This window comes from Watersipora subatra, chromosome 10 (genome assembly GCF_963576615.1).
Source record: "Watersipora subatra chromosome 10, tzWatSuba1.1, whole genome shotgun sequence".
NCBI classification, from domain to species: domain Eukaryota; kingdom Metazoa; phylum Bryozoa; class Gymnolaemata; order Cheilostomatida; family Watersiporidae; genus Watersipora; species Watersipora subatra.
The window spans coordinates 52,554,319-52,686,442 of record NC_088717.1 but is presented as its reverse complement, the minus strand read 5'-3'; the positions used below and the strand labels follow the sequence as shown (position 1 = coordinate 52,686,442).

Genomic DNA, 132,124 nt, shown 5'->3' with positions numbered 1-132,124 from the left:
CATAAAAATAGCCGCTCGCCATGTCATTTTGAAAATGCTGACCTTCATCTGTACAGTGTATTTCAAAAACTTTTTGCTGGCAGCTCCTTGCGAAAGTTGAATAGCTCTGAAATCTTGCATTGATCACCGGCAACTACCAGCTGTGCTCAGCGCGTAGGTTCCCATTCCCACATGGAAACCAGACTTTATAACGAACATAAGTTAATGATAGTACTGATAATAGGCTCTATACTTGTTGATCTATCCAGTTTAAATTAGTCTATGGACGATGACAGCCACTCTTTGCCAAAAACAGAGCAAGCTCATAATTCAATATCTAAAGCTAACTTGTTATCAAATTTTTATTTAAAATGTAAACACAATCAGATATCACTGAATCTTTGACTCGAGGTATCTAAAAGCATCTACCTCTTATTCGGGCTTGTTTCATTTTATAGCTTAACTTTATTAGATTAACTTATTCTCTGTACTTTATCAGCACACATGACAATCTCTCACAATACACTAGACTACCAGGGTACTAGTATATATAATAGAGATACATCTCTATGTTATACAGCTACTTATGCTCTGTACTTTATCAGCACACGTGACAATCTCTCACAGCACACTAGACTACCAGGGTACTAGTATATATAATAGAGATACATCTCTATGTTATACAGCTACTTAATCTCTATGCTTTATCAGCACACATGACAATCTCTCACAGCACACTAGACTACCAGGGTACTAGTATATATAATAGAGATACCTCTACATGTTATACAGCTACTTATTCTCTGTACTTTATCAGCACACATGACAATCTTTCACAGCACACTAGACTACCAGGGTATTAGTATATATAATAGAAATACCTCTATATGTTATACAGCTACTTATTCTCTGTACTTTATCAGCACACATGACAATCTCTCACGGCACACTAGACTGCTAGGGTACTAGTATATACAATAGACAAAACTCTAAATGACGTTTTCGCTTCTAAATTCGGTAAAAAATGTGATATTTTAAAGGCTAACTATGAATTTCTCGTTATTAAAGTCTAATGTTAGAATTTGCACCGACTGGACGCTTTATGTTATATAGAGTTTCCTGCGTAATACACAGCAACAACTTTACATCAATTGTTGACGTTAAATGGAGTTTATGTTATCAAAAGTTTACGTTACAGGAATGTCTACTGTAACTCAAGTCTGTCGCAGTGATTAGCGAGGGTATCATTGAGGCTAGCCCTATGTTAGCCTTGAAGCCTTTTTAGACTAAAAAAATTGGTCATAAAACTTACATTCGCTACAGGTGCTTTTGAATGATCTTGGCACAGCTATATGAAGCAGAGGAGAAGGGCCAGCCAATAGAAATGCAGCTGCTGATGTCAGTAAAGAGCAGATAACTACTTTCATCCTTGATTTGGCCAGCTATAAAAAATTGCTCAACTTTATCAAAAACACAATTTGCAATTCTTAAAAGTGCCTGAAATAGAAGCTTTGCTATTTATTTAATTATCTTTCTCTATGAGAATTGAGAAAGAGATAACAAAAACTCTACTTTGCAAATAGCTAGTGACAGACGTGTAATGAAATCCAACATCTTTGTTTTAAATTGGTAAAAGAGCTCACTAATTTGTTAGAGAATGGTCAAATATTATAAAAAGGCATTCACCTGTTTATAATGTACCATGTTTATAATGTAAGGCCGTAAAAATCTAAATAACAGCTAAATTAGTAGACACATTTTTCGTGTTTGCGGCTTGAAAAATCTAAAACTATGATACTTGATAAAACAAAAAGCATACAATTGCCTTTCGTCACGAACTGATGTGGTTGCAATTCACAATCTTCAACCATCTAGATATTGAAAAGTGAAATGTGTTGTTATCACAATAGTGATGATACAGGTAGTTGGCACCGGTTTGAAGTGTTATTATTTTGGTAAGTATTTGTCTTTAGACTTTCTCCTATTATTCTTGGCCAGTTCTTCTCATGTTATTCAGATCAAATAAATAAAACAGAACACCAAGTATTATATACAAGAACAGCATTGACTGGTATATAAATCTCTACTAGTCATTAAGTTTTGTAATTAGCTATGATCATACATGTAGGACAATGCTCTACCATATATTATGCATGTGTACTGAGCATTCTCTCTGCTAAAGGTGCAGAAACTGTGAAGGTAACAGATAGAAGGAGAAAGACGAGTGCGCATTGTTCTTTTGGTAGATTGTACTGAAACAAGACAAAGCATTGAAGTGACAAGTTTTTATGTGCAAGTATATCTAAGGTGTACTTTTTATCACTTTTTGATACAAATTAGCATTGCAATTCCTGGAAATATTTAAAGTTTTAGTGTTTCTACTAAAACTTTTTGCTGGTTATAAAAATAGCAAAAAAGCAATAGTGGGTATCGCCTAAAAACCAATTTTTAGCATTGAAGCTAAAAATAAGAACTAGCATATATTGTAAAGAAAACTGCTGGCTTTTCCACAAAACAGTCAAGCAATAACGCCAAGTGTTAGACTCCAGCGATATATATTTATATAAATAAATATAAATCAGTGTACATGTAAGATAGACAATAAACCATATGTAAACATGCAAAGAGTGTGTGAGTACAACTCTTCTCAAATGATAGTTTCGGGCTTCTTTTATATCTTTCCTCCTTTTTAGGCTCTGCCCACTTTTCTTTTTGCTTTACAATCAGTTTTCTAGTGTGATCTCCTTAGTCATCCAGGCATTCTCAGCAATAACCGAGTCTTTCCTTGTGACTGGGAGGCTCAGCCCTTTGACCGTGGTGGCCGAGAGATTGATTGCTACGACCCTGGTCACGGCGCTCTCCCGTTACACTCTTCTTCCCAGAGGAGGTCCTGGGACCTGTCCACTCTGGTTCCATTGGTTGTTGAATTTGGAGTTTAACACTCGGTGCTATTGTTAGACTGTCTTATGACCGGTAAAAGAGACCCACAGTTTCCTTTATACTGGTTGCAGCAGTAGGTTCCAAGACCTCAGCTCCACAAGATTGAGTCTAGAAGCAAGAGTATCCCTGATCCTTGGCGGGATGTTTGTTGAAGACAGCATCACCGTCCTCTGGCGGTCGGCGAGCCCTGCTTAAGTGAGTGGTAAAAAAGGATTTTCTTAAACTCTGTAGGCCGTGTTGTGTGAGCAACGCTACCCCGGAGTTTAGTGATATTTTTTCAGTAAGAGAGAAATTTCCTTGAACTCGGTAGGCAGTGTTGCTTGAGCAACGCTGCCCAAGAGTTTAGTGAGCTTTTTTGAGTAAGAAAAAATATTTCCTTGAGCTCGGCAAGCCATGCTGCATGAACAGTGTTGCCTGGTGCTCGGCAAGTTTTTCTAAATAAAATATGGATGGCTGACGCTTGAGGAACGCGAACCGAGGAACAGGCCGATTGATGGAGTTCCTAGAACAACTGGCAATGACACCTCAGGCCCTAGACCATCAATACAAGGCCATATCAAGGCAGCTCATCACTCAGGAACTAGAGATGTGGAGTACTTCTTCAGCCGGTTTCAGAAGATAGCTGGAGCCAATGCCTGAAGCAAGGAAACTGGCCTGCTACACCGCCAAGAGGTCCTGAAAGAAGAGGCAAAGGATTGCGGACAGGCCAACTGTGTGAAAGCCATCTTCGAGTTGCGTCATGCTCAATTCAGTTTCTCACTCAGACAGGCTTGCAATAAGCTGAGTACCCTGAGGTGAACTGTAGCAACCTCCATTTAGGAGCACGCCTGCCATCTGGAGAGGCTGATTCGAGTGGCACACGGCAACCTGCTGGGCCCCTATAGGACCGGCATGGCTGAGAAACTTATTTGCAGCTCGGTCAACCATGCTGGCATGCAGAGAAACTTACTGGCTATGCTCGCACCTGTTCTAACAGAGATCATGCATGCTGAGACAGAGTTATTGCAAATTAAGCCTAAAAGCAGAGGCTTACCAACATTTAGGTCATAGAGAAAGACCCAGCAGAAGTGACAGCCATGGTACAAAACCATACAGTCAGTCAACTGGCTCGACTTGTGCGGCAGCTGCCACAACAAGCGCAGCAGCTGCAAAAAGAGAGGAACTGGCCCCAGGAGAGAAAAGAGCTAAAGCTTCTACAGTGCTGGGCTGAGGGGTTCTCAGGCATGTGTACCAGCACTGTTCCAAAAAGCCAGTGCATCAAGTGCAACAATGCCAACGCAACGGGCTGCAACAGTAGTGCAGACTACTTGTTGCACTAAGGCTTCAAACTCGTACTCTCCCAGCAAAAGGAAACTACCTAGCCATGTGTCGAAAGCCTGCCGTAACAACCAGCCTAACCAGGCCATGGCTGAGGAGACCCAGCCAGGAGCTTCAGCCTGCAAGCACTGGCACCGAGACAGGGAGCGGAAGATGACGAGGACTGCTCCTGCTAGGTTAGCAGTAGATGCGACTCTTGCTGCGGCTTTCCGAAACTAGTATCAGGCACTGGAGGATATGAAGCCCAGATTCCACAAGGACAAGCTCGACATGCCAGCATGTCCAAGTTAGGCTGCATCAGGCTGCTCAACCAAGAGCACGCTTGAGAACCAGTGTTAAAGGAGCTGGCTGGCACAACTTTGAAAACCTGTCTGTACGACCGGACAGACATGTTTTCCATTATTTGCCCTTCCTGATCTGGCACTTCAGGAGCCCACTCTAGAATTTTGGGTACTCAGGTCGGGTCCCGGTACGTCATTGGAAGCCTATCTTAAAGGCAGCAAGACCCAATCATGAAACATGGACCAGTCAGATTTTGCAGGCATCACAGAGCGCCGCTTTGACAGCCTCAAAAGTGCCTGAAAGAGAGAGGCCTGCTCGGCTTAGCAGCAAAGGTACTGAGCCAACTCAGGCGCAAGCGCTGAGCCAGTCCTACTCCACCAGCTACATTTTCCCCAGAAAGTTGGAGGTGCGGCCCATTCAGATCCTGCTTGACACCGGGTTTACCACAAACCTGCTGAGTAAGCATGTGTTTGACAAGCTTCTTTAGGCCATAAGGGACTTGTTGAAGAAAAGCGCCAGCCACGGCCTCATGGCAGATGAGACCAGGCTGTCCTTTTTACAGGGTCATGCAACTACCCATATGGCTCCGGGGTGTGAAAACCGAGGAGGTCTTACATATATATATATATATATATATATATATATATATATATATATATATATATATATAGGAAGACGATATATTAGGAATTCTCTTTCTGGTAGCCCGCCAGGCTGCTATGGAGTTTTAGCAGCCCATGGTATTTAGGAACAGTCGTCCATTTACCTGTACAGACAGATACGAATTGTTGCTACTCAGTAAAGTCTAGGTGGTGTGCGAACTGGTGGTGCCAGTCCGAACCGGGATGGCCATTCTAACAGAGTAACAACCAGGAATTACCAACTGTTGGGAGTAATTGAGAATCGCCCAAATGAGCTGCCGCTTGCCATGAGTTTGAACTGGCCTGGGCCAAAGGGAAGCATTGTTGCATAGTGCCTCAATCTTACAGATCTGCCCCTCCTCCTCCGAGCTGGCAGTACAGAAAAACGTACATGGGAACAGAAGATCACCAGGTAAATGACGAACCATTTTTCTTCGGCTTGGAAACCGCACGCCTGGGTGCAGATATGCTGAAGAGAAAAGTGCCAGCTCACCTGATGGACTTTTAGGGGGCAGCCCAACACAACTGCACAAAGTTAGGACAAGCTGAGCAACTGGCGCAGCTGCTGACGTGCTGCCAAAGCGCATTCAGTATCGGAGATGGGAATATGGGCCAAACCCTCCATGTGAAACATTCCTTTTGACTCAAAAAGGAACCCGGTGCTGCCAGCCAGCAAACCGAATGGGCACAAAAAAAGACGCAGAGGCTAAATGCCAAGTTCGACGGCTATTGAACAAAAAGCTCATCATTTTTGGCCGGTGGTGTGAGGAGCTCCCCGATAATAGTCTTCCGGGGAAAAAAATGAAAAATGGCGCTTCTGCGTCGATTAGCGACGATTGAATGCAGTCACAGAGCAGGACACCTACCCTTTTTTTTGGATCAATGACATTCTTGATGCGTTGTCCGACAGCAGGTATTTTAGCACACTGAGCCCGGTCAGTAACTATTAGCAGGTACCCTTAATTGTAGACGCATAGGAAAAAGAAGTCAGCATTTGCTACCAGCTCAGGTCTCTGGAAGTTGAAGGTCCTGCTTTTTGGGCTCACCTTGGCACCAGCCACTTTCCCGAGGTTGATGGAGTGAGTGTTACACAGCTTGCTTTGGAAGACGTTGCTGCTTTACTTTGACTATACATCAGTATACATGTAATATAGGCAATAAACCATATGCAAACATTCAAAAATTGTGTGAGTGCAACTCTCCTCAAACAATCATTCCATGCTCCTGTTATATCTTCGCTCCTTTCTAGGCTCCACTCACTTTTCTCTATGTTTCACATTTGTTCTGCTAGTACAGTTTCCTCGGTTGTCTGGCGTCATCAAGGGTTACTGAGCCTTCTCTTGTAACCAAAAGGATCATACCTATGACTGTGATGGCCAGTAGGTCGATCGCTATAGCCCTGGTCACTCTGCTCTGCTGTAATAGTATAACGAACCATAATAAAACCAAAACGCGTTGATAAATTTATAGCTAACTTCAGGAGCAATTTTTTTTCAACCATGTATTTTGGTTTTGAGATATTTTCATATTAGTTTCATAAACAGTTGTTATTTTTAGGTTATACTTGAGTTTTACTTTGTTTTTCATTGACCTTAAAATGTATAAAAATCAATTAAGATTTCTGTATGCTGAGGAAAAAAGTGATAAAGAAACAATCAAAAAACAGTCATCATTTGTTGAATTTAGACATTTGAGTGACTAATGTCTACACTCAGACTAAACTTCCAGCAAAAATAAACTGGTTGTTTGCAGAAAAAGAAAACCAAAATATAACGTCAAGTGTTTGAAAGCAAAGAATTTTGCCTATAAATAGTTTTTAGAACACTCAATGCTTGACATATTCGATTTGATGCTATTTTTTTATTAATCCTAAACAAAAATACCAAAAGATTCTAAAAACTCCTGGTCTTATTTGTAAGATTTAAGCACAGAGATATGCTTAACAAGAGTGAGTAACTCCAAGTGCATTTTAGTGTTTATCATTCATTGAAAGTTTTGAGTTTTCAGAGCAAAACGCTTTACTTTTCAAATATTTTTACTGAAGTTTCTCATTTAATGACCTTTAAATTGTGCCTCCATTGTTCTGGGTAACAACTGTTCTCTGATGCAATGTTATTTTTAGCATTGTTTTTCTTTTGTTTGGTTAAGCGTATGTGTAACTAAATAAAAGTCTAAGCATATCACACAAAAACTGCTCTCTGCAACATTGTCATTCGCAGATCTCAAAAACAGGTGAAAAACTGTGGATGCACACATAATGCACACACAGATGTGCGAGCACAAACTCATGAGCGCACACACACATACACGCACATGCGTGTGCACACAAACAAACACATACATGCACAAGTGCGCTACTCAAATTTTAGATAATTTTATCGGCTCAAATAATTTCAAACCAGATCCATCTGCCAGAGCACCTGTAGCATGTTTGAATGCAAGCACTCCTCTCTTTGCCAGCATGTTCACTGTCTACTACATGGTGTACTAGACAGCCTTTAGCTTTACTTGAAATATAGAGTGCAGAAGCAGTAGCTGCAAAATTTATGCAAGGATGCTTGACATCAATCCTGGTACTGCAAAAAGATTAGCCTACCGGATACCTCGTAGCATTGCTAGAACAATGTAGAAAAAAAGGAAGCGAATCAGGTGTCCTAATGATTGGTCGTAATTATGACAACTCACAGACTGTCTGCTTGGCTCACCCTTGTTTCTCTCATGTACTGCTTATATGGTTTTCTGCAACGGGTACAAATGGATACAGCAATTCGAGCAGACTGATATTTTATCAGCTTTGTCTGTTTGCTATCTATAATAACATTAAGCGTAGCATCTCAGCAAGATTTGTCTCAGTGCAGTCAGAGTTGTTTTCTGAGGTTTTCCAACTAATAGTGATTAGCTGATACAATTATCTATTTGAGTTGTATTTGTATCTATTATTTAGGTTTTTATGTGAGACAGCGGCTAGCATCAGACCAGTTGTTTATGTAAGCAGTTGGTGGTTTCAGAAGAGTTATTTATGTAAGCAGTAATAGTTGGTAGTCTCAGAAGGGTTGTTTATGTGAGCAGTAATAGTTGGTGGTCTCAGAAGGGTTGTTTATGTAAGCAGTACTAGTTGGTGGTCTCAGAAGGGTTGTTTATGTGAGCAGCAATCGTTGGTGGTGTCAGAAGGGTTGTTTATGTGAGCAGTAATAGTTGGTGGTCTCAGAAGGGTTGTTTATGTAAGTAGTAATAGTTGGTGGTATCAGAAGAGTTGTTTATGTAAGCAGTAATAGTTGGTAGTCTCAGAAGGGTTGTTTATGTAAGTAGTAATAGTTGGTGGTGTCAGAAGGGTTGTTTATGCGAGCAGTAATAGTTGGTAGTCTCAGAAGGGTTGTTTATGTAAGTAGTAATAGTTGGTGGTGTCAGAAGGGTTGTTTATGTGAGCAGTAATAGTTGGTGGTGTCAGAAGGGTTGTTTATGTGAGCAGTAATAGTTGGTGGTCTCAGAAGGGTTGTTTATGTGAGCAGTAGTAGTTGGTAGTGTCAGAAGGGTTGTTTATGTCATCAGCAACATAGCAGCATATAGCCCCTTTGCACAGACCAACAAGCTGTAACACTCTGCAATAAGTGCTTTATGGAAGGGGACCTTTTTAATATTTGCAATGCTGTAAAAGTTGGTTTTTATTAGGCTAAAAGTGGTTTTGTCTTCTAGAGTATTTGATAAAACATTGTAAAACTGGTATCACCACCACACTATACCAGTTCTGTATTTAACTCAATTCAAATAATTTTTTTTTAATAAATAGAAGTTATCAAAGCTTCCTATGTTTTACAATGAGCATATATATAAGCTCAGTTAATATGAATACAATCATTAACATTTAGTGGAGCTATTCAGAAGTGATTATAAACATGAAAACTGAAACAGCATGCAAGCTATAATAATTGCTACAGGGGGAATTACGCAGAATGTACAGCAGCAGTAATTCATATAAGGTAGCAATTTTCAACATTTAGCTTCAAACATAAATTAGTACAAAAACATTTTTATAAAATTTTGAAGAGCAGCAGAAAAAAAATGACCCCAATACAGTCAAAGTTTTTTGGGGCTGAAGAGTAGTTGGTAGTTGGTGAGTAGACTGGTAGGCTGGTAGTTGTGCTCACTGTCTCATTGTATGTGATAGTGTCAAATATATTACAGACATCTGTATCACATTGACAGATAATTCCTGTTTCTCCAACATATGAATCATGATACGAAGTGCACTGTAATGGCTCGAATCTCATGCTGCACGTTCTGCAAAAGATAAATTGTTTTTTGTTATTTTGACATGACAATTACTTTGGTTCACATTATAGCACTATAAGATAATCACAATAATGTATTTGTTACTTTATCGGCGACAATTTAATTTTAAACAGAAATGTTTTTTAAACTCTGCCGCGCAACAATCATAAAAAAGGCAGCAGTTGGTAAAACAAATGAAATAGATGGCATGTATAGATATTTATTTTACTTTTAGGTTTTACGATATAAAATAAACAGTTGAAATAGACCATTAAACATAAATTGGGTCTCAATGCTAGCTGCCACAAATTAAAGGTTTTTAGACCTGCGTGTAAGTTGACCAATAGGTTCTATATATAGCGAAGTCTGCTTCTGTAGCTTTTCTGTTTTTATAATCTCATCAATAGTGACACAGAGCAATTTTTAAAATGATATTCATAGTTTCTATGTAAATATATTTCTCAATTATATGCCTTTAACAACAATGACAAACAGCATGGTAACAATATGGGAAAGCTCAAATGTTTGACACGAGAACCAATACTGAGAACACGTGTCCGCGTTTTCAATTGTGCTCCTCTCCTAGACACAATGCAGTGCTACTGCATGCAGTCCTACTGCCTGCAGTAGCACTGCAGCTAGTCGAGACACTGGGCTCACAGAAGTTGATATGATTTTGCATCTAAGTTGAAATATTTGGTGTCTTTTATCAAATTTCGAGTAGTAGGCCGGTCTTGATTATTCTAGATTCACACATGGCTCCTGACATTTTTTTAAAAGCTATCAAATATTGAAATATTTTGTCAGTCCTTTGGAGGACTATTTCATTATGATAAAACTCTCTATTCTACTGCATTTTACTAGAAGTAGTATGAAATATTGATAATGGTAGACTAGTTTTCAAAAATCAATTATTATGTCCAACATTAGTAATAGATTATTTCATTAATCTATTATTAATATTTTTTTCACTTTATAATAATTTAGATAAATTTTGAATGTGCCATAAAGATACAAACAGAAACACAAAAAGCTGAACAAACTAAAATAATAGTTTCAGTTAGTGTAGGTCAAGGTTAGTGAAGGTCAAGGTTAGTGAAGGTCAAGGTTAGTGAAGGTCAAGGTTAGTGAAGGTCAAGGTTAGTGAAGGTCAAGGTTAGTGAAGGTCTAGTAAAATTTAATAAAATTTGGTGTAAGTTCATCATGAAGGGGAGCAAAAATATATCGTGTTTATTTAAAGCTGATTTTTACTGTAAATCACTGAATATTGTTCACTCACTAAATAACTGTTCGTGTTTGTTTATTTGAATTGTTGAGTTCCGCTCTGTTCAAAGAAACAGTGTTTATCGTTATTGTTACACTTACCGTGCAATGTAGACCTTCTCTCCAGACTTCTCGTTATACGCAACATGAATTTGACATACTTGTCCATTATTACATGCCATTGGTTTTATTCGCTGCAAAATTTGTAAATATATTTAGCTTGTGTAATTTTCTAACCAAAATTCATTGTACTTGATCATTATATCACTTAATGATTACAGTTTAAAGTCTTTCGCCATGCTAAAAATCCTTAGTTATGTATAGCTGACTAATCATAAGACTTACCTAAACAAATTAAATGCTGACTTGGAACTCTCTTGCCATATCACTGCCAATTATTGAAAAAACTTTTCATGTTTTTGTATTACTGCAGTTGTGTATATTCACCATGATGTTTAAAGAATACTCTCCATAATATTTGAAAAATCTTTGAGCTTCATTAAAAAATCAGAAAGTCAAACACTCCCACTCCTCGTTTTTTTTCAAAACTACTCTATGTAATTATTTACATCTGAACTGTTTCTAGAGCTTTTTATAGCTACCTCAAGTTACTAATTAATAGCATATTGATCCTCTAGGCTCATAGAAAGCACAAAATTACTGGATGCTGAGTATTTTTATTATTGGTCTATAAACGAGCACAGTACCGCGATTCTTATAAGTTTCTTATTTCTAGCAAATAACAACGGAGCATTCAAACAGCTTTTTGCAGATGTAACTCTGGTTGCGTTGACCAGGCACAAAAATTACTAATAACTTCTAGCAAACCAAATCAGATTGTTTTTTCACTAAATATGGCACTCTCTTGAGATCTGCCTGTAAGTGGCCTTATCTTGAGACCTGCCTGTAAGTTGCTTTCTCTTGAGATTTGCAGTTGAAAGCCTGCAAGTTGACGCTGAGTTAGTCTTAAACAAGAAAAAACAGTTTGGAATATGGTAATGATGAGACCTTTCTAAAACTTGATATTATATTCTTAGAAATAAAAAGGCTAGCATTAAGCGAGATTGAAATTAAAGACCATTTGTATATTTTGGATGCAGCTACGAAAAGCAAAGATTTAATTGGTTAAGTAACTTTTTGTCAAGCTAAACTAGAAAAAAATATTAGAAACACGCTGCTGCTAATTGTTTTATAGAAAACCAACTGATGGATGAAAAAATTTCAAAAACATTGCCTGTCATTATTTTAAAACATTGATAGCCAGCATTCTTTATTTTATTAGCTATGAACAGAGCTATTACAATGATGAGCCAATTTTTTGCCATGTTTTAAAATTCAAAAAAGTGCTTTTACTATTCAAAGAATTATCCATTGACATGCATATGATTCAAAAGCTTCTTCAAACAAACACCAATATGATTGACTTAATGTCTGTGAAACTTTAAAAAAATGTCAAACGCATCGATGTTCAATCTTAAAACATCAGCCTGCATAAACATGCATAAAATTTAGGCTAACCGTGTTTGTGAAACTTTTTTTCTTGCATTGTAAGTAGCATAAAAAATCTGAAAATATTACTGGTTAGATGCATCATTTGGCCTTTTAAGATAATTTTCTCTAAAAGATGGACCTTTATCAATCGTTTAATGCAAGCAACAGAGCTTTTAATTTCTTTTCCTCGGAAGTTTGAGACACTTTAAAACTAGGACCATCTTTGTTATGCCGTCTGTAACAAACACTGTTTTTTTAGGTAGGAGCAAACGAAACACAAAATTATGACAAAACTAGGGTGTTTGATACTCGCTTAAAGCAAAAAGAAGGAACATGCTCATTCATTGCTCAACCCCATTGGCTTATAGCAACTAAAGTTTTTTATTTGCTATTGTCACAGCAAAATTTTGAAGTATCTTCATGTTTTTTCAAATTTCTTAGCACTTAATTTGTGATTAAGCCACAAATTAGAAAATGGTTCTACGAAATAAAATAGATTTTGTCACAATTGCTTGTTTCCACTTTTTTCAATTCAATACAAACATGAAGGATCCAAAACTCACAAAATAACCAAAAGCTTACTACTACTTTGAAAATGATACGCTGAATTGCTGAGCAAGCAATTAGTATTCAACATAAATGAAAATCTAGAGTGAAACTCACCTCAGACTTGATTAGGATGTCAGTTGACCAGCAGTCTGCATCTTTCTTAGTCCAATCTTTAGGCTCACGCGTTGCACATATGTAGCAATCCAGTCCTTCAGTAGCTGTATCAAAAATATAAAAAACAGCCTTTGATTTCAATTTTACTTAATACTAGCTTTATTTATCTCTAAGCGTATACATTTAAGTTTTAAGACAGTCTAATCTTTACCATAATATGGTAAAGATTATTTCAAACTACTATTTTCTTGTTTGGTAATAACTACGTGCTAACTCACATGATCCTAACTACAGATCACACGAGAGTGCCACTTTCGATGAAAAAGTAATCTAATTTGGTTGGCTAAAGGCTAATTGCAACTTTTGAGCCTGACTTAGACTTAGAACTTAGATCCAGCAACCAGATTTAAATCTGCAAAAAGATGTTTAGATGCTCTGTTATTACTTTTTAAAAAACATGTAGGTTGTCTTTTATAATTGTAGTATTTATCTTTTAGCGCTGCTAGTTATTTTTACATCTGTTGCTTCCCTTAACCAATAAAAATTACATCACCTGAGCACAAACAATAATTGAATAAAAATGACATTGCATGAGCACACATAATAATAGAATAAAAGTGACATTGCATGAGTGCACATAATAATTTAATAAAAATGCCATTTTATGAGCACACATAATAATTGAATAAACATGCCATTGCATGAGCACGCATAGTAATTGAATAAAAGTGGCATTGCATGAGCATACATAATAATTGAATAAAAGTGGCATTGCATGAGCATACATAATAATTGAATAAAAGTGAAATTGCATGAGCACACATAATAATTGAATGAAAATGGCTTTGCATGAGCACACATAATAATTGAATAAAAGTGAAATTGCATGAGCACACATAATAATTGAATGAAAATGACATTACATGAACATAACCCATTGATTGCATAACACAAATATTTCATCAGCCTTGTGGAAGGCATGGAGCATTTGCGTGTGATTTTTAGACAAAATCGACCAGAAATGGAAAAACCTTTAATGGACAAAGCATTTACAAACACTAACAGACAGACACACGCATGCAATGACAAAATTGAATTTGTTAACATAGATATAAATGCAATCAAAACGTAACTTACCTGATGTTAGCAATATATATAGATACAACTAACATTTGACTTACCCAATAGAAGAAATGCAAATAACTAAAACTTAACATACCTAAATAATAGCATTGATGCAACCGTGATCAACACTTGACTTACCTAATGGTAGCGAGACACATGCAATCAAGAGCTTCAAAATCAAGTCTTGCATGTTGTGTAAAGAAACTGTCGACTTTAGTCCTCCGTTGCTGACCGATAAATAATTATTTCATCAGGAAACAACTAGTTACTCCTAGAGATTGTACAGATTAAAGAGAATTGGCCAGGAGTCTTAAGCAACAACAGTCCCCGCCCGTTGATTGTTTCCAGCTGCGATTAGGAACACGCTCTAGATGTCTGTTGCTGTCATTAGTTGAGAAAATCCTTGATACATTGAGTGGCTGAATTGCTAGATGAGATGTCAGCCGGTCAAAAATCTGTTAATCAAGTTGACCGCTTTTTAAATGGTTTTAGCTGTTGTTTTTGTCAACAACGACAGATTTAGTATTTACCACAATCTCTTGTTGTTCTAAACGTAATAAAACAATAATATGCCAATAATAGGGACAAGAATTTCACTGAAAAGAGCCAATGAGTGCTTTTAAATATGCAGTCTGACTTCCGTACTAGTTTCATCACAGTTCGAAAAACTAGTACATGTACATTTAATGTTAGCCGAGTTAATATGTATTTAAAACACCCAACACATCTCTGCAGTTGGTTAGACCCTAGCCGTCGCTTTATAAGATTATGAAGCAAAAAGGATTTTACAGTTTATTAACAGAGTTTTAAACACTGAACTCTCAGAAAATGATTACACTGTCAATATTTTATACTATTGTAGCTATCTTTATTTAGAAGAATACTTTCCTTTAACTATTTATTTGGCGTTACAAATATTAAACTGAAAGCAAAACAATAAAAAACCAAATTTTGTAAGACTATGAAATAGTGTATATATTTGTGAGACTTGAAAACGCAAAAAAGTTATAAATAACCATTTTATAAGACTGTGAGACTGTAAAACTTTTCATTGTGATAAAAATGCAATTAAAAACAGCTTAGCTGTTGTCTTGATCTTGTGCTGTCTCATGTGAACCATGAGGTCTTGCTTCATCCTCATGTGTTCACAACTGCTTTGCTATTATTTAGCAGAGATAGCATTATGATGAAGTCTTTATGATAAATTTTCACATTTCTTCATCATCGTACTCTTTCAGGTGGTCATACTGCTGGTGAATGGTAAAAGTCTTTAGCTAACAAGTGAGAAGTGACAGAGTTCATGTTTGATGACATCGGATACATGTCTAAAATTGCCTATGAATACAGTGGCTCAGAGACCAGAAATGACATTTTTGTTATAGAAGTCTCAGATGGCATACACTCCATGGAGAAAAAGATTATTTCTTAATAAAAAATCATTTATGTTGAGATTTTTACAGCTTCAAATATATGTAGAATTACAATTTAAATATGATAAAAGTGAAGATAACTCAGCTAATAGATTGCGGTATAATGTAGGTAATAAATAAGTAGTAGGTAATAGATAGATATTTGAGGGTAGAAATAGTTTGCTTGAGGCTTTAGGCATAGCTTGATAGGTATGAAAAGTTTAATTTCATCAGGCATGAAAAAGGTTCCGAAAAAGTATTCCAAAAATACGCACTGAACAAGCAAACTCAGTTTTCCATTCAAGTGTGCTTTAGTTTTAATATTAGTCTAGGCTTAAAGATGAACTTGCAAAAAAAATTAGTAGATTTTATCAGAATTATCAGTCTTTTTCTATCATTTGTGACTGTTTTTGAAGTTTGAGGTGGTCTGACTGTCAGGATGTTCCAAGATTAAAATTGACAAAACCTGACCACGACTTGATCGCAGGTAAAATGCTGAGAAAAGAAACACATGCGAAATGACGGCACTAGTTTTTATCATTTTGATAGTTGAAGCAAGTTATTTAATATTGTGTAAAATGAAAATTAATGTGTGTTTATTTATATTTACAATTACATCACCAAATTTTGGCGAAGCTTTGAAGTACCGTATTTATCAGATGTTCAACAAACAGCAAAATACTAATTTTCACATTTTGAATGTTCAATTCTAAATTATTCTTTTTTTTCATAAACACGTTTTGTAATGCACAGAAGAGATTAACATATCAAATAATCATCACAATGAACAAAACATCACAATTGTGAGGTTTAGATTAAGATGCCATAGTTCAAGATGCAGAAAACAGGAAACTGTGAGTATATCACTTGATGAATGCATCCTTCTGTTTGTCTATTCATTCTCTATATCCAGTTTTTCTATATGGTTTATTCTGATGATAATTTCATATTAAATAGCTAAATATTCATCAGAATCATTTTTCCAGCTCCAAAAAATGAAACTATGAAGTGTAGCTTTTGTTTATTCCAAATTGTGATGTTTTGTTCTGATGCATATATTAGTATCAAAGATCTGATTCACTGCTACTAATTTATGAGCTGCAGATGAGCTATGATAACTAGACAGAATGGAAAAAAACATCATTCACTCTTAGATAGCTGTTGAATGGTCTTTTTAGGGTGAAGAAAACAGTAGTGATGAGTATGCTGTTGTTGTGATTGAAAACGTGACAAGCAAATTTATGCTGGCATTCCAGATATAATCGTCACTTGATTAACAGCTGTGTCCATATGTGATTCGAAACTACGCTAAGAGCATTAGGAAAAAGCTTATCATATGCTTCGCTATCATCTGCGCCACCCAACCACCATTTCACATCTAAGAATAATTGTATGCATATTTATTACACATGTTGATCTCTCATGACGCATAGGACTGGCAGCGAGCTAGTATTTTAATCAAACTAGTTCCATGCCATTTAAATAATGCTTAAAAGGTTAGTGGCCGGCTGCATGAAAAACAGTCATTTATTGACAATGTTTAGTATCTATCAGCCCCTAAACACGCCTTATAACAAAGATATTTTTATCAGTAGTTAAACAGATTTATTACAATCTTAGATAAGGTGAAGCAGTTATTCGCTGTATGATTATAACCGAACTTTTGATGCTACGACTATTCTACTAAAGCTGTATGACATATGTCACTAGGTGCTTGTGTATGGTCACTGAGGGCTGATTGTTTATATACAGCGCATATCTTCGCGTATAAAAGTCTTTGTGCTATTAGCAATCGGGCATGACATATGTCGATAGGTTTGAATTTTCTATATTTAAATTGTGTCCAGATACCGATTCAAGTACTGGCAGTATATGACGAGAGGCCACAAATTCTTATGAACACTGGACTGTACATAACTGCTGCCATTGAGGAGCAGCGACCGGAGTGGGAGTACATCACCAACCAGCAGCTATGAGCCGGGTATGTTGGTTCCCCTAACGGTCTGTTTCTCATTTGTTTCATTCATATATGACGTTGATAGCTTCAGATGAGGTATTATTAGTGTCTGTCACTGAAGGCTTGTTGGTATAGAATGGAGCTTCCCTTTTATAAAAGAAATGAAGCGTAGTGCATGTACATGTTACTGAGCTTCCCTTTTATAAAAAGGGAAGCTCAGTAACATGTACATGCACTACGGTTCATTAAAAAAGAGGCTCAGCAAACCTCCAAAGCTAATAAAAGATATGATGACCTAATCTTATTACATCACTTGCACACATCCTGTTGACAAAAGAGCCTTTTGCATGGAATATTACATTCAATATTCGACATCAGCCTGTTTGGGTACCTGCAGAAGAGAGTTGACACTGGTCAACTCTCCTCTGCAATGATATGTGTGGGACAATGTGACATTTCAGCAGTGGTAGGAGGATGAAAAGCTCTCGAGATAAGGCTATTCCATTAGTTGTTGTTGACAGCAAAGTACTGGCAGACAGCCAGAAAACTCTGGACACTTCGTGATGACCACAAACATCCCGTGGTATTGACCTACTTTCCTGATCTGTCTTCTGAAACACTTGCACAAGTTTAGCTCAGCAATGCTTTTTTTACTTAATTGATCAAATGCATCAAGGTGGTCACTCTTTATATCCACTTCTCGTGAAGTTGTTGTGCAAGCAAGGACATGATGATAACGAACATTGTAGTCAAACTCCCTTCTTATACTCTCTCTGACTGAATAAATATCCTTAGCAAAATTGCAATTTTCATGTTAGCTTCTTCTAGACGCCCCGTACTTTCCACTACACTATAACAAACAAATATTATCTCTAACAGCAATAGATTATTAATGATTTACATTACATTATATAACTAAAAGAATGTTCGTGGAAACTTATAAAAGCCAATGCAAACCTCATAGCTACTTTGATACAAAGAACCAGAAACATTTCTAGTTTGATTAAAAAATTGCGGAACAATGCGAGCTGTTCATTAAATATTAATATTGGCAACATGCCACATTGCCTTTGGATCACAAAAAGTTTGTATCAGTAAGTATTCAATGTATTGCATAATTAATGTACCTATTGCGTAACACCTCAGGATGTGTTGCTGTGATTCACATGTAACAATAATTATCAATAGTTTGATCAGCCCTATTTCGATGCCATTCTGATCATTTATACAGATAAGTCGGATGTTATGATTACTGTCCTTCCTCAATACGCATATCATATTATTGAGCTGCCAACATCGATGTTGCAGATACGTATACAGTGGCAGATATGGAGTTAGAGACATGATCAAACTCGATGTTATGGACACTCACAAAAACTTACAAATAAACCAGAGGATGTATGTTACTGTTGAACTGCTAGATATGGTCTACCCAGACGTCGTGAATTGTGGTGGAGAGCTACCACAAGATGATAGGTAAGAAATAAAGTGTAGGATATTTCACCCATGATCCTTTTATCTGTTTAACAAAAGAGTTGATGAACAAGCAGAATTTTACAATTTTATTTGGTCAAAAGTAGACAACTCCGCATGAACAGATCTTAGATGAGGCTTATTAGGTTTTATTATTATCATTTATATTATTATTTATATTGATTAGACTTATTAGGTTTTGTGAGGTGAGCTAATGTTAAATATTTAGTTCTTCAACATTTAAAATTAGGTCAGCATGTCACCGAATATTCTGTTGACATGCTATAGTCTCAAACTTAGTTGATCGACAAGTTATAACTGACCTCTCAATTCGAATTCATCCAACTCTAGTAGATTGCTCTACTAACAACCAGAGGCACAAAATGGTCTGTGAAAACCATCACAACGATTTATGATCTTACCATCGACTATCATCCCTAGAATAAGCTGACTTCTGCAAAACAAATGACACCTGAATCATCTTGTTAACAATCAGTCGTTTTGCTCCAGTAATATCGTAGGTAATATTTGAGAGTAGAAATTTACCATGTAAGCTGATACAACATTGCACAGCGTTTCATTTACGGAACATCTCCTTGGCAGGACAAAACTAGAGAATGCTGCTAAGCTAAATAAATGGGTAGTCATATTTTTATTATATCATAATAGCAGTGAGATTGCTAGAAGCAAAAAATATACTAAAAGTTTCGGAACACCAATTTTGTGGCATTCATACCCTTTTATGTCACAAAAAATATGGAAACTTATATGAAAGATATGTAGGAATGAGAAGACAGTTGGCAAAAGGTTCTTTCAGGTTTAACCAATCAAAATACAATGATATGATTCGTCCTCTTGTAAACTTCATCTGAGTATATTAAATCAGACAGTTCAAAACTTAAAATTTAAATATTAATCAGATAGCTGAAAATAAATGTGCAACTGATCAGATACTGTATATAAAAACCTAGTAAGTTGGTACTAGTACTAGAGCTGGCTGCAACCAAACTGTTATTAGTACCTTTTTAACTGAGATATAAGTTATAACTAGCACAGCCATTGTCTGTTTTAATTCGCAACTCTAAATAAATTGTATGTATATAGTGTGTATGTGTGTTATTGTATGTAATTTATATTTATAGCGTTATACTCACCACTGACATGCTCAGCGCATGAGATGACAAATCCTCTCCAGAATCTATTGTTTTTACCGTGAGAACTCAGCCCCGGCAAGGGTATTTGGAGTTAGTTACTCAACTCGGGCGTAGGATCGCAGAATTTACTCAGATTGATCTGGCTGCTGGGAAAGTAAGATACGTACATAATGGCTCAGGACGTCAGCTATCGGATGCCTTTGAGTTTGAGGTATTTCAAGAGTTACCCTCGCTGCCTTTTAGTAGCAGAAACAACAATGGCCTCCTAACACTTGTCATATGTAGTTATATGCTACACAAACTATATAAGTAGTCATTTCATTGATGACATCTGGTGCTGTCTTATGCCAACCTTTACAACTATGACCTTGTTCTATAAAAACTGAATATTCTCGCTAATGCTCTGTCCAAATAGAAACTTATTTCTTTTGCAGCTAAACGTGTGGGGTTGACTGACTTTAGTTGAAAGCTTGATTAAAAACAGTTAGTTGTATTTTTATTAAAATTTGCAAACATTTTTGTAACACACATCAGAGTACTGCGAGTCAGAATAACTGTTGCAGTAAAAAATAAAAATAATAAATAAGATAAATAAAAAGCCAATTTAAAATAGTCCAACTGATATAAAAGCATGTTTACAATCACAATATTTGATTGGCCTGCAGAGTGATATTATATTTGTTAGTCGCGTATATTTGAGAGCTAAACAGCAACTGACTTACTACATAAGTGAGACAAGAGAGTAAAAGGATTATTACATAAGAATTACATAACAGATGAGTAAGCCAATATGAACAAAGAGTCTGACACCGGCTATATACAAATACAAGATAATGACTGGTCAATGTCAACAACTAGTACATATTCAACAATATTCATAGGCGCAGTTTGACTCCAAGATATCTTTGATGAATAAGCCACCTGAAACACTCGATTTAAATATTTATAGATAATTTAATTTATTTTAGACATCATGAGTTTCACCTGCAAGCCATCATATCCCATGCTAGGAATTAAATACTAAATTAGCATTTTGGCAGCAAAGACTCCAGCTTTGCTGTTATCCAGTTAAAACAATTTGTATGCTAGGAAATATAAAAAACATAAATGCAACCCTTTATCAGAACAAAAACTGTTTGCACTGATAAAGTAAACAGCAACAACGGCTATAAAGCAGTGATGCATTTGGATGTAAATGATTTGTCCGTCATTAATTGTAAGATGTAAACACTCTACTCTAACAATATAATTAAACTTATATTTAGGAGTGTAAAGAGTAGAAATTCATCATTTCAAGTTCTAGTTCGTTTTGTTTGTTTTATTTTTACATTAAATCATGACATAACAAGATTATAGAAAATTAAGGTGAAATGAGGTCCCATATGCGCAGTAGCATGGCTATTCGAGATGCAGAGTCCGAGTTAACGGATGAGATTGATTGTTAATGAAAAAAAACAAGGTTGTCTAAGCATTAGAAATCGGAGCAAATCTATTCCAGAGAGTCCAGCGAGTACTGCTTCAAAGCAGCCCTTAAACCATCGTGATTATTAATTTTTCTTAGCCAAATTGGCAAGGACTTCCAAGCTGAAGGCACACGATAGGCAACCCGTCTATGGCCACTAGTAGAGGAGGAGGGTGTAAGTAGTAATGAAAATAAGGAATGACGAGTGTTGTAATGTGTTGACAAGTTAGTTTGAGATTTAAATTGTGTGAAGGCTAAAAGAAATTCTCAGTTGGTAAAGTTGCTGTATAGGCAAAACACGAGACCTTTCAAACAAAGGAGTTGATGGAAAATAAGAGTTTTTATGATATATTATTCTAAGTAATCGCTTCTGGATGACTAAAACGTTGTTTAAGTAGCTCATTGGAGCATTTCCCCATGCTTCCAAACAATAAACTATTCTACTGTTAATTTGAGTATTATATAAAAGTAAAAGAGGCATTTCTGGTAAGATCAACGAGGCTTGGTAAATAAGTCCCAAATTTTGTCACAGTTATTTTCTCAATAGTTTGATGTGTCTTGACCAGTTTAATATACTATTTGTCGTAACGCCTAAAAAATTTTGCTATTCGTTATTTGTAGTTTTTGTCCATTCATGGAAATGTTTTCTGTTAATCAAAATTTATTTTGTGGATTTTGAATAACTATGAAATTATTCTTGTCAACATACAATGTTAGTTTGTTTTGGTCACACCAATTATTTATCGCGTCTAATTCTTTGTTAATTATAGTTATATCTTCATTCAAGTTTTAGCAGTATAAAATAAGTTAGTATCATCAGAAAACAAAATAGTTTCAAATTTATCAGTACTCTTTACAAGATAATTTATATGATTATAACAAAAATAGTGTTGGTCCAAGGATGAATCCTTGGGGTACTCCACATTTAACTACTAAAGGGTGGGATATTTTTTGAGATATTATAACACTTTGAAGACGATTTGTTAGATAATTTTGAATTAATTTTCAACTCGAATGAGAAAAACTTATTTGCTTAAGCTTATTAATCAAAATAGAGTGATCTATTGTATCAAAAGCCTTTGAGAAGTCAATGAAAATACCTAAAACAGATAGACTATTGTTTAAAGCTGCAAGTGTATTGTTTGTAAGTTCTATCAATGCATCACGAGTGCCTTTCCTTTTCTGAAATCCAAATTGAGATTCTGCAATAATGTTTTCTTTAATAGTGTAATTATGAATTTGTTGGATAACAAGATTTGGTTGGTTTTATGATTATTACCTTGCAGATAACTTGTTGAACTTACAGTTTGATATCGGCCTTTTAGACACAAGCATAATTTATTTACCTCTTCTTTGAACAGATTTATTGAACTATTTAATTGTTTTATGATATAAACACAATGACATTAACTCTTCTATTAGCTTGTCAATTGGTGATTTTTGTTGTGCTGCTAAACAGTCAATCTTTTTACTAAAATTTAAGCTAGAACTATGACATTAACACAAGCAAGAACTATCTTTGTATGGCTGATGATTGCATTAGTCGAGAGGGAAGAATGGGTACATTTAACACACTGAAGCCTAGTCTTATTGCATGAAAGCAGGTCTCCTGTTTTTTGACTGTATTGTGTACTTTCCTTCAATAGTGGAAGCTCTTAGAATAGTACAACTTTTTTAACCAGATATCATTTTGAAGCGTTTGTAGAAAACAATGAAAGAAGCAGAAGCCAAATAAAGTGAATAGTTTTTATTTTACACCATCAAAAATAGATGTTTTAGAGGTAACGGAAAAAAGCACAATTACTGCAGGACACCAAATCTGATAGAGTGTGTATATCTGTTATGAATAGACAAACAAATAGTGTTATTGTTGAGCTCTTGCTGCCGAGGAGAAGAAGCTTTTTAGCTTTGTCATTTCTGAGCCTTCATTACCAATCACTTCAGTCAGTGGCTCATTAGAAACTAATATGCTGCCGATAGCCATTTTTTTATTTCTTAGCAAGTTTGAAATGCCCTCAGTATTTTAGAAATATCTCAAGAATTTATACTTTAATCAACTAGAAACTTTAGAATTATACTTGAATACATATCAAGCGGCCAAAATTTCCTAATCTTACTCAAATCGAAAGTGGAGAAAAAAAAGCGAACAACCAAATCAAATTAGTTTTTTAGTTTTTTGGGCATAGGATCAGATAAAAAACAATTCTCAAGTTACCTTAGGCTCAGGCTTCAAAATGTTAAAAACTGCTTTAAAAAACACAGTATTTTTATATGAGCAGTTTTGGTTAACTCTACTAAAAACTAGACAAATGGGCACACAACTACCACCTGGTTTATCAGCATTTTAAATAAAGAAAATCTCCTTCTGCAGGTCACTGATGGATTTAACCCCCTCCATCAAGCGCTCATTATATCTTTAGTTCTAGCTGATAACCAACTTCCTGTGCTAATGATACAGCCAATCAGATTAAGAGAGAAGGGTTCAATTTATATAACACCCAATCAACTGACAGCTAGAGACAGCGATGCAAGATCAGATAAAATTGTATTCATCATTACGCAGGTAAACCTGAAGGATTACAAAATGGAAACTGTTATATCAAGCTTAGTAGCGCCTGTAGGCCTTACTTTACAGCCTCTAAGTCTAAGCCATTGAATATATTGGGGAGACAATTCACAATCTTAAAACTTATCAAATGATTTTAATTTAGAGTAACACAAGCTGATTTATGTTTTTGTTTGCTAATTCAGCCATTTTAAGAATGGCTGAAACCTATTTGCTTAGGGTTGTCATCGAATCGAAAAGATAAATTATAAAGAATTACCAATAGGCCTACAACTGGTTTTGCTAGTTAATTGCCACACCTAGTATTGGTCTAAGCTATACTACTAATGCTAGTTCTAAATTGCACCAATGTGCTTATAGTTGTTCTGGCCATACTACCCGCATCACTACTCAAAGTAACCCTCTCAGTCTTATGCTTTATATTAGGCACCACTGTTTGGATCGGTTCAACGCTCTGGAGCCGAAGTATCTCGCTTCACTCAAAATGATCTTGAAAATGGGAGGATTACTTATGTACACACCGGTCCTGAGGCTTCTGGCGGGCAGATAGTAGAGGATAGTCTTAAGGTTAAGGTCACTGATGGGACTCACAGCCGGTTCTATGTATATCCCAACATGACCAGCAGTACCAAGCGTTCACAGTTGGTGAGATTCTATCTTAACTATAATTATACTTGTTTTAACTTTAGCAGTCTTTGATCACATCCTTTGAATTTGGAGATGATTGCAACCACGGTAGCTTGTAGCAATAGAACTGTGATATGCAGTGAATTGTTCCTTATTACAGTAGATGCCTTTACAACATGAACCTCCTTTTACTTTCCTTTAAATTCTACTAAAAATAAAGAGTTTATGTATAATTTTTGAAGCTATATTTAATAATTATATCTTATATAAAGGTAGACATATTATGTAGAAGATTTTATATAATGTAAAGTAGAGATGCCCTGATTCTAAATTCACCAGCCGATTCAGATACAGACTGATCCAATATACCGTTTCTTATTGAAAAATAATCCTATTCAGATATTTTGTGTTGCATAGATAATTATTCATTTTATTATAAAAAATATAAATATTCTTGTATTTATTTGTATTTATTGTTGTTGTCAACAAAAACAAAAACAACAACAACGTTAGCAGCACCTGTAAAAGAACAGGGTTTGTTTAATTTATAGATAGACCTGTAATAGTTTACTCACAAGAACTAGCTCATCAAATGATCTGTAGGACCATAACTATTTGAACAAACTTCAAAAGTTATTGTGTAAATAAATATAATAAAAGAGAGAAACAAATTACATTCACAACCAAACCAAACAAGAACAACCCAACAAACAAGCTATGTATCATCAGGATCAAGAGAGAGATAGATAACTTTATACATCGCCTGCTCAAATTACTTTCGTAATGCTAGTAAATAGAAATATTACACTTCATTCTTGTTTCCCTTCTCTGCTATCTTGTTCCTGATTGGCTGCAATAAATCCCATAGCTGTAATTGGGAAATACCACACTTTGTGATCACGTCCTGACTAAAGCAAAAAAGTTCCTCAGCTGTGTTGATGTTGATCAGGCTATAGACACGAAATAAATAGTGTAGCAGGCCCGGTTTTCATTAAGTGTAAGGAACTAGCAGCTGATGATCTTTATCAGTGTAGCAGGCTAAAATCCTGTTTTCTGCTAAAAAGTTGATCTGTTAAAAGTATCTGAAGTTTCAGATTTTTTAAGAAAAGATCGACCGATACTGATTCAGATACTTAACACCCATATCGGCACCGATACCGATTCTGATACTAACATTGTGGCAACTTTAATGTAAAGGGCTAAGCCGGTGCAGGTTCCTAACTTTGATTTGGATAATGAGGATCCCATAGTTAGTCTTAAGAGTATTGTTATCTCTCATGCCACACATGGATGAAAAAACAAAATATAGGGGTATCAGGGGTATTTATTACATACATGTATATATACATATTTTACTTTATTTTAGACATGTACAATATTTTTTTTCTGGGCAGCAAAGATATGGCTGTGAAAAAATTGAAAAAATCTAATTAAATCGGCATTGAAGGTGTGCTTATGTTCCCATTAACTTACTGTAAACTTGCTACAACCATGAGCCCTAAATGTAGGTGATAATAAAAAGAGAAAAAAGTGTTCAATACAAACACTTAATGTCACAGTTACTCTACAGTCGTTGAATTAAGAAGTTAATTTTAGTTTTTTTTATTCTGAAGGGCCAAAGGAGTTTGTGTTTGTTAATTTGTACAACCCAATTGCGCTTGCACCTGCTCAATAAAAATTACAACGACCTCGCTTTGTACGCAGCTTATTTGTAGATGCCGATGCTTTTCCCAGTATTAATCAATCAGCGTGCACGACACTAAAGCCTGGTTTCCTGGTTTCGCGACGGAGGGCTGTTTTTCAGAAGAAATATGTCTCTCCAACAAAAAAGTAAGGAAATTATCCACCCTGTCCAATGCAAGCATGGCACCTACGCGTGATATGGAAACGCTGCATCGTGGCCCAAGAAATGCATTGCGCACGATCACTGGGCGCGCGCGATGATTGCGCTGCCATATGGAAACCAGGCTTTAAAGAGTGTGCATCTGCAGAAAGTATAGTGAGTTAAACTGCAGACAGTTTGCTAATGTCAAACTTCATCGCATCAATAAGAAATGTTGGAAACTTACTATGCTTTTCTGCCTTCAACATTTGAAATGCAGTGGTATTTTAGGTTCGCATACAGATTGCTGCTGTAGACGACAGCATTCCGCAATGAATTATTAATCACCCGGTCACAAGTTTTCAGCGTGCAGATGGATCAGACTCTTTGTCTTTCACCCTGACCTCTAAAAGCTTCAGGGTTACAGATAAAGATACGGCTAGCAAATTTCTAATGTACTGGGTTATAGACAGATCTTCGGTAGGGCAACTCCTCAAGGGAGATGCAACGACCAGCATTTGGACGGAAGGTGAGATAACTCTAGTCAGATGCTTGACCTACATATAGCTTAAACAAGGACTGGTAATCTAAATTGACTCTTTTAGCAGCTACCATCATCTTTTACTATACTTTCTGTTAGACGACCAGAAAGTTCAAACTTAGTTGTTCTAACAAGGATTCAAAAGTAATATTTTCAGAATGTTGTTTCAGTAAAATGTACTCGTATAATTTTTTTATATTGGCTTTGCATAACGTGGTTGTGGTTTAACTTGCAGTTTATAACTACCAGCTTTACTCCACAGATATGTTGATCGATAAATGACTGACTGGGTTTATTTTGTTCATGCATGTACATGTATGTATGTATATATACATATATATATACATTTATATATTTCTCAGAGTCTGTCCGTGGATCTTTCTGTCATTAAAATCTTGGAATAAAGAATTTGTACTGAAGAAGATTTGTTCACGGACACTTTCGTTCATCATTCCGACGCTGTATTCATTAGGCTACAGAGATTGATTTGTTCACTAGCCGATATATGTCGCTATATGGGAGCAAATACCCAATGGCTTTACTACGCAGAGTGATTGCATAACGCCACTTAGACAAATAGCTCTCATTAGTAAGGATACTCAAATTTTCCATTTTCAATGTGCTAGGGTAATAGAAAGTGGCAGGCAACTCTCATTACTTCTCATTGTTTATAAGCTGATTTTTATCACCCGGGCCACGCCGGGTAGCGCAGCTAGTATATATATAAACTATGTCTGTTGTAGGCGTCAATTTGCTGGATATCACTATGTCAGGAGAAGATTACTCCGATGACTACGCCAGGCAAGTCCACTTCAACCCTGGAGACAACTACTGTAATTTGAATGTTATTGCCCTATTTCTGAGTAGGTCATGAAGAAAGCCCAAGCCAGTTATCCTTAAGGTCGTAACAACAATGGTAAGATCTTTTGTATTCACTTATTAATTTAGTTCACTATAATGAATTTGCTATAATGTTATGAGTAAAAGAACTGTAAAAGTTAGTTTTGCTAATAGAAATGTTGTAACATTTCTTAATTTTGCTATAGTTGGTCTTTCCACGCCTCTCTAGCTAGCCTTGCCAACACTTGGCTAGTTAATTTTATTCAAACTGTGATATCCTTATTAGCATTGAAATGGTTTGTATTGTTAACATTGCAATAGTTCGTCTTTCTGCCACCTTAACAGATAGTCTTGTTAACATTGCATCAGTTGGTTTTATTTACAGTTTAATAGCTTTTATTGTTAACACGGCAATAGCTAGTCTTGTTAACACTACAATTATTAATATGGGTTACACTTCAATAATTAGTATTGTGGATGTAACATGAGAAAGTTATGTCATATGAATGAGATAAAACTAGCATGGTAAAGATTGTGGTGTCTTTACCATGCTCCCTGTGCAATTTTGACCCTATTCCTTAAACTCCTGAACTGTAGTTGCATGCGAATGTACTACTGCAGGCATAATATTGTTCAATTGAATATAATTATAGTATACAAATAGGTGCAAAGAGCTTGAGCATTACGGAGCAGCATCTCTGACTACGATATATTTACCTACTCTATTTTCCCGAAAATTAGGTGATGCACTATTTATCTGGTAAAAAATATTTGACCATTGCAAATCTTTATTTAAATGACTGTCAAACGAAAGTGAGTTTTATGAAAACCACAAAATTGATTCTTAGATATTGTACTTCCTACAGTTACAACTTAAATGTTAGTAAACAGCAAATTGAAGCACTTTGACAAAATTCTAAGTGAAAGAAGATTCACTTGACATAGAATATGGTGCGTTATCTCTAGCTAAAGTAAAACAAACAAACACGCGAGTTGGCAACATTAAACTCTTAAAGTTAAGTAATTTGAATTTCAGGCCCGTATTCCCTGGAGCGGTTCGGCGGCTCAGTCGCCCCAACTTTTTTAGTAATTTTTAATGGCTAAGTACTAAGAATTGCAGCCTAAGCTCAATCACTTGGAATTTCCAACTACTAATTACGAGCGCTAGCTGTGCTCTAGCGCAACTAGCGATGAGGCTCACTAACAGAGCAGTCAAATCTCTCGGATTTTGCGGGACCCTCTCAAAATTGAGATTACCCTCCCGCAAAAATAAAACCTCCCGTTAAACTCCCAGATTTATGTTTTGTGCTCTAGAACACAGGTGTCAATCATGTGGCTCGCGGGCCACATGTGGCCCACACGTCATTTTGTGTGGCCCGCGAGAGCTCAACTCATTCGCACCCGACGGAGTTAACTCCCGTATTTATAACGTTGCTAGGCACCCAAGTTATCTTACCTTTGAATTTTATCCATTCCTTGTATCGTTATTTTTAAATTACAAAAGAATATTTTTGATTAGTTAGAAAAAAGATTTCTGGCTAATCAAACAAACGTACAAATATGCGTCAATGATGTCTATGGCAAAAGTTATAACTAAAATACTACACCTTTTTTGACATCTAGCTAAACCGGAAATCATCGCGGTCACTTTACATTTTATCGTTAGCGATCAATTTTTTCAACTCCAGATGTAAATATGCAGATTCAGAAAGGGTAAGACAGTGAAAACTGCATAAATCAAATCAAAACATTATTTTTAATGTTTCAAAGTTCATATTAACTTTTAATTTTGTCAATTTGAATCGTTATGCTCAAAAGAAAATGCACTTTTTAGGCAGTCAGCCGTAGTCAGACTGAAGCTGCCATTCAATCTCGATAGGATCATATTGATTCTTAGAGCTGCCTATGAAGTCTGAAAAGTCAAGAACAGAATTACTGAACATACTTTTATTATTTGAAACATGTTTATGACAATTTATTTGAGTTATATCGGCATGTAGATTTGCTATGCTTTGGTTTGAAGATCATTTCATAGGAGACTACTCGTCTCCTACACCATTCAGCATTGTACCTGGTGATAATTCCACCTCATGCTAGCTGTGGCCAACTCCTTTAGCAGCTTTCATTCACATTATATTTTTAATAAACTGTTTTGTTAAAGTCAATCTTAATAAACAGTTTTATATTTAGAAAACTGGTTTATCATGTCAAATTTGCTGTTAGAACATGTGCCCCATCGGGAGCCAAGTGTGCTAGATTTGCACCATTTTGACTAGTTATACTATAAAATTTCCCGGGGGAGAACCCCCGGACCCCCCCACTGAGAGGGCGCTCCCCGCAGTACCATTTTCAAACAGGTAGATACAGCCCTGTCCTCATTGCATCAAGCACTAAGGGTAGTTGGAATGTGAGTTGAGCATAATTTTAGAGCTGAAATCCAATGTTAACCTTCTTAAGTCCTCATTTAACAACTTGTCCGCTGGTGCGAGGCTTTAGACCCTAATTTCTTTCTTATTTGCATAGCACCAGGCTGACAGGTCTGCTCACTAATCTAGTATTGGTTTTGCCTGCCACTAATGCAGTGAGTGAGGGATCCTTTTCTGCATTGAAGCAAATCGAACAGCGATGAGGAGCACTATCGGGCCGCCGCTCATCTAAATAATCTTCTAATATTACACATATATAAAGATGTTGAAATACATGTAGATACCTAATCAGTTGTGAAAGATTTCTGCCATGAACACATTGACAGAACAAAAGCTATTGCAATAAAGAAGTAATAGCTCTTGTTCTTTCAATGTTTTTTACAGAAATCTGTAGTGTCATGAGTTTTATATCGTTCGTTCAATAAAGAAGAAGCTTTGCCTGCCATGAACTATAAGCAATATATTTATGTAGATTCCGATGCTTACAATTGATTGCATTTATGCATACTTTGAAGGTTGTTGATGTTTAAAAGGTCCAGAGCTCGAGGGCACTACACCATACCCCGTTAAGGAGGGGGGCTAACACCGCCCATTAAACCCCCAAGTGTTCATAACTAGTCACCTGACATTTGCAGCCCCAACTTGCAACCAGGGAATACAGGCCTGTTGAATTTAATCCTATTTCACAATTATTTTTATTAAAAAAAAATACAAGTTTATATTATTAAATTAGATTTGCATTTAAAAATATTTCTAGCAGCATTTAGCAGACTCAGTTTGCAAAAGCTGAAAATGCATTGCAAATATAGCGTCTGTAGTCAGATGTTTCATTCAGAATGAAATTATTTGTAGGAAAGACAAAAAAACCACAAAGTTATTTCAAAAATCACAAAATTATAAGCTTCAAGGCTTTTCTACTTTGTATCTTGAATGCAGCCCTATCGGTTTCAAAAATATAATTTACCTGTTTCTTTATTAGCTCTCATATAAAACCAGCAAATAAATATAAATATGTGATCTTACAGCTATGAGATTTGTAAAAGAGATATTTATTAACATTTATCCTTTCATAAGTAAAATTTTCAGTATTGCGTTTTGACAAGATAATTAATTATCTTACAGGACTAGAGTAATAACATTCTGAAAAACTAGAATTTTATTATCTCAGCATTTTTATTTTATATAAATTCAGTTATCTTGCCATAAGCAAGAGCACAAGATTCTTTCACCTACAGAGGCACTCGAGTGCTAGGAGGAAGTTGTAGCTACTTCGCACCATTGTTACTATTACTCTACTTTATAATCTGACTTTTATAAACACCTTCAAGTCATGACTCTTTATATGCCTTAAATGACTACATCAAAATAATAAAGGATGTGTGAGACTTCTAACAAATAAATATGCACGAAGCATTATCAATTTTACTTAGAAACCATACTGTTAATAGGATTTACTGCTATATTGTATTTTTAAGGAAATAAAAAGATGTAAATAATACATATCGGCTGTGAGATGAATACAACTTAATGAACAACTGACCTTACGTCAAACGCGAGGTCCTGGGCTGGAGTGAAGGTAAAACCATTGGCTGTGCCAATCAGAGCCAAGCTGACAAACAAGAGAAAAATTCTACAAGAAACGATAAACACAGCCTACAGCTACCCATTTAAAGTCATTAATTCAAGTTATCTAATAGAAGAAGAACTAGGCCAGTACAGTAGACATTTCTACAACATAAATAATCCATTTAAAGCACATTTACAAATTGTAATTGTAAATGTCACATGTAAATTGCCTAATCCAATCCGAGATAGTCTCAAACACCCCTCTGACCATTCAAATAGGAAAAACTAAACCCAACTTTTTAATTTAATGACGGTACAGTAGCTCTGGTATTATAGGTTTGTATCCCCAACTTTTATTTTTTCCATCACTTTCACTTAGTTTAGGGCTCAGGGTTACAATAATTTTACATCAAGTTAACCTGCCTTTTGATGTAGCGATTACCAGATTTTTTCCGTTTACAGAAAATTTTGAAAGTTGACAGCTTACATTAATATCTACAGGTCGACCTGATCTCCTCAAGGTCTGACATCATCAAAAATTGTCTTGCCTTCTCAAAACATTTTTTGCTCAAATGTCTGTGTTTTTGTAGAACATTGTAAAAAATTGTTAAACTGTCTTCTGCATAAACATTCACCATTCTCTTGTAAATCTCACTGGGTTTATACTATTCAGCTAACGAAAGTTTCAGAAACAGTTTTATGCATTTCTTCGTGTGGCACATTGTATTTTCTAGAAGCTTTATCACAATCATACTATAAATGCAAACGTAGTGTGACATAACATTACCAATGTTAAGTTATATAAATAAATTGTAAGATTACATAAATGGTTTATATATACATGGCCGTAAAAAACAATATGGCAATCACCTGAGATACGCTTGTTTTATCAGCAGTAAAAATTACAGCAGGCACGGATCACAGTTCAATAGTGTTTATGAATAGGCTACACAGATCAAATCAATTATTACTTTATATAAAAGGTGCATCTATTCTATACATCAAGAAAAAATTTCCTGAAATAAATTATTGTGCAAAGTACACTTAAAAATCATAAAACAATCTCTGGGGTTGGACATAGCTGTAAAAATTGTAAAAAGCACCAATTTCAAGGTGTCAAATGCAATTAGACATCACTGTTAGATACGGTGGCATCCATTCGTACGACACCGCTGTCTTCTGTCACTACCATAACTTCTCCTTCTGCAACTGTCTTGTCTTCAGCCTCAGCACGGTTTTTTCGTTGTTTCAATATTTTGGCAGCTACCACGGAGATGGCTGTCACAACTGCGATAAGCAGTGTAGCGACAGTACAAATGGCTGCTATCCATGTATACATAGGAGTTTCTTTAACTTCTCCAGTCTTTATAGGTGTAGATGGTTCCGCTTCACTCAAGTACAAAAAAGCCATGTTAGTTCCTTTTCCAAGTCCTACTCCTGCAAAATACCAAACAAATTGAGAATTGTCATCTCACAGAACTCATCGATACTGAACTTTTGGGACGTATGTCAAAAAGCCTAAGAGACAATCAGAATGCACCATGAGTGACTTTCTCACCGCGTTTTGAGGAAGGGTGTCTAGCAATAATCAAGCCCGTGCTCGTTACTGTCAGATACGAGGGGAGTACAAGTGTGTTACCAGAGTATCTGAAAACTGACCATTGAAAATTGGCATACTGGCTATTGATTACCGCCGTACTGAGCATTGGTTATTGGTCAGACTGGAACATAGAAAACAGCGAGTTTAGGCCAGTTTACATATAGAAAGCGCTTTGAGTTAATAAAGTAACAGTTTTTTACATATCTGTTGAACTGTCATGTAATTTCTATCTTGCAAATATTACCTGAAGATCTAAACGTAACTGTGATATAAAAGTTTTAATGTATTTTATATTTAGAAAATGAAATACATACATATCAGCTTGTAGCCATTAAAAGATTTTTGGCAAAGTGTAAGCTTGAAGGCTTTAAAATGTCATGTGCTTTTGTGTTTTCAACATTATGTATCTTCGGTACATTTAATATCCCAGTTTTACTTGAAATACTACGATGCTAATTAGGTGGCAAAAACTTTAACAAGAGCTGATATTAAATTTCAACTGAGCTGCAGATAATTGTTTTTGTACCATAAATATTGAAATCAGTGGGCTGACATGCAATGCTTTGCTTCTTTTTAACGATGTAACATTGATCATGAACTCTTGTTTTCAGGAATGATTGATAACAGAAAAATGCATGCAGGGTTCCGCAAAACTTCATTACAGCTTGAAAAGGAAAAAGTAATACTAATTTTTGTTCAAGAGGCAAGCACAACTTAGCATCAGCCATAAGACTAGCCTATATTAGTGGTAGCCAATAAACTCGGTTCACACGATTTACAAGATCAAAATTTCACGCCTTCAAGATGTTTTATGTACTAATGACAATAATCTTCAGAAAGTTTTGTACTAATCTTGTACTAATATTGTTCGCTTAATATGCAGCTGACTGCCTTGTCAATGTTTTAAAGTATTATGTGTAGAACAATACTGCTTACACTTTAAATGAAAAGTCGGTGACGGGTGATGTATGCAGGGGATCGCTGAAGCTCTGGCTACATTGATGTCGGAGGTAGCAGAAGTAGCAGAGAGTTACAAAAATTATAAAACAATGTGGGCATAGTGCCCTGTGAGTATATAGGTAGCAAGAAGTGAACAAAAGTCGCTTCACCAGCTCTTGAGAACTCAGCAATCAAAAAGGAGGTCTTACACCGATATACAACATAGGGGCAAATAAGTTGTTAGTTCTAAAGCTTGGTATAGTTTTGACCTGCCATCTACGCTAAACAAACAGCCTTTAAAATAATCTGCTGTCATCATACCTGATAGGTCGCTGACAGAGGCCCGTCGATACCGCCTCATTAGCTTGAGTGGGTCGGTAAGAGCGTCTACGTCATAGATAACATGAACAAACCACTTTCTGCCAAGTGCCTACAATGAGAGAGAAACCAGTTGATATTTAAAAACACTTTGTTTATTGCAGTTTACTTGAATATGGGCATAAAAATTAAGATTTTGGTTAAGTAACCTGTTTGGACAAATAATATCAATCAGATGAAGTGATAGAATTTTGGCTCAAAAGATTCATTCATTCAAAATTTTTATTCGTTAACCTATCAAATAGCGTCTTTCTACTAGCTCTATACGTAAAAGCGTCGCCTATAAACTGTTCGCCATAACATGTCAACTGTTGAGTGTCATCAAGAAGTGTCATTGGAAAAGTTTTATTGAGAAGTGTCAACGAGAGGTTTCATTGAGAAGTGTCATTGAGAAGTGTCATCGACAAGTTACTCATGAGAAGTATCATTTGAGAAGTGTCATTTAGAAGTGACAGTCATATATGTCAGTTAGTGAATGGTAGCCATGAATTAACAACTTTAACGTTTATGCATTGTGGCTTCTATAAAAATGTATGAAGTATCAGTCTTCTAGTATCTAACATTAAGCATCAATAATCTATGAACCGTTGGCTATAAAGTGTTATTTTGCGAGCAGTAGTTTATAATTAATTAGTTCTAAATCACTGCCTATATGAAGCTACCATATTGTGTCACCTTAGAAATACTATAATATATATAAGGTATGAAATGTCATCTTTAAAACAGAATTAATAGGGTACCAGCTATCAATTGTCAATTATAATGCGGAGTACAATTTAACAAAGGCAACATACTGAATTGAGAGGCTTGCTGTCAAACATAAATCCATCAGTTCCAGGCATGTTATATATTTGCTTCCCTCGATTGTCCTGAGCGGCAAACTTGGCATTGAAAGGCACACCATTTAACTCCTTTGTCACTAGTTCTGGTGAGTCTTTATCCTGCAGTCATATTTCATCAATAAAACAATCACTATAGCACAGCGTATGCTCAAGTAGGAGAAAGTACGATCTACATTTTAGAAATTTCTTAGCGGAGGGAATTTATGAGATGTCACTTTTGGTGGATGATTAATTATCTATAGTGCACTTAGTCTATTTGAGGTATTTACCTTTACCTGCAAATGTATACAATGTACACTATAAGTGAGAACATCTATAATACCTATATAATACTTATATAACATTCATAATAATGTACAGTCATACTTGGATGTACGAGCTTAATGAGTTCTGGTACTACAAAAAACCGCCTAAAAACATTACTACAATAGAAAAACATATTTTTTAATTATTGTAATTGAACGTCTATTCTCACAAAATAATAAGTATCTACATGTATATAGTAGTTATGATCTGCAATGAAATGTAACATTATGTACAGTACTGTATAGAGCTCTTACCCTAGAGATAGACATACATGTAGTTGCTAACAGTGTTGTGAGAGAAAGCACACTAGACTTTTGCGACACTGCATAACATTACATAAACTTTGAATTTAACTCAAATTAATATAGCTTATTTAACATGCACTGAAAAGTAAGGGTTAGGTTAATTTTCGCTAAATTTTGGTTTTGTTTTCGTCTTAATTTTTTATTACCCATTTCGGGCTTAACATTTTGCTTTGTTTTACTATAATGTTTAGCCGACCTTTTTAAAACTTTTCAAGCTGATTCGACGAGAAAGATCAGATGCTGTTCTTGAAAACAGCCTCTTGCATACTTGGTCATTTAGTGGCCACCGAGAACCAGCTAGCTCATTTCTGATATCTCAAGGCAGAAACTTGGACAATATCTTATTTGTATTTTGATTTTTCGAGTGTTGGGGCACTCGTACATCAAGGTATGACTGTATAGTCATGTGATAAGAACTTGTTGTTAACCATATAATTTATGATTCGCAACTGCTCCAAGACTTGAGCAGTACAGAAAATAGCAGTTCAAATCTTAAGGTCTGTCAATTAGCTCCAGTTTTTCAACACAGTTTAGGTTTTTAACATAATCAATTTTCTTACCAATATTTTATATTGAGCCTGCAGGCTTCCAGATTCAGCAGCGCAGCCATATTTCTTTGAGTCTGGCTTGTATTTTGGTACGAACCCATCTTTACCAGAGCAGACAAAAACCTGTCAGGAGTAGAGTAATATGCTGCATTGGCTCTCAGCAGGTATTTGAATATATCATAGATACAAATACATAAGTGCATGTTGCTGCATTTAAGTTGATTTTATTACAATAACTAACTTAAAACGACTCACCTTGTCCACTAGAACATCAGACACATAATCTGTTTCTTGTAAATGACGTGTGTCAACTCTGCCATAAATCTTCTCTCCACTATGAAATGCTACATCAGACAGATCCTGTAAAAAATCCATAAGCCATCCCTTATTAATTTCTTTCATTAACTAACTGATTTAAAATGCTGAAAAGCTGATGTTCTTTGAACCCAAAATATTTTTCGTTAGACATTTACTTTGCGAGTAAAAACAGGCTTTTTACATTGTATAATCAAAAAGCTGACAAAATCACAATGTGGTGACAATTCTACATACGAGCATGCTGTAAGTTGTATCAAATTAGAAACTGAATTAGAAAGCCACTGCAATGCTCATAAATGAGTGAATTAAATTAGTGAGTGCGGTTATGGCATGCATGCCGAGTAGAAATAAATTTCTATGACTACTAATGAGGATACTAGTGCACTCCAGTCACTACACTGTTGTTAGTAAGGTTGTGTGTCATCTACAAACACTATAAGCCTTTAGATGTGTATATCTACACTCACCTTGCGCTCTTTTAGCTAGAAAGAAGTTTGTAAAAGCTCAATCATTCAGTTTTAAAAAGCAGGCAAACGTGTCACTCAAATGGTTGTGTCAAGTGAAAGCTAGTGGATGTTTTAGACACTCGTAGTTAGGTGCTAGGGTTGTAACATTACTGATTTAAACTAGTAAAATATTCTTTTATCGACAAACAGTGAACAGTTAAATACAATCAGCTCTATACACTGATCTAGTGCTGTCAGTGAGCTCTATACATTGATCTAGTGCTGTCAGTGAGCCCTATACACTGATCTAATGCTGTCAGTGAGCTCTATACATTGATCTAGTGCTGTCAGTGAGCCCTATACATTGATCTAGTGCTGTCAGTGAGCCCTATACATTGATCTAGTGCTGTCAGTGAGCCCTATACATTGATCTTGTGCTTTTGTTTGCAGAATACTTATTCTTCATTAAATAGAACATGAAAACGATTAGTTGATGTTTGTGGACAAGTACATCCTTTTACTTTACACTTTGTTTCAAATAATCACGTACAATGGTCAACATATGGACAGCAAACTCTTTTATGTCTTCACTATAGAAAGTATACATTCAATAATTTTTGATGAAGCTCCCCAGTTATATGAGCCTAAGCTAAATAAGCTTGTAAGTCGATAGGCCAAGCAAAATATTGGATGGTATAGAACTTTAAGATACAGAGAGGCCATGAGTTATCGCCTTAGTCTGTGTATGCAAAAGTACATTAGCAATAGGTATTTTCAGTCATGAAAAGTGCTTGAGGTTGCTGTTTGTACAAGTGTGTTTGTTTCTAAAGGCGTTGCTAACATACTACCAAATTGAGTGTTGCAGTTTGATCATTTAATTGTATTGTTCTAATCATTTAGCGTTTTTTAAATGCTTTTGCCAAGCTAGTTTATTTCAAGTTAAAAAACGGCAGCTAATAGGCAAGTATCCAGACTTCGTAAGGAGACACTTTTAAAAGTTTCTCACCTCTCCAGTCCTGTTGTTAGTTAGCCAGGACCGCCTGTTGCGAGTTAGAGTTAGCTCAGAGTTGAGGCTAAAAACTTCAGAAACTGGATCTGACACCTGCTGAAGCTCAATGTCAAGCTGGAAAGTAAGGGAACTTTGAGGTTGACAATCCGCCCTTCGAGAGTAAGCTACATCATTGGCAACAGTGCAGGGTATAAGAGTTACCAAGTAGCTTCCTGTATAGTCTTGTACCTGTGCAAAAGAGGTCGAAATAAAGCTAGCTAGAAAGATGATTACGCAAAAATGGTTGATACTTAATAAAATCAAAATAAAACAACTTATAAACTCTCCCTCCTGTTTGACATTAGTAAACATGTCAATATCAATCAATTGCTGCACTGAGAATATTTAAAGTGTAAAAATAAGTGATCATTTCGTTTATCAGATGAAACGAATTTTTTGTATCCTGCTAATAAAACTTTCATTATGCATTAGCTGTTACAATAATCATTCACTAATAGATTAATTGCTCTTTCGTTTTAAGACGAAGAAGCCCCATCCCGCCCCTTCTTAAAAGGTTTACAAGTTAAAGACTTTGAAAAAGCTAAAGAATGAGATTTCTTGACATCAACTAGAAACATTCCAAAAGCTATTGACTGTCTAAAGTGATCCTTATATTATGACAAGTTTGACCTGTCAAAAATCAAATCTGAACTTCCCTAAATACTAACTTCCCAGAATGCTCTAACAGTCTAACAACTCCAGCTGGTGGAAAACCAGAAAACACAACTTACTGCACTGTCAGACACGAACTGCCACATTTGCTTAGGGTTGTCAAAAGTTCTGTCGGACTTAGTGAGTGTGAGGTCAAAGGTCAACTGAAGATGGTCGTGCGAAGTCACTGTAGACTGAGCTGAGCCCTTCTTGAGTACAAACATTCCGTAAAACTCAGTTTCAGTCTGAAATTCTACTGCTAAATGGCCTCGTTCTTGAATCTTTACCGAGTGCAGATACAGTCTGCCAGAAATATCCCTAGAAATAGTGAAGAGCAAAGAATTTGAGTCTACTTTGGTGTAGTATTTGACCAATAAAGAGTATATAGTAACATGTATTTAGATACTGCAGAGACAAAAGACTTCAACACCACCAGCGAAAATTGCACGCACAAGCACGTTTTCACTAATCGAAAGTAATGCAGAAGAGTGATCAAAAAAGTGTTTGTATATTTATGTGTACATTATCGCATCTATAGTTTATTACCATCTGCTTACATAAAAAAACATTAACCCTCCAACCATTTTTGGAGGGTTTTGCAAACCTACAAGTCACTTATCAAATTAATTAAAATCATCAAACAGAAACATTCAGGTGAGGTTTTCAATAAATTCCTATTTTTAAATAAACTTATGAATGTTTATATAGTTTTAATAATTGGAACAAACTGGAAGATTATAATTCTAATAATAGTGTGCCAACCTGTTCTGGCTGTCATCAGCTTGCACATTAGATATGCCGCGATTAGACAACAGCTGGGTGTCATAAACAAATGTCACTCTTTGGTTGCTGCTAAGGTCGTAGTGAAGCCACCCTCCAGGGGCAGATGGTGAGTGGAACACGTATGAAACGTAGATAGGTATGAGCAGAGACAAGTAGGATTTTGTGAGGTCTTGCACCTGTATGTGATATTTTAAAAAGGATGTTAGAGACGCCGACAGCAAAACCAACAGGTGTCTCTGACGAAACAGCAGGCAAGATAGGTAACTGACAAAGTTTGACATCAACAATACAACAATTAGAATGCTTTTTGTCACAATTAAGTACTAATTGTCTGCAACACTTTTAAGAGGCTTTATGTTGAAAAATAAAAAGATCGATCATGACTGCTTAAATAGAAACATCTGTGAGTCATATACAATGAAACCTCGGTTTATGATCTCAATGTATGAAATTTTTTAACATCAGTTGTAAAGTTAGAGCAAATATTCACCATACAAATAATTTGTAACACACAATATTTTAACCTTTTTAAAACATCACGGCTCTGTAAGAAAAAGCAAAAGAGCTGATGAAAATTAGACATACTGTAGAATGTGAAAAAACTGAAAAACCATAAATTAACCTAATTTAAACCATGCTAGAGTAAGTTAGAGTAAGCTACATAGCTCATTTCTTTCCAGCAGTCTATGTCTATCAAATTCCAGCAGCAGAATAGAAAATTGATGTTCTGATAATCATACACTTCCTGTCACATGTTTCTTGAGTAAAGTAAAAAATAAAAGTCCTTTTTTAATTAATGCTTATTAATTTAGTTGCTAAACACAATGTATGCCTTTAAATTTAGTGTTCTGCATAAGTGTTATAAAATACATTTGTTTTAACTCTTTAATTATATAAAATATATAGCTATTAAGACTTTAGAAGGAAGTAAACAAAATACAATGTATTATTATAGAGATATGTTCTTAAACACGCGATAATTTTGATACATGAAGAAATTATTGGAAAAATTTAACTTTGTATTTTGAAGTTGGACTCAGGAGTTTTCTATTCATAAACAAGGTCTCACCTGTCCATTCGTCTCTACGCTAGCTCCACACGTGTTGACCAGCTCATGCATCTTAAACAAACCATCAAACTCCCAGACACAGTTCTCAAGATCCAAGTTGCTGTAGAACCTCACAGCTGACTCTCCACGAATCGTTCGGTCATGCTGATACGGTAAGAATGCTTCGTCAGCTCTTTTGTTTTCTCTCCAGCCGATGTTTAAGGTATTCTCTATACCTCGCACCAGGTTGGAGCATCTGAAATCGTAAATCGTAGTTCAGACCTGAGAAAAATTTGCTGATACTTCATAATATTGCTATAGGAATAATTTTCCTATAAATATTAAGTCTTTTGAAACAATTTCCATCATTGCACACCAAAGTGCAACCAAGCGTATCTGTTGACCTTAGCAGATTAAAAATTCGCTGTCCCAACTAGCAAGACTAGGTTGCCAAGGCTTTGATTGGATTTGCATGACCTTACATGACCTTGTATGACCCTGATAGTCGTGTGTGACCCAAACACAGTAACACTTTGAGCGGAAAAGAGTCAGCCTACAATGACCCTACATAATAACAATGGAAGGGGTTGCAAATAAACAAACTACATGTCGAAACTTGTTGAAGTAGGGATTTATTTCCCCATGTTGAGCCGCACCTACGCTTCATATTTTAAAAAAATTAATAAATCCGCTAAACTTCTTTAAAGGTTGAAGTAATAGCAACATGTTTGTTTTGTCTGTAGAGCTTAAAGCCTGTAGACCAGAGTGGTATACAGTCAAGCCTCAACATATTTAATTGACCTATTTCATTTTTGTTGCTTTTTAAAACCATTAAATTTTGGAACAAAGGTGATTATAAGAATGAGATTTATTTCATTGAATTCACTTTCCAGATTAAAAATTTAATGATAAATGTTTCAGGCAACTATATACATTATTAAAGCAAATGCATTATATTAAATTGCAAAAAACTAAATGTAAATAATCAAATTATATAAACGAAGCCCAACTAAAATGTAAACAGTAGTAAATAAGAAGTAGTTTTTATTAGTGATTTACTGTAGAGACAGGATAATAAAAAAGAAGGTTCAACAATGCATAGGTTCCGAGATAGAGAAGGCAATAAAGCTATGAGGTATAAGTTACTATAACTTGCATTAGGTCTACTTTAAACTGCTTTATCTGATATATATCTTTGTCAATTATACAGTGTTTGTGTTTATTTTTTAATTTTATGTTCTAATTCATTTTAAAAAAACTTCAGATGCCATATAATAGAAAGAAATATTGGTCTTTGGTCAAATACTTGGTCCACTTTTATGTTATATCAAAAGTTCATACAGCAAGATGAAGTCTAGGTTTAACTGTAGCATAAGACGTTATCACCAATATTTTTTTCGGTAAATATTTTAATAAAAACTAAAGTCACTCTGTACAAAAGGTCTACAGGCAACTCGTAAAATAGCGGATAGCTAAGGAGGATTGCATGACTTAACCTGAGAATAAAACCTGAAAATTCAGGCACAAACTATATCTAACATCTGCCTAAAACCAACCTGTGCAGCCCGACTCTAGCAGCGGACGGAGAAAGCATGTACTCAAAGTTAGTTAACTGCTCCGTAGAGATTGTCGGCAGCATTCCATCCCTATGAGGTATCGAGACTGAGAGCTTCAAATGGTCAGCATACTTCTTATGATCTGAGCCTAAAAAAATAATTACTTTAGACACGGTGGAAAAAATCAATTTTTGTCTAAACTAAAAGTTGTCAACACACGCAATTTGGAGTTGTCACCCATTTGTTTGTCTTCAGTATACCAAAAGAAATATCTACTGGGATGTTAAAAAGATCATGTAGTGAGATAGAAGCTTACCTAGATATTTAATCTTGGTGAGGTAAGGTTCACCACCAGAGAAGCCTGCTCTCTGCGGTTTGCATATTCCTTCAGAGATGCTAACCGTTACGATTGGACTCTCTCTTTCTAGACCTTGGTTGGTTGAGCTGCTACTAGCTGTAGCCATGCACTGGACACGAGAACCTGTTTAAAAAGAGCTCAAACTTAAATTTTCAGCGTCGTCACTCTAGTCCTATAGGCACAAAATTGGTCTAAGCGAAAAGCAATACAGCATACACTAGTCGCCTGAGATAATGAAAAGAGAGGTTATTGCTAAAACATACATATCCTAATAATGAAAGGCAGAGCATATAAAGCCATTTAAAATTTCAAATGCACTGATGGTAAGTTTCTTTGGAGACTTCAAATAAGGTAATGTATTCATAATCAAATTACATATCTGGGTAAAACTGTCAAAATAAAGGTACTAGTTGTATTTGGGAAGTTATATTTAAAGAAGAAATTGTGAATAGGTTCTAGTACTTTTAACAAAGTACAGCAGTTTATTAAAACCATTGAAAAATCTTGTGTTTCTCAGGAAACCTGAGCCTACAAATAATAACATTTTTTTATGAAACTATTGATGCGCATAAACATGGCATAAGTGAAAAAGGCCAATGCCAACCTTGACAGGTGAGGATCGAACAGGCCATTCAGGTGGCAGTAATCAGCTAAGCAGATGTGTTGTGACCAGTCCAGACAAATGGGCGGTCATGAGGCTGACAGTCGAGTAGTTATAATAGTATGCAGAAGGATGATGGTGATAAGGCTAGGCAGATAGTTCCGAGATCAGGCTAGACAAGCAGGTGATGATCAAGATAGGCGGGAAGACCGTGACTAGACCAGACAGGTGAGTGCTCATGCCAAGCAAGTGAGTGGATAATGATCAGGGTAGGTGAGCGAGTATTAGTCAAGCTAAGCAGGTGATTGTAACCAAACTAAGAAACTAATTGATGATATAATGATAGTGAGTTCGAGCTTCAATAAACAAGAATACTTTTTAACTACAGTACTGGTAGTAGATATTTATACCTGGACCAAAATATATACTCTCTAGGGTGCGCCACTGAGTCGTAGATATAAAAGTGTTACTGGTCGCTGTCTGCATATCCATTGCTTGACCATCCCGCCCTACAGGCTCTCCAACCTTCCACCTGTATTGAGTTAGAGAGTTGTCTATCCCTTCACTGTCACATACCATCTTAGTGCGGCTGTACTCAGGATGTCTCTCATCACACGGCTACATAAGACAGCACCGTTAAGATATCTACCACAGTGTAAGAGGAAGAATATTACTGATTCATCAAATTGTGCTTAATCAAAGTAAAAAACCTATTAGACCACGCTTATTCTAGCAAACTGGAATGTTTTGGCATAAATCTTCACTGGTTAAGTTTGTTCAAGGAAACCAATATCGATCTAAACTCAATTGTTAAATTTCTTGATCGACTAACCCCCAAGACTAAAATAGCGAGAAAATACATTGATGTACTTGTAAGGTGGGACTGTTAAAAAGTGTTACTTAACCAAACACACAAAATATAAAAATAAAAGTTGGAAACATAGTCTTAATTGCGTCAGCTGAAAGTTACAATGTGTTTTGTATGCACGTACATGTAGAGGAAGTAAAAAAAAGAAACAAATAATTGTATACTTATTAGCTCTTCAAAAAACCAATTCGACGATATCCATTCTATTTGTAATGCCTCCAATCTTTATAGTTTGTTATTTGTTTTGGATATTTACTAAACCAGCAATGAAAGTGTAAGAGCCGCAGTGAAAGCTTAGATCACAGGTGTCAAACACATGGCCCGCGGGCCACATGTGGCCCGCCACCTCATTTTATGTGGCCCGCGAGGGCTTAATTACTCATTCGCACGAGACTCATCTCCCGTATTTATAACGTTGCTAGGCACACCAACGCGAGTTATCTTGCCTCTAAAATTTATCTATTCCTTGTGTTATTATTTTTACATTACATAAGAATAATTTTGATTAGTCAGAAACTTTTTTTCTGGCCAATCAAACAAACGTACATATATATCTCAATGATCTCTCTGGCAAAAGTTATAACTAAATTACTACGCCCATTGCGACATCTAACTGAACCGAAAATCATCGCTGTCGCTTTAAAATTTATAGTTCGCGATCAATTTTTTTCAACTCCAGAAGTAAATATGCGGATTCAGAAAGGGTAAGACAGTGAAAGACTGCATAAATCAAGTTGAAACATTATTTTTAATGTTTCAAAGTTTTTACTAACTTTTAATTTTGTCAATTTGAATCGTTACACTCGAATAAAAATGAACTTTTTAGGCTGTCAACCGTGGTCAGACGAAAGTTATCATTCAATCTCGATAGCTGAAGTCTGAAAAGTCAAGAACAGAGTTACTGAACATAATGTTATTGTTTGAAACATCTTTATGATAGTTTATTTGAGTTATATTGGGATGTAGATTTGCTATGCTTTGAAGATAATACTCGCGAGGAAAAATTCGAAATTATAGTGTCGTGATTTTCATGTTCATGACTAACTGTACATGTATAAATAATATTCATAACTTTGTATTGTATGTAATAAATTACTAATTTTAGTCAAACACTGTATATTTTGTAATTTCTTCGGTGCAAGTCTAACTTTGTTTCAGCAAATAGCAAATAATTTTTTGATTTTTTGCTGCTTACATATTGATTTTGTGTTGCTGCTGTTGCAATTATTTAGTGTTTGCAGATTTAATGTGTGTATGCCAACAAATTCATGTTCTTAGCAGCTCACAATTTTTGATTTTACTGAAAGTATGCCCATGTTGATGGGTATTGTGTAACTTTTCTGATTTTTTTTCGAAAACAAGTGTTCTGCATGTTTTGCTGTGCAACTGTTCTGTTTGCAACTTTAAGTAATAAAGTCAGAGTTATTTAATATCAAAGACTAGTTTAAGTTATTTTATATTAATCGATTACATTTCATTACAATTATAAATTACATCTGGCCCTTTGAGGACAGCCATTACACTGATGTGGCCCTCGGTGAAAATGAGTTTGACACCCCTGGCTTAGATGATAAAACGTTGTGTTCAACGCAGGGTCAGCCCTGGCAATTTGCCAGCACGCTTACACCTTTGTATTTCACATTGGACATGTTCATCTGTACTATTGTATTTCACCACAGTTATATTGTGTCATTTGTTTACATTGCAGCTAAAAATGATTTTCAAAATTTGACCTTTAGCAATAGAGTTCAGATTAATAGAGAGGCTTACAGTGATGCATATGAGAGGGTATCCATTAATTGGGTCTCCAGCAGTCTGAGGATTGTCATAGTCTTTGAGGGAAACAACAATTGGGTCAACAGGAAACACTAATCCTTCCACACTGTTCTCATCAGTTATGTAGACTGAGCAACGATTGATTCCTAATGTAGCAACTCCGTTAGAATCAGAAGACAGAAGAACCTAGAAAGATATTGTGTTGTCCAAGCTTGGCTGTGAAGGATTTTCTGATTGAGTTAATAGAGTAGCCAACAGTTAGTAGTTTTTAGCTAAAGACCTATGTAGGTAAAGTAACTTTTAGTAAATAGCTTAACAATTCAAGCAGTAGCTGTAGGATATCATTGGCTAAAGAGTAATCTAAAACATAAAACTAAAAATATGTTGCAAGAGCAGCTGGGAGTTGTCTACTTTTATCTTTCAAATAAGCCTCAATCATTGTACATAAAATTATATGCACATAGAATCATATCCACAGTTACAGAAGGAAACTGAGAGCTAATATGCATGACTATTAGAGTTGTGTATGTTAAATTTCATTAAATATTTTATTATAAATAATAAGTACAATTATATTTATATTATGTTTAATCCAATATGATTATATTATTTTGTATCAAAACAATTATATTGTATAATTATAATACATTAAGTTTGTATTATATTTTATAACGTATATTTGATTTTAACTAAATGTTCATTTTATTATACCTGGCCATCAAAGCTGTGTGTGTCAATTCTAATTATTTATTATATTATAAATTATAAAATAGTTAAATTTATATTATATAATAATATGATAATATAATTTTACGTTAATATAATTATATTACATAATTATAATGTAATATGTTTATATTATATTTGTAAATTATATTTAAATTCAATTATAAATGTAATTATAGTTATATTTTGTTGTTAATATAATTTTCATTCTATAAACATTGATTTTTGCCAAAAAAAATTTAAATATATAACTCCTTAGTTATAATCCTTCATCTATCGTAATCTCTCAAAGTGTTACAAGTAGCAAGAGTTAAAATTCCATTTACATTTACAGAGCTGTCAGGTACTGCATATATAATATATTACTTACAAAGAATGTTTCTCTTAGCTCTGGTTCTCCATCGTGCAGTATCTGTATATCTATAGAGCGCTCCCTTACACCGGTCCCGAACTCTAGCTCTAAAATGATTTAACAATTATTAGCTATAATTCTTTTTTACATAGAACAAATATTTAGTACACTTTTGAAGATCATGAAACATAAAAGGTTGTTAAACTGATTTCTGGGAGTTTTATAACCTTGAGTTTTGTCAATGTAATCAGAGGAGCTCTTTGCCGACCCTTCCTTTGTGTATACTGTCACGATAGAGGCACGACTAAGATCCCCTTGTCGGTGTACTGTCACTTTGGCATAGGAACTGGCAGTGTCAGACGTAGGCTCCGATGCATAGATGTGGGTCTCACTGAACCCGAGCGTTGGTTCTAGCAAGAAAAAAGAGTGCATAGCATACAATAGTTATACATCTATTCTTGATACATTTCTATGTATCTATATACTATCAGCGGCTGAGTAAAATTGTCTAACATGTTGCATATTGAGGCAAGATGTATGGACTAGGCAGCAGCTATTAACAGCGAAACACAAAGAGTCTAAATTGAGAAAAGCTGCTAAAATGTAAAAAAACACTAGTAATGATACAACTTAAAATAAATATTTCAGTTTAAAAATCTACATTGAGCCAAAATCCCAGCTTATTATTTTTACATTTTGCCATTATATGAATACTTTTATAATAAAGCTGCAATTATTACCACGATATAAGCGGTTTTATACAAAAACTTATAGAACTTATATAAAGATACCAAAAACTCTAAAAGTGTTGAATACAAATTAGGCCTAACAGTTAACAAGAGAGAATAATGATGGTGTAACTCAAAAGTAAAATCTCAAGTTCAGTTTTGAAAGATCTAAAGTTGTGGATAAAAATTTGCCATCTGGCAATGGCTGCTTGGGGTTATGTGAATGTATAAGGCTAGGTCGATCAAAATAGAAAATGATTTTGAGAGCAACTAATATCTATAATTTGATATGAGAGTATGAAGGTGTCAACCAGTTAATGTCAGCATTAAAATCTGTTCCAACTTCTAAGATCTGAGCCACTCTCAACGAAGGCAGTAGAAATGGAGAGATTAAAACATCCTGCCACCATTTCTAAGTATTCATTGATAGTTACGTATTATTGGCTGTTTACTAGCCAACACTAGTACTCACTGTCTTCACTATCAGTAATGGTTACGGTTGCTGTGTGTACGTCCTCAGCATTGTCATCAGTTAAGATACTCAAGTCTAGGGTCTCCTCACCTTCATAAATGCTGTCATTTATCAAGGTTAAGTTTACGGTTTTTTCTTTCTCTCCTGTAAATGGAGCACATGATGTTTGAGAACATTTTTGGGTCCAAATAAACAACTTTACACGGTTCTTCAAATAAATAGGAATCATTGCTATTGTTTATAAATCAAACATGAAAAGTGGTATGCAAGTGTTCAACATTATGGTACAACAAAAATTGAAACTCTTGCTCAAAAAATTGAAGATGTAAGCAAATAAATAAAATCTAGGCAAACCAAAGGCCTTCTTAAAATACATTCACAGAAGGAAAGCTTGTCAAAACTCTTTGGTTGGAATCCGATCGCAACACAGTTGCTCACCTGAATAAAATGTGACAGCGGATAATGGTGATGCAAAACTTCTAGCGATGAAGTCAAGGCCTGCAATCGCGCTGCCTGAAGTGGTAACACAGCGGATAGTCTGGGTGGTTGATGCGTCCCCGTATCTGGCCACTGTTAGACTCAAGGTACCATTTGTCTCTCCAACTGTGTAGCGTGTCTGAATGAATGCAAATGTAGGCACATCCAGTTCATCGTTGATGGTGATAATTGTTGAGTTTGGATGAGCTGTAATCAGGGTCAAAATAACAACCTTAGTCAATTGTATGGATCAGTTTCGAAATGCTGCAAAATGTTTCAATTAGTGTGACTAGTTGTTATAACTAGTTAGCTGGTTGAAAAAGCAACAGCTAAACTTTTTATGTCATTAATGAAGCCAAGCAATTTTCTTTCTAGAAACTGTTGTCAATGTGAAAAGGTATTTTATATAGACTTATTGAGGTGTGAGGTAAATGGAGTAGGAGTGAGCTCATAGCTTATCGTAGTAATATGCATTTAGTTCACTCTGTTGACACGTTCAGTAGTTTTTATATTATGTACTATTTGTACTCTGTACACTCAAGTGAAAAATATCCTGACTGGCATTACAAGGATGGTATAGTGAACATTGTATACAAAATTGCTAGCTGTTTTGGAAAATATAATTTAAGCAGTAGCTCTATGTAAAGGCAATAACACCATTTTATGTTTCAACAGGGATCGTTGTAGAGTAACTGGCATTAACTAAATTTTATAATAGACATAAGATGCTCTCTCGATTTATATTTCATACATTTATTAAAAACATGTTAATATGTTTATGGTACATTTAGGTTAATGAAAATGAGACAAAAACTGTGATTCACCAATTTTGATATCCACTGATGAACTTATACGTTCCAGCCAGTTAGTTGGTGCAGCGGAGCCGACTAAACAAAACTTACACAGCATTGCATTGTCAGGTATTCGCAGAGTCAACCGGAATGTTTCTGCTCCTTCAACCATGGGCATGCTTCTGTCATCGAGTATCACCACGTCTACCTGCTTGCTCATTTCTCCAGGACTAAATACTAATGTAGTGCTGACTGGTATATAGTCTGTCATTGGTTCGGCATTATCCACTCTGCGCCTGTAATGATATGAATACTTTTTTTTTAATATCAATTAATGAGAGGAGAGCTTACTCAAATTTTAGTATATCTTATCAGAAAGTATAGATATTTTCTAGAATTTGTGATTGTTTTTTATGTTTGAGGTGATCTGACTGCCACGATGTTTCAAGATTAAAATTGACAAAACTTGATCACAGTTAAAATGCTCAGACCAAGTGAAAGTGTGATTATGACATCTATAGTCGCAAAGAGACAGAAAGAAAAGAGATGTGGAATGCTGCAATTTGAACGCAATAGCCGATATCAACTATAACAATGATATCAACTAGTGATGTCATTTCGAACGTATTTTTCTTCTGTGTGTTATAATCGTAATCAAATTTTGTTAATTTTAATCTAGAAACAACCTGGCAGTCAGATCACCTCAAACATCAAAAACAATCACAAATGATAGAAAAATACTGATACTTTCTGATACAATCTACTAAAATTTCAAGTAAGTTCATCTTTAAGCTCAATTTACAGAATATACTGCTGATAAAACAATAACTTTGAGACAGGATGTCATTTACCATTACCTTGTGGAGATGAGAAGCACCTGAGACTGTTGCGTAATGTCCCCTCCCTTTCTCTCTATCGTCACAGTCACACTGCCCTCACCTTCGGTTACTTCATATCGAGACGTCTCAAAACTGATTCTCGGTTGATCAGCCATGTCTGCCAGTATTGTTACCATAGCCTCTCGTGGTTCACCTATCAGACCTCCTTCTACCTACAGTTTGTGCCGATGAGACTAGTAATAATATTGGAAATAGTGAAGGAAAAGGAATATTAACAGTCTTAGCCTATATTGAGTATGTCAAACAAACCCAATTATGTAAGTATAGTGAAATATATCTTGAGTTAATAGGGATTCTACTGTATATATACAAATGTGTTCAGGAGGCTTAGCTGAAACATCACTATACCATAATAAAAGTTAATTCTATTAAATATGATGTAAAAATAATTTATTCTTCGAATCATCAATTTTACAAAGAAATAGAATAGACATATGTAAAACTCTAGATAAGTGAATGACGACTACATTTAAAAGCCTAACTCAGAAAAGTAAGACAACTTCAAAGTGAAAGATTTATGCTTTTCTTATTCTTATAAGTGGAAAACTATTAATATAATTGTTAACTCAAGCGTAATTGTCATGCTAATCATTGTGATAATTCTATAACAAACGCCAATTAGATTTGCTAAAATCTTATGCCGCATATTTATTCAGAAACTATTATTTCTTACAAAAGAGAATGAGCTAGCAATCATTCTTTGTTTGTCCAAATGTCTAATCATTGGTCCCACCAAAATTTTTTTAGCCATCAGTTTAAAGTTTGAGTTTAGCTTTAAATAAATCAGATCTAAACGATGTCTAAGGTCTATGGTCTAAGACCAACTTTGGTGACAACAAAAAGTATTTAGAACTCTATGTGAATGTTTCACAAACCCAAAAGCACAAATGACCCTCGCAAGCAAGATGCTTGCACATGTGAGCATGTACCAGTACACATACCTGAATATGATACACATACATGTACATGTATGTGCATCATGTGCATGTACAAACAATACTAGCAGTAAAGCGAGAGTCATACATGTAAACTTTACAAAAAATAGTCTCCAAAACATTCTTGCTTGCTATTCGTATACCTTCTCAATGGTGACGTTGAAATGCTCTGCAGGTTCAACATATGTGTCATCAACTATGTCAACATAGCAGTAGGCCTCCTCTTGGTCAGCGGCAAATCTCACAGCACTAGATCTTAGAATGAAGTCTGTATAAAGGGCGGGGTGATCTGTGCCCCGTGTCGTACCCTCCTTGAAGTTACATACAGCTACGACTTCAGTACTCGGATCTCCCATTCTTCTCATCTGTAGAATAAAAAAGTATCAACTTTTTACTAAACATAAAATGTTAGGGTTTTATTTTTATGTCTTTTATTCACTTCTCGGAGCAATCCCTTGACGATTGAGTATGGTGTCTGCTTAGCATACCGCAAGTGGAAGCGGTGTGCATGTTTTTAAGAACAATGTTGCAGAAACAATGGCTCTGTTATCATGGCTGAATATGTCTGAGCCCACTGGCAAGGAAACCTTGACAACCGGAGGCATACCCAGTTGCAGAAAGTAAATAAGGTTGGATGACATTCTGGCCATCACTAGCGCCTTTTTTTGAAACTTCAAGCCTGACCTTTATTTTGAAGATCAGGAATTCTAAAGCACTAAGTCATGGCTGCTCCCTTTATTGACTATTTATTTGAGACTTATTAACAGCAGAAATTGAGTAGTTTTCAAGTCTCAAGAATTTCAAAAAGTCTCAAATTTTTCAATTTCAAAAATCTAAATACTACATTCCGATGATAAAAGTCAGAAACACATTTGACAAACTAGACTGACTATCAAACAGCTCTTCCAAGCTTGTATGTTTCATGCTCATTCCTAAAATATTTTCAGTAACTTGCGATGCTTGAGAAAGATTGTAAAGGTAAGCACCTTAAGTGACAAAACAAGCTGAATTAGAGTCAAAAACTAGAATGATCAACATCTCTTCTATCTACCATGCTTGAAAATATGTTTGGGACGTGCAGCAAGGTACACTTAGCAAATCATAAAAACAAGGCTTACATGAGTAGCTAAAGTCAAAAAGAATTTATACCGGACTGACATCAATTTTTAGGAAAGGAAACTGCATGGATCGCTGGCATCTAATAGACATAAAAATGCCTTGACAACTGCTACCTTTATTGCACCCCGCCCAATATCTTCCTCCATTTCTAGACCATCTCCAAGGTCTAACGTTATGACGGGCTGGTCTTCTTGGTCATTAATGGTAAGAGTTGTCCATTCATGTGGCTCCAATACTGTGCCCACAGGGTCAGACAACTGCAGAGTAACCATCTCCTACCATAGAGACAATTACCAGTCAAATAATTGATGATTTACACATATACAATGTAAGTATCAGGATTGAGATAAACGGATTCACAAAGCATAAGTAAAACAAGCTTTAAAATCATAGAAATATTTACCACACAAGCATTGTTTTAGTGAACTGTGTTTTAGTGAACTGTGGTAAAAGAGCCACTATTCTATGTATGCCCTAGTCAATAGACTAGAATAAACTAGACAATCATAATAGTGATAACAATAAAAAGTCTAACGACTCTTTACTATTTAGTGCATTCCGTAAGCTGCCATAAATTCTAGTAAAATCTGTAAGCTGCTTGAAAATTTTATAATAGAATTGCAGTAACATACCAATAATTAACTAGGTCATTGAAAAGTTTTGGACAAGATTGGCCTACTTCTGTACATGAGGCAATTTTAACAATTGTTCTTTCTGCTTAGTGGATCAATTTTTTATTCTTTGTATATTAATGTGAATAGTTATAATGTATAATGTAAAACGTTTTTAAAAATTAAAATAAATCAAACTTTTTGCATTGGGTTAAATATTTTAAACTGCATATGCATTTGTCTGGTAAGAGTAAATACCCTAAACATTAAAAGCTAAAAGTGTTATAAACTTTCCTGAGCATAAAATTGTAAGCTCATACATTTGAACAATGCTTAATTTTATAGTATTTTTAATATAAAATGGCAACAAACCCAAACTGAGGGACCTACAACTGTCTACTAATCTGTTTTAGTACTTCTGGTATTGTGAGTAGTTTTTCACTAACTACAAACCTTGTCTTCATACTTTGGGTCATTGAAGAGCGGCAGCTGCCATATTTTTTCCGCTTCTCCAGGGTTGAACTGGACTTGCTTGGCGTAGTCATCGGAGTAATCTTCTCCTGACATAGTAGTAATATCCTGCACGTTGATGCCTACAACAAACATAATCTGTACACCATTCCCAACATGATTTTATGGACTGTCTGGACTATCACCACTAACTAAATGAACACATGTCAATTGTGTATGTGCGTCTAATCCTTATCAAACATAGTTTCCATCAGCCATGAATTAATCATTTGATCTCTCAAGTTTATTTGTGCTCCATGTGTTTATATTGTGTTTGTCAACGATTCTGATCTACGGCGGTTTCGTGATGGCGGCGATTAATCGTTTGTTTTTGAACTTTTAAAAGCTTGTAATCACATTTCCACATATTTTGCACCTACAACACAGCAGAGTAAGACATGGTGAATCTCTTAATACCAAATAACTGTAATGTGAATTTGTTGCAAGTCAACCTTTAAAGTCTGAATATGAGGAGGTGAGGGAGCCGAATGCTTAGAAGAGCATCAAATTATTGGTTAGTAGTTAGTTGAGTTTCATTAGACACCAAAGACAACACATGGGATATGAGACCTGTTCATTAATAAGACTAAGGCCTGGTTCAGACCAATGTCATATGTAGGGCGTGTGATGGCACTCGAGGTGCTGCGCTCTGCTATGCAAACTTATGCAAGTGGGCGATTGATATGACCCAAAAAGCTATAAAACCACAGGATGACGAAGTTAAATATTGCACGCACTCTGCACGAGCGTTGTCCTGCGCTTTCGTGCACAGTTGTGGGTTCGCTACGCTAAGATTGATGTGAACCGAGTGTGCCGCGTAATTTCAGGCTTTTATGTAGTTTGGTCCCTCCACCGCAAAAGAGATGAGTCATGAACTTTGTTAGTATACTAACAGTGCACGGTTTTTGTTTTCATGTGTTTGTTGTAGTTATTATATCCTGTGAAAATATGGAGGATTTTGCCACTGTTGATGAAATGCAATTTATTGTATGCAATATAATCTCATAAATGAAAGACAATCAATTATCCTATTTTATTACTCACATACTCTGTATATATCAACACACATCGATATTTTAATATTTACAGCCTGTTACATAATGTCTGCAGATAGATGCACTTCTCATAGTCACTAGTCAGTCATATTACTTTTCATAGTTGATCAAGAATTGTCATTTATAATAATGTCCTGCTTATGACTAATAATTTATAGATAATTTATAAACAATTTATAAATAAATCATAATTTATTTATAGGTTTATTATCAGGAAAATTGATAAATAAAAGGAAATTATATTAGTAATATAAGTTCCTTTTATTTAATCTTTGTAACCACAGGAAAGCACGGTTCATCTTCTTTTGACTGTTGCAAAGCATGATCTTTTATAAATTGAAATGGTAGATGCCAGTAATGATGTCAAATTATTTCTCGAAACTGACCAAAATGCAACTCGTTCGAAATCATGTTCTCTTTGCAAATTACTGTATCGCAAATAATCGTGGACACCACTGCTTGTGCAAATTGAAACGCTTGATTGATTATCCAAAAATATAGGTCTGAACCAGGTATAATAACACGGGTGTTCTATGGTAATCTAGATGTTCTTTATTAGTCAAATGAGTGTAGCTTAAAATCTAGTCATTCTTAAATTTGTTACTTGACCTTTGCTGCGTTAATATTTGTTCTGAGTCATAGGAAGTAAAATACCAGTTTAAGGATGGTTCTGTAGAGGTGTCTGGATGAACACTGACTGTCGCTAATTATGACAACACAATTTCTGAGACTCCAATGATTAAGTTATGAGTTGTTCAGAAAAAGGCGGTGTTCAGCTCAGCAATTTTATCTCATTCAACTATGATTTATGCCAAAATATTTTTTTCTAACGCTACAAAACGAGCAAACAGCAGAGCTCACAAAACGTAAAGTGTGATTTCAAAGGATGTTGATCATGAGACAAGTTATCAGACAAGTTAAAGTCAAACAAAGTTATTTTAGCGATAATTTCTCAGCCATATTGTTAAATCAGTAATAATCATTCATCAAAGTAAAAGTTACTCACTGACAAATGCAGGGTTGACGAGTGAACCTCGGCGCTGTATGGTAACATTAGCATATCTCTGTGTCTCATTCACTTCTATTGTTGCAAACTTGAAACTGGTGTATGACCAGGTGAGAGTAAAGACTGTCGATGGAATGTCGTTACCGCCAGGGTCTTGAACTCGGAAAGTAAAATGGTCGCTAGTGTCATCAGCTCCTCTGTTTAGTTTATAGCTAATCATAGAGTTATCCACATCCACTAAAATGTAGCTATTAAAGTTAGCCAAAGCAACTGTAAAAATTATTTGTTCTTGAACTTTCAGAGGCAATTCATTTACCTAATATGTCATCGTGGTTTCACTATCTAATTTCTTAAGAATATGCTAGCGTTTTCACCTGATCAGATGGTACTACATTTTAATACAGGAAGCAAAAGGAAGTCTGCATTTTGGATAATCAGAACACAAAAATTTGGTGTTTACAATAAAGCAGCAAAAGTTGCAATTAACGGAGTTTCTTTGATGTTGTCTTTAATAGTACACAAGTTTCGTATGCTGCCATTTTAAACAACCTAAACCAACTCAGTCATTCATCGATCAATGTATTTGTGGGTTCAACTGATGGTTATAAACCGCAAGTCAAGCTACAATCACGTTATGCAAAGCAAATACCAAAAATTATATGTCAATTTTACTGAAACAACATTCTGAAAATATTACTTTTGGATGCTTGTTAGAATAATTAAGTTTGAACTTTCTGGCTGTCTAGCAGAAGGTATAGTAGAAGATTGTAAAAGTTGCTGAGAGTGTCAATCAAGATTACTAGCCATTGTTTAAGCTACATGTATATGTGGTTTGAGCAGCCGACTAAAGTTATCTCACCTTGCGTCCACATGCTGGTGGTTGCACCTCCCTTGAGAAGTTGCCCTACCGAAGGGCTGTCTATAACCCAGTACATTAGAAATTCGCTAGCAGTATCTTTATCTGTGACCCTGAGGTTTCTTGAGGTTAAAGTGAAAAACAAAGCGTCTGATCCATCTAAACGTTGAAGACTTGTGGCCGGGCGATTAATAATTAATTGAGGAACGCTGTCGTCTACAGCAGCAATCTGTATGCGAACCTAAAATACCACGGCATGTCAAATGTTGAAGGCAGAAAAGCATAGTAAGTTTCTGACATATTTTATTGATGCGATGAAGTTTGACATTAGCTAACTGTCTGCAGTCTAACTCACTATACATTTTGCAGATGCACACTCTTTAAGTGTCCTGCATGCTGATTGGTTAATACTACAAGTAAGCTACAAAGCAAGGTTGTTGCGATCTTTATTGAACGGGTGCAAGCACAAATTGGCTATACAACTTAACAAGCACTAGCTCCTTTTGCCATTCAAAGACTGCGTTTGGGTTAAGACTAGCCGAACGACCGGCGTTCCACGAGCATTAAAAAACAGTTTATAAATAGTGGCAGGTAATGTAGTTGCCTGCTACATGCCATTAGCCTGGCACATTGCCAATGACTAATTTGAGTAAGTTATTATCTATATTGCTAAATTTCTAACTAGAGCTATGAGAGCAAGCTTTAGTGATGTTGTGACGCAGAGTGCTACGCATATTTTAACCTAATAACGACTCATATCGCCTATTGAATTCATTGCATCTTACGTAGCTCAATTGATTAGATTATCGACTGGTGAACCAGGAGGTTTCGAGAAGAAATCTAGCAAAAAGCGAATCTTTCATTCCTAGATAGCTAATAGCTATAGCTAGACACACCGAATGACAGATGTTGAAATTTACATATATTAATAAGTATAGCTATGATTAAGATAGAATCTTACTAATTGTGAGCGCTTGGTACTGCTGGTCATGTTAGGATATACATAGAAACGGCTGTGAGTCCCATCAGTGACCTTAACCTTGAAACTATCCTCTACTATCTGCCCGTCAGAAGCCTCAGGACCAGTGTGAACGTAAGTAATCCTCCCATTTTCAAGATCATTTTGAGTGAAGCGAGATACTTCGGCTCCAGAGCGTTGAACCGATCCAAACAGTGGTGCCTAATATGAAGCATAAGACTGAGAGGATGACTTTAAGTAGTGATGCAGGTAGTATGGCCAAAACAACTATAAGCATATTGGTGAAATTTAGAACTGGCATTAGTAGTATGGCTTAGACCAATACTAAGTGTGGTAATTAACTAGCAAAACCAGTTGTATTGGTAATTCTGTAATTCTTTATAATTTATCTTTTCGATTCGATGACAAATCTAAGCAAGTAGGTTTCAGCCATTCTCAAAATGGCTGAAATAGCAAACAAAAACATAAATCAGCTTGTGTTACTCTAAATTAACCAAATTTGATAAATTTTAAAATTGTGAATTGTCTCCCCAATATACTCAATGGCTTAGACTTAGAGGCTGTAAAGTAAAGCCTACAGGTTTTACTTGGCTTAGTATAACAGTTTCCATTTCGTAATACTTTAAGTTTACCTGCGTGATGCTGAATACAATTTTATCTGATCTTGTATCGCTGTCTCTAGCTGTCAGTTGATTGGGTGTTATATAAACTGAGCCCTTCTCTCTTAATCTGATTGGCTGTATCATTAGCACAGGAAGTTGGTTATCAGCTGGAACTAAAGATATACTGAATGCTCGATGGAGGGGGTTAAATCCGTCAGTGACCTGCAGAAGGAGAATTTTTCATATAAAATGCTGATAAATCAAGTGGTAGTTGTGTGCCCATTTGCCTAGTTTTAGTAGAGCTACCAAAACTGCTCATATAATAATACTGTGTTTTTAATTTCTAACACTTTGAAGCCTGGACCCAAAATAACTTGAGAGTTGTTTTCTCTTCTGATCTTATGCCCAAAAAAATCTGAAAAAACTAATTCGCTTTGTTCGTTCGCTTTGTTTTCCCCACTTTTGGTTTGAGTAAAAAATTTTGGCCACTTTGCACATGATATGTATTCAGTATAATTTTAAGGTTTTTAGTTGATTAAACTATGAATTCTCAAGAAATTTCTAAAATACTGAGGGCATTTCAGACTTGTTGAGAAATATAAAATTGCTGCTGACAGGATATTTTTTATAATGACATACTGACTGAAGTTCTTGGTAATGAAGGCTCAGAATGGACAAAGCCACAGCAAAAACTATGATCTCTGGATATATTGGCTATATAAAGAGAATTCTTGTTTGTGTTAATGCCATATTTCCTGCTTACATTGTAGTAAAAAGATTGAATATTTAGCAGCATAACAAAAGCACCAGTTGAACAACTAATAGAGTAACTCCTAGCATGGGTTCTAAAGACATGCAGATGAGGCTCACATCATCAACTCTAAAATAAACTAAATTATATATAAACGTTTAAATCAAGTGTTTTCAGGCGACCTATCCATAAAATAAATCTTTGAGTCGAAATAACCTATGAATAAGACCTCACTCAGCAGGCTAATCAAATATTGTCACTTTAAACATGCTTTTATCTTAGTTGGACTTGTTTAAATTGGCTTTTTTATTCATTCCATTACTACAGTTGTGCTGATTCTGAATACTCAGAACAAAACAGCACCATATGTCATCAATGAAATTATTTCCTATGTAGTTTGTGTAGCATAGAACATATAACTACATATGAAAAGTGTAGGAGGCCATTGTTGCTTCTGCTACTAAAAGGCAGCGAGGGTAACTCTTGAAATACCTCAAACTCAAAGGCATCCGATAGCTGACGTCCTGAGCCATTATGTACGTATCTCACTCTTCCAGCAGCCAGATCAATCTGAGTGAATTCTGTGATCCTACGCCCGGGTTGAGTAACTAACTCTAAGTACCCTTGCCGGGGCTGAGTTCTCACGGTAAAAACAATAGATTCTGGAGAGGATTTGTCATCCCATGCGCTGAGCATGTCAGTGGTGAGTATCACGCTGTAAATATAAATTAAATACAATACGCATACCCACTATATACATACAATTTATCTAGAACTGCAATATAAAACAGATAATGCCTGTGCTAGTTATAACTTATATCTCAGCTAAAAAGCACTAATAACAGCTTAGTTACAGCCAGTTCTAGTGCTAAGACCAACTTACTAGGTTAGTATATACAGTATCTGAGCTGTTGCACATTTCTTTTCAGCTATCTGATTAATATTAAAGTTCAAGTTATGAACTGCCTAATTTAATATACTCAGATTAAGTTTGCAGGAGGACGAATCATATCATTGTATTTTGATTGGTTAAACCTGAAAGAACCTTTTGCCAACTGTCTTCCCATCCCTACATATCTTTCATATAAGTTTCCATATTTTTTGTGACATAGAAGGGGAGGCGCTAAATAAATGCCACAAAATTGATGCTTTAAAGAGTTTTATTATATTTTTTACTTCTAGCAATCTCACTGCTATTATAATATAATAAAAATACGACGACCCATTTATTTAGCTTAGCAACATTTTCTAGTTTTGTCCTGCCAAGGTAATGTTTTGTAAATGAAACGCTGTGCAATGTTGTATCGTCTTACATGGAGAATATCTACTCTCAAATATTACCTACGATATTACTGGAGCAAAACGACTGATTGTTACCAAGGTGATTCAGGTTTCATTTGTTTTGCAGAAGTCAGCCTATCCTAGAGCTGATAGCTGATGTTAGTATCATAAATCGTTGTCATGGTTTTCACAGGAGACCATTTTGTGCCTCTGGTTGTTAGCAGTGCAATCTACTAGAGTTGGGTGAATTCATATTGAGAGGTCAGTTATAACTTGTCGATCAACTAAGTTTGAGACTATAGCACGTCAACAGACTATTCGGTGACATGCTGACCTAATTTTAAATGTTGAAGAACTAAATATTTAGCATTACATCACATGACAAATTTATTAAATCTAAAAAATATAAAAAATAATATAAGTAATATATTAAGTATAAATAATAACAAAATCTAATAAGCCTAATCTAAAATCTGTCCATTCGGAGTTGTCTACTATTGACAAAATAAAATGGTAAAATCCTGCTTGCTCATCAACTCTTTTGTTAAACAGAAAAGAAGATCATGGATTAAATATCCTACACTTTATTTCTTACCTATCATCTTGTGATAGCTCTACACCACGATTCACGACATCTGGGTAGACCATATCTAGTGGTTCAACAGTAACATACATCCTCTGGTTTATTTGTGAGTTTTTGTGAGTGTCCATAACATCGAGTTTGATCATGTCTCTAACTCCATATCTGCCACTGTGTACGTATCTGTAACATCGATGTTGGCAGCTCAATAACATGATATGCATATTGAGGAAAGACAACAATCACAACATCCGATTTATCTATATAAATGATCAGAATTGCAGTGAGATAGGGCTGATCAAACTAATGATTATTATCGTTACATCCATCCTGAGGTGTTACGCAATAGGTACATTAATTATGCAGTCCTTTGAAAACTTACTGGTCCTAACTCTTTATGATCCAAAGGCAAAGTGGGCATCTTGCCAACATTAATATTTAATGAACAGCTCTCGGTGTTCCTTGTTCCATAATTTCATACCCAAACTAAAAAAATTTCTGGTTCCGTAAATAGAAGAAGTAGCTTTTGTAGATGTAGTTTTCATTTGCTGTTCATCTTTTGGAAATTTTTAAAAACAAGCTCGTATTTATATAAATCTCCCTGTTTGTCATTTTTCATCAGAAAGGCCAGTTAGCGATCAAGTTTTAGGAACAAAAATCTCACTTTTCATTAGATTTGAACTCGGAACCTCCAGTTTTCCAGACAAGGGTACTACTCACTACACTGCGCGTCCATATTGAATTACTAGTTAATAATTGTGAACATACTAATGCTGTGCTTGCAAAAATACTATTGGTTACTATTGGTCGAGCTTGAACATTATGACGGCATAACATCAAGCTGGCTTCACGGCTCATATTATAGTAAAGATTTAGACTAAGTTGATAGCTTGAGTTACCAAAATTCATTGGGTAATTTCACTACTTGTATAGTGCCAGGCATTCACCTAGTTTAGTCATATAATATGAATCATTAATAATCTATTGCTGTAAGAGGTAAAATTAGTTTGTTATAGTGTAGTGGACAGTAAGATGGCCCCTGGAAGTTGCTAGCATGAAAACTGCAATTTTGCTAAGGATATTTATTCATAGTCAGAGGGAGTATAAGATGGGAGTTTGACTACCATGTTCGTTATTCTCATGTCCTTGCTTGCACAACAACTCTACGAGAAGTGAATATAAAGAATGACCACCTTGATGCATTTGATCAATTAAGTAAAAAAAGCATTGCTGAGCTAAACTAGTGCAAGTGTTCCAGAAGACAGATCAGGAAAGTAGGTCAATACCACAGGCTGTTTGTGCTCATCATGAAGTGTCCAGAGTTTTCTGGCTGTCTGCCAGTACTTTGCTGTCAACAACAACTGATAGAATAGCCTTACCTTAACAGCTTTTCATCCACCTCCCACTGCTGAAATGTCATATGCCGAGTCACATTGTCCCAAACATTCCCACCGGTGTCAACTCTCCTCTGCAGGTACCCAAACACGGGCTGCTGTCGAATCTTGAATGTAATATTCCCTGCAAAAGGCTCTCTTGTCAACAGGATGTGTGCAAGTGATGTGATAAGAGTAAGTCAGCTTGTCTTTTATTCTCATTATTGATATGCTGGGCGGGTTTTTTCAATGAAGTGTAGTGCAAGATTGCCAAAAGAATAATTTAATATAAATAGCCAGCAAACAGGAAGTTTCATGGTGTACTATATGTATTTGTTTCACGACCTATTAACTGAAATAAGATTTATAGGACAAACTCCAAGCGCTAACTATAGCAAACTGGGTGAGATTGGAGGTTATTAATCATGGTCTTATCATTATAGCATAGCATATATGACCATAGCAGGTCATATATAGCATAGCTTCGTATTAAACTATTCAAGTTACCCAGTCATCGTTGTAGTTCACACACTTTTTTGTAATAAAATTATGTTTTTTAAAATAAATCTATCACACATTTGTCAAGAAAAACATAAACATTTTTTATATTATTCAACGCAAAATGTAGTGCAAAAATAATTGAACATTATTATGTATATATCATTTTTATATATACACATTTCAAGTCAAGAATACCATTATTGTTCTTTTTTTATATTGTAAATATGTTTTATGGCCAGGGATTTCCACCCAGGGAAGAATTCCTCCCTCGGGAGGGGGGGGGGTGAAGTTTGAATATACGTGAAGGAACAGAGAGATGTCCGATTTGATAAATTTTTGTGCTGTAGTCCTGTGTGATTTTGGGTTTCATCATTTAACATTTTGGTTTAATCTATATGTGAACACATCCATCTAGAATTTAGTTGGATAGTGAGTTAATTTAATAGAAAACCAATTTACCGCCACGCCGGAGGTCATGTATTGTTGTGTGTTGTATGCATTACTGTATAAAAATTTATAATATCTTGTTATATGTTTAGATATGTATATTGATTGTTTTTAGTCATGTGAGTTCAAAATGCGGAGAGGGGGGGAACCAAACTGATGCAAAGGCATTAGGGGGAGCTGAATGAAAAAGGTTGGGAACCCCTGTTTCATGCAAATATCTATCTAAAAGTCCTCCATTTGTCCACAGATTTTTCTGTTATCCCATATCCTTTGCGTTGCACATTCTTAGGGAGTGATTTTATTCCTACTGATTATTTGATTAAAATTTATCAGATGCGATTAAAACTAAATATATTTCAATTACTATTATTATTACTATCATTATAATAGTTCTGTTCTTTCTAAAATAGTTTGTTAAAGTGTTTTGATAATCCCTGCATTAGTTTAAGAGATAAACAATAAAGCTGATTATCTAAAATTACTACATTTGAGTCATGCTTACAGTTAGACAAAGGCCAACAAAAGCATTTTTAATCCATTTTGTTGTATAAAACTATTATCATTCTTTAGTTTAAAAACACAATTTTTGATGCAATCCAACATATTTTATAATGAACAATTAACAAACACTTGTAATATTTATTTATTTAATGCTAGACAACACAAGCACACGCTACGCTGAATGCTAGCAACTTCTGCAGCTGCATAAACATTTTAAACATTTTTTGCTACATGTTATTGAGCTTTGTTTTTTTATAAAAGCTTCGAATCTCTCTCAAGCGCCAAAGTATTCCATGCCAACAAGCGTTTCCTGGCAGACACTAATAATATCTGATCCGAAGCCACCTAATTGATTAATAAATGAAACAAATGACGAGCATACCATTAGGAGAATCAACATCCTCTGCTCGTAGCTGCTGGTTGGTGATGTACTCCCACTCCGGTCGCTGCTCCTCAATGGCAGCGGTTATGTACAGTCCAGTGTTTATAAGAATCTGTGGCCTCTCGTCATCCACTGCCAGTACTTGAATCGGTATCTGGACACAATTTGAATACAGAAATTTCAAACCTAGCGACATATGTCATGTCCGATTGCTAGTGGCACAAAGGCATCAATATGCAGAGATATACACTGCGTATACGCAATTAGCCCTTAGTGACCATACACAAGCACCTAGTGACACATGTCATACAGCTTTAGTAGAATCCTCTAGCCTCAAAAGCTCGGTTCTAATCCCACAGCTGCAATTACTTCACTTTATCTGAAATTCTATGCAATCTGTTCAAATACACATGACATTTATTTATTTATTTCAAGGCATGTTCAGGAGGAACACACCAGCTGACAGATACTAAACAGCATCATCAAATCACAATTTTTCATGCCATTATGCCATTCCCGGCCATTAGTTTTTCAAGCAATGCTTAAATGACATGAAACTAGTTTGACTACAAAAACTAGTACGCTGCCAGTCTCGTGCATCATGAGATATTGCCATTTAGAATAACTATGCGCACAATTAGTCTTAGATGTGACAAGGTGGTCAAAGAACGCAGATGATAACGCACTTGGCTGGAAATCTGCATATCTGGATGTGATTTATTTTGGGTATTTCTGTGTAGCTTGTCATGTTTTCAATCAGAGTAACAGAATATCTATCACTACTATGACCACTTCTTTTGATCATAAAAACTACTGGCTACCCCACCACCCCAAGAAGACCATTCAAAAGCAATCTAAAAGTGAATGATATTTTTTTCCATTTTGTCTAGTTATCATTGCTCATCTGCAAATTATCAATCAGTCTGTAACAGTGAATCAAATTTTTGATACTAATGTATGCATCAGAACAAAACTTCACAATTTGAAAAATAATAATCATTTAATATGTTAATTTCTTCTGTGCATTACAAAATGTGTTCATAAAAAATAAGAATAATTGAGAATTTAACTACATTGAAAATTAGTATTTTGCTGTTTGTTGAACATCTGATAAATACTTAAAAACTTCGCCAAAATTTAGTGATGTATTTGTGAATATAAATAAACACACTTTAGTAATTTTTATTCAACACAGTTTTAATGAACTGGCTTTAACATGGCCATTTAAGATTTCTGATGATGCTTAGCATCTGTTTCACGATTGAGTAGTATGCTACGAGAAGCATTGACAAGGCGAGACGACTCCTTTCATTACATTGCAGTATGTCAATTTCTTATGCGCGGTATTCATGTTAACCTTTACCGGACCGCAAGTAACTAATCAGTAGGCCTATGCATTAAAAATAACCAAACACAAAATTTTATTTTAGTGTCTTTTGATTTTGCTTTAAAAATTGTTTTCGATGTTTGAAGTGATCTGGTAAGTGAGTTGCTAAGACATTTCAAGATGAAAATTGAAAAAACTTTATCGCAGTTAAAATGCTCAGATCAATCGAAAATGCAATTATGATTCTATAGTTGCAAAGAGAATGGCAGAATAGAGATTCGAAACGCTGCGACATGAATGTACATGTAGTAGCTGATACCAACTACCGCACCGATAACAACTAGTGACGTCATTTTGCATGCACCTTTCTTTTAAATCTTGAAACATCCTGGCTGTCAGATCACCTCAAACATGAAAAACAATCGTGAATGGTAGAAAAATATTAGCAATTTTTAATTGAAGCTATCAAAATTCTGCACGTGTTCATCTTTAAGCCTAGACTACATTTAGAACTAAAGCCCACGTGAATGGAAAACTGCGTTTGCTTGTCCAGTGCGTATTTTCGGAATACTTTTTCAGAACATTCCTCGCCCTTGATGAAAATTAAACTTTTCATACCCATGAATCTATGCCTAAGTCTCCAGCAAACTTATTCTACCCTCAAATACATATCTATTACCTACTATCTATACTGCAATCTATTAGCTGAGTTATCTTCACTTTTATCAGACTTAAATTGTAATTCTACATGTATTTGAAGTCGTAAGAAGCTAAACATAGATGAATTTTATTAAGAAATAACCTTTTTCTCCATAGAGTGTATGCCGTCTGAGACTTCTATAACAAATGAGTCATTTCTGGTCTCTGAGCCGCTGTGTTCATAGGCAATTTTAGACATGTATCTTATGTCATCAAACATGAACTCTGTCACCTCTCGTGCACCGAATGCTGTCAGCTCAAGAATTTTACCGTTCACCGGCTGTGTGAGCACCTGCAGGAATAAAAGGATGACAAAATGTGAAAATTTATCATAAAACCATCATCATAATGTCAGCTCTGCTAAATAACGGGCCCAAAGCAATTATAAAAACATGAAATATTCTACAATATCTTTGTAAAGCACTTCTTTTGATGATGATGAAGCAAGGCCTCATGATTCACATGAGACAGCGCAAGATCAAGACAACAGCTAAGCTGTTTTTAATTGCATTGTTTTCACGATGGAAAGTCTCACAGTCGGTCTCACAGTCTTATAAAATGCTTATTTGTAGGTGTTTTGGTTTTCAAGTCTCACAGATTTATACTCCGTTTGATAGTCCTACATATTAGTTAGTTTCAAGTTTTTAAAGCTTTTCTATATATTCAGGCCCACAAACATTTGGTTGTCAATTGTCTTGCTAAGGGTTTAATATTTGATAATGCCAAATACATCAGTAAAAAAGTTCTAGCTATAAATAAATATAACTATAATGATATAGAGTATTGACAGGGCAATCCTTTTTTGAGAGTTGAATATTTCCAAAAGGTCAAAAGGTCATTGATTATCTCAAAAAAGCAATCATTTAAAAACTTTCAGACTAAATGTATGAACCCTGCTAATAAATTATAAAAAAAACATTTTTGCAATCCCAATTTTATAATGCAAAGCTAGTGTCTAGCCAACTTCAACAACAAATTGAGCATTTTAAAACTTAAATCTGGTAACATTAAATGTACTAGTTTTTGGAGCTGTGATGAAACTTGTACAGAAGAGAGAGACTGCATATTAAAAATATTCATTGAGACTTTTCAGTGCAATTCGTGTCCTTATTATTGGCCTATTATCGTTTTATTATGTTTAGAACAAAACAGAAATTGTGGTAAATACTAAATATGGCATTGTTGACAAAAACAACAGCTAAAACCATTTAATGAGGTCAACTTGATTAACAGATTTTTGACCAGCTGATATCCCATCTAGAAATTCAGCCACTCATTGTACCAAGGGTTTTCTCAACTAATGACAGCAACAGACATCTAGAACATGTTTCCAAGTGCAGCTAAAAGGAATCAATGCGTGGGAGCTGTTGCTGCTTAAGACTCCTCCTCAATTCTCTTTAATCTGTACAATCTCTGGTAGTAGCTAGTTATTTCCTGATGAAATAATTATTTGTTAGTTAGCAGCGGAGGACTCAAGTCTACAGTCTCTTTACTAAGCATGCGAGTCTTGGTTCTCAAGCTGTTGGTTGCATGTCTCTCGCTACCATTAGGTAAGTCAGGTGCTGATCATATTTGCATCAACGCTATTAGGTATGTTAAGTTTTGGTGTATTTGCATCTCTCCCATAAGGTAAGTCAAATGTTACTTGCATCTATATATATCGCTAACATCAGGTATAGGTTGTGTTTTGATTGCATTTATATCAGTGTTAACAAATCCCACTTTGCCATTGCGTGTGAGTACGTTTGCGTGTGACTGTCTGTTAGCCTGCATAAATGCTGCGCATTTCTTCATTTTTGCCCGATTTTGTCCAAACTTCACACGCAAATGCTCTGTGACCTTCCACAAGGTCACCAAAACATTTGGGTTTAAGACTCTGTCTGAAACCTGAAAATGAGCTACTTAGACATCAACTTGCGGGTTATCAGATCAGAAATGAAATAAATCCTGAACATCACTGGGTTTACCACCAGTTAAATTAGGTAAATTAAGTATTGGCTGTATCTACGTCACCAAAATTCAGTCAAATGTTTATTGTATGTCCTTTACTAGTATGAGTTATGTTAAATTTTGATTACATCTATATCAGTACCATTAGGACAGTCATGTTTTCATTGATTGTACCTACTATTATGTAGGTAAAGCGCTGATTATATGCGTTAGTAAATTAAAGGCCGGCTCATGTCGCATGTCGGAGTTGTCTTTGCAGCGATTATTCATCGGCTATGCGCACTGTAGACCGATGGCATCACCTAGACAATGGGAATATGTCGGAAAACATTACTAGCTGTCAAAGTTTCCCGACACTTTGCCAAGCATCCTTGGCAGTCGGTGCAATGTGCATCAAATCGCTGATGGAGTTTGGCTGTCGCGGATTACTTAATGTATATTTTCTTTCATGACAGTTGCTGCGGGACTAGTATTTTTCTCATTTCAACGGCTGCATTGTGTGATGAGAACACTATGTAGCGGACTAATTGCCGATGTGTTTGGGTTTGTGATAGTAAGAACAATGTTATCAGATCACAATGTATAGTAAAATAAATGTCGACATACTGTGATATAATGTGAACCTGCTTTAGGTGTTGACTGTATGTGTACCGCAACCACAAGTTAAGTTGTGAAGGTAACAGTCTAGCTATACACCCTTCTTAGCAGTTCTTATCAGTAGAGGTATTTTAGATTTTGTAGCTGTCTTGTACTTGCTGACCTGTTCTACTAAACTATTTTTAAAAACAGGATTGACCGGATGCTGTAGTAAGCTACTCTAGTGCTAGCAATAAGATACAGAAACCAGGGATATATAGTCCACGTATACATGGACCAGTGGTACATCTATCTCACCATTGGTCCTTGTATCCTGTCCCGCTACTTTGCCATCATTTAGTTATTTTAATTTTAATTTTTTACAACCCTTAATAAAAATGTAAACAAAGCTGGCAGTGAGCAATTATATCAAAATGAAATCATGACAGTAGTTGGCGTGGGTATCCTCACATCTAGTCTAAGTATCCTGGTGACCAGTATACTTGGGCCAGTAGTTTAAAGTTGTGACTACAGCCAGTACATTGATTTTCTCAGCAGTATAAAATTGAATTCTTGAAAAAAATGCTCGGGTTTAATAAAAACCTACCAGCTTGGGTAGATATCTGCAAAATTCTTGAAAATATTGCTACTTATAAAATGTGATGCTTTTTGCGCCTCAAGTATTGCAACTCTCCCCGATTTATGTGATCTGCTGTTCTATATGAGTTATGCAATAAAGATAGCTAATTAAAATTATGTAGCTTTGTCATTTATAGCTTATTAACTTTATCAAAACTATAAAAGAATCTGCATTTTCTGTTTTCACTCATTTTACTCCAATCCCTTGTTAATAAGCAATATAATTGATAAGCAATATAATTGATAAGCAATATAATTGATAAGCAATATAAGTGATAAGCAATATAATTGATAAGCAATATAAGTGATAAGCAATATAAGTGATAAGCAATATAATTGATAAGCAATATAAGTGATAAGCAATATAAGTGATAAGCAATATAAGTGATAAGCAATATAATTGATAAGCAATATAATTGATAAGCAATATAATTGATAAGCAATATAATTGATAAGCAATATAATTGATAAGCAATATAATTGATAAGCAATATAATTGAAAAGCAATATAATTGATAAGCAATATAATTGATAAGCAATATAATTGATAAGCAATATAATTGATAAGCAATATAATTGATAAGCAATATAATTGATAAGCAATATAATTGATAAGCAATATAATTGATAAGCAATTAGTTTATTTAATTACTATGTGTGCTCATGCAAAGTCACTTTTATTCAACTAGAATGAGAGCTCAGCTCAAGCAATGCCATTTTTATACAATTATTATGCGTGCTCATACATGTCAATTTTATTCAATTACTAAGTATGCTCATGCAATTTCATTTTATTCAATTATAATGAGTGCTCATGCGAAGTCATTTCATTCAATTATTATGTGCACTCGGGCAATGCCACTTTCATTCAATTATTCTTGCGTGCTCATGCAATGTCACCTTTATTCACTTATTATGTGTGCTCATGCAATGTCATTTTATTCAATTATTATTTGTGCTCATGCAATGTCATTTTATTCAATTATTATTTGTGCTCATGCAATGTCACTTTTATTCACTTATTATGTGTGCTCATGCAATGTCATTTTTATTCAATTATTATTTGTGCTCATGCAATGTCACTTTTATTCACTCATTATGTGTGCTCATGCAATGTCACTTTTATTCACTTATTATGTGTGCTCATGCAATGTCACTTTTATTCACTTATTATGTGTGCTCATGCAATGTCACTTTTATTCAATTATTATGTGGGCTCATGCAATGTCACTTTTATTCAATTATTATGTGTGCTCATGCAATGTCATTTTATTCAATTATTATTTGTGCTCATGCAATCCCATTTTCATTCAATTATTATGCGTGCTCATGCAATGTCACTTTTATTCAATTATTATGTGTGCTCATGCAATGTAAATTTTATTCACTTATTATGTGTACTCATGCAATGTAATTTTATTCAATTATTATGTGTGCTCATGCAATGTCACTTTTATTCAATTATTATGTGTGCTCATGCAATGTCACTTTTATTCAATTATTATTTGTGCTCATGCAATGTAATTTTATTCACTTATTATGTGTGCTCATGCAATGTCACTTTTATTCAATTATTATTTGTGCTCATGCAATGTAAATTTTATTCACTTATTATGTGTGCTCATGCAATGTAAATTTTATTCACTTATTATGTGTGCTCATGCAATGCAATTTTATTCACTTATTATGTGTGCTCATGCAACGTAATTTTATTCACTTATTATGTGTGCTCATGCAATGTAATTTTATTCACTTATTATGCGTGTTCATGCAATGTCACTTTTATTCAATTATTATGTGTGCTCATGCAATGTAAATTTTATTCACTTATTATGTGTGCTCATGCAATGTAAATTTTATTCACTTATTATGTGTGCTCATGCAATGTAATTTTATTCACTTATTATGTGTGCTCATGCAACGTAATTTTATTCACTTATTATGTGTGCTCATGCAATGTAATTTTATTCACTTATTATGTGTGCTCATGCAATGTAATTTTATTCACTTATTATGTGTGCTCATGCAATGTAATTTTATTCACTTATTATGCGTGCTCATGCAATGTCACTTTTATTCAATTATTATGTGGGCTCATGCAATGTCATTTTTATTCAATTATTATGTGTGCTCATGCAATGTCATTTTCATTCACTTATTATGCGTGCTCATGCAATGTCACTTTTATTCAATTATTATGTGGGCTCATGCAATGTCACTTTTATTCAATTATTATGTGGGCTCATGCAATGTCATTTTTATTCAATTATTTTGTGTGCTCATGCAATGTAATTTTTATTGGTTAAGTGAAGTAACAAAAGTAAAAAAAATAATTAGTAATGCAAAAAGATAAATACTAAAATTATAAAAAGCATCTTAAATGTTTTAGTTTTTGCAAATAAAAACAGGCTCTAGCAAACCAAATTAGATTGTATTTTGATTAAATGTGAGGCTCTCTTGAGATCTGTAATTAAGATTTGACGTTGAGTTTATACAAAACAAGAAAACGATAGTGGTAAAGATTAAACTTTTCTAAAATTTGAATGTATACACTTAAGGGATAGAAGAATAAAAAATACTATTGCGAAGTAGAATTGAAATCAAAGGCTGTTTTTTATATTTTTGATACAGCTACTGAAGGACTAGACTGCTACAGCTGTGGAACGTCTAAGCCTAGAAATGGGAAAGACCTGTTTGCAGACTGCTGGTCAACTGACCTCCTAATCAAGTCTGAGGTGAGTTTCATTCTAGACTCTCATTTATGTTGACTATTAACTGCTTGCTCAGCAATTCAATTCATGATTTTCGAATTAGCAGTAATTTTGTATTTACTTTGTGAGTTTTGGGTTCTTCACATATATAATCAACTGAAAAATAAAGTCAAGCAATTGTAACAAAATTTATTTCATTTTGTAGAGCCTATTTCCAATTTGCGGCTTAATAGCGAATCAAGTGCTAAGAAATTTAAACAAACGTGAAAATACCCCAGAGTTTGTTGTGACAAAGGCAAACAAAAAGGGTTAGTTGCTATAAGCCAATGGAAGATAAGCAATGAATAAACATGCTCCTTCTTTTTGCTTCATGCAAGTATCAAACACATTAGTTTTGCCATAATTTTGCGTTTCATTTGCTCCTACCTGAAAAAGCAGTGTTTGTTATAGACCGCATAAGTTAGCTGCTCGAATCTTGCATTTAACGAAGATGGTCGCGGATTTAACGTCTCAAACCTCTTAAAAGAAAAATTAAAATATCTGTTGCTTGCACTAAACGATTGATAAAGGTCAATCTATAAATCTATAGTACTTCATTGGCAATAATTTCATTTCACAAATAGAAATGTTTTTCAAATTAGGCCAATGGCCATACAACGATAGTAAAACAAAAAAAAGGAGAAAAAAAGCAACAGTTAGCCATTAAAATTGAATAAATAGTCTAACAAATAGTGTTTAAAATGCCTTTCTCTGCTAAGAGAACGGATATTTGGTGGAAGATTGTTAAAGCAGCTGGCAATGACACACAAAATTCTATTAAAGAAATTTTTTTTAAAGCGATGCATCAAACCAACATAATTTGCAGAAGCTTTTATGCCACTTACAATGCAAGAAAAAACGTTTCGCGAACACAGTTAGCCTAATTGATATGAATGGTTATGCGGGCTGATGTTTTACAATGACACATCGATGTGTTTAGCATTTTTTCCAGTTTCATAAACATTAAGTCAAGTGAACTGATGTTTGTTTAAAAAATGCATGTCATTGAATAATTATTCGAACACAGAGAATTTTTTTGAATTTAAAAAAATGGCCAAAAATAGGCTTGTCGTTATAATAGCTCTGTTCATAGTTGATAAAGATAGAGGATGCAGGATATCAATGCTTTAAAATAAGGACATGTTTGAGATCTACTTGAATCAAACTTTTTTATTTTTCAGCTGGTTTTCTAAGCAATTGGCAGCAAGGTGTATTTATTATTTAGCATTAGCTTAGCATGACAAAAGTTACTTAACCAGTTAAATTTGCGCTTCTGGTAGCTGTATTCAAAATATACAAACAGTCTTCAATTTCAATCTCACTAAATGCTAGACTTTTTATTTTAAGAACATAAAAAACTATAAAAAAAAACTCTAGAGACAGTTCAGATGTAAAGAATTACATAGTCTAGTTTTGAAACAGATGAGGGGTGTGAGTGTTCGAATTCCTGATTTTTCGGTTAAACTGAAGGATCTGTTTAAACATTATGGAGAGTATTCTTTAAACATCATGGGAAATATACACAATTGCAGCAATACAAGGACATAAAATGTTTTTCAATATGACAAGAGATTTCCAAGTCGACATTTAATCTTGTTAAGTACGTATTACGATTAGTCTGCTGTAGATAGCTAAGGATGTTTAGGAAGGCGAAGGCCTTTAGAAAGTAATCATTAAGTGATATAATCCTCACGTTTAAAGAGTGTTGTAAGCAAGTTACACAGGCTAAATATAATGAAAAATTTTGCAGCGAATAAAACCCAAGACATGTGATAATGGACAAGTATGTGAAATTAATGTTGCGTACAACGAGGAGTCTGGAGAGAAGGTCTTCATTTCACGGTAAGTGTGTAACAAATAACACTGGTTCATTGAAGAAAGCTGAACACTCAACGGGTCAAATAAACAAACATGAGCAATCATCTGGTAACTAGAAGAAATCTAGCAATCTACACTACAAATCAACTTTAATTAGACGCGAAATAATTTTGCATCCCTTGAAGATGAACTTGCACAGAATTTTAATTAATTTTTAGTTATTTTAATTTTAATTATCAAAATGTATTGATACTGTTCGACCATTCGCAATTGTTTTTATGCTTGAGGTGATTTGACTGCCAAGATGTTTCAAGAAGAGAAAGAAAATAGGCTCAAGCACAATGTGATTGTGACGTTTAAAATTGCACTTCAGCAAAAGGCGAGAGAATAGAGGCAAGTAATGCTGCAACTTGAACACAATACAGTAGACGCTCCTACAAGAAATGTTTAGGTTATCGAGATTAGACTTTTATGCCACAAGCAGAACAATGATTAGTTGATTGTTAGAAGTCAATTAGTTTCATGAAAGTTTTCGTTAGAAGAAAGGATACAAGTTCAACTCAAAATAATTTAGATAATACCTCTAAATGAATTTAGCATTTTAATAATAGAATACGATCTCAAACTACAGCGACATATAAAGCCAACAGTAATAGCTAGAACATTGTGTTATTGTAACGAATCTTTATTCCGTGTTATCAAGATAAGCTCTTGGTCACAAGTATAAAATATATGTTAATGTACGTCAAAGTTGTTCATTAGCAGTAGCAACAGAGTGAGAAAAAGGAGTGCTGATTTGATCTATGAATTGTATTAGAGGTGTGTCAGCTTCATACAGAAATACTGGGCAATGTAAAAATTTTTAAAGTCAAACTTAATACTACTCACAAGCGGTCTCACTATTCTATTAAATTTTAATAATAGAAAAAATAATAAAATAATAAATTTCATATTTTAATAATGTTGTCAGCATTTAAAAACAAAACTTAAATAATTCAACTTTGCATTAAGCATATGCATCCAAAATATGACCAGTTTGACAAAAGTCTCAAAGGCTAGTAGATGCTACACAAAAGAACAAAAATGGATCGATAATCTTGTTTATGTAGAGACATGTTAGAGTATAGCAATTTCAATTCAAAACTATAAAACATTTTGTAAATTTTGGATTGGTATTAGTAAGTTTTAACGGTATTTAATCAAATGCAGTTTCAAAAAGTGGTTAAAAACATGTAAGTTCCACAGCATTATTATTTTGAATGTTATTACTCTAGCAACAATAACAAATAGTACGTAAAAGGGTGTCACTGTTAAAAATGCAACCATAAATATTACTCTTGCATCGGCAAAAAACTTGCTTTGTGTAGCCAAACCTTGACATCTGAACTAAGATAGGATTACTCATATCTTACTTTATGGGTAACTTCTTGTTAGCAAAGTCCCTCATATTTTCTCACTCGCGGTACCAAAATTAGCTCCTCTACCACATTATTCTAGTTAAGAAGGCTATATCATGAACCCTGAGCCTTAAAACATTGTGTCTAGGAGAGCAGCACTACTGATAAAGCAGATGCGTGTCATCAGCGAGATGTATCGGTCCTCGTGTCAAACATTGGAGCTTTCCCCATAATATTACCAGGAAGTTTGTCATTATTGTTAAAGACATATGGTTGACAAATATATTTTCATAGATACTATGAATATCATTTTAAAAATTATTCTGTGTCAGTTTTATGAGATTATAAAAACAAGAAAGCTACAAAAGCAGACTTCACTAAATATAGACCCTATTGGTTAACTTGCATGTACTGTATGTCCAAAAACTTTTAATTTGTGGCAGTTAGTACTGAAACTCAATTAATGTTCAATTTTACGTTTCAACTGTTCCTTTTATAACGTAAGGCCTAAAAGCAAAATAAATATTAAGACATGCTATTTATTTGATTTGTTTTACTAACTACTGCCTTTTTTATGATTGTTGCGTGGCAGAATTTGGCAAATGTTTCTGTTTGAAAGTAAACTATCGCCACTAAAGTAAGAAGAGATATGTTGTTGTTATGCTTATAGTGCTATAACATGGACTGAGGTCATTGGTCATGTCAGAATAAAAAAACAATTCATCTTTTGCAGAATCTGCAACTACAAAAGTGAGCAATTACAGTGCATTCGGGATGATGATCCAGATGCCGGAGAAACAGGATTTATCTGTCAATGTGATACAGATCGCTGTAATAGATTTGATACTGTCACATACAATGAGAGCACAACTACCATTTCTTCAGCTCCAACGAGCTTTGCCTGTATAGGAGTCACGTCTTCTCTACTGCTGTTCATTTTTTTATAAAAATGTTTTTGTACAAGTTTGTTTGAAGGTAAATGTTGAAAATTGCCAATTGATATGAATTGCGATCATTGTACATTCTGCGTAGTTCTTTCTGTGTCAATTATTATGGCTCTTATGCGCTTACAGTTTTTATGTTTTTAATGGCTTCTGAACAGCCCCATGACGTGTTAGTGATTGCATTCATATTTACTGCACTCATATTTATATTTGCTCATTATGAAAAATAGGAAGCTTTGATAGCTTCTATTAACATAAAAAATTATTTGAATTAAGCTACATATAAAATGGGTATAGTGTTACCGTTACACAAGTTTTAAAACATTTTTTTCAAATATTCCAAGAAATATAAGAACCTTGAGCTTAATAAAAACCAACTTTTACGGCAATGCAAATATTAAAAAGGTCCCCTTCCATAAAGCACTTATTGCAGAGTGTTACAGCTTGTTGGTCTGTGCAAAGGGACTATATGCTGCTATGTTGCTGATCACATAAACAACCCTTCTGAGACCACCAACTATTACTACTTACATAAACAACCCTTCTGAGACTACCAACTATTACTGCTTACATAAACAACCCTTCTGAGACCACCAACTATTACTGCTCACATAAACAACCCTTCTGAGACCACCAACTATTACTGCTTACATAAACAACCCTTCTGACACCACCAACTATTACTGCTTGCATAAACAACCCTTCAGACACCACCAACTATTACTGCTTGCATAAACAACCCTTCTGACACCACCAACTATTACTACTTACATGTACATAAACAACCCTTCTGAGACTACCAACTATTACTGCTTACATAAACAACCCTTCTGACACTACCAACTATTACTGCTTACATAAACAATCCTTCTGACACTACCAACTATTACTGCTCACATAAACAACCCTTCTGACACCACCAACTATTACTACTTACATAAACAACCCTTCTGAGACTACCAACTATTACTGCTTACATAAACAACCCTTCTGACACCACCAACTATTACTGCTTACATAAACAACCCTTCTGAGACCACCAACTATTACTGCTCACATAAACAACCCTTCTGAGACCACCAACTATTACTGCTTACATAAACAACCCTTCAGACACCACCAACTATTACTGCTTGCATAAACAACCCTTCAGACACCACCAACTATTACTGCTTACATAAACAACCCTTCTGACACTACCAACTATTACTGCTCACATAACCAACCCTTCTGACACCACCAACTATTACTACTTACATAAACAACCCTTCTGAGACCACCAAGAATTACTGCTCACATAACCAACCCTTCTGACACCACCAACTATTACTGCTGACATAACCAACCCTTCTGACACCACCAACTATTACTGCTGACATAATCAACCCTTCTGACACCACCAACTATTACTGCTCACATAACCAACCCTTCAGACACCACCAACTATTACTGCTGACACAACAGGCTACTAAGTTTTACTGCTAATAAAAACACTCTATCTAAGGCTTAGTTAGGCATAAAAACCGTATAGAGAAAACCAAATAAACGATGATGTTATCAGGTGTCATGACATACGATGTAGAGTACGATCTAGAGTACAAATAAGAAAAAGAGAATGATTCATCAGGAAATCAGAGAGTGATTTTATCAACAGTATCGTGGCTTGTGTCCGAACAGTGTACTAAAGTTACCAAAAACACCAGGCTCTAACTGTTCTACAAAAACTATTCATCAGCTTTGTTACGTTTACATTATTGTATAGTTTCATTATTTTTATGAACTTCAAAATTAATGAACAATATATTAAAGTAATATAAAAAATTTAAAACTGTGTTTGTTGTAAGATATTTTACAAATATTGGAGTGTTACTATTTGCAAAGATGGTGTATTATAACACATAATGTTAAATTAATTTTAAATGGTAAAAAATATTGCTATTTATTTTTTCAATACTCGTTCTCAATACTTCTTCAATTTTTCGTGGTGAATAAATTTAGCCAAAAACTCATACTCTGACAGCAGCAGTAAAAATGACAAAATTGTTGAACAAAATCACGATAAAGCTTTTAATCCCAATCAGCCTGACAATAGCTGCATTTTTAACTAAACAAAAAAATTTAATTTAGGCGAATTGCCTCACACCAAAATCTCTTATCTTAACTCATAAAGAGTGTAAAAAATTATTAGCGAGTGCGCTAAAGGACATAATAAGAGTTGACTACATTGGAAAGCTCAAAGAAAATAACGGAAATAATGAAGAGAGATTATAGATAGAGTGCATGAGATAGGATCACCTATAATAGTGAGACACTCAAATATCCTGCATTTGATACATAACAAGCCATTCAGTCAGTTGGGTAAGCCGTGGCCTGAAGGATAATTATGAAGTTGCATTTGCTCTTACTTCTCTTGCTTTCGGCACCCGATATAGCAGGTACATATACTATAACTCTCTTTCAGTTTCTTTGGAATAATTCTGTATAAGCAAATATGTGTGAGACTGAATCAACTTTTAACTTTTTTGATAGAGATTTTTCACCACGCATTGCCAATATAAACTCCATTTTTATAACTTGTATATATTATTTTATGAGTATGTTAGAGAGCTCTTTAGCGAACCTAACTATCAACTGTCTGGCTAATGGTTTAGTTTTACCTGATATGGCACTTTGTTTGATTCAATAAAATACATTCTTTTCAAAAATTGTTGAAAATTGGTAAATTGTTAGTATTAATATTTGAGAAATAAACACTAGCCCAAAAAAATGAAGAACAACTGCCTAAATTCCACAACAATACCAAGTCATAGTGCTAAGAATAAAGTTAAGTGTATTGGTGAGGCGTCGAGATCAGGGCCAGCTGCCCAGCCGATCTTATGACTGACGCAACAACCGGCCAAGCCTCATCATCGCAGCAAAAAAGTCGGTCATATGTGAGCCAGCTCGGCGCACCATGCTGAGTAACAAAAAACCGGCAAGGCAAGACCACAGAAAGGGACCGCATAAGAGGCAACTTAAGCTTACTGCGTGAGCTGGCTGTATAAGGAGCCTGATGAGAAGGAAACGGGAAATAGCAGCAGTCTCCTTGCATATTGTTATTTGTATGCGCACACATTGACTTCATGTATTTGTATATATATACATGTATATACAGCGTAAATATATATTCCCATTGTTGAAACAATGTGAATACAAGTATTAAAAATATATATTAAGTATAAAATTATATATATACATGTATATATAAAATATAAAATAAATATAATATATATAAAATAATAATATATTAATGATATAATACATGATAGAAAAATATACCTATTATCCCTAATAATATAGAATAGTAGTGAAAACAATGAGGAAATTAATATATTAGTTGTGTTATATTTAATAATATGCTTGTAATATTATTAGGCCTATGTTATTCATAAAATATAAATAAGTATGTCCTGAGCTCTGTAGCTGAACCTCAGATGGGGCTGCAGGCAATGTGTTACAAGATCTGTTTTATGATGTCATATGTTATGAGAGAAGGAAGTTTGTTCATGAAAACAGCACTAGGCTTTTGAGTCACTCTCCCATTGTAGTGAGCTTCTGAGACAAAATAACATTCGTTTTGAATATTATATACTAAAATATTAAGATGTAGTCTATATATAAACGTCAATGTTTGTCTGTATGATTGTCTGTATGTTGGTGTGTCTGTCCGTGTGTCTAGTTATAGACATAAAGTTTTAGGAATAAAAAATCCACCGCACAGCTCAAAACTTCTAGTTCTGTAGACAGGCAATTATACAATACACTACGCTGTTCAACTAACCGTACTATTGAATAATTTGGACTCATACTTATTACACACGCTAAACGTTCACGGCTTCACGCTCAAAACTGCAGCTAGCGTTATGGTTGAAGCCATATCAGAAGAAAAATGCGTTCCCGTATGCAAAGAAAAATGCTTAAACTCACAAGGCCAACAAGACTGTTGCAATCCGTATAGATCTGCAGTAGGCGCTGCAGCCGGTACAGTATGAATTACACATAAATGGGCACAGTACACAAGAATAAACAAACACCTTTATTTAAAAGTTAGAAGGGTAAATGTTGTATATGTTGATCAAAAATAAATTTTCTTTGCAAAAAATTTTTATTAACCGTGCACCGCAGGGCACTCATCTAGTTAATATATATGGAAGCAATTGTGTTTTTAAGCAGTGCGTACTAGATTAGGAAATAGAAATTTAAGCTTTATCTAAAACCCTTTGCTTACGTTGTTGAAGGTGCTCTAAACTGCTACTACTGCAAATCTGAAGTTTATGGAGAAGATTGCTGGAATGATGGTGCAGTAGCTAACTCTTCAAAGGTAAAAAAAATTCTTTACAAAATAGATGAAACAACTTAATACTTATTAATACGGCTCATATTTTAATTGATCAATTCCTTGTTATTACTATTATTACTTGAGGCATTAATCGCTACTACTGTCTGCTTAGTTGACAGCTATAGGCGGCATAGTTTACTTTCCCTTACATTAGATATTGGTTAATTAAACTTTGATTGTATATTTTTTATTACTTGCAAAGTATTTCAAGTTCTACCTTTTCTACTTTTAATTTTACTTCTTTAATAAAGTTTTTGTACTGTATCTTGTAATTTATTTAGTCAAAACAAATATTTGCTAAATTTTGCGTTGTATGTCGAAATTGTTGTAGGCCTATGTAAAGGTGGCATAGGTCGAGGTTTGACTGTGTTTAACAAAGCATGCTATAAGTGACGGTTCCATTTTATTTTAATATTTATTTGTTTGTTTATTTATATATTTAATTGTATGGCGAAGAAATTTCCTTTTTCTTTATTTCAGTTTAAAATTTGAATAATTTTGTCTGGTGACATAAAGGCATAATTACTGTATTACACTTTAAAAGCATGCTTGTTGAGATCGATTATATTTTATTGAGCAATGTACATGTATTTTACTGCAGGTAATAAATGAACCTTGTGATTCGCCAGAGAATACAGAAGTCTTTTGCTATATTCAAAGAAGGATGATCGGCAATACGGACCTCTTCATTTCAAGGTAAGCAAATAATTACTGTCTTGCAGAACCGTTACCACCAGCAGTTCTATAGTCTAAAAACAAAAGTCTAAAAACAGAAAAACCTGGCATTCCATGATCAGATGCAGATCTCTCCCACTTATAAAATAAACTAAAAAGTAAAAACTGCAGGTTACACATTATGTTGTGCTTATACAAAAATGTGGTTTTATCATCAGAATTTCAAAAGCTAACTTTTTGCGAATGTTTAGTTTCCAGTTACATTATTTAGTCTATGAGCAGTCACTGACCTGATGATGAAACTGCACAATATGTTTAATCTGTCTACAGAAAGCAGTGAAGTCACAAAAAACTATGTAGTCACATTGTGACCAAAATGTGAGCACAATGAAAGATTTCTTATTACAGAAAGTTTGTCCTTTTTTATATTTTATTTAATTTTTTTACTTGATATTTATATTTTAACATTTGCTTGAATTTACGTAAAAAACAAAATATAGCATTTCATTGTTATCTTAAAAAGAATAAATTCGTTAATATGAGTAAATCAATAACTTTCATTAGAAAATTCATCATTTTTCAAATGATCAATTTTATCAAGAGCTGGCTTATAATTATGCTCCTGTATTTTAGTAAATTTTAGTATTTTAGTATTTTATAGTAAAGCAAATAATTAAAAGATTTTTTTATCTCGTAAAGCTTCAAAACCTATTTTTTGAATTTTAGGTTTGTGGTATTAGTTTTTAAATAATTTAAACGGAGTCGCCGCAGCTATCTGAGCACGAATACTTTTATTAAAAAAAGGCTTAAACGAATATTCCTTTTGCTTGCAGATTTTGTGGGAAAGACATGGGTTTCGAGTTAGGATGTACAACAGGAAATTCTTCAGAGACTCTAGTAGAGACCTGTGTGTGCAACACCGATCTCTGTAACCTGGCTCCTCGGTCTACTAGAGTGTCATGGCCATTTCTGTTCAGCATACAAGGAGCCTTTTTAGCTTATCGGTGTGCTAAGCAGCTATCAGCTCTACAGTAGCACTTGCTATTAACTACACCCATGAGCTTATGGTATCAGCTGGTCAGTGGGTATGTCCAGAATCTCAACAGCATCTGGAGAATGCACAACTTAGGAACTCAAACAGTGCTTTTCAAAGAGCTAAAAAATAGCTTTTGTTACCAGATAAAATTTAGCTTGATCTTAAACAGTTGATTGCTTGTAAAATATTTAGTGTAGTGTGTTCCTGCTACAGCAACTCTATTCATTGTGCTTTCCCAGTTTTTCCTTTCCTGCACAACTACTTTAAAAATAGTATAGATATTGTAAAAGTATATGCCAATTGAGAGAAAAGGTTTAATATATTAAATTGTATTATACATTGTTTTAGACTTTATTATATTCTTCCAAATATTATTACATTAAATTATATTATATTATAGATGTTAAGAATATTATAGCTGTTAAGAGGAGGCCAGAAAAGCTACTTAAAGATCTGTTTTCCAACAAAGAGATGGAGTAGCCATTACGGGCAAATATACTAAATAATCAAAATCATAAATTTCTTTTACTTTTGCAAAGCATTGTGGGCATCCTTCATTCACAGAAAAAATAAGTAACCTCACATACAATAAGTATTTTTCTCTATCTGTTATACCAATATTTCTTCAGTTTATTCCAAGTATCTTAGATCTAGAGGTCTCGCCTGACAAATAGTGTTGTAATTGACCATATTAAAAACCAACATGTGCTGATCTGCAACATGCAAACAGTATCACACTCATCTACAGAAATATCCATAGAAGTTTTATCTTAGCCTCTCGGTTGGTATACGTGCTATTAATGAAGGAAGACGTAAAGAATGTTAAAATTGAAAGGTAAATTTTACTCAGCTTTTACAAAGTTTACAGAGAACATTCTGCATGCGTGTAAGTGCTGTCATCACTGTAACCTGCCAAAATTCTTGTTAAAAGTGATAAAAGTGGAACTGGTGGAAATACCAAAAATCTATTAAACTGATACTTCTATAATTAAATAGAGTGGTGCAAAGAATGAGTTTTCAAAGCAAGCCCAGGATGGGAGGCATTGCAGAAGTTTCCAGAGCCTCCCAGTTGATGCCCATGTTTGTATGCATGAGTTATCAATGTTGTTATCAATGCACATCATCAGCATATGCAGCCAATTTCTTGGATAAAACATAAATATTATTTCTGAATCATATCCTGCCAAGCATCGCATCGCGCCAAACAACACTGATCAAATACGCTATAGTTATGGCTGCCATATCTCTGTAGGTACCCTCGTCATCGGATTTATGCCAAACAAACATTTTCCAGATACAAACACAAAAAATTACTGTGCGCAAGGATTGCCGTGGTGTATAAGCTTCAGTTGAATGACAAACATATAAAGTCATAAAGCATGGTGCATCCCAATTTTTTCTACACGTGTCAGCTTAGTAGAACCTTTGCTCAGCAACCAATTATAATTCAAAATTTGTAATGAGAGGCAGAATATAATAATCATCAACGATTTAATCTTTTTATAAAAGCCAGGTATCCACAATAGTTTTTCAGTGTTGTTAGGATCTCATAACATAATTTACCACTCAGCTGTATCATTTACCAACAGATGCCAGTCTTGTGATTAGCCAGCGCATCGAGTTATAGAGCGTCAGTCACTATTGGCATAGAAGGTCAATAGGTCATGCAATGCTAGATATCAGCACAACGGTCACACCTACTAGTATAGGATGTACTGTCGGAATAATTAACATGTGAACTACTTATATAAAACTTTATAAGTATTCCCTATTTCATTTCAAGGAATGTGCGCTGTTTAATGAGCTAGAAATTAAATGATATTTTACTGCAATAACCGTCTTTAGCAGAACAGTAAAATAGGAAAAACTTCGCACTGCTGTGGATTGTGCAGTTTAGGTGACTAAGGAAAAAGGCATACAAGCAGCTTACAAAAACAAATCTAGTCAAAGCTTTGTGTTTCTGGAACCAAATGGCCATAATGCTTTTCCAAAAAAGGTCATCTAAGGAAACATTGCCAACAAATTAATTTTTTGTACTTGTTTTTAGCAATCGTCCCATCAGGCCTAAATTAATTTTAACTAAGCATTAATAAATAAAATGCATCAGAGTATACTTGTTTATACTATGTCAAAATGCCTACATCTTCTTGCCAACATATTAAAAAAGATGCAAAGCAGTTGTTATGTAAAACATGTTGCAGGATTATACAGATAACACAAACATGTTTTGGAAACCAATACAGTCACATTATTTGATCACAGAATAATTCAAAGGGATTAAAAGGCATCTTCACTAGTTTCCATATACTGATTAGTTTACTGTATATAAAAGCAGCTCCAAATAACAGTTATTGTGATTACAATGATGACAAACGTTTCCTACCATTTAGGTTAATTCACTTATATTGATGATTTATAGAATTTTAGTTCCAAAATGAGCAATTACAAAGCTATTCTGACAAAAAAATATGTATTAAGTTAATTCTGTATTATGTCTGCATACAGCTCAGTAAAAGGTTTTGACATTCCTAGCAGAACATCGTTTTATAATTGGTAAAAAAGTGACTTGCTCACTCATAAAAAACTTTTTGTTAGTATAAAACTATCATAGAAGGGCTAGTTAGTAATGACTTGTGGTCATGGTTCTATGATATGAAGTGGAAGCAACTCCAAATTCATTAGAAACCTTGGAAACGCAGTGCATGTTGAGCCGCACTGGATTATCAAATGAGTGATAGTCATACATAATATGTACGCACTTTACATTTACATAGAAATATATTCTAATGGAGTAGTCATAAATAGATATGCCAAGTATACATAAAGGTAGTAACAGCATAGTAATGACATTTCGATGTCTGTGTAATATTCTATTGTATGTGACAAAGAATGGTATAAACATCACAGAAGAAACTGCCAAATTCTGCCATTTTATTATGCCTATCTCTTACCTATTGTTTATCAATTTTGTGCTAAAGTTGGAAAAACACTGGTAAACTGGCAAACTACACTAGAGAAAGTTGGTAAAATGTTCATCGATCTCTATTAAGCTTGTGGCTCGAGATTAAGTGAAGAGCATTTTAAACCAACTTTTGTCATATTAAGTATTAGACTTAATAGAATATTAACTCTTTTGCAGCGTACAAGACCCTTTCATATATGAACGATAGCGATTAACACAGACTACTGTGTCTGTCGCCAAACAATACCTTAGCTCAGGAAGAATTAATATTCATGAGCCTATATGGCTGCAACAGGAAATATCTAGTCAGGTATCTTCATTTGATCATCATATGTCTAATATGAAGAGCGTTCAACTGCTAGTTATAAAGCTTGTGTTGGTGTGTAGTGGTAAGTATTTAAGATTATTTCTGTTTTTTATATAAACACTCTTCTTATTAGTGGCATATATATGGTTTATGTAAATAAAAACTTACCTAAGATTCTCCTTCAACCAAAACTGCCACAATCCCTTAAGCAGAGGTTGCTTTTCAAATAGCAAATCAACTATGCTGTTCACTATGGTTACACTATTTTCATATCTATTGGCTCAATAAAAAAATTGCAAACAGTTTTGAGTTTATTTGCATTTTTTCTTCAAAATGATGGCATTTCGAAGGCGTTGGCTATATAGCGCATATTTGTTAATTTTGTGGCGTAACCTAGCTTACAATTGACCCCAAAAACAACGCTAGCTTGTGATAAAATCGCGCTTTTTTGAGCTCATTTTTCTTGGCGTTCAGCCTACTTAACATCCTGTAACAAGCTGCAAGCAAGGTTAAATAGCTTATCTACCTTTCGGAAAAGACTGAGATTATTTTGAAGGCTGAATTCAAAGAATAATGGGTTTTAAGACACCCATCTCGATAGAGTCATTTAGATTATTTAGACGTTCTAGATCGGACTAAACATCCCCAACTCCTGTCCCTAAAAACCTAGGTTGCATCACATATTTATGGGCGGGGCTTGTTGTGCCGATTGCGACACCGATATTGAATAGCTGTAAAAAAGGCTTCAAAAACAAAAATGACTTTGAAAGTTAGTGGACATATTTTTATTTTGAGTACAAAATCGGAATCAGCGTGTCTGATTTACCTGTTGAACAAACAATTGAAGCTGTTCGTAGCAGTTATGGCTCAACGCTTTTTAAATAATACTAATGTTTTTATACTTGTCAAACAAGCCTACAGCTGAGAATTCAAATGAAATGCTGCATGTTATATTAATCAACACATGTATACTCATCTCATTTTTTATAAGTACGAAATAAATTTTTTGTTTAATTAATTTTGAGCAGCAAGCATTAAAATCATGGCATGAACATAGTCTCATAAACGCACACAGTAAACTTTTGTTTATTTTATTATGAGTAGAAATTGTTAAAACGCAAATAGGGAATGTATTCGAATGTAACTTTGTTTTTAATTGATCAAAATTTAATTAAAATTCAATTTTGTTTTTAATTGATGCCTTTTAGCTCTAACAATTTATGTTCCCTAAGCATGTACATATGTTTTACAATTGACAAGGCATTATTGTTTTTATCTGTATAAGTTTACAACAGAAATATCTTTGTAAACACATTTGAAAGCTTTTGACTATTGGTAACTTTTAAAATAATTTTTCAAGTTTAAAGCAAACCAGTCAAATCTCACACAATTTCTCACACCAATCTCACATATCTACATATTTATTGTACATATCCATTATATAGCGGCCAATGTAAGTGCACTGACTTGCTACACTTGCTATGATGAGGGTTGGGACAGCAACCACTGTTGGAATGATATGAAGGTAAGATAAAACAAACGAGCAAGATGTTATATTTATATTGCAAATTGTTGAGAGACAGAAGTATGTAGCATCTTTTAGTTGAACAAAATTGTTTTTTTATCAAAAATAGCCAGACAAAATGGTTGAGACACACGATCAGCAGTGCATAGTTTTCAGCTTTACACTTGAATAACTTTCAAGGTTTTACAGATTCCCAAAACTATTTATATATATTCTCATTCCTTATACTGCTAATAATCTAATGAGTTTAATTTTATCATTTTCAAGTCAAGTTTGGCACCAATTAAGGGAAAATTTCTAAAAGCGTATCAATTGTTGCTGTTTTAAGATTAAAAACTTCTTTGATCAAAACTTCCTAATATTTTTTTAGATGTTTGAACAAATCTTTTTAATACAGCGGCTCAAAAAATTTTTAATGGGAGTCAGAAAATCAGTTTTCGCATTTGGCCGGCTAATCCTCCAGCAAGTAGCTTTTAGAAACCCTCTTAAAACTTGAGTTACAATAAAAAATTTTCACCAAATGGAGACAAAATTAATATATGTTTCTTTGAAACCAGATTAAGATTCCTCTAAAGTCTAAGCATCCCATTGATATATTAACATTCCATAGTAGTTGGATGAGAGACAACAAATACGTTGAGATAACACAATTGGTCTAAATAAACTTATTAAAGAATTGTGTCCCAACTATTTTGTCCGGTGCTGTACGTATACAAAAAGGTGAAGCTGGTTTTACTGATTTTCCTCTTCAACTTAACTGCCCTATAGGTTTTTTAATCTCACCAGGATACAAACTTGGAGTGTGACAATTCAACAAGCTCAGAGGAAGAAGATATGGGGGATGCTTGTCTTTTAATGATAAGTATCAGTCAAGTGGACAAACCAAAGTTATTTATCTCAAGGTTAAAGCATAAGCTGCATTATTCTACAGAATGAGTAGCAAAAAATATAAACAATTCTAATATTCCATATAATTTCTTTTGTGAATTTGTACCAATTACAAAATGGCATATTGAAGCAGTACCTGTTATGCATTGCCACAGTTGCTCAGGCAATAGTTTGCCGTTCTGTATAAGTAACAACTGAGCAGTTTTCGTAAATATATAAAATCTCAGATTTTCATTCTAACAGTGGCATTCTATTTAAACATCACAGCAGCATCGCTATATGGCTTATAATGCTAATAAAAAATACTATAAATATTACAAACAAATACAGCTTTGCAAAAAAGGTTTGTCCAATGCAATCAGTAGCAAGATACACTCTAAAGTTAGTAGCACTATTTTTCTCCAATAAACTTTATAACAAAAATTGGCGTAACTACTCGTAGACATCCATGTTGAATAAAATTAATAATTGGTGAAGTGGCAAAAGTACTCAGAATGGTTTTTTGTAAAGTGCTTGATGCTGTCACGCTTACTGTAGTCATAATTGTAAAGTGCTTGATGCTATCACGCTTACTGTAGTCATAATTGTAAAGTGCTTGATGCTGTCACGCTTACTGTAGTCATAATTGTAAAGTGCTTGATGCTATCACGCTTACTGTAGTCATAATTGTAAAGTGCTTGATGCTGTCACGCTTACTGTAGTCATAATTGTAAAGTGCTTGATGCTGTCATGCTTACTGTAGTCATAATTGTAAAGTGCTTGATGTTGTCACACTTACTGTAGTCATAATTGTAAAGTGCTTGATGCTGTCACACTTACTGTAGTCATAATTGTAAAATGCCTGATGCTGTCACACTTACTGTAGTCATAATTGTAAAGTGCCTGATGCTGTCACACTTACTGTAGTCATAATTGTAAAGTGCCTGATGCTGTCACGTTTACTGTAGTCATAATTGTAAAGTGCTTGATGCTGTCACACTTACTGTAGTCATAAGTGTAAAGTGCCTGATGCTGTCACACTTACTGTAGTCATAATTGTAAAGTGCTTGATGCTGTCACACTTACTGTAGTCATAATTGTAAAGTGCCTGATGCTGTCACACTTACTGTAGTCATAATTGTAAAGTTCCTGATGCTGTCACGCTTACTGTAGTCATAATTGTAAAGTGCTTGATGCTGTCACACTTACTGTGGTCATAATTGCTTTTGTTTTTTTTTCACTAAACAATCATTATTCACATAATCGTCTGCTTGACAAATTTTTTTGTTTGAGCATTTTTTAAATTGGAATTTTATCCTTTACATGTATCCAGTATTGCGGTAGTGGTACTGGTACACGATACCCGGTACCACTACTGCAAGTACCAGTGGGTACTGGTTACACGGTACCGGATACCCATTGATACTTGCACCAACGGATACTGCTACCGTCTAATGACGGCAGCAGTAACATTGGTGCAAGACTTCATAGAGGGTATTGCAGAGATTCCAATAGCTTCTCTGGTGGTATCCATGCTTACATGCATACGGAAAATGTGATAGGTCTAAAGAAAAGATTACAGTGCTAGCTGTTTTTCTACAACTTACTTTTTTAAAGTTTTTCAGGATGCAGAAAACTAGCTGAAATTTTTTTCAAGTAGTTTTTGCCATCTTGGTGAAGTTCTACCAAAAGCTGTAGAGTTAAAATCAATTGCTTAGCGAATGTTCAGATAAGGTTTAGTGTTAATGGAATTCTGGACAATTTTTGGCAAATATCCTTTTTTAACAGATATCACTGAGCCAGGTAATAATTTGGCATTGGAAGTATTCCCTTGTAAGTTGGAGCAGAAGCCTGTTTTGGTTTTCCATGCAAGTCTACGCAATTAAAAAATTGGCATATTAAAATATCTCGGATTTTCACAGCGTTTAAAACTTCATAAGCCTGACTAGCAAAGACATTGTATCCACACAATTTTAAAGTATTCTACAATTTCAAATATTATTTATGATATATTCTACAGGGAATGCGCAAGGGCCTCAGTGATCCTGCCACCAGCTTGTACAGCCAACAATGTCGAAGGAAGGGCTGAGATTCAGTGTCTATGCTTTACTGATCTTTGTAACGACTTTATGTCTATGGACAACATAACAACATCTACTGTAACAACACACTCTGTAGATGCTAGTTCAAGTATGAATGGTACAAGCACCAACTGTGGACAGGACTTAAGCGGTATATACGTAGAACAGTTACTTGTGTTAGTGATTGGGCTGCGAAAGCTGATGTCATAGAGAGGATGTTGTATGCTCAATACAATTTGACTATCGATACCAATAAAAAATAAATGTAATTTCGTTATAACATTTCATAAGTCTATGCTATATGCTTGCTGCATAAAATATTTATAACTGATTAGTGTGCTTCTATCAAATAAATCAACAAATCGATCAAATGATTTTCAGCTTCATTGTAATTGCAAGTAAACAGAGTCATTAGGGATTGTCTTAACCTGTATACCAGAAGTATTTATAAAAAACACCCAAAATAAGGTCGGCAGAGCCCAAATGGAATTTCTACATCTAGCATGTTCGCATTTCAAATATTTTCAGAACACAGCTTTGTAGCGTGTTTCCTGTGTTCTGCATTATTATTGTGATAACTTGGCAAGGGCTGTCTAAAATCTGGTCGTATGAACCTCACTATTAATAAAACAAAGACAAACTAACAGATTGACTTTAGGTTGAAAATAACAAAATTTATAATTTCCTCTTTATCACTGACTGACCTTGAACTTTAGAAGATCCGGAGGCTCATCTCTATCAATTACATTAAGGATGGGGAGGTCTATAGTTAGGAGTCGTCCCTCCTCTACGACAAAGTCATTAACAAAGATTCGAGGTTTCTCATCATTAACTACTGATATCTCTACAGGAAAGGTCAAGCCCTGGTTGTCCTTGTTGATGCCATCTGAGCACGTGATATGCACGGAATCTCCTGACGGCTCCACACCTGGAGGTCAAACCGATAAGTACTCGTGTGTTTACGGCAGAGTAAATAACTAACATGTCCCAATGTCGTCAACGTTCAGCATGCTCAACTCTCATTTACTGAAAAAAACTATCTACAGAAGTTTTTATAAATTAAGACTGGCATTAGTAATTTTCTTATAAAGTTTTCCATTGATTGTGGTTTTTACATGATTCCAAAAGCAAAATTGATACTCACTTCGGCTCAAATCATTTGTTTAGGTAAATAAAATCATACCTTCATGAATACTCTGCCGGTAGTTGAGATGACCCTTATTTAAATCAAGTAAGCTAAATGCGCTGATTGGCTGTCCGGAACGGGAATACTCTGAGCCGACAGCTGGAGAAGACAATTCTAAATATCCATATTGAGGTTGAATGTCAATGCTACAGACGACATCATCGGAGGCACTGTCCACATCGATGATGTTGATGTGACTGGGCATTATCACAGCCACCCTGCCTTCCATCACATAGAATGTCGAACCAAGAGAAACAACTGGAGGGTTGTTATCAACTGGCAAGATTGTAACCTGTAAAAGAACTGACAATTTTATACCTTTTTCCATAAATTTCTATTATTGAGCAAAACAACAGCTGCCACAAGTTTCTTTGGCCCATCTGCGTTGCTTCATTGGCAGCATCTTGGTTTTGTCATCAAATAATTAGCCGATAAATTTAAATTTGCAAGAACCTATTACAGATGAGTAGATGTTGATGGGATGCCACAATTTATTAATAATTAAATTGGATTAAAATTATCAAATGTAAATATGCTGTTTTTGTAGTTTCTAATTATTCTTTCAAAATATGAATTTGTGCAAAAACTTAGTGGTTTTTCTTGCTTTTTATAAAGCACTTATATGCATGCAGTAATAATAATATAAGCATATCTATATACAGTCATACCTGCCTCAGCATACGAGAACATCCAGATACGAAAAAATTTGGAGATACGATATATGAGCCAGCTCTTTATGCAGCCACTAAGCGGACAAGTATGCTAGAGGCCACTTTCAAAACCAGGATTAATCGGTCTTTTTTGTCGAATCAATTTGAAAAATATTTAAAAAAGGTTAGCTAAAAGTTATAGTGAACATGAGGCAAAAAGTACCAAGCTAAAAAACGATACTACAAGAATTAGGACGAAGACAAAATTAAAGTTAATTTTGGTAAAAGATTACAACATAGCTTTAAGTGTTTTTAGTAAGATAAATTCATTTAAAGGTTGACTTGCAACAAAATTCACAATACAGTTATTTGGTATCAAAAGATTCACCATGTCTTACTCTGTTGTGTTGTAGGTGCCACATATGTGGAAATGTGAATACAAGCTCTTAAAAGCTCAAAAACGAAAAGCTGTCGTAGATTGGAATCTCTTTATTTCTCTGACGTAGTCATGAAATTTGGTTATCGTCTAGTCACGCGATGTTCTCCAGTGAATTGAAAGGGCAATAAAAAGCTCAATATAAAACATATCGTAGCATTAGTTTATGACAAACACTTTGGGTTTTACCGAAGACCCCGTATCAAATATAGATGCTCGCTACTTTACAGTTTTGTTTCGGTTTGGTCTAATCGGCAAGTCGTAATCTGATCATGTGACCCAATACTTCGCAAATAATTTCTGCAGCACTTTTTGATTATTACAAATGACCAACAGGCCCGTCATGATTATCAGACAATGATATGTAGTCCTTCAAGCTAAGGCTAAAAAATTAAATGATTTTTTACAGTAAGTTATAAGATATCCCTGCTAAATGTGACAGCATAAAAATGACAATAAAACAGACGCATAAGAACAATAGACATGATTTTATTGAATGCGTGAAGTATATTTGTGAAATATTTTGACGAATAAGGTTGCATGAAAGTGTAAACAGAAACCATCTAACACAGCTACGTCACGTTTGAACCGTTTTGGAAAGAGAATCCAAACTACAGCAGTCTCGTGTGGCTGCGATTAACTGTTCGTTTTTGAGCTTTTAAGAGCTTGTAATCACATTCCCACATATTTTGCACCTACAACACAACAGAGTAAGACATGGTGAATCTTTTCATATCAAATAACGGTAATGTGAATTTTGTTGCAAGTCAACCTTGAAGTTAAATTCAAAGTGTATGTTATGCCATGTAGCGTTACAGAAGTCTAGTGTACCGAGCGCATTGCTGTCAAGCAATGCGCTCCTGCCTTACACCGCTGTTAACCACTGTGTCTGTCTTAAAGGTGGAAACTCCATACAGTATTGCACGCCATGGTAGGTTTTAGATACCGCTAGATAGGTATGTGTTACTTTGTGAGCCTAAATCGTGAATTACAATCATTAAAAACACGTTTTTCCATCGTAATATCCTGTTTGTACGTAGGTGGTTTTCTCATATGGGAAAGAATTAATTTGTATTTAGTTATTTTATATAGGAAATAGTACACAAATGCTCGGCACTCCACGCGAAATAAAACAATTACTCAATGAATTTGAGTAAATCACCTAGTAAGCCAGTAAAGGTAGAGTACCTTTATTAAAACAATTGCTGTGTTTGCAGGTGGCTTAATAATCGTAACTGTCAACTGCGCTAGGTAATGACCCCAAAAGCTTCAAACATGATTATTTTGATGGGTATAATGGATGTGAATCCAATTATTAAAACCCTGGTTATTATAGTGTAGTGGATCACATCGTTTGTCTGTTAAGCAGGAGGGTTTGAGATCAAATCGTCTGTGATGTAGGTTTTTTATTTCTAGATTTTAATTGCTATAACTGGTCAGACGACAAACTTAGAAACTTATAAATATAGATGGCTTTGAGATTTGAAACAATTGACATACGAGCTTGATGTGTTAGGGGACTGAGCATAACTGCATATTGTTACCAGTTATTAATTTTAATGAAAGATGACAGTAGCTATAATATCGTCATTCTTCTATTCCTAATCTACCTGTGTATATAAATCTCAAAGTTTGTCGTCTGCCGCCATTCGGTGCTTGTACAGAAATAGTGATTAAAATCTCGCAATAAAAAATCTGTAGCGCAGCAGATTTGATCTCGGAACCTCCCGTTCACAAGGCAACAAGTTAACCTATCAAGCTACAAGGGATGCAACATATTCATTGAAGAATATGAGTCATTATCTGGGTTAAAATACGCATAGCAACTCCGCGTTACTCGCAATGTCACTAAAGCTTGCTCACGCGGTTCTTATTACTAAGTTTAGCAATATGGATACGAGCTTGGTCAAAGTAGCCAATGGCAACTGCATTACCTGTCACTGTTTAGAAACTGTTTAATAACTGCAACGCCGGGCATCCGGCTAGTATATAGAGTGCACCCTCGAGATACGATTACCCTGATATACGATTTTTTCACCTTACGAAGTCAAACATTGTGATATCTTCACCTCGCTATACGAATTTTATTTCACCATACGAATTTGAGAAAACTTTCGCCCGAGTTAAAATTTGGCCGTCGGTGTGCTCATAACACACGTCGAAATAAAAAAGACACCAAAATATAGTTTGCCGAAAACATTCTTAGAACATTTAGAAGAGACACATGATCGACTTTTCTCATATCCGCGTGGAATATTTCGTGTAAAATGCAAAAGCGAGAGCAAATATTCATTTGTAGCATTATTATAGCTTTTACTATAAACTTTTAAGTCAGCATACGTATATAACTACAAGTATCTACATTTAATTCGTTATCTATGGAATCTGAGACCAAATACAAATGTTACAAAACGAAGGAAACATGATTTCTATGTCGACAAAGTTGGATATCGTAAATAAGAAGAAGGGGCCCGTATTATCAACATTGTCAAGGAATATGATCGCAACCAATCAGCATTTGCAATTATTATTAAAACAAGAACTCCATTAAAGCAAGCACAAGAAAGAGCTTCCGACTGAAGATTTGAATGAGCTAGGTCATGCACGCGATCAGCATTCAAAAGGAGCAACCATTTAGTAAAGGCGAGGATGTAGAAGATACAGAAAACCCCACATTCGCAGAAATATTTCAAGTGTTTAATTTATGATGGGGACTGGTACATGAAAACAATGCATGTATAATATATATTATTTATCTCTTGTGTGGCATGTTTTTTATATTTTATTCATTTTATTTGTTTCCTTTTGACTTTATGTTTTATTTTTTTGTTTAACCATGTCTTTGCATATAGGCTTGTTATCTTCTACGTGAATACAATTCATCGTATGTATGTAACTCATACAACTAGCTACTCAGGATAGTTGACGCATCCACATTACTTTCTGAAACTTGCTAAAGCCCTGTCCCCCTAGGGTATAAATACGTACAAACTTTGTATGTATGGTTACATTGATTCTTGTGCACATTTCATACAAGACAAACTACTGTACCACATTTTCTGGATCCTTTTACAAGTGCTAGCTAGCAATTTTCTGCATTGCACTATCAATTTTTTCGTAGAAAAAGTAGAAAAATTGGACAGGAATGGACAACTTCTTTTAGCCAGCTAAAAATTCCAATTCATCAAGTTATAAATTTATTTTCAAGTGTACAGCACCATAATTAGCATTGCTATGTTTTTGCCTCATCTCTGCTTTACACGCTACATGTACCAGCTAAAGCCACGCTACTCCAAAGGTATGTACGTCCTGTATAGAAAATAAAATTTTCTATTTTTTTCGGTAGCCATTAAATGGTCAAGTGTGCGAGAGGCCGCTTTCTATAACTGCATTACTCGGCCTTATTGATTTAGGTTGAAAAAGGTTTCAAACAGATAGGCTAAAGTTTATAGTGAAAGTGAAGATAGGAACTGCTGAAGGATAAAGTTTCGTGATAAAAAGTTGAAATTCAGTAAAATAGTTCAAACTACATACTAAAACTTAGTTTTAAGTGTAGGTTTAGCAAGCTAAACTTACTTGAAGTGAATTCAAAGTTTATGTTATGCGTACCTTTTGAAGGCAAGAACTCCTTACCGTATGTACTGCATTTGGTACACACATTATAATTTTGCGTTTTATTGCAGATCATAACCATTAAAATACACTAAATACAATACAGTTACTGTAGGTAACTATAATTACTAAAGTTACCATACTATTTTGTTGCTAATTGTCAATATGTACCCATTTTTATGAAAAAATTGACAATTTTTACCAGGGGGTGTTTGCATTGTATAATCACAATGGTCTCTATACTCCTACATACGATTTTTTACCATACGATGCCAACCCTGGAACGAATTAACATCGTATCTCAAGGGTGCACTGTATATAAAACAATATGCAAACTGTCATGGCGGCTATTGAGAAAACAGCCAATCAGGAGTTATTAGCATAACTAACTGTACCTGCACTATAATACTTGGACTAAGCTTCTGCACAACTAATTGTACCTGCACTATAATACTTGGGCTAAGCTTCTGGTTGATGAGAAGTTGCCCACTGGTGATACTGATGTTGAATGTGTCATATAGAGCCTCAGCACCAATCTCTTGCTGGGTTGCTCTATAAGATACCCTCTGTTCATTCAAGTCCTCTAATGAGAATTCCTCTGGCGAAACAACCCCTAGAAAAAGGTTTACAGTAGGCGATAGTATCTTGAATATCAGCAATTTTTCAAGCTATCATACAAACAGCTCTTCTTGAACATGTAAATTGAGTACACTTACTTAAATAAAACAATGGTAATTAGCCAAAAATGTGGTAATAACAAGTCTATTGTGAGCCTTGAGCTTTATGGGAACAACATTAAACAAATCTTGAGGTGTTTACACTGCAGTTATGGCAGGTCAATATTGAAAGTTTTTGTATGTGTAAGTTTACTCTTAGTAACTACTAGAAGGGTTAGAATGTTAAGGCTAGTGTTATTTTCAGTATCATTCTGGTATCCTCCATTTTAAAGCTAGCGCTAATTGTTTATAAAACTGCAATCTTAATGCGTTATGACATGTTGACCAAGTAGTTTGTTTACTTTGGCTGCGTACAGCGTTGAAAACAGACTGATTGTACTGGATATATTGTTAATACTACCTCTGATTGGTTGCAGAAAGAGTGTGAAACCAATATCATCAGACACCCCTGATTTTGGCAGCGCAGAGGGCAGAAGTTGAGTAGTAGAGCCTTCTTCCACTGTGAGTGGGTAGACCAAGCTGTCACCTTCCCCTGTGGGTAGCTCAGTAATGTTTAAACAGGTCAATACAACAGTACAGTGCAATAGTACAGTACAATTAGTACGATTAGTACAATAGTACATTTGAACCCCTATAATGTAAACCTTTTACATTAATTCCACTGAATGTAAAGAATTTATGTAAAGTTGTTGCTTTGTATCACGTAAGAAATTATATATAACGCAAAGCGTCAAGTCGATGAAAGTTCTCAAATTATATTTAAATATTGAGAGTCTCATAGTTAACCTTGAAAATATCATTTTCTCTTTTGCTGCACTTTAGCGAGAAAACGACGTATAGAGGTATCTCTATTATATATACTAGTACCCTGGTAGTCTAGTGTACTGTGAGAGATTGTGATGTGTGCTGATAAAGTACAGAGAATAAGTAGCTGTATAACATGTAGAGGTATCTCTATTATATATACTAGTACCCTGGTAGTCTAGTGTACTGTGAGAGATTGTCATGTGTGCTGATAAAGCATAGAGATTAAGTAGCTGTATAACATATAGAGGTATCTCTATTATATCTACTAGTACTCTCAGTCTAGTGTGCTGTGAGAGATCATCAGGTGTGCTGATAAAGCATATAGATTAAGTAGCTCCACAATTATTCAAAAATACCCAAAGGCAGTTTATTGGTACAGTCGTTAGAGTGTCAGTCTATCAATCTGAATGTCACGAATTTCATGAATCGGAGTCTCACTGATATCAATCTTTTGCCCGAACTTCTAATCTTGGTTTAGAAAACCAGACTGACAGACACTACTCTAACAATTGTCAACATATGTTTTTGTTTCATAAAGTTTAATCTTAAACAATATTTTTATTTTTCCCTGCGACACAGACCTTGTTGTTTAAAAAAAAAGTGAAAAAAATTAATTGAAATTGAAAGTGCGCGTTCTTTTTACCTTAATGTAAAATTACTGTAATCATGGACCATAAACCCAATGAAGGTGATAATAAATAAAGAGAAAAGCTGTCGATACAGACCAATAATACCAATAATAGTTACTATACAGTCATTAAACTCACAAGTTCAGTTTTGAAAGGTCATTTTGAAAGACCAAAGAGTTGATTTTGGGACAATTTTAGAATAGATTAGGCTATTTATATTTACTATACTGTTCATATAATGTAAAAGTTCTGTAACATAAACGTTCTCAAAACAGAGTACAGTCATACCTCATCATACAAATGCCCCAACATACGACAAACTCGAGATATGAGCCGATTTTCTAGCAATTTTGTTCCTTGAGATACGATTAATCCTTGAGACATGAGCATATGAGCTGATTCTCATTGGCCACTATATGGCCAAGTATTTTAAATTGATTTGAGGTCTTTTTTCTCAAATCAACTTGAAATAGTTTTTAAAAGGTTGGCTACAAGTTATAGTGAATGAGAGGCAAAAAGGGCCAAACTGAAAACAGATAATAAAAAATTTATAAGACAAAATTAGAGTAAGTTTAGTAAAAGATTAAAACTTAGATTCAATTGCGTGTTTAGTGAGCTAAATTCATTGAAGTTAGATTCATAGCTTATGTTTTGTTAAGTAGGGTCACAAAAGTCTATTGTACCGAATGCGTTGCTGTCAAGTATCTCTCAGACCGCTGTTAGCCTTTACGTCTGTCTCAAAAGTAAGAACTTACAGTCGTGGACATGGTAATGTTACATTTTATTGCAGATTTTAGCGGCTAAGTAGGTATTTGTTACTTTGTTAGCGTAGGTACTGAATTACAGCAATTAAAAACCTGTTTTCCCCATAATGTCCTGTTTTATGTGGTCTTTTCATAGTATGGTAGCGGATTTCTTTGTATTTAATTATTTTATATAGTAAATAGTGTCTTGAGACAGGAGTAAATTGACATATGAGCTCAGTACCAGAACACATTAGGCTAGTATGTATAATAGATAAAAGTAATAGGGTAAAGCTAATAGGAATAGTGAAGCTAATAGATGAACACTGCAGAGATAAGATGATCTATGATGATCAACTGATAAGAGATGAAATGTCAGGCCTAATAGCATGCCTACAAACCATAAGTGGGAAATCCACTATCAGTAGCAAGAATGTTGACTCTCATATGCGCTGCAATGTGATGCACACCATCCGACACATCTAAGACTATTGTGTCTGTTAAAGAGTCACTATCTTCTGATGAGTAGACAACTCCGCCATTAGATATGTCTTGCTTGGTAAACTTGCTTCCTTGCACAGCCTCGATACCTATGAAATGAGCCATACAAGCTGTCTAAGTACTTAGCTTCAAGAAGTAATCAGATGTAATTCAAATAAATCTAGTTTTAGATCTTAAGAAACGTTTCGCGAGAACAAAAGCAGTCATCATACAGAAATGACAAATTTTGTAGTTGTAAGTCAATATTGAAATAGTTCAAGGAAATTTTTCCAAAATCTTGCTGACCTTGCAATCTGAGCTGTCCACTCCTTGGGGGTCTTTGGACAGTGAAAGTCAACGATTCATCGCTAGTGTCAGCGTCAACAGCATCGAGATTACTTGGCATGATTATAACATATCCATTCTGAAAGACTTGCACCGGTTTGACAGTCACCTCTGGAGGCTGGTTGTTGACAGGCTGTACAAACACTGTTAACTCATTGCCTGTGGTGAATATTAAGAACGAAGGATAGCTTTGTTGCCCTTTCTTTTCACAAGCTTTACCCTAACATGAACATACAATATCAGAAGAAGGTCTAGCCAATAACCGAGCAATGTGCAGACTAGTCAAGTTTAAAATTGATATAAAGTACCTCGTTCTACATTTCCACTGGCATCCTGCACCTCCAGTACAATTTTTATCATCCTTGGTGTCAGACCAATCTCATTACTGACAGGTTTATATGATATCTTGCCTTGAGAGATTTCAGCTTGAGTAAACATATTCACCTGGATGTCTGGTCTTTCGGTGTAGACAAGTCCTCCTGGCACCTGCAAACAGGTTACATCGTTAGCATGTAACGAAAAACATCATTTTTTTTATGATTACAATACCAATAAAAGTTATACAGACATATGTACATACATACAGATGTACATACATACATATGTATGTATATACATACATGTACATGTACTTGTATGTACATATACATATGTACATTTTTGTTTGTTGGTATGCTTTATTTCATCAATAATATATGAATATATACAAAAGATAATGAAAACTAGACGAGCATCCAGAGAAGGTGCTGATGAGGCCATGCGCGTGATCGCAAAAGCTAATATTTAGCGCGAACCTAGGTGGCAGATTACAGACAAAAATTAATTAAGCATTATAGTTAAAAAAATTATCTCAATAGCCATGCCCTTAAGCTCCTCTTAAAACCTGACGTGTTTTGTATACTGCGAATAGAAATATGTAGAGTGTTCCATAAAACAGCTTCTTAAATATAATAAAGATAAATTGTTCTCTTGTGACCAGCAGCGGAAGATGATTTAGGTAGAGGTAAGTTGAATTTAGAATTTCGAGTGAAATAGAGCTGTGAGGGATGAGAATATGATGAGTAAAAAGATATATGAGCTCTAAGCAAAGTTCGAAATTTAAACTACTGACTAACATTCAAAATGTTGCATTTTTTAAATAGATCCCAGTCGAGAAATAAAAAGGTTTCTTGTTAATAATGCGAACTATTCTTTTTTGATAAATAAATAACTTTTTAAGATAAATTAATGGAGCATGCCCCAGGCTTCAATACAATATGAAGTTTTTTAATTGATCAATGAGATATAAAGTAAAATTAGAATATTTTGTGGTAAATGAAAAGATAATCGGTACAATGGGCCAGTAAGTGGACATAATTGTTTTATTAAGCTTTCTTTATGTAATTTCCAGTTTAAATTGTTGTCAATAGTTATTCCGAGAAATTTAACACTGTCTGTTTTCTTAATTGTATCACCATCTAAAAACAGAAAATTTTAATTTAATTTAAAATTGTTCTGATGTTCTTTAGAATAATGTAATTTGTCTTCTTAATGTTATTAGTTAATTTGTTTTGTTGACACCATCTTGTAAGTTCTATCAAATCAGTGTTTATAAGGTTAATGTCATCTTTTAAGTTTTTTGATTTGTAAAATAAGCTATTATCATCAGCATACAATATAGGCGTTCAGAATTTTTGGTTAAAGCATAAGTCGTTAATATATATTAAAAATAGCGTTGGACCTAAAATTGAACCCTGTAGTACTCCATACGTTATATTGCTAAAATTTGAATAAGTAGAATTTATCAATATAGTTTGGGAGCGATCTGTAGGTACATACACCTAGGTATGTTCATACTTATGTGTATGTACATACCTTCATGAATACGTACATACGTACATCGCTGACAATAGAATACGCTATTGAGTTTGAATCAAAGATTGTATTAATTACGGTTGTACCCCATTAGGTCAGCTTTCATCTTTTACCTGGCTGTCAGAATCCGACGTGATAGATGTAACCGTATATATAATCGATCGCTCATTACTGCTGTCATCAATAAATAGTAAAACATTTTCTGTGATAGGAGTTGTCTGTCCTTCAGCCACTATAAGATGAAACCCAGCATCTGCAAGAAAAACAGAACTAATGTTCTCATAAGATATATTGGTAAGCTAAAAAATTATTAGTGTAGGTGCGCTAATGTCAGAAAGTCTTAGGTGAAACTTTGTGAAAATTGGTTTAGGAATTTATGCCTGTGCCATGTTCAACTTTTTTTTATTTTCTGCCATTTATCAAAAATATATGTTGAGGAAAGCTGTTACCTTTTTGATTGTTTCTTTTTGTTGTCTAGTTTACACTAACTTCTATTTGCTATTAATAACAGTCTTATATTAATAAGACAATTTCAATAAGGCATCTCTTTTTAGCCAACCACATATTATTCCGTTTACATATTTTATTGAATCATTTATTTTTTTGCATTTATTTATCTGTTTTTGACGACTTATAAATCTATGACCTAAAATACTTTTGCACCTTTTCAAGGGTGTCTTTTTTGTATAGGTATGTGCACTATTATCAGTTTTCAACAAAAAAGAAAACATCTGCTTTTATGCAAAATATTTCACAACCACCTTATCTAGGTAAAGATAATCTCAAACCCACATTGACTATAGCTATCGTAATGACATGCGTACACTTTTCAAGCAAACTCTCAAACAAGGTCTTGTTACTGAGTTAGACGAAATTTGTGAATATTAATTAAATAAACTATAGTGGTCACTGATTTTTTACTATTTGCACAACATGGCAGCAAAACCTTGTTAATACAATATATTAGTTTTATTGACAAAAATAGCAGGTAAAAAATCTTAGCTCTAAAAATATTTTGACTTGTAAAGAAACAACCAGAATCTATAAATGGAAGTATTAGATAAACTACTTGTTACAGATAATTTGCCTAAACTTGTCAATAGTTTAAATAAAGCACCGTTGTACACTACCTGGTGAGGGAGTAGGAGGGAGGATATCACGCTTCAACACCTTAACTTCAAATGTTAAGGTTGGTGAGATATTGGGAGGTGAGCTCTCATCCCTTAATTGCAGTCTGAGTCTGTCAGTGGTCGGCAGACCAGCAGAAGTACCAGTGTGCTTGTAATGAAGATAGCCTTACAAAAACATTAATTACTATATTTGCTGATACCAATCATGCTTTAAAGTTATATAGCTTTCTTCGGAGACAGATGGATAAAACTACACTCAACAAATTTAAGTTATCTACACATGGCATTGGGTAAACAACTCTGGTCTTTGTAATAAGATTCATTTTCATATTTAAAGTACATTGACTTGCGAATTATTATCTTACCATTGTCGATATCGGTTTGAGTCCAGCTGGAAACTTGCTTTTCCCACAATTGTCCAATATTCGTCCAACCTCTCAGATCATCCGGAGTTTTCCGATGAAGAACCAGAACTCCTATGGAAGAATAAGGTTGCTCCAAAGTGAATGTTATTAAAGCATCTTCAGTGTCCTCGTCAACAGCTCTAAAATCAAATCTGTTGGTGGTAGCAAAGACATGACAGCACTGAAACAAAAACCTCTAAGCTATGTACCATTTTAACATTTTGTACAATTTTGCATGCGCATTAGACAAATAGCTATTATTATGCGTAACTCTTCAATTCATATGGCATGTTGTCAACAAAGATTGAAAATACGATTCCAAGCTTAACAACAAGCAAATCAGTCTAATGGCTAGAATTATTGTTACACGCACGTATCATAACAGTCGCTTGTTTTCCCTGCAAGTCGCATAAACAACTTCAACAAATTGCTAGTACTACTAGTGCAGCTTACTGGTTGTCTTGATAAGGAGTAAGACGTATTATTCAACTACTTTATAAATTATTTACCTACTACTAATATTCATTCTAACAATCATAATTTTGACAAGATGTAATATATGGTACAGCATAGCATCTTTTGGTTGGGTGCGATCTACTAGTTAGCTTGTGACCTTATGTTGTGCACAAGCCTTATATATAGCATACTACATAGTACGCTGGCGGTCCATGCGCTGTAAGAGATCGCCATATGTAATAACTATGTGCACAGCTGTTCTTAGATAAGGAAAAGTGGTGAGAGATTATAATCTGTAGTAACTATGTACACAATTATCCTTAGATAAGGAAAAGTGGTGAGAGATTATAATGTGTAATAACTATGTGCACAATTATTCTTAGATAAGGAAAAGTGGTGAGAGATTATAATGTGTAATAACTATGTGCACAATTATTCTTAGATAAGGAAAAGTGGTGAGAAATTATAATACGTAATAACTATGTGCACAGCTGTTCTTAGATAAGGAAAAGTGGTGAGAGATTATAACCTGTAGTAACTATGTGCACAATTATTCGTAGATAAGGAAAAGTGGTGAGAGATTATAATGTGTAATAACTATGTGCACAATTATTCTTAGATAAGGAAAAGTGGTGAGAGATTATAATGTGTAATAGCTATGTGCACAATTATTCTTAGATAAGGAAAAGTGGTGAGAGATTATAATGCGTAATAACTATGTGCACAGCTATTCTTAAATAAGGAAAAGTGGTGAGAGATTATAATGCGTAATAACTATGTGCACAGCTATTCTTAAATAAGGAAAAGTGGTGAGAGATTATCATGTGTAATAACTATGTGCACAATTATTCTTAGATAAGGAAAAGTGGTGAGAGATTATCATGGGTAATAACTATGTGCACAATTATTCTTAGGTGTGGAAAGGTTGTGCAGTGGACCAGATGTTAGTAAGCTTGGAATCTGAATATCCGTGTTCGACTCCTGTGACATGCAATATTTTTCCTAACGCTGGTAGCGTGGCTTAGAGCAGACGAACGCAAATGGCTCTTATTATAGTAAAGATTGTGTTGATCAGCAAAGGGTCAGACAAAACTCAAGGTCAAGTGGTACCTGAGATGGATAGAGGTGATTTGATAGGTCATTCCTTCAAAGAGCCTGAGACCGGTGTTGACTTGCAGCACCGGAGCAGTGTCATCAACAGGGAAAATGGTTATTGGGAAAAGGAACTCAATCTGTAATGAGATTACTTGGTTAGCTGTCTGCTGATGGCAGAGACAAAAATATCTAATATAACTAAAATAAACATTCTGAAAATCTAGTTTAGTTATAAGAATGATTAAAAAACTTGACATTAGATAAGTTATATCTAAGTAGATACAATGAAAAACAAAAAGTCAAGGCTGAAGAAGTTGGTGGACAAAAGGCTAAACAGTGTGTTATTCGATGATGGCATAAAATAAACGTTTAAATAGAATTTAAGGACAACTGCAAATTTTATTCTTAGTACCCACATTTATGCATATTCGATGGATAAGATTTTGTCAAAAATTTGAAGCATTTCATAGTTTTGTCATGAACTAATGCACAAACAAAAAGATCATGCATGTCCAGCGCTTTCAGGTTCTATTACTTTCACCAGTAAACACTTCATTTATAAATATGCTGGTTCAGATAAATAATAAATCAATGATGACATCGCATGATGAATCATCTTATTGTAGAGTGAGTACAAACAAGTCGTCTCTCTCTCAACTAGCTAAATAAAATTGTGGTAAACCAGAGTGACTTATATTTATGCTAGAAATATGATTAGTCTCACAGAGCCAATGAAGTGAACAATAACATTTTTACTAAATATGACTACCTATAGCTTTTGCTTTTGCTAAAGAAAATCTCACAAATCATTTTGTGTAAGATAATTATGCGCATAAGATAATAAGTTTCTTATATTTAGTACCCTTAAAAAACCTAATCATCTGTTTAGAATTAATTATAGCTTACTGTTGTCACGTACCGCATAATCTAATATAAAATCTGAAAACTGTCGTTTTTCAAGAAGGGGTAAGTCTAATAGAAAGGTTTAAAGCCATTGTAAATTTAAGCAAATTTCCCCTTTAGACTAGAAGTTGTCTAGGAAAAAGATGCTAAAAACATTTACAGTGCAACAAAATATAACTAGCCAAGAATCCTTAAAAGATGGTTTTTGTAAAAACTGTCAACAAACGATACTTTAGTAAACAATATTACAACATTACGGATCAGCTAATATTAATGTATATATAAAATTATAAAGTTCATAAAATATAAAAAAAATGTTCAACTCTGTGTTCTTCAAATGATGAGAGTAATCTTTAAACTTTATATACACCAACTGGGGGTACTCACTTCGTATTGGCCATCAGATGCTTTGAAGATGATATTATCTGTGAGAGAGTTAGAGCCATCATGAACATATACGATTTGACCTTGATCTAGGTCATGAGTGGTAAAATAGTCTTTAGAGTCTGGTATCACAAGATGGCCATGCCGGAGTCCATACTGCACAGCGATTGTTACATCTTTGAGGTTGTCTTCATCAGCTAACTCAAGGTTATATCTGCCAGATATTCTGCCTCTTTCTCCTTCATACAGATGGAGACCTGAAGTGATTAGATTCAGAATGTGAGACGATCTTGCTGGTACACAGTCTACAGAACATCTAAGTTAGGTGAAAGGCTAAAAAATTTAAGCTAATCATACTAACTGGGTTAGTTTTCAGATTTTAAAAAGAGGTAGTAGAATGTAGCCTCCGATCTCAAAGACTGCAACACCAACCACAGCAAAGAGTGTGTTGGTACGATCATTTCCCCTATTATATGATTTTAGGTACTGCAGCTGTGAAGATGCCAGAATATGTAAATTAGACACTCCAATATTAACAATATCCTTGATTTAGCTATTTCTATTACAAGAGTTCCTAGAATTGGTTGAATCAATAGATGTCTCCACTGGAAGCATGGCTATCTCATAGCAAATAGTTCACTGATTGTCAAGATGCTTATGAATTTGAAGCGCTGTTAATACCCATTGATGCTGTTAAGAGCATCTAGGAAGATAATAGAGTTTTCTAAGAAGGCTGTAGAACATTAAGATTGTAAAGATAACTAAGAGGCAAAAGATATGAAAAATAAGAATGCCTTCCTGTCATCAATCATCACGGAGAAAATAGCAAGTTTTAATTTCTTCTTATATGGTGTTTAATCAAAGAACTCTGCTATTTCATTTCCATTCTGTGATTGCATTGCTGGCTTAGCAGGATAAAATGATTGGCACTTGCTAATGCTTGAATTATCTGTCAGAGAACAGATACCTGAATTAAACAACCGGCGACCACAAACTGGTATGGGGATTATTAGTATTTGATTTTTTACAAATGTGTTACAGATAAAAATTGTCACGTCTTTAGTTTAAGTATTGTAATAGTCTTTTAAATAGTGCTTTAAAAATTCAGAAATTAGCATTTTTAAATTCACGTAATACCATCTTTTAGCTTTTTAAATCTTATTGTCGTTCTTTGCTTCTTTCAATACTGAACGATTCTGATTCAAAATGTTTTAAAAATGATACAAATTCTGTTTTAAAAATGGCTCAACTAGTAAAAGCCTCCAGACAATCAGAAACGATTGTTTGCAAACTATTGGCCACAAGCACTAAATTGAGATGAATGCTCTAATCCTCTAGCAAACTTGTAATGGCTATGGTAGGAAAAAACACAATTTCACCATCATGTTTAATTAAATTAGTGTTAAAAAACTAACTCTTTTTGGTTTCAAATACACTGTTTGTCTTGTCCATAGCAAATTATGCAATAAAAACTAAGTGTGAGGCACAATACGCATGTATTACTTTCCAAATGCGCAGCTGAAAATACTTGTTAAACTAATGCCTGGAAATTGTGAAACAGACATCTTCTATGTGTACATGAAATGATGCATGCATACGATGTATATGTACCTGTATTTCTAATTACTATTGGAGCCTTGCTATCCATGGGATGTACTGTAGCAACTAGCTCATACGTGTGATTAGACAAGAGACCCTCTCCATCCATAATAGACATAGGAATTCGCACTACCCTTATGCTATCACTGTCACTACTTGGTGGCCTATAAAATACAACATCAATAAAAGAGAGAATAACAATAAAGACAATCAAAAGTTTGCTCCATCAATTCAAAGAACTTGTGAGAAAGGATGACAAATTTGTAATACACTTGCTCTGCTACAAACTATGAAAAGCCGTGACCCTTCAAAATAATACATAAAATATTATATTCTTAATTCAGGTGATCGGCAGCACAAATTTTCTCAAATCCACTCTTTACTTTACTTTACAATACTGCACCCTTATATTGAGTACTACATAACTAGTGTTAAATTTCGCATAAAAATTTACATTTGCATTTGGATCCAAAATTGGTTTACTTAGATCTAATAAATCTAACAACAAAACAGTTTAGCACATCTTATGCGCGGCAGCAATTTTTACTATCCTAAACAGCCAATAAAGAGGAGTAAATATGGCTGAAAGCAAAGAAAAGAAATGAATAAATATCACATTAAAGCTTACTAACATTGCATTTTTTTTTCATCAAACTTTATATTTCAGATATTTAAACATTATTTTATAGTAAAAACTTTTTAATTACAAGATCATTTTTTACGTAATCCAAAACTAGTGAGATTTGAGCTAGCCTCAGCTCAGCGTATGATAACTTACTTGTAGGCTATCTTCAGCAGCTCTAAATCACTCTGATAGAAGCTCCTGATTGGCTGTTCACTGTTATCAGTAGATATGATACTCCCTGTCGTGTCATCTGATAGCAAAAGAACTTATGACAACTCCCACTATTTTATTATAATAGCATGAGATAGACTGAACCAATGTTGGCCATTATTACATAAAAAAATTATTGAAAGTGAAATTTTTTTTACTAGCCAGTACAATTATTAATTAAACATTGTATAGGTACAAAAAGTAAAATAAGACTTGGGGATGTTTAACAGCACTGAAGCGAACAGACTAGCTAAAGAGGGCTACAGAGAGGGCTACAGAGAGGGCTACAGAGATGGCTACAGAGGGGGCTACAGAGAGGGCTACAGAGAGGGCTACAGAGAGGGCTACAGAGAGGGCTACAGAGATGGCTACAGAGAGGGCTACAGAGAGGGCTACAGAGAGGGCTACAGAGAGGGCTACAGAGAGAGCTACAGAGAGGGCTACAGAGAGGGCTACAGAGAGGGCTACAGAGAGGGCTACAGAGAGGACTACAGAGAGGGCTACAGAGAGGGCTACAGAGAGGGCTACAGAGAGGGCTACAGAGAGGGCTACAGAGAGGGCTACAGAGATGGCTACAGAGAGGGCTACAGAGAGGGCTACAAAGAGGGCTACAGAGAGGGCTACAGAGAGGGCTACAGAGAAGGCTACAGAGAGGGCTACAGAGAGGGCTACAGAGAGGGCTACAGAGAGGGCTACAGAGACGACTACAGAGAGGGCTACAGAGAGGGCTACAGAGAGAGCTACAGAGAGGGCTACAGAGAGGGCTACAGAGAGGGCTACAGAGAGGGCTACAGAGAGGGCTACAGAGAGGGCTACAGAGAGGGCTACAGAGATGGCTACAGAGAGGGCTACAGAGAGGGCTACAGAGAGGGCTACAGAGAGGGCTACAGAGAGGGCTACAGAGAGAGCTACAGAGAGGGCTACAGAGAGGGCTACAGAGAGGGCTACAGAGAGGGCTACAGAGAGGGCTACAGAGAGGGCTACAGAGAGGACTACAGAGAGGGCTACAGAGAGGGCTACAGAGAGGGCTACAGAGAGGGCTACAGAGAGGGCTACAGAGAGGGCTACAGAGAGGGCTACAGAGAGGGCTACAGAGAGGGCTACAGAGAGGGCTACAGAGAGGGCTACAGAGAGGGCTACAGAGATGGCTACAGAGAGGGCTACAGAGAGGGCTACAGAGAGAGCTACAGAGAGAGCTACAGAGAGGGCTGCGTGGTATCTAGGGGTACTTATGCCCTAGATACCACACAAATCAATGCACTTGACCAAAAATAACTGGCAACCTTTAAAATTTTGATGGTGGAATTTCCAAGGTAATGTACAATACTCCATACAGTTGAAGCAGAGCTTTGAGCAAGGACCATTCAGAAAGCAAAAGTTTTGATGGTTGTAAAAACATTGCTAGCTTAAAATTTTGAGTCAATTTTTGTTATAATTAAACTAAAGAAGCCTTTAATTTTGAAGCTAAGAATTAAAAAAACTGTCAAACCTTATTTAAATCTGACAATCAATAAAGCAAGCAGTAATTATATATTATGCAGTAGATGGTCCTACAACGTAAAACATTCCTGTTTGAAATGAAATTATTATCAATAAAATAATATACGTATATACATATAAAATCATTAAAAAAAGATGATAAATTTACAGTACCTGCAACAAAGTCGGAAGCTAAAACAAAAATAAGATCGTCTGGAGAAGTAAAATCGTCGTCAGCTCTGAGTACACTGCTGGTGATTGCTGTCATGATGAACTGATGAACCTCTAGCTGAAGAAGCGATGACTCACTAAAACACCAATAACTCTATCATAGCATCTCCAAAAGAATGACACAAGATCGTATAAGCTTATAATCTTGAGGATTTTAAAATCGTCTAGTGCAAATCCTATTGCTAAATTGAGTTTCTTACCTTTTTAGCAAAAGGTTTATACTGGATATGTTTTGATTTGGAGATGAGATTTAATCTATGGTCAACTGGTATCAATAATTTACGGAACACAACCAAGTACAGCTCAAAGGTGAACTTGCACAAAATATTCTTAAATTTTATTAAAAGCATAGGAATTTTTCTATCATTTGTGCTTTTTTTTATGTTTGAGGTGATCTGACTGCCAGAATACTTCAAGAATAATGTCCACAGAACTTGATCACCGGTTAAAATGCTCAAATCAAAAGAAAGTGTGATTATGAAATCTATAATTACAAAGAGACCAACAGAATAGTAATTGTGAGCAATAAGGAAATCGGTTAGACCTCGTTGACAGTGGTATGATATCTCGTAACCATCGTATGAGGTCTTAGCAAATAATCAGTGTTTCTCTCTAGACTAAAATAAATGACTATTTAGAAAAGAGATGAAAGCTCAGTGAATGCAAAAAACTGTTTTAATGGTATTCATGCCTATGTATGTAGAACTTTTCATTGGTTTTTGTAATCATCATCAAAGTGATGTTTTTTATTACATACCAAACTGGGAAAAAAATTAAAAGACAGGAACTATTAAGTGAGTTGAGCAGGAGTGTTTTGAAAGTTATTCATCTAATAGTATTACGGAAGACTCAGAATAGTAAATTGAAGGTTGTAGTATCATATCATACAATAAACAGTAAAGTAATTATTGTGCCGATTGGAGAGGACGATTGGAGAGGACGATTGGAGAGGACGATTGGAGAGGATGATTGAAGAGGACGATTGGAAAGGACGATTGGAGAGGACGATTGGAGAGGACAATTGGAGAGGACGATTGGAGAGAATGATTTTGAGTTTATTGATATACATAGGTCTCGATGACTGCATTCCACATAGATATTTTTCCCAGCATGTCCCAAAGGCATAAGTAGAAAATCGAAAAGCACTTTTATAATCATCATTATATAAGCAAAGTATTTTTGTATTTATAAGCATCCCATACAAGTATTCAAAACAAAACTCCAGTCTTTGATATCATGCAATGAATACTGCAACTGGTTGCTTGATGTCTGTAAAAATGCAAACCTTACCACTAGTGCGTGTGAGTGTCTCTTTTTCATAGCTAAACGACAGTTTCATAATACATGAATGACAACAATTCAAATTCCTGCGGTAAATTTATGGCTCTCATTTGTGAGATTATTACACAGAGCTATAATTTTCACTTCTTGCTTCTGTCTGTTGAGTTATTCCCAGTCCTTGAGAACATAGTCATTGAGGTTAGGGATAGGTTTGAGGTTTGTTTAAGTTTGAGCAGAAGATGTAGTTTTATGGCCAGCAAAGAGCTGGTTTTTACCAACAAAGATCAAATTTTCTTTGATCTATAGTTTTAACTAGAGTTTATTGAAATCTTACTGAGTTGTTTGGTTTGCTAATAATGCTAAACAAGCTAAGATTGAAAATTGACATTAGTGCAAAGGCTAGTGCCTTGACAGCTATTGGAGGCATATATGCATTATCTGGCACATACTAAAATGGTCAACTCATAGAAATCTCTTGACAATTAACAACTTCGATCACTTGAACAACTTGAACCACAACTTGCATATGATTTAATCATGGCTGGCCTCCTGTAGCTGCCTGCTCATAAAACTATGACATGTAAGACAACTTACTACCCTAGGACACTTATATATTCGCCTCATCTAACTTTTGCGTTTTCACGGAGTCATCGTCTCAAAAAAATTTTATGAGCGAAACTAAACTATCATAACGAACGCACGAAAACGCGAAATTAAATAGCTTTATTCATTGATAGTCTAAGAAACAAATGGCAGCAAGCGATCAAATTGCATTATCGATCTCGCCCACACAATTCTAACTGCGGTTCACAATTACAAACTAGTCCCAAATTGAATTTTTTTTTCTTACCGGTGAGCAGGACCCGAGGAAGCTAATTATGTTTTTTCCCTGCATTCATTTTTACATCACTATATTTTCGCACTCATCATAGCTGCTAAATTAAGTTGCAGCGAAATTCTAATCCGTATGCTACTCACGAAACTAAATACTAGCGAAATATAAGTGTCCTAGGGTATATAGGACAACTTGGAGCTGGTTGGATGGAATAATTTTAGCATATCAATTGACTCCTATTGATTGAGCCGGAATATGTCTTGACACTTCAAAGTTATGCTATCTCTAATCGAGGTAACCAAGCAAACAATAGGATGTGACAAGTTTGACAGTTGTCTAGGTTAGATGACAAAAGCCCTAGCCTTAATATGTTATGTCTATGTTATGAAGCATTGCTTGGCTGCAGTGGTAACTCTTGTGACAAGTACGACTGCCGAAAGAAGGATTACTTAATGATATTACTGATAGCGCCGACAGTGTATACCTGCCAGCAATCTAAATGTAAACGGAAAGTGGCAGGAAACGAATACTTTCATTGGCATTCGTGTTCTTAGAGACATTCTAAAAGTAACACTTCCGAGCCAACTTTAAGATGTGTTATTTTTTGCTAGCCACTCGGTTGCTTATTACCATACTTTGTAGATTAGGACTGCGCAGCATCTTAAGCTGTAAGGAACCAGACAAGAACATGGAGGTTATAATTTTTAAAAACGTTTCTTATTATTCTTATCCTCTGAAGAAGTTGCCCTACAACTGATTGTTTGTAATATGAAATCTCCAAAGATTCCCACCGCTTACACTAATACTTGGTCTTTATTCAAGACAAAATTTTAATAGCTATGGTAGATGCTCTTTTAGTTTGCTATGATCAAAGTTGATATATATAATTCGGAATGAAAAACCCAATCATAAATAAGGTAATTAGCTTAAATAACCTCAAAAACCAACTTATTGCCGTTATAGACCCATATTGGTAGTAAGATTAGTTCTACAGCAGTTTAATATGTGCACTACGCATTCTTAGCTTCTAAGCTTCATCTGCCAGTTAAAATACTAGAGATGAACTTACAGAAAATTTTAGTTTAATATAGCAGAAATCACCTGTATTTTTTTATCATTTGCAATTATTCTTTACCTTGAGGTGATCTGACTGCAAGGATGTTTCAAGATTAAAATCGACAAAACTTGATCGCGATTAAAAGGCTCAGATCGATCATAAGTGCAATTATGACGTCTATAATTGCAAAGAGATGGGGAAAAATAAAGGCACGTAAAGCTTCGACTTGAACGCAATAGCCAATATCAACTGTTGCGACGATAGCGACTAGTGACATCATTTTAAACATAATTTTTCTCTGACCATTTTTACCGCGATCAAGTTATTATCGTAATTAATCTTTTAATCTTTTAGAGATTAATCTTTTAATAATAAAAAAACAATCTTTTAATCTTTTAAAGATTAAAATCTTTGTAGATTTTAATATTGAAACATCCTGATAGTCAGCTCACCCCAAGCATAAAAAACAATCACAAATGATAGAAAAATACTGATACTTTCTGATAAAATCTACTAAAATTTTGTGTACATTCATCTTTAAGCTCAAATTTGATCTTTTTTCTGATATCTGGCAAACGTACCTACAAGCACTGCAAGGAATGAAAACTCTTACAAAGGGCATTACTTAGTAGTTGTTCCGTTATTATTCAATTGTACATTTAAATAGCAATATAATTGATAAGGTATTCAGCCACTTGAGTATATTTATCACAGATTTGCTAATAATTGATGAAAAGTCAAGTTTGGTTAGATACTGCTGAAATAACTAACACAAAAAAACTATTTTGTGTTAGTTATCTGACACCGTACAGATAACTTGAGTGATTTGACACCTTAGATTTGATGAACAGCTGTAGCAGATGATTTGACCTTAGTATGTCATGAATAGAACGTCAGCATTTATTTGCAGTTAATCGATTATGTTTTTGCTAGATTGTTCAATAAAGAAATCTATAATCTCATGAAAAAATCTTGAACTTTTCAGCATTTTCTCTGCATCTACTTTAGATCAAAAACGCAGCATAATTTTACCAAGTTAGTTTTGCAGATATTATTGCTATTATAATCACTGTGAGTATATTGTTAAGCAGCTTTATAAAAATAGTCTCTGATACCAAGGCAGTGGATGCAGATCAGCTGAAACTGTGGCTACTAGTAGTACTTCATGGGAGGACGTGATTAGCACTCCCGGTAAAACAATCTCTCAAGTTTGTGAACAGTTCCAGTGCAGAAGGTGTCTCATTTGCATAATCACCGCATGACATGACAGTTAGACCACACTCACTCACTTGTTATAGAGTGTCATTAACTCGGTTGTAAGGTTTCATGTAAATAATGCGCATACGCGTATGCCTTCAATGGTGAGATGGAAAATGGAAGTTCTGCGCTGAGGGAGTCACACATAGACGATCAGTTGTGTTACACAAAGCTATTACTTTAGTAATGCTGCTTTAGGCATTCAAGATGGACGACCAGAGTTTTTTAGCTCTCAACCTTTTTAGAACATAGAGGACCCAAAAAAGCCAGATGACCTTTCTGGTTGCTAACAACAATTAGCTAAATTTTCTTAAAATTATTGTCAACAAAACAATTTTGACAAAAAAATTGCTCATAAAATCCTCTTATATAGGAGTCTGTTGAACGGTTATCACTCAATAGAGTGCTATTGAACAATAATCATTCAACAGACTCTTATATAAGTTTCCATCTTTTGAAAACATAAAACATTTCCCTATTGCGGATTATGCAAACTAGCAGATTAAGTATATTATGGGAACATAGTGTATGCATGGTCGGAGCGATTGGTTGCAGCCAACTGGCCAAAAACAAATGGTGGTTGACTTTCTGCTACCACACACTCACTTTTTAGTAGTGTTTCCACAAGCATTAATTTATTTGCCTATACCTTATATTTATCAGAGCGTACAAAAAATTTCTTTCGTTTTATGCTATATTCGCTCAAGATTTACAATAGCTTATTTACAACAGCATGTATTGTAGTTGTCATCGGCTATGTTTTTCTACCCAATAATTTTGAGTAACTTGAGCTAGCAATTTAGCTAGTAATTTAAACTAACGTTCTAGCCTTTACTCTAGCAAGAGTTGTTTCAGTCTGAAGCCAGCTAAGAGAGTTAGGAAAAAAGGATTTCACCTGCAAGCAATTGAACTTATACATGTGGACACAAATGTGAAGCCAATCGCCCTGCCACTAAATCATGCAGCCACTTTGCCTCACTTGAGGATAATTGTGCATATGGTCATTGCACATCATGATCCCTCACGGTGTACAGGGCTGCAAAAGTGCAAGCATGCGTATTTTAACCAATCGCTGTTAACTGGACACCCGAACACTGACAGACCAACAAACACTTGCTTTTAGATATATATATATATCTAAAAGCATGAGGCTTCAATAGCCGAAACAGCACTGTCTGTAGCATGAGTATATGATTCCTCACTTCGGTTTGGTTGAGCAATCTGTGAGAGGTGCGGCACTATTAGCCTTTGTGCAAAGCTCATCACTTTTGTGATTTGAGCACTCTGGTGTCAGCACATTGACTTTCTTAAAGTCTGCGAGGCAACTTAGTTGTTGCAGGAAGTCAACTCTAATTGGTAATGGGATTTGTGTCCCTTGCCCAAGCCCTGAGCTGCACTGATGAGGCTTCAATAGCTGAAACAGTACTGTCTGTAGGATGAGTATATATATATATATATATATATATATATATATATATATATATATATATATATATATATATATATATATATATATATATATATATATATATATATATATATACATATATATATATGAAGTTTATTAAAAACTACAGGTTAAAATCATTACTACTATTAGTTTCATGCAATCGTGTTGCAGTCTTCAGGTAGAATCTGAAGATTGCAACGCGATTGCATGAAACTAATAGTAGTAATAATTTTAACCTGTAGTTTTTAATAAACTTCATACACAGCTCTAATTGACTCGATTATTGAGCACTTTACTTTACAGTGTAAACCACATATACTATATATATATACATATATTACCATAGGCCATTCTATGATTTCCCAAAGCCAACACTGTAAGCAAGCAAACCTACCAAACGCCGTGTATGAATCGACGAGTAACGTGTGAGCTTGTTTCAGTTGTTGCCAGATTTGACCACAAAGGTTGGATTTTATAATCGTCTAGTTCAAAACCTGTGTTCAAACCTGGGTTTCTTACCTTTCTTAGTTACAAAAAAGGGTTATGCTAGAGATGTTTTAATAAGGAGATGAGTTTTGTGAGAAAAGATCATCAAGTGTAATAACTACGTGCACAATTATTCCTAGATATGGAAAGGTGGCCGAGTAGTGCGGATGGTAAGCGTGCTTAACTTGCAATTGAAATATCAGTGTTTGATTTCTGAGTGGTGAAATCTTTTTTCCCAGCGTTTTTAGCATGACTTTGGGTATACGAACAGACACAGCTCTTATTATAGTAAATATTACTAACTTCTCCAAACGAATTTCAGTAACCCTGCTACAGAGATCAGCAGCCTATTTGGTTTCAACAAAGTAGCAATACAAAAACCTCTTTTATTTGTCCCCATTATTTTCTTATTCCAAGTTTTCTTTGAAGAATCATGTACATGTACGAGTATAAGTTGTATATGTATAAGTTTGTTTAGCAATGTCTAGTATTCACTAGCATTCTACCACTGGTCTTCTATCTAACTAACACTTTTCTGGTTCTCAATTTTCAACATTAACGATGATGCTGTATCACTGACATAGAGGTGTAAACTTGAGACTGGTTCACACAATATCGGTGTATGTCGGTGTTAATACCCCAAGACTAGGGTGATCGTCGGTAATAAAAATGTTCACATCATCATAAACTCATCAGCATTTGTATTAGCAAATACTCTGAGATGTAGTGTTCTTATTTTTCTTTTTAACTTTTCGTGAGGAAACCTTTTTGTTTTCGATGCTTGAATCAAATACTAGTCCCGCAGCAACTATTATAAACTGAAAGAAATCTCGGTATCCACGACTAAGAATTACTATCGCCGAAATGGTTCACATTGTACAGACAATCGTCGATGCTCGACGAAATATCGGAAAAACTCAACAGCTGCAAACTTTCCCGATGTATCCGCGTTGCTCGTTGATGCCATCGGTTCACAGTTCACATAATCGCTGGCAAAAAGAAACTGTCGACATGAGGCGATATGGTATGAACCAGTCTTTAATGTTTAGTTTCGTCTTACTCATTAGAGTGAATGATGTGAGTAATTTGAGAGCGGTTAGAATTTTAATCGATTCTCTAAATGCTGAATAAAACACTTTATTTTTATTCACTGATACTTTCTCTATTTCAAATATAGAAAGCTTGAATTTCTCCCTTCACTATGGTGGCATTACGCAATGCATCATAATCTCTTCGCATTTCATTAAGAGCTGTTTTGTTTATAACTCAATTTACTAAGCTTCAAACAAAGCTTTATTGAAAATGCCAGCATGATACCTTTTGTTTTCTATACACTGAATCAGTTTTTCACACAAAGTCTAACTATTAAGAGGGTCATGCAGCTCCAATAGTGGTCTCATGTGTCTACCAATTTATCAACTATATCAATGCAGTGTAGATCATCAGGTGTGAACATGCAAAATGCTTACTGAATTGCAAGATACATGTTTTCTTTATCAGTAATTAGAGTTTATACTAATGTAGGTGAATAGGTAACTGTGAAGTAGACATATTTGACCTATATTCGACAAATGGTTTTGGCACAGTTGAAAGTTTCTGTAACGCTTTCTCATTTTGCTTTTAGTCACTTGTTTGAAATGTATCAACATTTGTTCAAACCAGTCTTCATATGCGACAAGTCGATCAGAGAATCAAGCATGCTGTATCTTGTTTCCATCATAAACTTTTTTAAAATAAACTTACACAAAATATTAGTAAATTTTATCAGAAAGTATCGGTATTTTCTACCATTTGCGATTGTTTTTGAAGTCTGAAGTGATCTGATCTAAATTAAAATGCTCAGATCAATCGAAAGTGCAAGCAATTTCAACTCAAACGCAATAATCGATATCAACCATCACACCAATAACAACTAGTGACGTTATTTGGCACTTATTTTTCTTTTGAACGTTTTATTCGTGATCAAGTTTTACTAATTGTTTTTTTCAAGAAACATCCTGTTAACCAGATCATCTCAAGCAACAAAAACAATCGCAAAGGATAAAAAAGTACGGATACTTTCTGTTAAAATCTACAGAAAACTTGTGTCAGTTCATCTTTAACCTAATGACTGCTATATCCGTTGTCTCTTTTGTTGTAATCCTCAAATAACCCAAAAGTAATAGTTGGCTATTGAACACTCATAAGCGAACAAATCAACCTCATTTTTCTTATTTTTACAACTAATATATGACTCGGATTTGGCACAACGTATACGAATACCAAGTACATTGTTTTTTACTTGACAAAGAGGGTTATAGTTTCAACTATAGATTAAAATTCATTGTTTGGCTTAAAACAAAAGTCTTGTGAGTTATAGACAAAGGTGAGCTGTTAGCCATTGAAGAGATGTTTGAAAAGTATACATTGGATTAATGACCTATTTATAAGAACAGTGTAAATGACTGGCAGATTGATGGGCTTAGTCATGTCAAATCTGCTATGCAAATAGATGATTGCTAGCCTAATATTTAATACAAACAAAGACAAGGAATATTTAATCCAAGACAAAGCAAATAAACTGACGGCTTTTTAGTCAATGATATCAGGAGCCTTTTCAGCTCTCAAAATGTCTAAACATTAAAATTGCTATCCGCGGAGCAACTGACAAAAGGCAAGCTGTTGACTCACAATAAAAAGAAATGCTGGCAAGCCTAAAGGCATGTGAAGTTCAAATTATTGGAGACAATCTAATGCAATCTATCAAGGTATCACACAATATCCTAAAAAGCCAAAGCCTTTTGTTAGAATGCTCATTTAAATTAGTATAGTTAGCAATTTTTGCATCTAATAGTAAACTGACCTATATGTCAGAGAGCGGATAATTACAACGTGATTACAACAACTTGACCTTGACCCTCAAGTAATAGTAACTATTGTCAGTGCTAAAGCATACAGTGATAGAGCTTAGTCTACTATTTAGGTAGATATTAATGACATCATGCAAAGAGGTGATGATCTAAATGTGTATGTATTTTTATTTAAACAAAGAATGTCTTTAAAGTCAGATGCTATGAATGCATATGAGCATGATTCAGAACAGGATGATTATTTTATGTTCAGTGGCTAAGGAATGATTTTACAGGAATGGTGAAGGAAACAGGAGTTAGTTGCTCAGTAAACTAACAATAGAGAACAGGCAGTGATCAACTCAACCTTGAGTGCTGCTAGATTATTCTTCTCAACATCTATTGTCATTAGTTGTGTTTTCAATCAAGATAAGCTAATAATATCAGAGAACACAAAGTTTTATTTCGCATCTCGTTTTTAGATTAGAAAGGACTCGTATAATAGAAATGACTAATCTCAAATAGCCTTTGGTTCTTGATTATTATTTAAACCTATCTTTATATCTAGGAACATTCGACCTTTAGACTAGAAAGCATGCTGTATCTGGCTTCTGTTATGAACTTTCTAACTCTCATGACTGGTGCATCTAATGTCGAATTTGTTGTAATTCTAAGATACTCTGCTTGTTGGCTATTAACCATGCCTTGGGTGAACTATTATGGTTTAACCCCATTTTCCTCCTTTTTCAAAAACTTGTTTAGCACTCTAAATTCTTACCTGAAGGTAGGGGGCTGGTTCTGTACACCTTCCTCTATGGTTATACGAATAGAAAACCAAACCCAGTCGACTTCCTCTTCGTTGGATATGTTCTTGAGGACAACACGGGCCTGCAGATAATCGGTCTTAGGGGATACTAGAGCTGTATGCCGGTAAGTGAGTTTTGAGCTGAGAAATGTGCTGCAGCTGGTGTCTACAGTTAGCGCGGAGTCATTCACCATGTTGCCATACCTACAACAGCCGCAGTTATTGTATTTGCAAAAACACTCTTTGATCAAACCAAAGCTTCTCATGTCATAAGATTCAATTGGTAGAAGCGGCAAAAGTAATTGATGAAAAAAAAAGCTTGCGCCTGAACATCTGCGGTTTTGTTCAATTTAGACCAGTCCAAACAGGACTCACATTTGATTGGACAATTTAGTATTAGTGAATGCAATATATTTATTTTCATAAACAGTTCATTCAATCAGGAATGTAAAAGAAAAAATAGAACTATGTGAGGATAGAACAAAAATTAGCTGGAAGAATGTTAACTTTTTTCATTTAGTCGTCATCCATTTAGCGTCTCTTTGCCAATTCTAGTTGCTTCAGTTAAGAGATGGGCATTTTAAAACATGCGATTCAGCTGTCATGTAAGCAGCTTTTCATTGGCTACTAGACATCTATGTTTGCTTAAATTTAGAATTGTTTCATGCTAAAACTATGTGCTAAGAAAGCTTTTGGTCGAAGCATTTTTGGTTTAGCTCCCTTATTCAATATAGATTGATGAAAGGCCACTAAAGAAATATTCGAAATGCTTACTTTCATGTAAACAATAAATATAACAAAAATTTTGGAGTTGCATGCACAATTCATGAGGCTTTTAAGGTTTAGTATCAAAATGGCACTACCAAAGTGTAGTTGCAAGGGTTTATGGAAGCGATATTTAATCTTTTTTAAGAGTATATGGCTTTTTGCTTTAATTACATAGGTACAGTGAACTTAATATTCATGTGACAGGGGGATAATTTACCTTTGAGAATGTTTCCTATCACAGCATATTAACAACAAAAAATCTGTGGGTAATATCTACACCTGTACAAAATATATATTAAGGTAGATTGGATAATTTGATTGGTCCAATCTGTTGTTATGTTTCTACACGCTTCTGCATTCACTGTATTGCGAGTAATGTTTCTCAGAAGTTAATGTTTGAGTTACCAGGTTACAGTATCTGTTCTTGTGATTTGAACAAGGCAACAAAGCACTTTGGTTTTAGAGCTTTCCTAAATGCAACGTTTTTAATATCACGGGTTTTTGTCCGTTTGGGATAATATTTTTAATATTAGTCTTTATTTTTGGTATTTATTTAGTCTATCAAGCAGCACATTTTGCTTTTTCAAGTGAACATTTCAAAGCATGTAGCTTATGTTATAGCATTGCTATAAGGAATCAAGGAAAGCCAAAGTTTTTACAAACAATAGATCTTCCGCTGTGCCACAGATTAGAAAATCTAAAATGACGGCAGTCAGCATAAAACATTAACAGAATGGTGTTAATGAACTAAAACTATTGTTACTGTTAAATTTGAATCTCATGGGTCAACAGGACTCGGCTTATCTCCTATTGTAATGTTTATTAGTTTTAGCAGCTAGGAGAAATTCAGTCTTTAAATTGATATTACATATAAAGATTATTATAATACATATATTAATATAAAGCTGCGATAGAACCTAAAAAAACCGCTCCCACCACTTTTTTCTTCTTACACGAGGTAGTCTACGTATGCTTGCCATTCGTCGAGTGACTGAGGTGTGTCAAGTAAGTTCAGAACATTTTATCTTGCATGTCACACTCAGTAACACACTCCAACGTGGCACCCCCAAGCATGCTATGTAACAACAACGATGCAAATGGTGAAAGTATGGCTGTGCATTGGAATCATCATCGTGTGAACTAACCAATTTCTGTTAAATTTTTTTATTCATAAATCCACGGGTCTGTTAGATTATGACTATATGTGTGATTGCTAAAAAGATTTACTTGCTATTCGCCGAGTTGTTAATCAGATTACTGTATGTTAAATTAGTTACGCTTATGTCTACATCATAACCTGACCATTTGTGGCCAACAATGTGGAAGATGAAAATGTGTAAAAACAAGTTTAAAAATTATTATAATTAATTAAACTGTATTAAACAGGACTGAAGATTCATTTGACTAATGGTTTGTTAAGCAAAAATTCCACTTAGTTAGAATCAGGCTGCATGTTTGAATTTTGAAGTTTATTTTGTATTTTTTCTTTATTTATATGCATGATGAAAAAATTGCAAGCAAAATGAAGTGAGTTGTTCAACTAAATCACAAAGGCAAGTAAGAGTGAGCAATCAAAATGTTGACAAGACATGAACAGGATTTTGTCCAGTCTAAAAAAGCCTAACAGCAACCCATAGTGCTATACGATATTTCGGAAAGTCATTAAATTTGCACATGCACTGAGAGTTATTTTGATGTGTTTATAGTGAAGGATCAGTTGTTCTTCATCTTTAACTTGTAACCAATGAGACTACGATGCAATCTAGTTGAGCCATTGTTCTGGAATAAACAGCAAACTAATCCAACTGTTTATCGAGTGGATGACAGGATAGAACACGGAGTACCTGTCAAGAGATGTCTGCATATTAGTTAGATTCTGCAACAACAAAAGCGATTAAACATGTTTCCACTCTTAAGTGAAGCGTGAAATGTGGCGCCATTGTTGGACCATTTTTCTCTGATAATCCTTTGAACACGAGCTTCTCCAATACTTTATTGCTCCTGCCTTTTTCACTTTAATGACAGTTATGATGTCGACCAGGCATAACGGTGATGGGTTACATTATAACGTTATACATAATCTGTCTCAAGTCGCATACCTAGACTGCTGCTGCGTGATCATTCATAGGCGAAATGCTGGCAAAATAATCACCATTGTTACAGGAGAAGGAGGGGCGCCAGCTAGAATATTTCTGCCAGATCTAGTAATTAGAAAAATCTTATGTGGGTGGGCAACTCATAAAGTTTAAGCAAGTACCATGAATGACTAAAAGCTATCCTCTTTGCGATGATTGTACAGCATTCCAGCCAATCACTGCACTATGCTATCATTGTTGCTTCTGCTAATAACTTTAGTGGTTGGAAGGGCCCCTTCCAATCACAGTTATAAATTACAATTTGCATGCAAAAGCCAGCAAAACTGCCTTTTTTAGACAAATCTAATGAGTGCAATGCCTGTCTTTGTCAATTGAAAGGTTCAGTTTGTGGCTTCCCTATTCTAGTGCATGGCAATGGTTGGCATGCATTAGGAGCAATCAGGGAAATATTTCGATGGCTCACACTCAACATTCTATGTAACAGCGGTAAAAAATCTCTATCATTAACACACACTTAAAGAAAACATGGACAAAACATGTATGAAATAGACTAAGAAATTTGGTTTCACTATTATTAGACAGATTTCACACAGTGGTCCCCAAATTGGGTAAAAATGTAGTTGCTTTGCCAGATGCTAGTGTTATAATGTGGTAAAAGTGTAATTTTGTTTGTGTACCCCGATGGACACCAACCTGAATCAAGGCGTCAGCTTCTGAAACCCTTTGACCTTTTGCACTTGCTCTGAAGGAGATTATGTCACGAAAATTGTACCAATTTTATGCATTTTTACCTTTTATTTACCGGTTCCGTCGGCCATTGTGCAAGAGTAAGGTCAAATACTGCCAACTATGCGTGTCAACTACTGTCTACACAATACATTAGGTATATTAGTGATTAATGTGAAAAATGACCACAATGGGCTGTTTGCTAATATCAGTATATAAGAGAGTAAAATAAGAGATTATGCATATAGCAACTATTATAATGGTTAAACAAGCTTGTTGCTTAAAAAATACAAATTCAAGCAATGCTCATTGTTGCTACTTTCCAGATGATTGTAAAAGTGCTGTAATACTGCACATATTTATAATGTAGATAAACATGGCATGCAATAGAGCCGAATTCTTAATCTACTAACACATACAAAATATTCTGACAAAAATGCCTCCATAATATTGTAATGAAATTGAAGGTAGCGTGTAGGCTATTGAAGAATGTTAAACTGTCTTTCCTCAAGGCTTGGCCACGCAAATGCAACATAGGAAGGAAAGTTCTCTGATATTTGTGGCTACAGACATTTGCCAATTGTGTTCATGCGAGGTTAATACACTTAGCTTTTTTTTCTGTGTTGTGAAGAGTAATTCAAGTGGACAAATTGATCGCAGAGTCTCATGATTTTCTGGTACATGCGCTGATCATTTACTAGTTGCAGGAATAGGCCGTGTATTTTTAGGAGTGCAGACACGAGGCGAGCTGTAAAGAAAGCTAAAGAGCCTAGACTGTACCTAACCTACTCTGACTTCAGTCAACTTTCATCGTTTTGTTCAATCAAATCATTGGTTTGAATCACTATAAATGAAACTCGTATATTGTTTCAAACTCTCTGCCCTACCGTTTGCCTCATTTTCGTTAATAGATGTAATAATTGATGAATAGCTCGCTGTTTTATTCACAAACAACAATTCCTAATCAGGTGTGGTTATTGGAGTATCACCTGTTAACTCATTATGCCTCGCCACAAACAAATTATACACTGTAGCAAGCTAATTAATCCCGTGACACATAGCCCTTCCTACAAGCAATCATTAGCCTTTCTCTGTTGATCTTACCCTAAACGACTTGTAAACGCCTAGCAAAACTAAAAAGATTGAGAGAATGAGCTATTGCTTTAACCCTTTCACTGCCAACCATGTACAAATTCGACTACCGGCCAGTGCCAGCCATTTTACCGAAAATTGCCGATATTGCTTCATGATGTGTATACAGTATTTTTTCAATTCCAATCTATATCTAGAACATTTTTGTTACATATTTTATTTTCCCAACACTTTGACCAACATTGCAATGCCAAAACTGGATCTATACTTTGTGCGGTGATAAAGCTATGTGATGCTACGATCGATGCAATCGATCGACTCTTACAAAACTATTATTTTCACCTATATCAGAGACAGTGCCGCTACTTTAATTATCTGTATAATCACGAAAATCTGAATCTTAATTGGCTATAATATCATCAATATAACTAATTACCTGTTTTCTGACTCGCGCGCGGTATTTAATGAATTCACACAAAAATGTTGGTTTTTAGATTAGAAAGTCTCAAACAAAAGTTTCAAATTGCTTCATTGTTTTAGGCTAATTTTATAGAGAAATCTTCGGACAACACTGTCAACTTCATAAAAGTCTTAAAGACCGTGGGCTATGTTGTCAACGAATAATAAAATCAGGTTACCACGCGATTGCTGGGTAAAGTCGCGAAAATGCGTCTATGGCAGTGGACCCTAGAAAACGCATGAATGCGTTTATGGCAGCGAAAGGGTTAAACAAAGTCTAAGATTTGTGAAGGCTGAAAGAGAGGTGTGTGATTGCTATACGGCAAGTCTATATATGATGTGTTAACTTCACTCTGTATTATTTAAAGATCAACTTCCACAAAATTTTAGATTTTATCAAAAAATATCTTTTTCAATATTTTTGTACCAATTGTATAGTTTTTGAAGTTTGGGAATGTGACTGTTAGTAAGTTTGAGCATTAAAATTGAGCAAACTTGAGCGGAGTTAAAACACTCAGAAGAAAAGAATATGCGCAGTGGTATCACTAGTTGCTATCGCTGCTATCGCTGCTATAGTTGATATTGGCTGTTGTGTTCAAGTTGCAGTGTTATGCATCTCTATTCTGTCGGTTCCCTTGCAACTATAGTCGTCATAATCACATTTTCACTTGATGTAAGCAGTTTAACCGTGATCAAGTTTTGTTGATTTTGATCTTAAAACATTCTGGCAGTCAGATCACCTCAAACATCAAAAACAATCGCAAATGGTAGAAAATATCGACACTTTCTGATAAAATCTACTAACATTATGTGCAAGTTTATCTTTAAATGTGTAGTCTATCTTTACTCGAGCAGCTGTTTATTGCTGCCGAGCATGTGAAAACTGCTACCTTCAAACCTTGAAAAAACTTAAAAACATATTATCAACTGAATGATATTCCCAGAAAACCAGCTACTTCCATTTTATACTAAGATTTATAGCCTTAAAAACTCAACTCATTTGAACTCACTTAATACAAAACATTTAAGAGATTTTATGGAAGCTGCTTTTTATGTACAGGTTAGACTAGCACTAGTTCAGCTTTACTCATCACTAGATGTCTTCACCTCTAGAGCTGCATAACATTTTTATGTTTGAATTGTTATTACACGGTCCTGCCTACAAGAAGAAGCTTTGAGAGCTGACAAAACGATGCGAAGTCTCATAGGAGTAATATTCATATTTCAGTTAAACTGAGACACAGTTTTTTACCCCAGTGTGTCATAATTCAGAAGCGTATGCTTGGTTTAACAAGGAAAGACTGACAGTGTGTAGTGATATACTGTTTACAAGATCATGTAGGCAATAGGTTGGTTTGCATTGATATCACCTTTTCCTACATGCATGAGCAGATTCTGGATATTAAATATTTAATTTGTTAGATCTCCATACTGGATTCAGAAAATTTATCAGTGAACTGTGTTCCAATCTGCAAGTGTCAAGGCTATTTAATACATCAGTTCATTCCACCATATTAATCCAGCCTGAGTACCTATGATATTCGGTTACTAACAACACAAACAACAAAATATAGCCATAATTTGGTCAGAAACTTCAAGCATTTAGGTTAATTTTTATGATAAGTTTTTTTTGCAGCTGATTTTTCAATATGCAGCTTTTTACTTTCATGCGTCTCAATAGCAGCAGGAATTTTTGCGCAAAAATTCTGGGACTTGAAGTTTTAAATTAGCTTCCGCTACAAATCTTGAATGTCTCTTAATTGAGTGGATTACGAAGTATTTCTTGACCTTCACTAGTTAGAAGTAGCTCTAAACGTTATATTTACTACTCAGTTCTAGACTACTATAAACCTAGTTCCTAAAATAACAGTATAAAGATAACCTAACAAATTGAGGCAGCTCTGAGGCAACGTGCTCAACCAGAGCTTTATCATCCGCAACCCAAACTTTTAAGACTCAACTACTAGAAAACAGAAGTTCACCCCTCCCTTGTCTGCTAAAAACATTTTCTGATTTAATCATAAGTACTGTCTGTTTTGTGAAGTTTGTAAATGCCTATTACACGATCCAGGATTTGAATGTCTTCTGGTTGTTTGGGAAAATGACAGCCCCACTTCCTATGAAGAGTGACAGGCCAGCAGTCACAGGGTGCAAGTAATTTAATGTTATCTCTAAAATCAATTTATCAAGATTTTAAGCAACTGTTTGAAATGGCTGTCATTTACTTATAAACACACTCATAACTGTATAATGCCCTTGAGTCTACTCTGTATGTATTAGTGTAGCCTACAGGCTACACTAATATTATGAATTATTGTGACATAACATGGCCTTGAGCAGTGCTCACTGATTAAATGGTTCAATATTTTGTTAGAAATACTTCATGAGAGGCAACTTAAATCGGAAAGTTGTTTATGAATTCTTGTCAGAATGTAAACAATCTGCTTGTTTAGTTCTCGGCGCTTTTAAGTGTCATTCAAATATTATTGTACGCTAGCTCTAATTTGCTTCCCACAGCACATGAGAAAGGCAGCTCAGTTTCAGCCTGTCAGTTTACAAATTCTACCTTGTTACTGAAAATTGAAATTGAACACTGGTATGATTAAGCTTTCTCATATAACATGCAGCTGTCTATTTTAGCATGGCAGGCTTTTCTGAAAGGTGAACATGCAGTTTTCAAGTTTATCTCTCTCTGATACCTTTCATCCATAGCTTTACTAGAGGATGAAACCTGCAAACTGCAAACCTGAGACAGAAAAAAAATACTTAAATTAAACTGCCTGCAGCTTTTGCAGAACAGCCAAGATTAAATCTTTCTTCAATCTGTATGTAATAGGCTAAGGAGTTCTCAAGTCACTACGAATCATAAAAAAAAACATTCTGTTTTTAAGTATTTGTCTCTGAGTAATATTGTTGGCTTAAGCGATGCTTCATGGAAGCAAATTTGTGAGTAAGTTTTTAGTACATTTATAAAACTGACGTTTGATAGAATCGCAATTCCGGAGAAAAAAGAATTTTACAGATGCTACTAAATGAAAAACTCGTAGCCACAGGAACTTGAGAAATCGTAAAAGAGTTTTGCGACATTGTACTATTAGCTTTATATGCTAGAAACTTCAAAATCCTAAATCGCATGTAGCCATTCAAGCCCAACAGATTTCTTTTAAGATAGTTTTTGCTAAAAAATGCTGTATGTTCTACATAGTGTAAAAGCTGAAATAAAAATTGGTCGGAAGGTGCCAACAATTGATTTAATGTGTATTTGCATTTCATTCTACAAAACTAAAATATTCATGATCTGATCTTCAAGGCCACCAAAGCTGCCTATTTTGCATATTCGCTGTGTTTCCACGCTCCCAAGATTGATTCTATGGATCGTCCTTTGATGCATTGAAATATGCAAAGCTATGAAGATTTAATCTTTAAAAAAATTATTTTCTGGCAATGTTTAGCTTTAAAAGAATGGATCCCGAAAAAGATGTTTTAGAAATACAAACAATAACTTTAAAAAAATTCATTTGCTTTGCACTGTATCAGGTTTTTCGTGACTTCACTTTGATCATTCATGTGTTATTATTAGATGATATGATGAATGTAAATTTTATTTAAATCTAAAACAATTAGAGTGAATCGCTAAAAAATTTCAAAAATTGTACTACCTCAAAAATTAAGTTCTAGCATCTTAACTCAACAACAGGAAATAAATTAGGTAAGTTAACTAGATGTTCGAAAGTTTTCAAATTCACAAATATTTTTAGTATATTACGAAAACTAGTATGCTGACAGTACCGTGTGTCACGAGAGATCATCATGTGTAATAAGTATATATACAGTTATTCCACAATGCTGTAAGGTGATCGACAGGCGCAGTTGGTAGTGTGCTTGGCTGCTAAGCCAAATATCCGAGTTTGATTCCAGCGCTTTGCATGACAATCGAGGAATGGGTTGGGAAAGGATGGGAAATCTTTTTTAACCTGTAGGTATGGCTTCAGACAAATGGACATACATGGCCCTTATTATAGTAAAGATTGGTCACTTGTGATCTTCTCTGATAGCATTTAAGGCTAACTGCGGATGTTTCGAAAGTAATTACATACAGTGATGAAGTTTCACTACACCCCCAACGGTCACCAAACAAAAGCTGATCCCACCTAAGGCACTAAAGAAAAAACCCTTCCCTGTACACTTCAAATCTTAACAAGAACAAGATTTTAGTTTGCCCACAGCGGTGAGATCTATTGATCTCAAATGATTATAAGCATTGTAATAGGTTTGTGTACACTTGGCAAAACATGTACCCGACTCTTCACATACTAATGCTCTCGAGGCTCTTGCAAACCATGATAGTTAGTGACGACCACTAATCCTGTTACAACCATTGTTCTCAAAAACAACTTGGTAACTTGTGGTAGAAAACATTGGTGATGATCCTATTACAGTCCTTAATCACTGTCTCATTGAAACTGTTTATAGGTTTGCTTTGCAAACACAAAAACTAAATGCTTGGGTTCGCATGAGCAGAACAGGAATGTTTGCGACATCTAAATACTCCTACAAAATTACAGAAAAAAATATTTCTACAATGCTGAACAAATAGAAAAAAACTATGAGCTTTTAAAAAAGTTGACTTTACGCAAGTTATACTGATGACTTAAATTTCTAGCTGACTTGAGCAAGTAGCCCATTGGAGCAAGGAGCTGGTTAGGCGTTTCCAATTGACACCAGTATTCAGTTTTTCCTCCTGTTTTAGACAAGCTTTAGTTAATTGTCTTTTATAGCAGATGACAAAATAACCTTCTTTGACTAAAACTAAGCGAATGACTAGTATTACGCTCTAATTGATGGCACCAGTGAGATATAAGTACGCATGACTGAACTGTCGCAATCTCTGCCAGAGGCAATTGAAATATGACACTTTTTGTAATTAGTCTGAGCAAATCAATTATGAACAAGCCGCCTCACAAATTATACCAAGTATTCGGTTAGTTTAACATCAATAAATACACCCTATAACAGATTTACATTTGAAAATATATAAAACAAAATGTTCAAAAGGGGACCAGTAATTTTATCTGTTATTATGGCATTTGCTACCTGTTATGACACCTGCTAGTGTTGTCATTTTTAAGGCATATTGTCAAACTTCATTATGATATTTAATTTTTCAAACACAGTAAGCTTTTGTGGAACAACTTTTTGCTAGCTTAATCACACAATATAGGAGTAAAAAACCAACAACTTTCACTTTGAGCAGCCTTCCTAGTCAAATGCCACAAGTTTTGATTACGAAGCTTACAAGATTGCAACTAAAAATGTAAACTAAATTAATTTTGGTATAATAAAATTGCTTCTACACAAGTATGGTACTAGTGTAGCATATCAATGACCAACTGACCTGCTTAGCATGTGAGTAGTATTTAACTTGAATTGCTAAACCAGCCAACACTAGCAATAATAAAGCAATTATACAGGTATGAATATGATGCTCTGCTGAAGACATTACGTTAGTGCACTTCTTATGGACTTGTAAATAGGCTTGGCCCATGCTCAAACTTCTTGCCATTGAAAAGAAACACTGTAAAACATTAAATTACCTTGGCCAAGAATGAGTGGACACTCCGGTTTTTAAAGAGACATAACATAGCTGTGTGTTTTTGTTGAACTCGACAGCTAGATTAGAACTGCCGATTGGCTCCGAGTATCCGTTGAAGATGGAAACTAACAGCCCGGTGTTTCTACTGATGAGCCTATTGCTAGGCTGCAGAACTTGTACAGTGATGGTAACCGGTAGCGACACTCTCTGGGAGTTAGCATCATTATAAGTTACTAACAGCCTCACAGAAGTATTTGTGACTGTAGGTAGGCCATAGTGTTCATAGAATATGTCACCTTCGTGAAAATCACATGAGAAAGAAGCTGGAAATAAACGCCCAATGCTGAAATCTGGCGAAGACTCCTCATGAAGTACATTAATCATACAGTTGTTATCCTGATTGGTTGGTGTGACTTGTAACGTCGAATGCAGCAAGGATGTTCTCTCTCCAAACGCAACAGTAAAGAGCTCCTGAGATATGATGTCTTCCTCACCATTTGTGGTCGATGCAATGAGTAACACCACTAATGCAAGATGCTGCAGAGCTAATGTCTCCATTATATTGTCTAGAAACTATTAGTTAGTGATGCTGAGCCATGGTGAGAATAAATGCGTTTAATTTAGAAAGTAATGATAACAAAGTTGTCAACTGATAAAAATTACTACAATATCGATTCCGATTGTAAACCTTCGCTTGAGTTCAAAAGAAAAGTTAACTCGCAGCAGAATACTCCTGTTTGCAGCAGACGATAGGACTCAGCGCAACACCAACTCCTTATGACCTTGTTGCTATATATACAACCTTAGGCTGAACAGAGGCGTGCTCCATCGCACGTGGTTTTGTTTATCGCTTAGCTAAAATACCATCTACAAAGATGTGAATCGAGTTTAAGAAATAATTTTGGCACTTTAACTAACCATAATTGAAAAAAAAATTTAGTTTGTTAAAAAATTAATTAAATATGCAGTAAAATAGTTATGTTTGTTATTTGATACTATTTAATGCCTGTTCATAACTCTACAATTTGGTTTCCTTCGGGCGGGAACATAGTCTTTTACTAAATTGAATTGCCAGAACTCATTTTTTCCGAAATATAAATGTTTTATTTTTATTTTGTTAAATATCATGTATATATTTAAGTAGTCTACCGTTTCATTAGATGTACACTTGAGATATCTATTACACAAGTCAAGTTTGCTCGGGAGAACATATTCCTTTACTTATCGTACATTACATGGAAAGGTCCTAACTTGGCCTACTATATCATTGGCAATTAATGTTAAAAAAATATATAATTTTTTGTACTACATAAATTTTGAAAAAAACGGGAATGTTTTGAAGTTATTGTTTCCACACCTTTAGAATACACCCGATTGTTTTGTTGCACGTGGTTGTATTTGTTGTCT

The 132,124-nt window shown here is 34.9% G+C and overlaps 4 protein-coding genes across 4 annotated transcripts; 3 read left to right on the top strand and 1 right to left on the bottom strand.

Annotated features, from left to right (window-relative positions):
- Positions 1-32,522: 32,522 nt before the first annotated feature.
- LOC137407202 (extracellular matrix protein 3-like) lies at positions 32,523-131,391 on the bottom strand. The gene is made up of 49 exons (XM_068093804.1): positions 130,719-131,391; positions 119,957-120,187; positions 109,928-110,061; positions 108,526-109,458; positions 108,218-108,314; positions 107,452-107,603; positions 105,844-106,097; positions 104,569-104,690; positions 102,964-103,154; positions 102,599-102,763; positions 101,582-101,721; positions 99,923-100,100; positions 99,576-99,773; positions 99,191-99,379; positions 97,011-97,142; positions 96,374-96,546; positions 91,233-91,569; positions 90,754-90,977; positions 66,248-66,436; positions 64,119-64,272; positions 62,294-62,432; positions 60,930-61,097; positions 59,546-59,768; positions 58,333-58,524; positions 57,683-57,901; positions 56,725-56,962; positions 55,866-56,102; positions 53,748-53,887; positions 52,797-52,958; positions 51,708-51,929; positions 50,588-50,781; positions 49,842-50,026; positions 48,901-49,146; positions 48,463-48,606; positions 47,490-47,672; positions 47,281-47,369; positions 46,179-46,370; positions 43,951-44,158; positions 42,898-43,062; positions 42,582-42,729; positions 41,047-41,281; positions 39,957-40,153; positions 39,275-39,512; positions 38,502-38,732; positions 36,987-37,091; positions 36,744-36,854; positions 35,525-35,671; positions 34,674-34,782; positions 32,523-33,250 (listed from the first exon to the last, which is right to left on the bottom strand). The coding sequence occupies exons 1-49, from the start codon at positions 131,273-131,275 to the stop codon at positions 32,940-32,942; spliced, it is 10,128 nt and encodes a 3,375-aa protein (XP_067949905.1). The 5' UTR covers positions 131,276-131,391; the 3' UTR covers positions 32,523-32,939.
- Positions 67,483-76,583, top strand: LOC137405642 (uncharacterized). Its single transcript, XM_068091968.1, has 4 exons — positions 67,483-67,694; positions 71,941-72,044; positions 73,810-73,901; positions 76,008-76,583. The coding sequence occupies exons 1-4, from the start codon at positions 67,643-67,645 to the stop codon at positions 76,219-76,221; spliced, it is 462 nt and encodes a 153-aa protein (XP_067948069.1). The 5' UTR covers positions 67,483-67,642; the 3' UTR covers positions 76,222-76,583.
- LOC137405643 (uncharacterized) lies at positions 78,550-82,814 on the top strand. Its single transcript, XM_068091969.1, has 4 exons — positions 78,550-78,653; positions 80,496-80,578; positions 81,198-81,292; positions 82,105-82,814. The coding sequence occupies exons 1-4, from the start codon at positions 78,602-78,604 to the stop codon at positions 82,304-82,306; spliced, it is 432 nt and encodes a 143-aa protein (XP_067948070.1). The 5' UTR covers positions 78,550-78,601; the 3' UTR covers positions 82,307-82,814.
- Positions 85,615-90,357, top strand: LOC137405644 (uncharacterized). The gene is made up of 4 exons (XM_068091970.1): positions 85,615-85,658; positions 87,022-87,101; positions 87,888-88,003; positions 89,989-90,357. Exons 2-4 carry the CDS (start codon positions 87,096-87,098, stop codon positions 90,257-90,259), a joined length of 393 nt encoding a protein of 130 aa, XP_067948071.1. The 5' UTR covers positions 85,615-85,658; positions 87,022-87,095; the 3' UTR covers positions 90,260-90,357.
- Positions 131,392-132,124: the final 733 nt, after the last annotated feature.

Bases quoted from the DNA above. Each gene is read 5' to 3' on its own strand.
- LOC137405642 (XM_068091968.1), top strand. From the start codon at position 67,643: ATGCGAGTCTTGGTTCTCAAGCTGTTGGTTGCATGTCTCTCGCTACCA. The intron at 67,695-71,940 runs GTAAGTCAGGTG...TTTTTGATACAG, and splicing joins ATGTCTCTCGCTACCATTAG to CTACTGAAGGACTAGACTGC. The intron at 72,045-73,809 runs GTGAGTTTCATT...AAAATTTTGCAG, and splicing joins ACCTCCTAATCAAGTCTGAG to CGAATAAAACCCAAGACATG.
- LOC137405643 (XM_068091969.1), top strand. From the start codon at position 78,602: ATGAAGTTGCATTTGCTCTTACTTCTCTTGCTTTCGGCACCCGATATA. The intron at 80,579-81,197 runs GTAAAAAAAATT...ATTTTACTGCAG, and splicing joins CAGTAGCTAACTCTTCAAAG to GTAATAAATGAACCTTGTGA. The intron at 81,293-82,104 runs GTAAGCAAATAA...TTTTGCTTGCAG, and splicing joins ACGGACCTCTTCATTTCAAG to ATTTTGTGGGAAAGACATGG.
- LOC137405644 (XM_068091970.1), top strand. The intron at 88,004-89,988 runs GTTAAAGCATAA...TATATTCTACAG, and splicing joins CCAAAGTTATTTATCTCAAG to GGAATGCGCAAGGGCCTCAG.
- LOC137407202 (XM_068093804.1), bottom strand. From the start codon at position 131,275: ATGGAGACATTAGCTCTGCAGCATCTTGCATTAGTGGTGTTACTCATT. The intron at 61,098-62,293 runs GTAAGGCTATTC...TCGATGTTACAG, and splicing joins GTGGATGAAAAGCTGTTAAG to ATACGTACACAGTGGCAGAT. The intron at 49,147-49,841 runs GTAAGTTTTGTT...CCCTGATTACAG, and splicing joins ACCTGACAATGCAATGCTGT to CTCATCCAAACTCAACAATT.